Here is a 138,865-nt window from a genome sequence, read left to right on the forward strand (position 1 = left end):
AAAATTTTGATGGCTCATTGTGGAGAGTACTTTCATTGAAATAATGTAATTAATTATTTTGGGGCAGAATTAGCGAATCCTCTTTCCATCTGTATACTTTGATTACGCCTAGGACGTTCACAACCCAAGATCCGATCTTCCCTCCCAATGCCGAAGATCGGACCGAAGTTTAGCTCTTGACTGCGCCTTATGCAATAATGCGCAATAATTATTAACTTTTAATATATTTAACTATCCAATGACGCTATGACTATCAGACCTTAGGGACATTTTCATTATTTAGTCCTAGAACACGGAGGATAAAAGTTTGAGAAACTTAATTAGGATGAGGAGGGAAGACCGGACTAAAAAAACGCAATAAAAAAAAAAACTTCTTTGTCAAATTTTTTGAGGAATTTCCTGACTCAATCATTGATGCTCAATGTATGGACGTAAGTCCGGATGTTTTCCTAATGTTAACATTATTATTAAACGCATAGAAGTGAAGATACTACATAGTCCGATCTTCGGCCGAACTGTTATTTTCTTCACTATGGTAAGTCGAAAAAAGTCTGCTTTTTAGGCTCTAAATTTGCTTAGATAGATAGCATCTACGCAAACCAAAAAATTAGGGGTTAAACAATATTTTCTTGTCATCAATTTACAGTTGACCGCAACAGAAAAACGACATCGAATCATGAGAAATAAAATAAAAAATACAGTACGTATAAAATTTTCGGCATATGCGTCCGATCTTAGGCGACCCAACCTTAATGTATAAAAGCTTAGTCTGGACTCTGGAGTGTCATGTTATGTATGTAATTTAAAGATTACGTCAAATACAAATATTTAAATACATGCGGTGTTTTATTTATTTATATTCCTTTAGAAATAAATTATTTTTTTATTTTTATCTTATCAACCCAGAACCCTATTAAATTACCAGTTTAAGATTGGCGACATATCCGCAACTAATTTAACCGCGTTTGCGAAATACATATAGACCGGGAGATACTGACACAAAATTTCGAGTCATTTGTAACAGGATGGCGGTTCTACAGGGGTCTTAGTACGCAATGACAAAAAGAAAAATGATGGTGTGAACGCTGGTACCGGTGGGTTAGTCGCGTGGGCGTTAGTCGAACTCGTCGGAAAAATAGCGAAAGTCAAACGATTTGTAACACAAAAATTTTAGAATTTACCGATAGCCCATAAAAAAGAAGTAGGCGGTAGTGTCATGCCATACTTTTCCGGTATGACTTACAGCCCGCCATACCGACGCGAATGTGTTGATTTAAAAAAAACAATTATTCAACCATTTGTACCAAGCTAACTTTTGCACAGGTAACCATCGTCGTGCAGCCATTTACGAAAATCGCCATGCCATACTTTTCGGACGATTCCAAATGGTCGCCATACCGCCGAAAATCTGCAAAAATTTTTTATTTCGCCTATCTTTTTGTACCAGTATTGCATTTGGCTTTTTGGAGAGTATTTGATAAAATGTGACCATTATTATATTTGCCATACTTCTAGTAGGGGGAAAAAGTGCTGTCATACTTGAAAAATAAATTTATTATTAATTTATATAAGTGAAGATTTCCAACACCTAGATCTTTGAAATTTTGTATTTATATTCGTTGATCCTCAAACTTACAGGAAAAATAAGTGCCATACTGTTACAAATCGTTTGACTTTCGCTATTTTCCGACGAGTTCGACTAACGCCCACGCGACTAAGCCGCCAGTACCAGCGTTCACACCATCATTTTTCTTTTTGTCATTGCGTACTAAGAACCCTGTAGAACCGCCATCCTGTTACAAATGACTCGAAATTTTGTGTCAGTATCTCCCGGTCTAATATTACAACCACTGACTGTTTGATTAAATGATAGATAATAATTATTCTAAAAATATAAAATTTTAAAGCAACAAAAAAGTCAATCCTTGTTTCAATATTGTATAATATCTCATTAAAGATATTTTATGCTTGTATTGTAAACTTTTGCCCTTTTGCGACACAGACACAACTAACTATAGAAAATTCTTAATTTTGTTTATTTTACTCACATTTTACTTCTAAGTTCTGTGATTTTACGTGAAATGATAAGGACTTCCTATTTATATAATTATATGTATTTATATAATATAGCTAGCTGTGTTGTTATGGAAGTAAAAGGGAAATGAACCTGTCCACAGCACCGTTCACGTATTTAGCGCCTTGGGCCGGAAACCGCACGTCCTTACATCGGTAGCGGGAAAAACTTGTGACATGTTTCTCCTAAATGATTGAATTCCGACGCCGGGTTCCGATTGATACATGTTTTCTTGGCGCGCATTGCTCAATGAAAATTATTCTCTCTCTACACTGCGTGACAAGCTTTACATTATTATTTGCAATGCTGCTTTTGATGGAATAATTTTGTTCTAACAGGAGACAATATCAAGAAAGATATTTTTTTACAAAGGTGGTTGAGAACAACTAAATTTATTTACAAGTTTGAGTAGACCATTCATACGAGAACCTTCCTTTTTATAATATTGAAATGAACCGCAAAACAGTTGTAAACGATAGTTTAAAAGATAAAACATCGCATCGAAATGGAATTAAGAAGATTTCATGCTTCATATTATGTGCAATTTTATAGGTGCTTAATTTATTAATATTTTCAGCGTGAACATAGCATAGCGCGCAGTGGATAATTGCACTACGTGTGAGTAAACGTTTTAGATTAGATCAAATTAGCTTGTCCATACCAAATATGAAATTGGGTTGCGTTCATTTACAATTTATGAGGGTGTTCGCGAACTTGCTACATATAAATAGCGTTAGCAAATACGGCAATAGAACTAAATTAATACCGCTTTTTTATCCACATATCCATATCATCAGACTTTTTATCACTATCCAACTTTAAATAACATTATTTGCATTCCATTTCAATCTGGATAAGGATAAATCTTTTTAATAGTTAATTTATTTTAATTGGTCCTAAAAATAAGGTGATGCAATTTTTTAAGTAGGTTCTTGCATACATTCGTTTGATTGTATATTGTATTTCAAATAATAAAGACCTACAAGAATATGTTTATTTTAATTTATCAAGGTATTTGCAAAATCCTTTTTAGGAGAGAGGTTTAAAGCCTTTGTGGGATAAATAAAATAAGGTATTTAATTGGCGCAAATAATTGCATTTTATTTATCAACTATACATTATATTTACATGTAAGTGATACAGCGCGTCAAGATCAAGTCCGTGGCAACAGTCAAGAAGTAGTACGAAATAAATTAACATAGGACGGTTCCATGCGGCGCACTCGCGAGGTCATCGACCCTACTCTATTGGTGACTGGAGGAACTCTAACAAACTAAACAAACGTTAACAAAAAATAAATAAAAATAAGTCATACATAAGACGCGCCTATTCTGCATTACAGAAAATTACACTGATTTCTTATAATACTGTAACAATCCATTCCATGCGAGAAATCAAGCTATTGAAAAAGAACAAAGCTTCCATCGTCGCTTGCTTCCGTTGGCCGCTGGTATCCCTCGGGCGAGGGAGTGCCGCGGGCGGGCCTTACATTGCCTTCTATACCAAATCCGTAGGGAAAAGAGAAGCTTTGGTCAGTCGTTCCTCCAATCAACGATACAGCGAGCTAGCTCGTGTGTGACTAGCGCCAGGGGTGGCCGATGGGCGCCGAGACCGCGACGGGCGCGTGGGCCACTGCGATGGGCGCGTGGGCGACCGCCACGGGCGCGTGCGCCACCGCTACTGCGGGAGCCTGCAAAAAGATTTTTCGTGAATTAACAAAAGGAAATACGCAAATCAACAAATTATTTGCATTTTTTCACTAAATAAAATAGAAGCGATAAGTTATAAGTATCAATGTATTAGGTATGTACGCCACCTATAAAAAACCGGTTATCTATGCTTCTAATACAAATGATCAACGCTTTATTATTATTTAGCACGTACTTTTTACTCTATTTAGCTTTTTAATTTATACTACGTACAGGATGTGCGTTGCCTGTCCTCTCAACGACCGCGTTGAAGCCGTTGACGTGGTCAGCGGTGTAGGTGACCTTCCTCAAGTGGCCGTCGGGTTCCACCAGGCTGTAGGAGCCGTGGACGACGCCGTTCTGCAGCGTCTCCTGGGCGTCCTTGTGGTCGCCGGTGTGGGGGTCGTTCACACCGTACGAGTACGTGTAGGCGGGGTTGGGGTCGACAGGCTCTGCACGAACGACCTGCGGGAGACACAAATTAGTAACAATGTAACTTGTGAGCATCATGGGCATTTAGATAACAGCACCGATTACTTTCTAACAAGAAAGTAGAAGCAAAATTTGGTGACAGTATTGCTTTTCCTCTTTGACAATTGAATTGTTCGTGTACCTATAATACTTTTCTAAAAACGCGTCCTTGTGAAGACAATTAGTCTGAAATCAATTTATTAAAATAAAATGTATACGTGAGCAACAGCAGGAGCTGCTATCGTGTGGGCGATGGGTGCTGCATGGATGGCGGGCGCCGCGTAGCCGATGGTGTCGAGGTAACCAGGAGCCGCCGACGCCACGGCGCACACGCAGCAAACAATGAAGAACTGCAACACAAATAAGTAAAACGAGAACTGATAACTTTAATTTTGTTTTAAACAATTGTTTGATTTTTGAATTCAAATACTGATTTTGAAAATAGCAAAAATTTAAACAAAAATATATGTTTGAATTTCGTATCTATCTTAAATATTATTTATTATATTTTTAATATAAAATAAAAATAGGTACAAATAAATCAGCGTACCTTAGCGTACATGACTATTGCGTGCGGTCGTTGCGTGTACAGGAGCACATGTGTGGCTGTACGCACACGCATTGCTTATAAAGGCACGGTGTAGACACTTGATACAATTTCGAAACCAAGGATACTTGTCCCGCCGAACGCGTGGACCTTAGATACGAGTATAATGTATGGATTTAGGGGTATGTTTAGTAATCGAGATAGTTTTTGCTTGCTATCTGACGCGTGTTTTTACTGAATTCATATGCTAACATTATTGGACTAATATTTCGATTCCAAATCTGATTTAAATTGCTTTTATCTAGATCATGCCAATTTAAATCTCGACGTGAATAAATGGTGTGAGCTATATCTTGGAAAGCGAACACGTCAAGATTATGGACAGAAGGAAACGAATACGCACTAACGAGTTATTATTTCGCTTTTATCATAAATTAACTGAAATGTTTGTACATTGCATCATCATTATAATACATATTATATTTTGAAGTTATGGGACTATTACGACAAAACGTAGTAATTAGTCTTAGTACTTGTCTTTCTATAATTCTATATATGAACACCTTCGTGGAATTGTGTCTCTATATTGTGTGTAGGTTTCGTTTGAATTACATATCTATTATCTATATATGAAATGCATGTATAAAACATGTATAAAATTTTAAATAACACGAGTAAATATCTGCATGAAGTTACCGTTAAAACATGGAATCTATACCGCTGAGCTAGCAGTGCTATATTTTGATATCGATCGCGGTATCATGATTGGCACAGCATCAATATTAAGTTTAAATCTTCACACCGATCAATTTCTTTGAATTATTCAATTCTAACTATACTTACTTAATTCGATATAAATAAGATGAGAAATTAATACCTAAATTATGTAAATGTGGCTGCCGAAAAAGGGCCTTTTTTAATGTATCGCAATTATATGCTATTTGCGTTTAAATGCGTTAGATTGCCATACACAGATTTAGGCATAGCTTAGCACATTTTTAGTAATTATAATATTATTAAGTTATCTTTCTAAGGCTAGTGAAGGAAATTCTTAAATGCAGACTTTAAATTATCAATTCAATTTATACCTATATAGGTAGGTAATGCAAAAGTTTATAAGTAGGTACTACTTTATTTTGATAAAGTTTCAGCAAAATACTTAAACAATGAATTGTCTAACCTGGTTGGATGGTTCTATGTAGATAAAGTTAGTTCTACAGACCACTAAAAATACAGACATATTCGCAGTAAAACATACTTGAAAATTCATGCGAACCCTGTTCTATACCCTTGACTTGCATATTGATACCATAATACCTTCGAATACCTATACCTATGCGTCTAAATTCTAAAGTAATTCTATTATTATAATTATTATGTCTTAGGTAGGTACTAATTTTAACTGTATGAGTAACTAAGTAGGCACACCGTTCGCATTTTTAAGTTTTAGTATCTAAAGTGGGTATTATTTATACTGAGAATCTCATTCAAACCTTTGTCTTAACGATATAGCGAATATCCACTGGATAAGTAACATTAAAAAATAACAGTTTTTTATAAGGATACAATTTGTTATCCTCAATTTCCTTTTTGAACAAGTCAATTCCTATGAATAATGTGGTCAAGTCAAATATGAAGACTGTTTAAATTCAGCAACCGTTCGCAAATCATTATTAGTGCTCTCACATGCTGTCATTGTATGTTAAATAAAAGACAATCAATGTATTCAAGAGTTAAAATAACACCAGCATAAATTGCTCAGACACAACTCAGACATCATGGAAAATCTGGGCAAAATTATGGTAATTAGGTGCCGCTCTGCTATATTGTCTTTGCTTTTCAGAACTAATAAATTCAATTTATAAATGTGACGCCTCAAGATAATTTTTTGCTTTTCTTAATATTTTTGATGTCTTTATATTTTATGAATTAAATTTCATATGTAAAGCATTTGTTTTAGGTTGGAACCTAATAGATTATCAAAATTGTATTTATTAAATATATTACTTTCTTCTCTATCCGAATCATATCCTATTATTACAACAAAACAAGAGAAAATATAAGCCCTGATACACATTAGGGACATTGTAGGTCACATAGCGACTTAAGACTATTTAGGTAGAACGCCGCTGTGCCCATGTTCGATCTAGATTAAAATTCATATCGTTGGGCCGCGCCCGATCGTATGTTAGACATATCGCATATAACTCACTGATAAACGAATTAAGGCTGTGCACTCACTACTCGATTGCCCGACCGCCTATGTAGTCGCGCTGTTTTTTTAGATATTCCTAGAGTCAAGTTATTTTAAACGTTGCTGAGTAGAATCTACAAAATACAATTTAGGAGTATCTATTGAATACTTAAGAAATAATACGAACCTATACTATATATTTTTGTTGCCAAAACTACCTTTAAATACTTTTTTATACTTAATTGAGAAATGCATTACTTTTTATCTGATATTCATATATCATTGGAAGCGTGTTAATTGAAATCGTAAAGTCGATACCACGCCTAACATCCGTGTTGCAACGACAAGTTTTGTGATTGCAATTTGAGTGCGAACTGCCTTTCTTATTAAATAGGACTTTAATTGCATGAACACAAAATATCCACATATCTATTACATACAAAGTGCTATTTTATATTACAAAATGAGTCAAATAAACTTTATAAAATATAGTGTTTCTTCATAAATAAGTATATCTACCAAAGCAATTGCAATCAATGCAGAAAATGATAATGTCCAATAATTGTCTTACATATTTATTAACAACGAAAACTTATAGGCTTTTTTACTTAAGAACTTAAATTAATGCATTCTATTTTTATGAAATGAATTCTTATGCAAAACATTATACTTTAATAAATTGAATTTAATAATAGGTTTCTTCCTCAACCCATTTTGAAATATTACGCCTAATTATAAATCGCCTAAGCTCATCCCCGAGAATCATAAGTACAAAAAAGGGCGTGGCTAGGAAAAAATCATGCCATGAAATAGGTTCAGTACCAAAAATTTCGTGACAGAGCGGAAGATACGTCACAACAATGGCTGCGATCAAATTAACAATAATACTTATATTCAGTACATGATTTTTCATTCCCTTTTCAAGCAAAGAAATTCTTCTCGTTTTGCATATAATAACATCGGATATCTGAGTCCAACAAATAGCAACGAAGTAAGCAGTTTGTGCCCGCCGTTCGACACGCTTTCGATCAATATAAAACCATTGTCGACCCAATGTGTCTTTAACGATGGTAGAAGGTGACTCCCAATCGTGGCGTACAAATAATATACTTGATGGAAAAAAACCACTTTGGGCAAATACAATAAAATATGCATACATTCCTGCAAAGAATTGTATCATGCCTATTTGAAAATATGCCATGAAAATGAGCATGCGATTTACGAGATGGTCTGTTGGTTTCCTAGGAGGCAAAGACATTATATCGTGTTCTGATGTCTCATATGCTAGACTCATTGCAGGTAAAAGATCAGTCCCAACGTTCACGACTAATATTAATATCAAAGTCATCGGTAAGGGCATTCCTACACAAGCATACAAAACAAATGGCAGCATTTCAGGAGTATTCGACGTTAATGTATACGCTATTGTTTTCTTTAAATTGTCAAAAATTCTTCTACCTTCCTGAATACCAAGCACAATGGAAGCGAAGTTGTCGTCTAATAGGATCATATCGGCTGCTTGTTTAGAAACTTCTGTCCCTGTTATACCCATGGCAATACCAATATCGGCCCTTTTTAAAGCGGGCGAATCGTTCACTCCATCACCAGTAACAGCGACTACATGCTCCAGCGCTTGATATGTTTCTACAATAAATAGTTTCTGCTGAGGACTTGTTCTCGCAAAAGTAATTTCTTCATATTTCTTTTGTGCAGCTTTTAAATCATTAACACTCATTTTTCGCAATTCATCGCCCGTAATTACAGCCGCTTTGAACTGATTTTTTATATGCGATGGTACGTCGGACAAATCAATGTGATGTTCAAAAGCATAATCATAGGCCGTAGGTTGTGTGATAGTCCCACATTGTCTAGATATTGCTAAAGCAGTTACTGGGTGGTCTCCCGTTACCATTATCACTCGAATGCCAGCCTGTCGGCACAAGCCAATAGATTTTTCTATATCTCTTCGAGGCGGATCTATCATTGATATAGCCCCAATGAATCTTAAATTTTCAACTGGAAAATTTCGCTGTTGTGTATCGAATTTGTACCCCAACGGATATTCACTTAAAGGTAAATTATAATCACAGTATCCTATGACACGTTCGCCCATATTTGCAAGTTTAATAAAACTAGCTTTTAATTCCTTCTTTGCTTGTGGAGTCAAAGGCTGGTCGTCTTCATCAGTTATAACTTTAGTACAAAACTCTACAACGATTTCAGGAGCTCCTTTCATTATTAAATAATAACTATGAGTAGCTTGCATCCGGTGTATTGTTACTTGGTACTTGTACGCCGAACTAAATGGAATTTCTGCTTCTCTAGGATTATTTTCTCTTATTTGTGTTGCAGATCGATTCAGTTCCATGTATCTTAATATCGCTGATTCAGAAGCATCGCCTATTATTTTTCTTTTTTCAATTGGAAGATTCAAAGTGTCGACTGCAAAAGTAGCCTTAAGGTTTAATGACGCAGCAAGAGTTAAAGTAGCATATGAATGATCCGAAACATGTTCATGATCGTTTTTATCAAATATTGTATAATTACAGAACAAATGTGACACGTTCATCTGATTTTCCGTCAGTGTTCCAGTTTTATCTGAACAAATGCACGATGTTGATCCTAAAGTCTCTACGGCTTGAAGAGTTTTCGCCAAGCAATTTTTCTTCTTTAAATTTTTAGCTGACAGAGTCATACAAACGGTAAGCGTTACAATAAGTCCTTCCGGGACATTGGCTAGGATAATACCTAACATATATTGAAGTGCTGACAACCAGCTCTTTTGAATTAAATACACCATTACAAAGAATAAAAATCCGAAAGTAAATGCTACGCAACATATAAGCTTAATAAAATGTGTTATTTCTTTAGCTATTGGTGTTTCTTCTTTTTCTAAACCAGTAACCAAACCAGCAATTTTTCCAATTTGTGTCATTTCACCAGTTGCAATAACAACCCCTTTTGCAGATCCTTCAGTAATGGGGCATCCAAAGTATGCCATATTCTTAGATTCCAACGGGTTAGCGTTCGTACACTCCGGTCGATGTTTAATAGGTTCAGACTCGCCAGTCAGTGAAGACATATCAGTTTTAAAATTGGTGCACGTAAGTATTCTGACGTCAGCCGGGACCACTTCGCCACCTGTCATTTCAACGATATCACCAATAACGACATCGCAATTTGGAATAATCCTCTTTTGACCTTCTCTGATAACGGCTGCGTTCGGTGGAACCAATTTTTCAAAGCCACTCATTACTGCCATGTTCTTAGCTTCTTGATAAAACCCGAAAAGGCCAGTACCAACTATAGTGGCAGTGATCACACATCCCAAATACAAATAATCTTTACCGGTGTGACCACCTTCACCACCGGAGTCGAGAGAACCTGAAAAGAAATAGCCGATAAAATTTAAAATTGCACCACACCAGAGAACGCATTGGAACCATCCGAAAAGGTTATGTCGAAATATTTTCCAATAACTGTTTCCTTTTAGTTCTTTCAACTGGTTTGGTCCGTAGGTTTCTAGCATTTCTTTAGCGAAGTTCTCGGTGAGGCCATTTGTGACGTTGGTCCGGTAAACAACTTCTAGTTGGGTCGGCGTAAGGAAGTGATCACCGGTATGTGTTTCCTCTTTAAGAAGCGTGAGTTCCGAGACATCAGGTCCCGCGTGCTGGAGGCTCGGTCGCCTGCCTCCTACCAAAGAAGTACTTGATCGACGATGAGATTGATGTGGCATTGTAATAACCTAACACAGCTCTTCAAATAAATATTAAATTTCGTTTTATCTTAAAATTAAAGAATAACAGATATTTGAGTGACTTAAATAATTCTGTCAGTCAACTTAAATGCTTATTTGAAGGCAGCATAAAGTTTAAAAAAGTTCTAATAGAATAATAATTCATCTTAAATTCATAAATAATGATTTCAGTAAGTTTAAAAATAAGAAAACACAAATAAAATCTAAAAATATTTATTCATAAAAATACCTCCAATATAATACATAGACAGTGCATAATTACAACAGTATTTAGTGTTATTTGATGTATAGTCAAACAAGGGCGTAATAAAGCTAAACATTAATTATCCGTGGACCAATGGACACTAGTACACTCTTTAAAAAATCGAACAAACTCATATTGCACACAACGTCGAAGCCTACACAGTACACACAATTTCATTTTATACTCAATTATATATTTTATTTACGAAAACTTTTATTACAAGCAACCTCATACTGATTAAACATAATACCGTTTCAAAGGCTAAAGCACACCTACAATCAACAACTGCATTACAATTACTAAGGTGTTGACATGAATATTATCGATCAGTTATCCAAACTTTATTTTGGCACTACGACCGTTTCAAAGAAGAACACTTCTATCTTGAAAAAGAAATGGAAAGTAAATAATCGATTCATTAAATTAAAACAAATTTGTTCGTAATATCACAAAAAAATATTGTGACCGTATTAAGTTATACATAATATATAATTTATTATTAAAATAGATGGGTATCTAGATATTATCACTCTCATAGATACATAGATAGATTCTATTAGAATATGTTTTAAAATAGTTAAATGAAATAAATAAATATATAACAAGTGTTTGTTTAAGACAGTGAATAAATATATAAATTTGTGGAAAAAAAATGTAAATAAATAACTTAAAAATTACACTGCATTGAGCTTCATTATATCCTAGGACAAATGACTTAAGCCACCACATTTAAACAGGCAATATTGCCAAAGATCTCTATGCAAAAACTTAATTTAAAATAATATCAGTCAGAAACATAATTTTTCACACAATGACAAAGCTATTCGTGACTTTATATGTTACAAAAATGTCTTTGGTAACCAACATTTTGTACTTATGTTATAAAAATACTGTGTTTGAAACAAGGTATGAACAGCGACAATCTACTTTCAAAATATATATATCTAATAGGATTGCAAATTGCAATCGTCATGATAAACCATTTCTTGAAAAAAAGATGTATTAGTAAAATAAGAAAAAAGTTTTTAAGTCACACGATGTTAATATTCAACAAAAAATAAATAAATAATTTGTAAATGCTTATACAATATTAATTTTTTTATTGATTCTTTTTACACTAAACATTGTGACGGAATGAACTTTGAAATTTGTAAAAAGTGGAATGTTTAAAATGTGTTGTACCGTAGCATTAAGATAATTTTAGAAGTAATCGATTAAAAATTACGGAATAAAAAAAGGAATCAATTTAATGTTATAACAAAATTTTATGACATATTGATAAAAAAAAATGTTTCTTTTAATTTGAGACGAATCAAAAAACCTCAAATTGTGGTGGCCACATAACACACACATAATTTTAAAGGGACCACAAAAGTTTCGATAGATATAGCTGCCTCGATCGTTTAAAGAAAAGGCAAGACACGCATTACATTATTTACAGCTAATAAGGAAGAAAATGTGAAGAAAAAAATGTCCTAAAAGTCTTAACTCAATCGCGTACTTTGAATCTAGTCAGATCGATGCAAATCAATTGAAATTTCTCTTAAAAATAATGTCTTCTACTTAACCTAAATTGACTTATTCATATATGGAAACTCAATCATAATCCGTTTAAGCAAATTTTACATACTATAAAATATTAGGAAATACAATACGTTTCGTTTAGTTCTCTTTGACTTGCAAACTATTCAAAATGGAAAAATTGATGACCAAAAAAATGAGGACTTAAATAGCGAATTTTTTAAGTATAACGTGCATGTATTATTAAAAAGTTCAATAAATTTCCGAAACAAGCAGTACCAACTGGAAAATGAAAACATTTACATTTACGACACGATCAGAATCAGACAAATCGGAATGTTTAAACCAACAAAATCAGCAAAGCAAACTAATGGTGCCATTATCGCTTCCCAACAACAGCAATCTGTTAAGTGGCAACACTGACATACAAGTTAGCACTCCTTTGAACGTATCGGAACGTAGTTTAGTGCTGGAGAAAGACGCCTCTTGGTCCAACGACGTGTGGACTCCGATACGATTGTTCGTCGTGCCCGATATTAGCTCGTTGTAATATACCGATAAACAGTGCACTGGCTCTGTACTACCCCTGGAATAAGAGAACACTTTAGATATCAGATACTTTTATCTTAAAAGTTGACACACCTAAGCGTAAATAGAAAAAACTTTTTCGAATATTACGGCCAACAGCCTAAAAACTTAGCAAGAGTATTCTAGTCAATATCTACCAAAAATGACAGTGTAACGAATCAGAAACGTTTGTTAAGATTTAAGATTAACAACACTATTTGAAATATTGATAACTCACTTGAGATGCGCAATAAGTTCTCCGTCGTCGATTCTCCACAGCGCGGTGACCTGGTCCAGCCCCGATGTTAGCAACCTGTGCTCATCCACAGCGGCTAGCCGGAGTACCTATCATCAATATTAATGTTATTATTTGATGAACTTTTAAAGCACTTTAAGTGCACTTTTAAATGTTTTAAATAAGAAATATTAAAAATCCATCATTGATATTACTATTCATTTAGTAGTTACTGAGATAATGCACACATCTGCTTTATTTATGTCAGAGAGGTGTATGTGAGGGTAAATTTTCAGAGGTTGAAAATGCATTTTCTGCTTTCAATGGGATAAGGGAATCAAGGAAAAGATTGGAAATTGCGAGGAAATCAATAAAAACCGGCTCTGTAACTTATCGTTTACACAGTAGCATTTCCAGACAACTGTTTTACGCCGATGTCCGCCAGGTGCGAACTGTCCCAATTTGTGTCCCAGTCCCAGATTGTATGATTGGGACGATAAAAACCCATGGCGGGTTGGTCGCGTAAAAACCACAGGACAGTTCTTTGGCATATTATTATTATAATATATTATGATGTTATATATTATGTATATTGTTTAATTCAATTGTAAAACTGACATGATTTAAAAGAGCAACTATGGAGTTTCTTGCCGGTTCTTCTCCCTAGATACTGCTTTCCGAATCGGTGGTAAATGTTAAAATATGTAGTTAATGACGTTTCAAAAGTGCTTCTAAAGTCCGGTCGCGGAGCAGGAAGAATTTCGTACATTAACCTGTTATTACCTGTCACTGTCACTCCCTTGTAAAAATAATATTGTGTCTTGCTCGCACAGGTGCAATGACCGCCGTCTTTAGGGATTGTAAACCTTTAACCTGAGAGCGTAAGGTTTGTGTTTGCTTGATTGGTGTCAGGTGTTCAATTATGATTTTGTGAATTCAAAATTTATAAGAATAAACCTCAAACTATGTCCAATCAAAATCCGCCTAAGTCGAAATCGCGTGTTAGACTAACGTATTTCTGTAATATTGTACATAGTAAATTATTTTTTGTAAAATAAGGTCATAAAGAAGTTTCATTTCTTATGTGTGTACACGCACACTTTTTTTTATATAATATATCGTGGTTATTGAAAAAGTTAAAATGTAACTAACTAATAAGTATTGTAAATGAATAAAGGACATTTATTTAATAAATTAGTAAAAAACATTTTCTCCTCCAAATATTTCATGTAAACTGCACTTCATTCAAAAATGTTTGTGACCACTGTCAGTAGGTAAAGAGGTCATTGTACGAAATTCTTTCTGCTCCGCGACCGGACTTTAGAAGAAGTCTAATTGAATAAAAAAATTGGTTGTTTGTAAAGTAGGTTTACGATCGAGATGTTTACGTGATAACATAATGCAGTGGCAGTGCTCGAGATGAGACGGGAGATCGGTTCGTCTCTCTCTTGTTATACCTGCGATCGCGCTCGTGAGGTTTTGGTGTGACACAAGTTTCTGAACATGTCACCCAACTAAAACGATTTAAAAACGTTATCACGTCAATAAATGTTTGAGTTTGTGTTTGGTGTCGGTTCCCCCCTGTTTGGTGTCGGTTCCCCCGGTTACCTCCCCGTCGTGCGCCCGCCAGGTGGCGCGCGTGCGGCCGGTGCGCGGCTCGAGCACGGCCACGTGTCCGCCCGCCAGCCCCGCCGCGACCCACGCGCCGCCGCCGCCCACGCACATGCAGCGGATGAACGTCGTCGCCGTCGCTGCCAGCTACAAAGGGTTCGATACAGTTACAAAGAAAGCCAATCTCGTCAGGACTGAACATAGTGATGCAATGGTGGTATAATGTAAAAGATTCGTAGAGCGTGCACTGCGTGAGTCGCAGCGCCGGTGTGTTTGAGCCGCAGCGTGTTAGCGCTACGGTTGATACGGTTTTTCTCGATCACTAAGCGTCGAAGCACACGGCGTGTGTACGCTCCCCGCCCCGCGCGCGGCCCCCGCGGCTCGCCATACACCACACTTATGTGTGTACAATCGCTTATATCTAATCCTTATGCATATCTAATCAGGACTGAATTCAGGGCTATATAATGATACAACTTGTTACCGAGCATTTATATTTATTGTGCATTCATTACAATGGTACGCGAGGATGGGAAGAGGAAATAGAACTTAGAATAATAAATAATAAAATAAATTTGTTACCAACTTATGTTTATTATGCATTCATTACGACTGACTTGTAAATGACCCGCATACGTATAAGCCGATTAACGTAACCTGGCGCGTTCACATTACTCACAATTATGCAATTTCACTATACAGTACATATGTTCAAAAATAAATGATTTTGATTCAAAATGCGACGTATAGACTTGAATTGTAAAATGGGTGCGTTGTAGATAAATATGTACAAATCTAATTATGATAGCTCTCACAATTTATCTGTAAAATTATAAAAGTAAATCAATTAATAAAGTTAATTATTTATTCTAATAATAATCAATTGGATAAAAGTATTAATAATCATTCAATTATCAAATTATTATCAGATGAAAAAAAATATTTTTTTTTCCATGTCAAAATGAAGTTAATATTGAATAAAATAAAATAAAAATTGCCTGAAGATTCCCTATTGTCCAAATTAAAAAATAAAGGGCGTAGATCGCGAGTCGCTTGGAAAGGAACTTTTTTTTCAAACATATCAGCTCCAAGTTATTCTACAGGGTGTCCCGCTTTCGGTATACTAAGCGCGAAGGGACTTGTAGTTTTGCATACACTGATCACATAAAAAAATACTTAAATAACAAAATTACGCGAAAAATTTTTTGCTAAATTTTTCCTTAAAATCCATGTATTCGTCTCTAGCTTCGCGCAGCCGGCATATACCGCTTCGCTAATGTGAGTATTTTGTCTATGAAAACATAATCTTAAACGATAGCTCACATGCGGGTGGCAAAGTTGGGCGGTTTGCTTGTTGGGGGTGTACACATGGAATTTTAAGAATTCCTCTATTTTAAAAAAAATGCGTCTGGAATTTTATAATTATTTTTTACGTACTCAGCGTATGCAAAACTACCAGTCCCTTTGCGCTTAGTATACCGAAAGTGGGACACCCTGTATATCATCATCATCATCATCAGCCTTTCGATGTTCACTGCTGAATGTAGGCCTCTCCTAATGCACGCCACTGAGCCCGGTCGTTGGCTCATTGACGCCAGTTCTACGTATTCTAGTATGTACATAAATGTATAACTATATCTACAAAGTTTACCTTAAGCTCGTGATTATGAACAGGCGCACGTGCGTCTATAAGCCGCAGAGTAGCGTCCGTAGTGGCCGCTACCACCACGCTGCTCGCCTCTGATAGAGTGCGCACTATGCTCACTGGGGACTTTAAGTTGTCCAGCTAAAAAAAAAAGCTCAGCGTCAATACTTTTTTGCTAGGAAACAGAATTAAAATTTACCTAAATTAAAAATATATAAAAAATCATGATAATAATTTTTCCTACTCTCTACCAATTGAGTTGAGTGAAATAAAATATATCCTCTAAATATGACGATAATCACTTTTTTTTCTATGATTTACCTGACAAACCACACTTTCCATGAAAGGATCCCATATATGCACGACGGAGTCTGTAGAAACAGCTAACCGTAGAGACTCCAAGAAAGCCAGCGACAACACGCCCTTTTTATGGCCCGTGTACGTCCAGTTGCATTGCGTTGTTGCATTGCCATCACCCTGGGAAAGGAAGAATAATTAAGTTAAAAAAAAAAACAATCCTTTTTCATATATCACGATGCAGGCAAAAACTGAATTAATTACAATATACAAAAAGTCTATAATTGCCAAAACATACCTGATTTCTCAAGGACCACAACCGCACAGTTTTATCCTTGGAACCACTCATAAAACTGTTCTCGTTATCAAGACAGTGTATGGATTTAACTGAATGCGAGTGTCCAACGAACGTCTGCAACTTGATCTGTTTAAGATTGAACCGAGCTTCCTTGTCTGCGCGACCGATTTCATGCTCCCAGTAGATTAACCAATCGCCACGAAGATGCCTACCAATAAATAATAAATTGCAAATCATAGCCATTAACTTTAAAATAACTAGCTTTATATTAGAAACAACCGAAACAGTAGAAATTTAAAGCGCAAATTGGCTAAGCACATACTCCAGAAGCAACAATTCCTACAGGTAAAAAGTACCAAAGTAACAAAAGATACAAATGAAAATTTCCATTATTGTTGCTCTAATTAAAACACACAAAATATTATTGAAGTGAAAACTTCTTTAGCGGCGTTGGGTATAAAATCTTAAACTCGCGTCAGGACACGTGGCCTGATCGAAAAAGCGTAAGACGGATTTTTTTTTTAGCCCTTATATTCCATGCGTAAGACGGATACATTTCCAAAATATCAAACATGCTGAACGTTAATAATCAAGTTTTCACTTCTGCCGGCACTCCCGGAGTGCAACCCGTCTTTTTTTACACAGTACATACCGATCACTCCGCACGCCACTATCCATCTTACACGCCACGACATCGAACCCATCCACTTGCGCTGTACTCTCACAAGTGTCACTAACATCTATCCTATTTCCCACTAAAGTGACATTGGACCCAAAGCTATTCGAGCTGGAGATGTGGTCCGAAAGTTCTGGCTTCTGAATTATATCGATGTTTCGCTTGTTGAGTGGCTCGTCGCTGAGGGAAGGCTGCACGCGCTTGTCTTGACGAGATATGTGCAAGGGGGAGCTATTAAGAAAAAAAATCTTATTAAAAAACAACTTTGAAGATACATTGTTATGTTGCATAATGTTGTTATGTAACAATTAAAACAAACTTAATAATTAAGAATTGCATTATAAACTAACCTTATACAGTGTTTTTGTCGATATTCCTGGCAAAGGGCACGTATTGTATCACTATTTTTAAGACTGCGTTCGATAGCGTCCGTCCCGACAAGTTTTGTAAACCTGGTATAGGCATAATATGCGAGTTCTGCTTCGAATACTATTAACAGTTCTTCCTGAGCCTGAAACATTAAAAGTTTGTATAAGCATCTAGCAAGTATTAAATTTTATCTTCCATCTCTTTATACATGAGGCGAGGTCAATTAATGCCTTATTTTGTTGCAAAACTCTGCCTACGTGTCTATAAGGCAGAGTTTCGCAACAAAACAGAGTTTTGGGCGTGATTATGAGTGTAGTTGTTTTGTGCGAATAATTTTTTTTTTTAATTGTGTTGTTTAGTTGTTTGTTAGTGTTGAGTTTGTCATTGATGACTCACAGTGACCGTGTGAGCGTCGTGCGCGTGGGGCTCGGGCGGCGTGCAGGCGAGCTCGGGCAGGTCGGCGCGCACCACCCGCCCGTCGCGCACCGCCCACTCCGCCGTGCTGCCGTCGCGGCAGATCTCCAGGAAACCCTCCAGCTTCGGGTCCAACGACTCTTGTTCGGACGACTACAATATTGGAAATTAGATTGTATTTAGATAAAGATTGTTGATAAAAAAAGACGGGTTGCACTCCGGGAGTGCCGGCAGAAGTGAAAACTTGATTATTAACGTTGAGCATGTTTGATATCCATCCGTCTTACGCTTTTTCGATCAGGTCACGTGTCCTGATGCGAGTTTAAGATTTTATACCCAGTACAGAAAAAGTACTCAACGCCGCTAAAGAAGTTTTCACTTCAAAAATGTTACTGATTGTATTCAAATTAAGAGCCAATTCGAAAACTTGGCCAAGTCGAGCAGACCAATAGAGCGCACAGGTCAATATCACACTCGTCTTGTCTACATTTGACGACTTATGTAGAAGTCCGCTCGACTCGACACTCGAACGCTCACGAAAGGCAGCACCTAAGGCTACGGGGCATCGACGCACGGCGGCGATACCGGCCGCCAAACATTAATTGTCATTTTAACTAAATATGGGTTAATTACATATCCAGAAGTAGGAAAACTGATCATAAAAATATTTTCTTTGTGGTATCTACCTTTTCTAGACTAGCGTCATCTTGTTTGGGCCAGTTATCCGTTTTACCGGATGCTTTATCAAATGCGAGGAAAAATCTGGAAAAAATATTATCACAGTTTACCGAATGTGAATTAGAAATTTAATAATTGTATTAAGTACTTGTAATCATTATATTATTGTTACCTTTGCAAAGCTGGTACGCACAGATGCTTTCTAGTCATCTCTGGGCCGATCCTAATAGCCAAAGCGTATAGAGCATCTAGTAACTTCCTTGTGAGTGCACCCCTAGCGGCCGCACCACTCGGGTACGAGCAGCGACTTGTAGACGCAAGCCTTAACGCCGGTTGTAAAATTGATTTAAGGAATGTGTCCTAAAACATATTCATCCTGTCAGTTTAACCACGAATTTCAAAGGTTAAAAATAAAATCTGTAATTATTTATAACCGGAACAATTCATTGCCTGAAAATCCAATTTTTCTTAAATAAGTACCAGACCTGTAATTGCTCCATAACTTTAACATCAGACATAAAAGGCAGCAGATACTTTATAAGCTGCAGACAGGCGACCACACCACCCTCTAGTGGCGTTGATAAACGACGCCTACATGATGCGATCAGCTCGCCCATATGCGGCAAGTATTGAAATATGATCAGCTGTTCACCGTACATTGCTGGAAATACACGTTTATATTCATTTTAGTGCTTATAAGACATATCTGTATATAAGGGCTAAAATGTACAGAATAGTCGCAAATTTTATTTTACTTACCGACTATCGAAGTGAGGCACTTTATCACTTTCATAGCATTTTTGTCCCCAACAACTCTACTATTAACTATTGATATTTCATCAAATTCATCTTTTTCATCGATGTCACATGACACCAAATTTTCTTTTCCAATATAGCACAATGTTAGCATTTTTAAAAGATTCCTAGTTATATATCTACAAGTAAGTACCGGCCCAAGTCTATGTGCTAACCAAATGAGACTATCTGAACTCATATCGGATATTTTATACGAATCCTTGTAATCCTTTTCATCATCGCTAACAGTTCTCACAACTGGAATGAAATGATCTTCTTGCTCTTCTTGATATTCCGATGTAGGCGTTATCAGGCCATTATCAGGCTTCTCACAACTAATTTCATTTTGTCCTAAATTCAAATAACTAGTAAACATCGATTTTGGTTTAGTTATATTTGGAGATACTACCTTATGCATTTCAGAAGAACTATCCCTCGCTTCATCCACATAGTGATTGCCGTTCTTTGTGATAGTAATATTAGAAGAAATAAACCGAGAATTTCCTGTCAGCATGTAGTCCGAAGATGGTGAAGGTGTTTCTAAAACATTTTCTTTCACTGCAGCATTAGAGTCAACTGAACCAGTAGGAGATTTACTTCTACTGCTACAAGTGTGATTCCTCTCTTTATCATTCTCAAAATGGAATAACTCGTTTTCACTTCTATTATCGACTTCTTTTTCTTTCAAAGCCTCGCTTACTTCAGACATAGCTTTTTCGATATTTGGTGTAACAATTTGTTCTGAACCGCAAGATGTATCAGGAGAAAATATATCAGCATTAGTGGTGAGAATATTTTTAACGTTATCATCAGAATATCTCGGTTTTTTGTTTGCCATTGAGCGACTGTGACATGAGTGGCCACCAGATCCGCTTTGGTATGTTATGTCTTTATAACCGCCAACAGCTTCGACCAAATGTTGAGTGAAATTATCCAAGAAGCACTGAAGGCCCAATCTGACCATTAATTGAAGGAGGAATATGTTGTGATAAAGTTTAATAAATTTCTGCTTGCTTGCCAAAATAGCTGAAGATGTAGAATCGTTTTCAGAGTACTTTTCTGGTTTATCAAATACGAAATCGTCGTCTTCATATAAATTCAATATGTATTTTAGAAGTTTATTTCTAGTTTCAGCGGGACCTAGAGCTTTGCTAACTGTATCGAATAAATGCCAAGCAGCTAAAACAGACGTGTCTTTATTTTCCAATAACTGTATATAATATTGTAAAAATATATCTAAAGCGTCAAACTGATTATAACCAGTGAATTGATTCAGAAGTGTACCTAGATGTGTAATACAAGCTTGAATTTTTCCTTCTGCTACTTTCTGAGCAAAATATAATTTCGTTTTATCAATGTTCTGATAGCTTTCACAATGAATACCATCACATTCATATGTGTATAATATATTTAATTCATTACTCGTTAGTTCATATTCATGTAAGGTGTTCAAAAGGCTGTATAAGGTGATAAAACTCTGGGGGAAAGGTATAAGGTGTTGCATAAGTAAGGGTTGCAGTAACTGGGACGCCGTTGGCGGAGGTAGACCTTTATCGGTCACAACAGCTTTTTTAAAAGACTCGTCCGGTTTTGGTAACAATTCTTGTTTAAAGGAAAGGTGCGGTGATTGAACATTTAACAATAGAGAAGCTATATAACTGACACATTTAGGAATGGAATTAAAATTGTATTTTAAAACTGTCCTACAACTATTATATCTTTCAATAAAATTGTCATTATTTAATCTCAATGGACGAATGTGGTTGTGAAGAAATATTTCAACTATAAGGCACCCTATGACGAGCATATCTTGCTTTCGACTCTCTGTAACAAATTGCTTATACACCATCGCATCGGTAGTGTATCTTGTGTTGAACATTCTGTTCTTTCTTTCCTTGAGAACACTATCTATTTGAGTGTCCTGAGTGACCCTTTTTAGGAATCCTTGGTCATAAGATGCTAAAAACATGTGATTAGTAAAAGCCGTATCATCTGTACCATCATTCGATTGGAAATGCGCATTTTCTTTATTAACTTGACACAGGTTTAATGCAGCAACATTATCTTTATTTTTTTGTTTGTTTTCAGATTTACTGAAGAAACATTTTGTTCGAAAATTGTCCAGTGACTCGAGGGCCTGTATTGATGCTGCTGGATTAAATTCCTTAGGAAGATATATGACCCCTTGACCGTATTCAGAACGCTGCACTTTATAGTGTCGCGAGTGAGAAGACGCTCGAGTTTCGTTAAAAGGGGCATCGTCTTCTTGGCCTTTGGTAAGCGATCGAGCTCTAGAACTACTTTTCTGGCGCCGCATTCGATGCGTTGGCACCGACAGCCGGGATATATGCTGTGGTAAACTGCTAGATTCGTCGTCTTCGTCTGATACGTCATCTGAACTATCTCGGACGGATTTCTCTGCAATGAATATCATTATATCAATCAAATAATAACATCAAATTTTAATATAAAGATTTTTTGATGATTTTGATTTCAGTAAACTCACTGGTATCTCTGGGAGCAGTCCACCTCAACCTGGGCGGGGCGGGGGGCGGAGCCCTAAGCTTTCTCGGCGGATGCGGCGCCGTCAGCAGCTGCACCGTGGTGCCGCGCCGAGTACGCATGTGCCCGTCCACTAGGGACAGACATACGTTCTTTGATTTAACCGCCGCCTGTCCGGAAAGCCTGTAAATTATTAAAGTTTTTGTACAATTATATTTTTTATATTCATATTTAATAAAAATGTCCAATTCATTTTCATTACCGGTCTTTAAATTCGTAATTACGAATTTATATAAATTTACGATTTAAATTGCCTTACTTGTAACCGAAAGTGATGTCAATCCAATGATGTAGATTTTCTGATACATGAGTGCTTTCCAAAGCCTCACGGTGTTTCGTTATAAAATCTTCCACACATGTCGCCCACGATGGTATTCCTAGATCCTACAGAACATTCAAATTACATAAAAAGTAAAAAACAGAAGATAACTCTTAAAATGTTCTGTTTTCAATTCTGACTCCTATTTGATAAACTGACCCAGAACATTATTTATATTTACATCTTATATATAAAATTCTCGTGTCACAATGTTAGTCTGCATACTCCTCCAAAACGGGTGGACCGATTCTCAGGAAATTTTCTGTGCATATCGGGTAAGTCTGAGAATCGGCCAACATCAATTTTTCATATTATGTACCACGGGCGAAGCCGGGGCGGACCGCTAGTATTATATATAAAAAATGTACTGTTAAAGAAAAATTTTAAATCAGAACTAAATATCTGTATCAATTTCCCACCTAATATCTTTAAGCACTACTAGTTAAATTAACCCAGTTACTTATACAATATATTGATCAACAATATTATCTTCAATGACCTACATTAATTATTTTTTATGAATACTTTATACTGTAACTTCTACATAAAACTTGACCTTAATTAAATTGATAATAGCGTTACATTTTATCTCACTTATTTATGCAACAAATAAGTTTAGTTAGTTAGGTTTAGCTTTGGCATTTTTTTTTTTTTTTTTTTTTTTTTAATTTATTCATCATCGCAATCTATCACTTTACAGATATTCAGCGATATTTTAAGAATTTAAAGGTTGTTTTGTACGGAAGTCGTCCAGTGACTACTCCGTTTATTGGTATTATTATATTATCTTGTTTAATTTATTTACTATTTTTTTTTTTTATTTATATCAAATCCTGGGGTATCCTTCTTTTGAGTCTCCTGGTGGTTGTGTGGGTGTTCATAAGGTTTACAGCCAGCTGGTTTGGGTGGTGGATAATACGCTCTTTATATAATTTTGTTCTCTCAAATATTTCTTCCTTAACCGTGTTTATGCAGAGGTCGTGGTGCAATCTATCATTGGACACATACCAAGGTGCACCTGTTACTAATCTTAGCATTTTTGACTGAAATCTTTGAACTATGTCCACATTAGATTTTGCTGCTGAACCCCACAGCTGCAGGCCATATGTCCATATAGGCTTTATAATACATTTGTATAATAACAATTTATTATCTATGGAAAGGGACGATTTTCTGTTTAGCAGCCAGAACAATGTGCGCAGTTTTTGACTCATTGCCAATCGTTTCGTGAAGATGTGCTTCTTCCACGTTAGACGTCTGTCTAGATATATTCCTAGATACCTTACGTGGTCGTGTTGTGGAAGTTCTGTGCCGTTAAGAGTGACAGGTGGGCAAGTCTCTTTTTTGTAAGTGAAAGTTACCTGAACGGATTTACACTCGTTTGCTCTAATACGCCAGTCTTTGAGCCATTGAGATATTTGGTCGAGGCTGGATTGGAGCTTGTGTGAAGCAACGGCTGGTGAGTTATCTGACACTAAGATTGCTGTATCGTCTGCAAATGTTCCAGTGATTGCTCCATCGATCGATGGGAGATCTGCAGTAAATAGCAGGTAAAGAGTAGGACCCATGACACTACCTTGTGGAACTCCTGCTTGGATGCTTTTTAGTTCCGTTGTTTCTTCCGCCTGTTTTACAAAAAAGTATCTATCACTTAAGTATGACTTTATGAGGCTGTAGAAGTTAGAAGAAAGATTTTTTTTTACTTTAAATAGTAATCCATCATGCCACACGCGGTCAAAGGCTTGAGATATGTCTAGGAAGGCAGCAGTACAGTACTTTTTTTTCTCGTAGGTTTCGTTAATATGTTCTACTAATCGGTGTACTTGCTCTATAGTCCCATGTCTTTGGCGAAATCCGAACTGATGATCAGGCAGAAGTTTCTTCTCAGAGATAATTGGGGTCAATCTACGAAGGATAAGAATTTCCAATATCTTTGATGGTATAGGAAGTAGGCTTATAGGTCTATACGATTGAGCCTCAACGGGATTTTTTCCTGGTTTGGCAATCATGATAACTTGGGCTACTTTCCATTGAGGTGGAAACGCACTACTTTGTATGATAGCATTGTACAGGAATGTTAGAAATTTGATGCCTTCCTTTGGAAGTTCCTTAAGGATTTTTCCTGTTATTAGATCGTATCCTGGGGCTTTATTAGAATCTAGGTTTTTGATGACTGTTCTAACTTCATTTATAGTTATCTTTTTCATGGGAGGACTAGAAACTTTGATACTTTGATCTAATAATAGGGCGACTTCTTGGGTTTTTAAAGAGCCCATATCTGGATTGGGTGTGAAGACTTGCTCCAGATGTTCAGCGAATGTATCCGCTTTTTGTGCGTCACTAGAAGCCCATTCAGTGTTACCTTTTCGTATCGGGGGATTGTTTGAAACAGGCTGATTAAGTTTCTTTGAGGCTTTCCATAGAGAAAAGTTTGTTTCTGCTGTAGCGTCCATTTTTTCTAGGAATGTCTGGATGTTTTGGTTATCTATATTATGAAGAAGTGTTTTAAGTTTCATTTGAAGGTAATTCAAGTGCTTTTTATCCACAGGGAAACCCGTTCTTTGCCATCGTTTCCGAGCTTTACGTTTTTCTGCCAATAACTCTCGAACAGATTTAGGGCAAGTCTCTTTACGAAAAGATTCTCCGACAGATGGAGTAGCGTTCCAAGCAGACTGTTGGATACAGTTATTGAAGTGTTCAACAGCTTCTACTATGTCAGCTTCAGATTTTAAATGAATATTCAATTCCAGCTTTTCTGCTACGAGCTGCCTAAACAGTTCCCAATTAGTTCTATTTGAGTGTAATCTGCATGGCTTCGGTGTTTCTGCTATTGACCTTCTTAGTGTTATTTCCACAGGAGAGTGATCAGAGGATAAATCTGTGCTTGTTTTACAGGTTATAAACTTAGGTGATAACCCTCTTATTACATAAAAGTCTAGCAGATCTGGTATTTTACTACTATCCGTAGGCCAGTAGGTTGGCTTACCAGCTGAAACAACGCCGAGTTTTAATTTATCTATAGCCCTTAATAGTTGTCTTCCTTTAGTTGTTATTGTACGCGAACCCCAAAAGTGATGCTTGGCATTATAGTCGCCTCCAGCGATAAATCTTGTATCAAAAGAGGAGAAGAACTTTTCGTAGTCTTCACATTTTAATTGATGTTTTGGAGGACTATAAACTGCAGATATTATGAATGGTCCAACCCAATCTTCAATAACGACATTAGTTGCTTGAATTTGTTCAGTGCAGTAATGAATTGTTTCATGGTGTTTAATATTTTGTCTTATGAGCACCGCACTTCCTCCATGTGCGGTACCGTCAGGGTGCATTGTATGGTATATTTTGTAATTTGGGATGCTGAAATGACTTTTCTTCGTAAAGTGTGTTTCTGTGATCAATAAAATATCTATCTTTTGTGTCTCGAGATATGCCTTAACCTCAAGGGTATGTTGTGACAGCCCATTGGCATTCCATAGGGCAATTTTCAAGCAGTTGAAGGTGACAGCTTGGTTGTTAGGGCTATTATAAGGTTTGTCAGTGTAGTAAGTTGTTGCATCATTTGTTTCATCAGACTCGTTATTTCATGAATATCGTTTTGATTAATTAGTTGTGTAGCTTCTGTTGTTGAGTTCACCGGTTGTGGTTTATTGGTTACAGCATCTTTGTATGAATATGGGTGATTTTGCTTTTCTTTATTTAAAGAGTTGTGACTTCCTCTAGTAGCATTCGAATCTTTTGTAGATAAGTAGGTTTTCCTGCGTTCTGCGGTCTTAGGAAACTTGAGGTTTTGGAGTTCACGATAAATTTTACAGCCTTTGTAATTTGCTGGATGGTTGCCATCACAAAGGACACATTTGACACTGTCTGATCTTGTTTTCCTTAGACAATCGCTGGATAGGTGGTCACCAGCGCATTTAATACATTTAGGGCTACGGCGACAGTAGGTTTTGGTGTGTCCGTATTGTTGGCATTTTGCGCATTGAGGAAGCTCACGTTTCGGCCGCGGAGGTTCAAAAGATACGATGCAGTTCATTAGGGTTTTTACTTCATATATGTGCTTGTTGTTAGGTTTAGTTTTTAGTTCAATTATGAACAGTGGTAATGGTTTCTTTGTCCCTTTTTGTTTGATATTCCATATGTTTGTGCTGGTGTGCCCTATGTCTTCGAGAGCCTCTTTAATATCCTCTGGGTCTGCTGAAGGATGCATCTTCTTAAGTACCACTTTAAAACCCCGTTCGTTCTTAGGTTTGTATGTAAAAAACTCTGTATTTCTAAGTTCTAATTGGTGAACAATAGTTCTATAAGTCTCAGAGTCTTTGGGTTGTATTTTAACTTGATTGTTAGTGAGAACTTTTAGGGTGAACATATCGTGCACATGTTCATTAAGGGTCTTTAAAAGGGGTTGAATATTTTCAACTTTGTCAACAAATATTGGTGGTGGTTTATTGGTCTTATTAGTAGTAGTATTATTATTTTCTGCCTGCTCGTTATCAACTTCTAAGCTGGAGAATCTGTTTGTTGTAGGTGTTTGATGGCTATGAGATAGCCAATATGAGTCTAATTTGGTTTGCTTTTGGACTCCATTGTTTTCAGGACTTGAGTTTGGCCTCTTTTTTCTTGTAACTTCTTTCCAGTTGTCATGTTCACTTCCATCACTTGGTTCAGTAAGTATAATTTGCGAACTTTGATTAGGATCCGTGTTTGGATAGTCTCCAAGAGATAATGTTCTGGATCTAGTTTCAAACATACCTTTGTGGAATATTTGTTGTGTTAGGGTCTTACTGTTAGTATCGTTCATCATATCTTTTTGGTTAGCAACTATGCATGGTCTCTGAATAAAAAGGCTCGGATGGAAAGCCTGCTGCACGAGTTTCTTGTTACCAGTAGCATTTGCTGTCGCAGGAACCTGGTGACCCGTTCCTGTGCAGTTTTCAGTCAAAGGTGTTGGCAAAATGTTGCCCCCCCCAGAATACGAGGGGCTGCCCGAGGATTGCTCGGGGAGGGATTCTCCGGAAATACCGGTACCCTCCTGGGGTAGTTTGTTTTTTAATCTTGCCTCCATCTTTCTTCTCTCCTCTCCACTAAGTTTGCAGAATGCCTGCCGGTTAATCCCGCCAACCACTATCTTGAACTGGGCCCTTTTGGCGCACGTCGTCCTCATCGTCCCCAGCCAAGTACTGAGAGCACTGCTCACATACCACTCCCAGGAGTATTTATTTCGGCTCTCCAACCTAGGTTTTTATAACGGAGTTAACCTTCTCCGGCCTTGTGGTCCGCGGAGGATTCACCTCTACCCTATGGATGAACATCAATTTATCCACCCACAGGGCGTTCCCCTATCCGCCACCTGGGGACGCGGCCTCTAGGGAATTAGGCTACCCCGAGGCCTTGGCATTTAAATGATATTTTTTTAAGTTCATATTAGCATGATTATATACCAAGAACACTTTTATTCCACTCCAAAATGTTTAGAATGATACGTTTTTTTTTTTTCTTTTTTTAAGACATTTACAGTAACATAGCATTTGTTAACCTTCACAAACACTGTTACTGACAAAAACTAGGTTCATTGACATCTCAAAGCAGCATGCTTTTTGCTGATTTGAACAAAAAAATTGATTATAAAAAGTATAGCCTTGCTTCACTTTAATGAATCACTTTAAATTAATGTTGTACAATATTATTTATTCATATTCTTAAATATCTACACTAATGTTATAAAGAGGAAAGTTTTGATTGTTAGTCATTAAATTAGTATATAATATCTTACTGGTAAATCTTCATGTGTACTCTTAAACACAGTGGGATCAGTATAAAATTCTGGTATGCACTCATCAGGGGTCCACTCCTGCATTCTCTGAATGGAAGCAGGATATTCTGCCGGAACCCATTTGTTGCGGACATATTTACAGAGGGTTTCCTTTGGTGTTCTAAAATGTAAAATCAAATAAATAAAAAACCAAGACAAGTTATAGTGAAGAGTTATTATAGAATTAAATATATTTTACGATGAAATTTTTCTATAATTTTAATTATAAGAAGCTGTGTATACTGACCTTCTAGCAAGATATACATAACAGGTGATATCTGACAAGGCATCAGTGACATGGTGTGGTATCTGACCATTGGCACTTGTCACATCATATGTCATATCCAACTGTCGGTCTCCTTTGTTCAATCTGTATTTAGATTTACTTAAATCCCTCCAATTGCGTCCTGAATTTTAAAATTTTGTTTAGTTCCTTGGTTTACTGCACAAAGCATAATATGTATCACAAAACACATGCTTATGTATTTTAAACAAGGGGTTTTGATACTCACCACATCTTGAAGAAAAATCTGTAACCCATGGAACCATGAAATGGGCTTGTGGGTCATTTGCAGATCTACCAGCCAAAACATTCAAATGTAACAAATAATCTAAATTGGATATCCGTCCTCTCACCCACAACATGCAAAGCTTCTCCAACTGCACGGCATCATTACGCCAGCACCATTCCTCACTACTTTTCTGAGAGCTCTGACTTTTCACCACTTGGCTCTGTGCTGTACCTTGCTTACTTCTGTTCTGTTCGCAGATCAATGACGGATTTAGACAATGTATATTGTTTGTGATAGGTGGCACAACTTGTATCCATAAATCTTCTGCTAAATATATATCTCGTAAATCCAAAGCACCTAAACATAGGCCCCTGTCACTCATAGCCTTGGATGCACTCAACAATTGATAAATAACAAACAAGCTCCTTGCATATGTCTTATCTATTAGGTTTGGACTGAAGTTTAGGCAGTCTAATAAATTATTTTCATAATATGTTCTATATACAATAAAAAAGTTATTGTCAGTTTCTAAAGCAAACATAGCAGCCAATAAATTATTATGAGTATCATAAGACTTGGAAGTGTGTTTATTCAATTCTTTGTACTCAAACTTTCCACCGCCATCTGATCTAATTTTAATTATATTACACCCATACAATCTTATAATTATTTCAGAGAGCAATTGATCGTGTTCCAATAAATTAACAATTGCACTTTCTTTATTTTCTTCAACATTTTGTGAGTATTTCTTATAGGATTCCTTCCAAAGATTTCTTTGATTGTTTTGTGACACATATTGAAGTAATTGGGAAAATGTTAGAGGAGAATCAACATTACTTTCTGTTAGTTTATACCGTGGCAAAGGCAAAACTTTTGATGTATTTTTGCTTAATACCTACAAGAAATGAAAATTTTATAATATTTATAAGAATAAAACGATATTGAAATCAGAAACTGTATTGATTAAATCCTTAATCCTACCTTTATAAAAACTTTTTTCCACGGATAAGGAACACTTTCACCTGGTTGAAGAGTAAAATCTATATTATTTACACAATTATCCACATCTAAATTCTTGAGCCACTTTTTCAACCATGTATTATGGACAACAACTGCAAACAGCGTTTGTGAAGAAGTATGTTGGATGTTTTTACGGTTTAATTTTAATTCTTTAATTATACATTCCATTTCTACATAGTTTTTAATAAATATTCTTTGTTTTGTTTTCGTTCAGCTAGGTTACAGATTGATAGTGAATCTGAGTTCTGACAATTTATTTGACAATTGAAATTTGAAATTGACAACTGACAGATCGATAAAAGTTTATGCACAATAGTAATCCCTTTTATTATCTATGACGATATAAATCTCGTGAAATCAAATTTCCATTGGAATGAAATATTTCACTGCGGTAAAAGTTCGCCATCTCTAACCACATAAATCATGCTATGAAATCGCTCTGTTTCAACGTTAAAACCAACAAACTTATGCATTTTATACTATCATACTAGCAAGGATTTATCACGTTTGTTCCAAACATTTTGTAAATTGATATAAAATTAAGCTTATATTTTGTCCAATACATACCAACTGTAGTATGTAACTGTAGGAGGTACATATGAGTGGAGTTAAAGAAAAGACAAAACACATTTGTACTAATTTATTACCAAAATATCAAATATTTCCAGCAGTATTTACTTTTGGGTTCTACTTGCAAATTACAATTTGCAATACTTAAATAAAAATATATTCATATAAAAATATAGAAAGTGTAGTGTAAATATGTGGAATCACTTATGGAATGTGTCAATTCTTATTTGTTAAACCAACAAATATCCATTGAGATAATATTACTACGTATGGAGGAGACACCACGAACAAAATCTGTGCACCATTTATTTGCTCTAACTAAGTTTTAAAAATTATTATTTAGTTAGGTACTTAACGATGAAAGTTATTCCTTTGCACTTTTCCGTATTATTTGTATTATTTGTGCAATATCGTAACACACACGAAGGCATGTTTGATGCGTTTCACTTTAAAACCATTAAAAAATACCGCTCAACATACGTCACATGACGTATGTTGAGTGGAACATAAGTGATGTAGGCGGTGTCGTCTCCTATTAATATTATCTCAATGCAAATATAAAACTAGTTTTGTATGTTTTTTTAATATATCCTATAAAACATACATAAACAATGCATTCAATTGAAATACAATACACACATAAAATAGTGAATATAATTTGATAATATTTTGCACTCAATCGTTCTTCTAAACAACAATCACTTCCATTTTACAACACCAATTAACAAAGTAATATTATGTATGATAACATGTAATATTTAAACTATGTATGTTGAAATAACTATGAACTCTTAAAATATGCTTTGTTATCTTAATCTAAATTCTAAACCATAAGGCGAGGTAATAGGTTGTAGAGGATCAATCCTCTACAACTAACACTGTAAAAATAATAAATGATTCTCACTCTAATTTTCCAGAAATTCTCTTTGTATAGCACCTCCACAGAGTATCTTTGTAAATAACAGCCTGCGCCTCTGCATTCTTTGCAGCTACAATGCCCCTTCCCACAACAATGATATCTGCACCATTTTCCAAAATGACCTTCTCTGGGGTATTGTAGACTTGTCCTAAATCATCCTTTGAACTCTCCAGTTTAACTCCAGGAGTCAATTGGATGAGACCAGGATTCTTAAATGTGTTTTTGTTTTGACAAACAAATCCTGTGATCAATTCAGGATACTTTTCTGCCATCTCAACTGTAGCTTTTGTATATTCTGGTGTGATAAGATTTCCCTGGAAAAGGATGAAAATATAACGTAAACTCTACTTTCAATATAACTAAGTATTAATAAATATATAAATAATAATGAAATACATATTATATACACACAACTTAGATGTAAAAAAAATATATAAGTATACAATTTGACTTCAGTAGATCCTGAAACGCATTAAAAGGTAAACCTACATGAAACTAATATTAATTCCAGCTTAAAGCTCAATAAGTGAATTTTGAAGTTAAGAAAAAAAATTAATCAATGAATAAGTATATTATACCTCACAACTCATTTCTGCTAACAAGAAAACTCCTTTCTCACCATTAGATGAATTATTGAGTGCTTTCAATATTCCTTCCCCAGGCAATGAATGAGAAGTTACACAGTCAGCCCAATCTTTTACATTATATATTCCTTGGGTGTATTGCAAAGAAACAGTATGGCCAATATCTGCATACTTTCTGTCTTCTAATATTAAAAAGTTAAATCTCATTGCTAATTGCTTCAATGAGGACACAAAATTTTGTGAGAAATCTTGTATGATGTCTATGTGGGTTTTAACAAGACAAATATGTTCCCCAACTTTTTCCAACAAGTCTAATATTTGAGTACTCAAAGTGAGGTCAACAGATAGACAAAGATTTGTCTTCTTTATAGCCATAATATTGAAAAGCTGTTTGGCTATAGCATTTGATGCCAACTCTGCTCGTTTCTCAAAAGGTATCAGGATTCTGTCAAGAGGTGGTGCTGAAAAATAAATTATAAATTATGTTAAGAAAAAAATAAATACAAGCCAAATATGTATAAATTCTGGTGACTAAGGCAGTTCAGTACAAACCTACTGCAGGAGCTTTAACATTTTGTAGATAGTTTTTCACATCAGAAGCCATCTGTTCAGTTATCTTTTTATTATCAACAAGTATGCTTATCAACTTGGACATAGTTAGTAGTGCTTTCATTTGAACATTATTATTCTCCAAGTTTTGTCTTCCACCTTGTTCTCTATCTAATATAATAACAGCTTCGTCTGCCTTAAGGCCTTCTTTTCGTAAATCATTTACAGTTTCCATAACACTTGAGCCAGATGTTACAACGTCTTCAATTATTAAACATTTATCTCCTACTTTGTAATGTCCTTCAATAACTTTCTTTGTACCATAGGCTTTAGCTTCTTTTCTTCTCATTAACATAGATTTTTTTACTTTTACACTTAACAAAGTTGCAATTGGTAAAGCTGTATAAGGCACCCCACATACATGATCATACTTGCTATCAACAATCGCATAATCATTCAGAAGGCCAGTTATTAATTCCTAAAAGAAAGAGATGACAATTTATTTTCTTTGATTTAATGATATAGGGTCAATCCGGGTAATTGTGAACAGGGGTGTTTGGAAACAGCTTCACTTACACTTTGAATACTTACCTATTCTAAAAATCTCTTTTACAACTGTAAATAATATTTCATTTTAGATCCAATTCCGGTTTTTTTAACGTTTGGAAATTCATCTGACTGATTAAAGGAATTTCAAAAAAAAATCTTGTTTATAATCAACCCTGTTCACATTTTTTTTTTCAATAAACACGAAACTAACTAAAGGTACTGCTTACCATAACCTCAGGGTAGCTTACAATAACTCGCAAATCAAAGTATACCGGTGTTTTAATACCACTTTTCGTCATAAATTCGCCAAACTTTACTGCATCGATTTTAAAGAGGCTCAGGGCCAAATTAGTTAATTTCCTTTCGTATTCCATGATTTACTACACGCGTGTATATACTACACTTAAAAAAATCAAGTTTTTATACAAAAATAATGAAACTTTAAACTTTAAAGCATGTAGGTACGGGTCATATGTTCAAAAAGACCATTCTGACATTTCTGACAACTGACAACTGACAATTCACATTAAAAAAATAGATAATAGATTACACTACTACAAGGAACATTCGGCACTTGGCAAAATTCGGAACTAATTCCATAATTTTGGATGGCTTAACGCTGAGTGTGTTGTTTAATACGGTTTAAATATTTGTTCCCTGAATTTTTCTATATTTGCAACAATTTTACTTATTGCAATCATAACTTTATCGCGTTTGCACATGCACATATTTGAATAAAATAAAGTAAAGTTAATATATTGAAGATCATCATATTAACAGCTTCTTTGGACATTTCCTGAGATTTTTGCAATCAGTATAAATTCCACTTTATTTTACATTCACGCTCCCCTGACAGTCTCATCTAAGTGCCGAAAGATATTCGCATTACTGAATATCCTACAATAAGTCAAATTACAAATGTGAAAAAAGTAGCTTTGTGTTGCTTAGTATCAAAGGGACATACAATAAAACTATATGCAAACATTGAGATAATATTACTACGTATGGAGGAGACACCACGAACAAAATCTGTGCGCCATTTTTTTGCTCTAACTAAGTTTTAAAAATTATTATTTAGTTAGGTACTTAACGATGAAAGTTATTCCTTTGCACTTTTCCGTATTATTTGTATTATTTGTGCAATATCGTAACACACACGAAGGCATGTTTGATGCGTTTCACTTTAAAACCATTAAAAAATACCGCTCAACATACGTCACATGACGTATGTTGAGTGGAACATAAGTGATGTAGGCGGTGTCGTCTCCTATTAATATTATCTCAATGTATGCAAATAAGTTAATAAGTCGACATCGGTGCTCAAGACAAGTAAAACATTTAATAAGACATCCTTCATTTCTTATCATGGACTTGCATGTTAATATTGATGGAATGAATTTAACAATTTAAATTTCAATAGGTACTTATATCCATTTGTATGCTTAAATCTTTAAAACTATGCAACGAATTTTGATGCGGTTTTTTTAATAAACAGAGTGATTCAAGAGGAAGGAGTAAGTATATAATATTATTATTAGGTTTTAGACAAAGCAGGCGAAGCCACGGGTGGTAAGCTAGTAATTTATATAATTCCAAGAATATTATACGAAAAATTGTATTCCAGTCTATTCCTATCTATCAATTATTTTTAACTAAGCTCCAAGTGTGACATTTCTATTCTTATTAATAAAGCTGAAGAGTTTTTTTGATAGCGATAATCTACGATGAACTACTTGACCTATTACTTGATACCTGAATGCTGTACGAGGGGTGGACACTAGTCTTAAAACATTTTAACAGCACGACCACCATAGACAATTTTATCCGACTGACACTTGACAGTGTCATTAAAGAAGTGCTTGACGCTTGTGTCCGGTGTCGACTGTCGTGTCGTCAGACTTCAGACGTGTTTGTGGTGGTTGACTTTCGTTTTGTGTTTATTTTTACTACCCCGTAACAAATACGTTTATGTCACAAGTTTTAGTGTTGTTTTAATCAATTTATTTAAAACGTTTATATTAAAAAATTTTTTTTTCACTTTTAACAAGTTTTATAAACTATGAAAGTGTCCTTCGATACTTTTTTGTGTTTTGAAATAAATTAAAAAATAAAACTGAAATAAACAAATAATGTTGGGGTAAAATATAGTCAACCCTCCTTATTCGACTAAGTGGGGTCCCCCGCCTTCGGTACGGGCAAGTGTGGCAGACAAAGGGTGGTCTCCCTTATCCGGAGGGGAGCTCGGGCCTTGGGCGACGGTCGTTGGTAGGGGAAGGGATTACTATTTCGAGTTCAGTGTTTTCGCCGCAACTTTTTAGCGTCGCGTCGTGACTCGTGTGTGATATAACTTTAGCTCGTGATATACACAGAATACTGAAGTTTGCAAGTGCTTATAAAACTTCTAACAAATTAAAAATGAGTGGAGAAGGTAAATGTTTATAAAAATAGTAATATGTACTACTAAAAAAATATATTTATTTATAAGGAAGATTAATAGATTAAATATTATTTTAAGAAGAAGAAATTCAAAACATGGAAATTATGCTAAAGAGAAGTCTATTATCAAGAAGTAAATTAGCAACAATCAGCAAAGACTTAGATGGAGTAACCCACTATATTTGCATAGAGTGTCATGCTCAGTATGAAGATAAGGAAGAACTAGAAGTGCATCTCTGTACACATTTCAAGGAATACAGATTTTTGTGTGGCATCTGTGGAACTGGGTGAGCACAAACAATATAATAATAAAAATAAATATTTAAAAAATTATGTTACTTAAGTAACAACAAATATATTTTTATATCTAGTTTAAAAAGAAGTATAAAGTAAAAAATTATTGTTCTATGTAGAATCACTTTTATATAATTATTATGTGGTAAAGCCCTCAATTTAAATTTAGAATTGGAATGAACATTTTAATTTTGGAAACATTTTTAGACTGAAGCGTAAAGAACATCTAGATAGGCACATGCAAGGTCACATGGAGCTCAGGCCGCATGTCTGTGATGATTGCGGAAAGGGTTTCAAGAGGAAAGAGCACCTCAATATTCACAAATCAATTCACAAAGGTGAAAAATCACTTCAGTGTTCTATATGTAGTAAACGTAAGTTTCACTTTCTTTCCTCATATTATTCTTAACTTTTTATTATTACTTTTTTTAAACAATTATTATTAGGATTTGTGGAATTTGAGAACATTTATCTAATTTTTATCTCTATTTTCATTAATTAATTTTCTCTAAGTAACTAAATCCTTGCAGATAAATAAAATAAAAATATTGTTAAATTAATGTTTGCATATTGATTTTAATATAATTTTTATAACAAATTCTAAAAAAAATTGTGCTGTTGCTTTTGTTTTTAAATTATAAAAAAATACTGTTTAGGTTTCTATCGCAAGGATCACCTACAAAAACACATACAGACACACAACAAATATTTTGTGGAACAAAACATTATACCGATGAGTGACCAGGAGCTCAGCATCAAGCAAGAAGTAGATGAGGACAGTATGCCCATCATCACCAATGTCAGTGGGAATGTCACAGACAATGATGTCTCTATGGAGGTGAGTAAAATTAAAATTACATTATTTTTATTTTCTATAAATGTTTATAAATATTGTCTAGAAACACGTTTATTTTTACAAAAATTCGCGCCGCATTTCGTAAAAAATTACGCTCTTCACGAAAAAAGTCCATGTCCAAATTAAAACAACTGAGAAATTATAAAATAATATAGAATTTCGTACACACTCAACAGAAACGCAACAATAAAAAGTTTTTATATTATCACTATTTTCGCCGGTTTGCGAACATATTGTTGTACAAACGACATGTTGAACTAGATGGTGCAATCTCTGTAAAATGAAGCGCGCTATCCATACTAAGTAATATTATTTATGCGAAAGTGCTTTTATTTGTCATGCAAAGAGGTAACTGATTTTGTTAGAGATAAATTCAGTGTGAGGGTATCGCGCAAACGAAGTCAACAGCAAATGTGATCGCTTACTATGAAAATCGTAACTACTGTTATTTTGTATTAGGATTTACAGAAATGCCTTCGAGGAGGTTTTGTGTGGTCTTGTGAGGAAATCTTTGTTTGTATGTTTGTTTATTTTTTTATTTGTAATGAATAGGCTCAAAAACTTCCGTATCGATTTTATAAATTATTGCACTATTCTAGAGCTTCATTGTCCACGAGTAACATAAGCTATATTTTATTTTGGAAAAATGGGATTTCGAAAATATTTGGGTTTTTCAAAAAAGTGTAAAAAATCAAACAGAAGATTTACTTATTTCACGTCACTGCCTGAACTAAAGATAGAACCATAAAATGTCCCAAATTCCAACTTTATACACTCTCAAGTATCGATGTAATTTTTAAAATTACGTAAAATTTAAATATGTAAGATGGTAAGTAATTAAACAAAAAAACATTCATACCTACCATATTATGTGGAACTGAACATAAAAAAATCACGGCACATTTAAAGGATCTTATAAAAAAGGCAAAAGAAAAAACACGTGGTATTTTTATTAACGCTTCTGGAGGGTGGAAAAACCCCACCCTGCGTGGGCCTGGGGCAGGTAGAAATTTTTTGCTTTAACATTATCTTCATGTCCCTTCTATGGATCGATGCGAGGCGTATATTTTGACCTAAAATGGAAGGCACGAATGGTTCACTATAACTGATATTTATAATCTTTTATCTGTATTAATTTATTATAAGTAAGGTAATCATGTTTAAAAATTAACATATAACGAAAGATAATAGTATTGGGATTTAAGTTCTAAGAAGTAGATAATATTTGCAAAAAGTATCTTACGCAATATTTGTATAAACAGGCAATGGGCATTATCTGATAAAGCCTAATTAATAGAAAGTAAATTACTGTCTCCTGCTCACATTGGATCTTGTTGAAACTTCAAATATAGGCTTTATTCTATTGCAAATAGATTTCATGTTTCATAGCGTCAACTCGAACTATAATGGGGGTGTGTATCTAATGCTATAAGAATTTGGGTATAATTTCAAACTCCGGTCGTTTAAACCTATATTCTGGTTTGTATTCCAAAACGAGGTGTTCGACCCAAGCACTGTATTCACGACCCTAGGCGTTACAGTGTTTGATACACTAATTAGGCAGTTGTGCTTTTAGTTTACGATGAAGCGTTTCAGCTATAGAATACTGTTTCATATAGGTACTCGTCATTGCCATACCTCAGTAAACCTTTGGCCTAAAGTTTTATAAAAACAAGTTTAAAAAGGTTCGCATTACTTATTGAAGATTAGATGTTAATTTGATAAAGTGGAAGTCATGCAATGCTTCATAGTGAATTGGGTCAAGCTCGCACCAGGGAAGCTACCACACCCTCGCTGAAGATCGGTGTTAAGTGGTAGCATATTAATAGCATGCTATCGCGTTTCGCCTGCAGGGCGAGGGGCTACCGAAAAGGCACATATCCTTACTATTTATGTCCTATAATTCCCGTGGTAGTCGCCATTTCGTAGCTTTGGTAGATCGCGTATCGTACTTTTATAACCCCTTTGATGCGAGACATACTTTAGAGATACGAGTTCATTTCAATCTTGCGAAATATGTCAAAAAAATGTTTTAACAAATGCTGATCGGGAATGTACCGTGGCAAGTTAGGTTACAGTGATGTTAGATAAGTGTATGAGGCACGGCATTTAAAGGTATCTGTCGTAAGGATACGACCTTCTGCCTGTAACCGGGCCAAGGCATTAATGGAGCGAAGTGATTACACATTGAGCGATTTTGAGTCACGATACATAAATACGAAGAGTGCAAGAAAACGAAGAGAAGAAAAAAACGTTTCTTACTTTCCAATCGATAATAATTACATTAATTTCATATTCACATAGTTACTTAGTGTATTTAGGTTTTGAAACATAATTAATTTTTGAAATAACGAAAACAATAACAGAAGGAAGAAAATGTACATTTCTATGCGAGTATTCGAGAAAATTTATCGATTGAAAATTACAGTGTCTATTCGATAAATCAAGTTAGAGACCTAAAGGTACTTACTATACCTCAAAAGAGCAGCTTATGGCAAAGTGATGGTGATTTAAAAATTACCACAACTTTGCCATAATTTTCTTTTCCGCAGGACTTATTGTCAATGTTTAATGACCACGACCGATGCCTTGTGGTCGAGAAATCAAAATCTTTTCTTCCGTTCCTTCGTAGGTCATTGTACAACTCCTACAAAATACAAATACGACTGTATTCACGATCCAACTCGTAACAAGGCTAAATGAACTGAAGCTAACCACTATAACATATACCTCCTTTGTACGGCTTATTATACCTCCCTTCGTATATTATATACTTAGAACATAAACTTTATGTACTGAGCACGCTGAGCAGTGTTACAAGGGTCGAACCCAAAGGGTTTATGGGGGGCGACTCCCCTTCCTACCCCTCTATAAAACGAGGCGGTCAACCGGCTGATTACAAGTGGTCTCCATAATCACTTGTGGTCAACTAGGCAATATAGGTTTGTGTAGGCGCTGAATAAACCACTTGATACAAATTGAACAAAAAACTTATATGTAATTGGAAAATTATGTTAATTCAGTCAAATAAGAAAATTATTAACATTTAAAAATTAATTTAAACAAGAAATGTGAATTAAAACTCCTAGCCCTTTATTTCTTTCTCAAATCGATAGAAGTCATAAATTTTTAATTTTTATACCCAATATATCGTACTGCGAAATCTGCAGTTTTGTATTTTGAAATTCCCTGATAAAGTATAGTGGCGTAGTGAACGTCATGTGAAGCAGCCCCTCCCGTTATATACCGTTAGAGACTAAAATGGGGGAGGGTGGCGCCCTCCCTCCATTTGGTACCCCCCTTTAAGCGCATGACTTCCCGGCAGCGCTCCGCTGAAGTAAAAACTTCTTTATAACATCGTGTTTTTTCTAATACATAATTTATTTCAATACAAGAATCTTATCTTATCAGTTAAAAGGTTAGGTATATTTTTGTCACACAGCTGTACATTCTTGAACATTAATTACTCCCGTATTTACCATTTCCATTTTGTTCTTATAATTTAACCTTTTAACCTTACTATACCTCAAAACAGCAGCTTATTGTTATTAATGTATATAATACAGGCGCTGCAGGGGTGTGTCCCCGTCCGATTAGGGCCCTTCTGGCCTCCTCCACTCAAGCGACAGCTCAAGCCGAGGTTCGTGGTCCCCGTCAAGGGGGGACGCCCTTGTGCATGTCGCTACCAGGGTGAACCTTCAGTTCACCCCCGCGTCCGCGTTAAAATGTAGAAGCCCTTCTGGCTAACATTGAGAGACACCACACAAAAAAAAAAAAGGGGTGTGTCTACCGAAATGTTTAGATTGTCCTGTTCGATACCTGTTTCAATCCAAAGATAATAATATAATAGGACGTAGAAATTTTAAAAGTTCAAATTTCTATGCTATGAATTCAATGTTTTCCGTAGATACCGAATCTTATATAAGGGCGTATTCAGAAAGAAAGCTTGAAACTTATAAGCGCTTATCGGTGCTTGTCATGTTCATATATTTTCCTGTCAGTGCTGGTAACCCGCGCAGGAAAATATATGAACATGACAAGCGCCGATAAGCGCTTATAAGTTTCAAGCTTTCTTTCTGAATACGCCCTTAGTTATTATTATAGGTTGGTTTTAAATACTTTATAAGTTTGTGTGCCAAATCCATTCAACGATCGCTTCAATGACAGTACAACTATTATATTTGTAGGCGCTGTAGTTGCGCTGTAGCCTGTTGATATATCAATAATTGGTCGAAATACAAATAGTAGGGGAGCCCAAGAGGGGATTTTGGAATTTACTCGAGCGCGTCAGATTACTATAAGGGACGGTACCTTAGCTATTCATTAGTACCTCTAGTCAATATGAGCAGTTATGGTTGGTGGGTGCGCTCAGGGGCCCCGCTGGAAAATTTGAATAATCCATAATTTCCTAAGGTTGAGCTCGAATCGTCAGATTAGCGAAATGGGGACTTCTTATATTGTAATTAACCCCCCCATATATTAATCTGACGCGCTCGAATAATATTACTTAAATTTTTTACCCTTTCTTCATAGCGATTAAATCGCCACTTAAATCGTCAGATTAACGTATACTTTTTTTCAGTGACGTCCTGGAGCATGCAAAATATCAATATCTAACGCGCTTGAGTATTTCCAAGCCAATTTTTTTCTTTTTTAAATTAAAAAAAATCAAAAAACCCTTCCCCACCGCTAAAAGTGAAAACATTATAGGACCTTTTTTTCTCGCTATGGTCTAATCTACCAATTCTAATAGGTTCCCGTGACGCTCGAGTAAATCCACATTTAGCATCCTGGGCTCCCCTACTAAAACTTCTCATTCTAACTACTACCTAGAAAATATATAGACATGACATCGCACACCCATCCGAATAAAACGGTAAAGGCAAAACAACAACAACTACGGTTTTAGCATTTTTGTAATCTAGAAGGTCAAATACAACTCCCAAATTTTTATACATGTCTTATGTTATTATATGTATCTTAACGTGGTGATGTATTTATTCAATTATTGTAGTTTATTTTTTCTTCTAAAAACTGTGATATGACAATCAAGAAAACAATGGTATGTTTAGTATCGTGATACGTCTCCGCGTCTTTCCAAACTATACAAGGCCAGCACGCAACGGCGTGAAACTAATCACGTATAGTTTGGAAATAACTTTTTTACAAAGTTCTTCCAATCTATACAACAGCAGTACGCAAATACTCGCGTATACTTTGTAGTGAAGTAAGTAAGAATAGCGCTCCAAAATATACAGCGCCAGTACGCATGCGGACTAATCGTGTATGTTTCGGAGTAAGCGTGCCGTCTTTCCATTGCTCGCGTTTATATATTATATTGTATTGCTGTTTTTAAATCTATTATTACAATGCATGTGTATGTAATGTTGCGTACTGATCGTATATTTTTTGTATCGAGGATGTTTGTGTCTTCGTTCCCGACTAAACTGCACGACTTACAATTGACAATAGTGCTAAAATGTAAGAATCTAATAAGTCCAGAAGAAGACGGTTGCGAGGCGACGGAGTCCCGCTTCGCGGGGCTCCTATTTTTGTGTAGTTAAAAAAACACGAACCTTACCTAACCCATAGTTACCCTTATCTGTTACCTATTTATTTTCCTAAGCTTACCTAATAATATTTTTATTCCATATTTCACTGAATCAATAATAATCAAGAAGAATAAAATTAGATATGTACATTTGTACAAGTCTTTGATTACCTATATATTTATTATTTCGCGCAAGCGTAAGTGGTGTAGTCAGTAGTAGATATATTTAGTTATACTTTGCGTACTGATCGTGTATAGTTTGGAACGAAGCAGCAAGCATCCGCGTTACAAAGTATACACGATCAGTACGCAAAATTCGTGTATATATTGTAATAACAAACTTAAAAACAGCATTACAAAGTATACACGAGCAGTTTCCTATGGTTGCGTTCTGGCTATGTATAGTTTGGAAATACGCTACGTCTCCAGAAAATACTCTTAAACAAATAGAAACGAGTGAACAACCGACGTGTTTTCCTCATACAGACATAAATATCTATACAATAAATGAAAATCTACCTCAGTATTATAATATAGCTAGAACATCAATCATGTACGTTACACCTACAGTCCGAAGGCTACTCGAGCACGGAGATCCTGGGCCTGCCGCTGGACCACCAGCCGACGCTGGACCACGCGAAGAGCGCTCGCCCCTTCGTGTGCGTGATCTGCGGCAAGAGCTACAAGCGGAAGGACCATCTCAAGATACACAGCTGGACGCACATGAAGAAGGAGGTGCAGTGCGCGCAGTGCGGGAAGGGTGAGCTATGGACATTGATATTATGTTTAGTCAAGAAGCTTATATCTAATACACTGGAGATTTCAGTATGAACATTAACTTGTAACAAGAAAATATGACCTAGAATGACGCCTGTATGTTTTTTTATCCCTTTCACACCTAACATGGCAAGTGAGTGTGAAAAGGTTATTTGATTTAAGCTTCTTGTGTTTAGTGATAGTCATTTTTTTCTAGTAAAAACATTTTGTCATTGATGAAAGTTAAATATGGTTTGTCTGTTTCAACATATAAGTGGCTGTAGGTTCAAAACAAGGAAATTTTGATACAAATACGTTTCGAAATATATATTCACATTTCTCTATGTATAGGTACGTGTTTAGTTATTTAAAGCCCCTCCCTTATTTTAAATAACACCTCCAGGGAAATGCTAAAAATGATTGAGTTTTCAGCTTATTTCGGGAAACAAACGAGAGATGCTGTGGAATTTCAATGCTACGATATGTAAATATTTATAGTCGAATTTGAAACCATTAGGCATTAACTTTTATTTCTAAATAAATGTTAAAGATTACTGAATAGTTGAATAATAAGTATATAACATTATCTTATATATGATATCAAAAAAAAAATCTTTAAATAAAAGTAATTTATGTACATACAAATAAAAATAAACTTGCAGGTAAGCTTTTGTGGATTATGTTTGAAAATATAATGTTATATTATGTTCCGCGAAGAGATCCGTTTAGCTTAGCTCTCCTTCCTTACGGCAACTCCCACTCAGAATTTAAAAATATCGATTCAGTAGATAGCGCGTTCTAGTGACGAAAATTGAATCATTTTCATATCATCACAAATTATGCATTTATTTTGAAGAAAAGGAAATTTTAAAAATTTCTAAAATGATTTTAATTATATTTCTTACTAGAGGTCCGCCCCGGCTTCGCCCGTGGTACCTACATATTATTTCGCAATAAAAGGTAGCCTATGTCCTTTCTCGGGTATCAAAATATCTTCATACCAAATTTCATGCAAATTGGTTCAGTAGTTTAGGCGTGATTGAGTAACAGACAGACAGACAGAGTTACTTTCGCATTTATAATATTAGTATGGATTACTTTACAAAAACTTTCATCAAAGTTTGTACTTTTACATATTCGTGTAAAACTTATAGTACATCTACGTATCAAAAAGTCTAAAAACTATCTATAAGTAAGTGTTCTGAAAAAAGCTTGGTGCGAGAAAACCGCTATGTCGTAAAAATAAGCCGGTAAATACAGATGCGCGATGGCTCCGAGTCACTTGGGCTTCGACGAAACCCTTCAAACTTCCCTTTCGATAAAAACGCGGCGCTGTGTCCCCTTTTCCCACCCTTGTGAAGCTTTCTCTATAGAATTGCTTCATTATAAACATCTGTCACGTTGGCCAATGTACAAACCGGTATCCGAACTTGGGTACAAGGTCGCCCCCCACTGGCGTTACTTAACGTCGAATTTGGAAAGTAGCTTGACGGTTTGCCAACGAGTGTTGGCGTTGGCCCAGTGGTGGAACACATTTTTTTTAATGTTTTTGACTCGCCTTGGCTAATTTTGTTCTGATTCGCAAAATTCGAAAATATTGTCTCTAGCCGATGATCGCTTTACGCGGAAAATCGTAATTAGAATCCTATAGAACAACTGTACTTAGTAATGAGTAGTGTTTATTATAGATTAAATTGGTGCGGATTTTATAATATAAAGACTTATCATATTCATTGTGCGACGCTGTGACAAGTTTTATTTGTTTGTACGCGTTGCGATTACGTCATTGGCCAGTGTACTTATTTTGATTGTTTTTAGGGTAACAATTTATAATAAGCAACTTTTAACACTTTAAATAGCAATTAATTATTTTCGTATATTGCTCACATTTAATGCTTTTATGTGAGATGAGAGTGTTAATGGTTTATTGTAGATTTCAGAGTTGTAAGATTGGGTAAATCCTGTTAAATAATACCATAGTGTAGGTAATAATGTTATCTTAAAATATAGAGATCAAATTTTACTTCATATTGTTAAGTCAGTAGCTGCTTTTATGTGCTGATATAGTGCTTCTATGTTAATAATAATAATATAGTTCTGTAGTCTGTTATATATTACAATGTTATATTTTTTCCATACCTACACATGATAATATGAGTCAAGGGACTTTCATTACGATCAATAAAATGGGGGAAGAGAACACGTTACGCGTCACGTGACAAGGTGGGGGACGATCGATTCAGTGAATTATTGAATTATACTAAATTGTACACCTTTATGAATATTTATTCCGACATTGTGCACAATTGAATATGTAGGACTAGGTACTTATCCAAAATAATTTATTACCTTATTACAATTTATTATAGCGGATTTAATGAATGGCTTACGAGATTTTTATGAAGTGTAGTATAGTATACTTTGAAAAAGTCTTCAAGTACCATCGTTTCTTTAGTTTAGCCAAACTATAAATAATATAAGGGGTTAGTTGCGTTATTCAGCGGCGGCTCGCATAGACTTATAAATGTTGGGGTAGCTGTAGTATGGGTCGAAATGGCAAGTTTCTAGAGGATAAGAGGGGCGGGCTCGGCCGCGTCTATTCCAAGAATTCCGAGGGGGAGCGGGCCCCTTGATCCCTCCACCGTGGCGGGCTCGGCTCAATTTTAGGCCGGAACCGTTCCCAAACACGGCGCAGCGGCCACATGCCTTTTAATATTATTTTTATTTTTTTTGTGCTACGATCTAAAACTCATACATTGGTTGCTTATATAATGCATGATTTATGTTGAGTAATTATTTTAACGGAGATGTCATTGAGAAGAAACAAATGATACGGTATTTTTGTTCTTCATATGAATACAAGTAGGTATTAAAGTAAAAAAATAAAATAATTAATATGGTCAATTTGTGAACATGCAAAGCTACATAAATAATTTCCATACCTTTGTTTTAATCAGTAATCTTCTTCTTATATATAAAAATGAATCGCAAAATGTGTTGGTAAGCGCATAACTCGAGAACAGCTCAACCGATTTCGATAATTCTTTTTTTATTATATTCCTTGAAGTACGAGGATGGTTCTTATGTAGAAAACGTAAACATGTACCACGGGCGAAGCCGGGGCGGACCGCTAGTAGGTAATAATAATTTATTATTATTTACGTAATTAGTAGCAACTCTATACAATTCCCATACAAACGCAAAGAACGAGCGATTGTTCTGTATACGAACGCACTAAGGTGCACTTTGCCTTATTTTCTTACGGGAGCAACAGGTGATTGTTATTATTTTCGATGAGCTTGACAATTCCTGGTATCTTTAATTATGGTAATACATGCTTATAATACTATTGTATTTTTTACGCGTTGCGATATAATACATAAATGTGATCAATTAGTTTACCAAAGCTGTTACCTCGCGGTCACCCCCTTTTGTACGATTCCCTTGAAAAGACAACCTCTGATGCAGGTAAAAGACCTTTTATGGAGGGAAAGTAACCAGTTTTTTATGTTAAATTTTTTGGTCCGGGAGCCAGCAGCCGATTTTATGACCAAGTTCCTCTCAAGCGGTAATTAGTAAAATGCATCAAAGTATAGTATTATGAAGCCTCGTGAACGTCAGCTGGAGCTCGGTTGGGGGGAAGAGCGGTTGTAGCCTCCCACGCACGTAGGAAAAAAAATACATTCATTCATTTCCTCTCAGCTAAAAATTTGTCAAATTGTAGCTAACCCAATATCTCAACGAAAAAAAATAATCAGCTGGTTACAACATGGTGTATTAAACGTCAGCTGGTGTCTCGAACATGAAAAAAAAAATATATTTTCCGTGATTTCCTCTCAAACAAAAATTTACCTGATGATAGCTTATATGTAACTGTGGATTAATATATAAGTCCTAGCTGGCTGTATCTTGGTGGAAAAACCGTCAGCTGATACTTTGAAAGTTATTACATAGGAGTAAGACAAAAGCATCTATTGCCAATTTATATGCATCAGCTGACTAGGTTTTCCTCAACTTATTGCTAGCTGATTTTTTTTATTTATCGCATCAGTATATTAACAATCAGCTCACAAATTTTCATCTGAGAGGAAATGACGTATCTTTAATTATTCGACATTGCACTTCAATATAAGAGTTGAGTTGAAATAAACATTCAGTATCAATATTTTTGAAACGAATAAGTATGTAATCAAATAATTTTATATATTTAAATAATTAAATAATCAATAAGAAATAAATGAAGTAGTTACTCGATAAATAATATTTATTAATATATTATAAACTTGATAAACAATGATAATTGATTTGAATTGATTGAATTGATTGCTAATTGATTATTTAATTATTTAAATATGTATATAAAATTATTTGATTGCATACTTATTCGTTTCAAAAATATTGATACTGAATGTTTATTTCAACTCAACTCTTATATTGAAGTGCAATGTCGAATAATTAAAGATACGTCACTGCATTACGAGAGGAAATGAATGAATGTATTTTTTTTCCTACGTGCGTGGGAGGCTACAACCGCTCACCCCCCAACCGAGCGCCAGCTGACGTTCACGAGGCTTTATAATACTATACTCTGATGCTTCTGACGAATTATCTCTTGAGAGGAAATAATGAACCCAATTTGCACCTGGCTCCCTAACCATTTACACAGTTTAAGTTTTAAGAAATTCTCAATTATAGTAATTGGACATAGGAAGACATATAAACTTATTTTGTGTCAACCTTATTACTTTAGGACAAGAATACAAAATTTATATTGAACATTAAGGTATCTTGTGATTGTTAAATATATAATAGTTTGTAAATTGTATGTTTGTAATAAATTTTCGCTACTCAAGCATTCCAAAAAGTGTTGGAGAGATTCGGATTAAATTTACCGCGCGAATAGATACTGGATTCACGCACGGCATATGTTCTTTTGACCTTTTCTGAATGACGTTGTCCGACGAAGCCGAGCCCGGCGCCTAGTGTAAATGAGACCGTATAGTCCTCGATCGCAATTCGCAATATGCGCAACGTATATTTCATTCGTTGCATCGTTCATATTGGGTAGCACATATTTGGCATGATTTTGATATTAGCCTATGCCTGCTTGTTTGTAACCAATAAATATCATCTTTTATTTTCAATTCTTATTCTTCTCAACTTTATTGAATGGGTTATGAATTTCCAAAGAGTAAACTTTCTTCAAACTTCTCAAGTTGTTTTGATAGTACCTACATGATACTAGAGCTTATTTGATTTATTATTCATGTCAAGTTCACATTTAACTTTAAAGACAAACATAATTATGTTAATTGTTCATTAGGCAAGTAATTTATACGCACATTAATAAACCTACAACTATATTATACACTGGCGGCATATGCGTATTTAGCGTAGGTCGATATCTAGGTCAGATTAAGTGGGGGGGAGTGAAGAGGGGGGTCAAGGGGATGGGATACCTGTTTGCAGCTGAACTTGCTGCCTGCCACTTGGCCGAGCCCGACGAGATATGAAATAGCGGTCAAAGGAACGATACCCTTGTCTCTAATGTACCCAATACCCATGCATAACTATAAGGCCGTTTTACAACTTACTTATGATATAATCTTGCCGTTAACTGCGACTTTACATGAGAAGTCTTGTGAGAACAAACTAAGATAAGCTTTCAGTTTATCATTAAGCCCGCAAAGCGCAATCCTTGTAATGTCTCTGCAAAATAAGTATAATAGTTTTTTCTTGCTGTAAAAAATGACTAATACCAACTTATGTATAACGTATACAATAGATAGGACGAATAAAAGTTTTCCCGTATCGCATTATCAGATTATTATCATAATGAATCAATTACTGCAATAGTTTTATAAGAGAGGTTGTAAAAATTAGTAGAAAGGCAAATAATAAACCATAACTATTCTTATATTTAATCACACCCAGCAAGGTTTTCATTAGCATTTTTGCAACCAGAAAGTGTTCCTTCGCTTTCTTTAAACCGTGTTCAGAAAGTGAAGGGATTATTTCGCTGTTTACACGGAGGTTACATTACATCCGACGTGTCGTGTTTGGAGAGCATAACGAGCTCGGTACAAGGCTGGGCTCGTAACAAGTGACGCCAGATCCGAGACCCTCCCACACGTCCCAACCTTAAAAATAATTTAATCTCAAAACCCTCTATAATCTAGCTCCCCCTAGCGACGTTCAACCCTCCATTACCCACCACATTCCCCCTTCGTCCCTGGCCCGCAGGGATCGGCCCTAAAGTAGAGGAGGGGCTAGGGTCGCCAATGTTGTACAATTTAATATTGGGCAGCCAAATATTTTTGTCTGTTTTGTTTTTACTTTTATAGGAACTTACACATTCTAATATCTACTGATTAATTAACGAAGATCACGATACTGACAACGAAATAACGTTTTCTTAACATGATTGATAGGTATTAGTCGATTCAATAGTGTTATAAATGTTAATAACGAAATCTTCATTAACTAGCTTGTTCGGAAATAATAATATTATATTAAACTTAAAAAACTTATTGTGTTAACCCTGAGTGGATCGAAACGTTATCGTGTTCCACAAATTGAAATGTTTTACTGACATTTTCGTTATTTACAAAAATATTTTGCGTTGTAAAAATTTTTTTTGTAATTTTTTTTTTATTAAATATATGTATTGAATAAAGAATACTTCAGTTTCTTATTCAATTCATACATCAATTTACATAGTAGAGCAGGCTCCAAGGAAATGTTCGCTTGCAAAAATAGCGGACCTAAATCTGACTTCTGATATACATATATTGTATAGATCCCTGACATCCTATAGACAGATGTTGCCAACCAGTTTTGTGGTCCCCCTCCCCCCACCCCGGTTATTAAATATGGCATACAAAGAAAAAAATAAAAAATTCCAAAACATGCCGTGTGGGGTATCAAATGAAAGAGCTTATTGAGTAGATCACGAATATATAGCATACTATAACATTTCTGACCCTTTCTCTAAGATTTTTTAGAAAATTTACGAAAATGCTCCATTTTTGAGTTAACTTTAAACCACTATAGATTGAAAACTCATGAATATATTTTTTAATTATTATTTTAAATAATTAACAATAGTCCATTGTTTACGATTCAATAGTTCGTACAGTGAAATAGTTGCATGGGGGAGTGGGGGGAGCATTCAAAGATGGCGAGTATATTTTCAAGTTTATGCCAGAAAAAACAAAAAACAATGGACTATTGTTAATTATTTAAAATAATAATTTAAAAAATATATTCATGAGTTTTCAATCTATAGTGGTAAACCACTATAGATTGAAAACTCATGAATATATTTATTTATAGTTAACTCAAAAATGGAGCATTTTCGTAAATTTTCTAAAAAATCTTAGAGAAAGTGTAAGAAATGTTATAGTATGCTATATATTCGTGATCTACTCAATAAGCTCTTTCATTTGATACCCCATACGGCGTGTTTTGAAAATTTTTATTTTTTTCTTTGTATACCATATTTAATTACCGGGGTGGGGGGAGGGGGACCACAAAACTGGTTGGCAACATCTGTCTAAGCCAATCAATAGTAAAATTACCTCATACGATTACTTTACTGATTTTTATTGCTACGTAAACGTTTTAATATTGCATCCATTACCGGCTCTTCAAAAGAAATGCTCACAATATTAGTTCATTCTGTATATTTCATACTCATCGCTTAATAATTGAATTAAATTTCTTCTACTTTTTTATGGTTATTTACTTATGGTTTCCTGCCAGGTTTCCTGTTTGTAGTATAGAACGTGTGAGGCGCGCATTTTTTGAATTTGTCAAATTATTTTAAAATTTTATTAACTACTGAGATTTCTTATAATTTGCTTGGCGATTCAGTTCATGATGGTTGATCAATATATTATAACCTTATGTTATATATTTATTCATATTTAAATCTAATTGCAGAGTTCCACACGGAGGACCAGATGTTGGTCCACGTCAATCTCGTGCATCTCAAGATACACGAAAATGGCGCGATAGTTAACAACGGGTTATCGCAGCTCAAGTCGCTGCTAGGAGAAGACATCGAGGTGGAACTTTTGGTAAGTTTCGTGTTTAAAAAACTTCTGTGTTTTGATTTATATGCTTCTAATGTATTCAATATAAGGGTCTAAACTCTAAAATAAGGAAGGAAATTTAATGAAACATTCTAGGATTCGATTTAATATTGTGCTGCTGTGCGCAGCAATAATGACGAATCGAATGTCGACGTTTATTTTGTATACCTAATAGTAGTTTAGAGTCAAACGAACTCTTAATTACTATTAAGAGTTCGTTTGACTCTTCTCTATCTATAGTTATTAGTTTATGTTATTTAGTTTCCCCAAACAAACTTTTTACAGGCTTTAAGCAGGCTTTTTACCAAAAATATAGCCTTGGTTAGTCAGGTATACTTAATCAAATTGAAAAGTTGTTCCAAATTTAAAAGAAAATCACAACTTTTTTCGATATTAGTGCAAAGTGATACTACATATTATTATATTGAACTAGCGGTCCGCCCCGGCTTCGCCCGTGGTACCTACATGTTTAAACTATCCTATCTCTCAAGTTGGATCGAACTGCACATGGTGTGCGAATTTTATTATAATCGGTTAAGTGGTTTAGGAGTCCATTGAGGACACGAGATTTATATATATTAACCCCTCAGCTGTCGCGGCGCGCCGCGTCAAAAAGGTGCTGTCTGTCGGAGAAATTCGAGCGGTCGGCGCTGATTTGCCGATTTTTTTCGATATTAAAATTTGTGTTATATAAACTTTAACCTGTGAGACTCTTGTAACCAAACTTTATACTAAATACCTTACTAACTCCCTGGCATGTTTATTTTATTTATTAGAACCATTTCGTGATTTTTTTTGGTTCATGATTCGCAGAGCACGCCCCGCACAGCGACGTCGAAGCGCGCTCCCGACGGGCGCAAGCACGAGTGCCCGATCTGCCGCCGCAGGTTCAAGCGCAAGCAGCACCTCAAGGTGCACGCCAAGGTGCACCTCAACAAGAAGCGCACCTTCTACTGCGGCATCTGCCACGAGGGTATGCAACTTGTCTTTTGTTTCTTGTTCATTTTCCAGTTCAAACTCGGAGGTTTTAACCCATTGAGCCCCAAGCGGCCCGATCGGTCCCAGACACAGTAGATTTTCTATTGTGTCTGTGGTTCCGGGGCCTGAGTTATTAACACACAAAACTTCTTATGTGTACTCCTATTCCCATCGTAATTTTGTTCAATTATGTTCTATTTATAATAAAATAATATTATACGACATTTTTATGTTTTGTTGTAGTTGTGCCATCTGTTGGTTATTTAACAAAAATTGGATTCCACAGGCTTCAACGACAACAGCCAGTTCGAGAATCACAAGTGCCGGCCGAACGACTTGTTCATCAATCCCGAGCATGACAAAGATGACAACGAGTACGAGCAGAACGGCGATTACGAGCAGAACGGCGAGTACGAACAGAACGGCGAGTACGAACAGAACGGCGAGTACGAACAGAACGGCGAGTACGAACAGAACGGCGAGTACGAGCAGAACGGTGAGGTCGAGCAGAACGACGAGTACCAGAACAATGGGGACTATGAGCCAGACCACGAAACTTCCCCCAACGGGGACGCAAGGAAGGAGAACTACCCGCAAGATTTGTTGGAGGTGCGTGTGCGTCTTGATTATTCGTTTTTATTTTGGTTTTTAATAATAATATTGTTTTGGGAACGGTACATATTTTTTAAACGTTATTTAGTTATAATATAGGTTTTTTACATCCAAGTTGTTTTCGAAGTAAAAAACAATTAAAAATATTTATTTTCCTTAACCATTTAACAATTTCATAAATGTTGAATTGTTTTGAGCCAACATAATATTGATTGTGTAGACAGGAAATGTATGGACAATGGGCATATTGTTTCTATTGTGTTTATTAATTTTATTTTTCCTTTAGAAAAGGATTTCCTTTAAAAAATTACGTAATTTCCTAACGAAATACATGTACATATTTCTAGACGGCATCATAATAACTGTAAATGGTATATGGTTCGGTATACAATGTAATGTTTTTGGGGTAGTCTGAAATTATGTTTATAAAAATTACCGCCCATTTTTTGTTATTCTTGTTGGATGTATTCTATTTGTGTTAACAAACTACTTACTATACGTACAACGTTAAGCGAGCAAAAATGTTTATCTTATCTTCTTATATATAAAATTCTCGTGTCACAATGTTAGTCTGCATACTCCTCCGAAACGGGTGGACCGATTCTCATGAAATTTTCTGTGCATATCGGGTAAGTCTGAGAATCGGCCAACATCTATTTTTCATATGTACCACGGGCGAAGCCGGGGCGGACCGCTAGTAATTTATATTATTATTTCTCTGTAAGTGATTCAAATGTAATCTTTTTGAGAAATAAATGTCTTAAACCGTAAACCGTAATGTTGTGTGCAGATAGTGGTAGAGGAGGCCTCGCTGCCGACGCCGCAGCGCGTGTTCGTGTGCAAGTTCTGCGGCAAGCCGTTCCGCCGCAAGGACCACTACAAGATACACCTGCACATACACACCGGCCTCAAGTCCTTCTTCTGTCCCACCTGCGGGAAAGGTAACGCGTTTGTCTTTCAGTTTAAATATTTTTGAAGTGAAAACTTCTTTAGCGGCGTTGAGCACTTTTTCTGTAATGGGTATAAAATCTTAAACTCGCGCCAGGACACGTGACCTGATCGAAAAAGCGTAAGACGTAATATCAAACATGCTCAACGTTAATAATCAAGTTTTCACTTCTGTCGGCACTCCCGGAGTGCAACCCGTCTTTTTTTTGTATTTTTGTTTGTTTGGATGAACTCAAAAACTGCTAAACGAATTTCAAATATTATAAAAAGTGCTGAAGAAACATTTTTGAAGTGAAACTTCTTTATCGGGGTTGGAAAAAAATTTAGTGTAACATTTTTTCGTTACGCGCCATCTTGTTTTTATCCCTACCACGCGTGATTGACGTATTTCTGTAAAGTTGCATATAGTAAATTATTATTTTTTAAATAAGGTCATAAAGAAGTTTCACTTCTTACGTGTGTACACTAGTACACGCACACATTTTTTTATTTATTTTAATTCAGATTTTCATCCAAATAGACTTTTATTAGGTATACCTTAAAGCTATGTTAGTATTATAATTATACAATTAATAACCTTTAATTACAAAATCAATTCAATTATCGAATTAATTGACAATATTATTTTTATTATTTATGTGTGCACTTAATTCTTACGGTTAAAATAAAAATATTTTTTGTACTTTTGATTGCTTGGTGAACTCAAAAACTGCATAACGAATTTCGAATATTATAAAAAGTGGGCTAGATATTATAGATGTGTTGGCTGTATATTTTTTTTCTGTTTACCTGATCAGTGGTTAGGTTTACTTCATAGCAGAACTTTGGATGATAATAAATGCCTTAGTAAACTGGATGGAAAAAAAGGAATTTATTACCTTTCGCGTAACATTGCTATTACGAAAACCGTTGTTACTGAACACAATTTGAATATTACAGGCTTCTACCGCAAGGACCACCTGCAGAAGCACATGATAGTGCACGCGCGGAGCCACATAAAGAAGTCCAAGGGCCGCACCGCGCCCGAATCCCTCACTCCCCCCGCGCCCCGCACTCCCCCCACCCCTCTGGTGCCCCCCTCCCTCGCCCCCGCCCCCTTCCCCGCCCCGCGCCGCCAGCTCCCCGCGCTGCTGCCACTGGCCGCTGCGCCAATCAGCAGGAAGGAGGTGAAACCGGAGATCACCATACATGTGAGTGTTCTCATATCTCATACTAGCCGTGCTCCGCGGTCTTACCCGCAGTGATCCGCTCCTGTTGATCTTAGCTAGATGATATTATATAGCCTATAGCCTTCCTCGATAAATGGGCTATCTAACACCGTAAGAATTTTTCAAATCGGACCAGTAGTTCCCGACATAAGCGCGTTCAATCAAACAAACACACTTCAGCTTTATAATATATCTCATAATGTTATGTTCGCAAAGCGTGTACGCATGCGTGCGTGTGCGCTCTTTAAAAAAGTTGTTAACGAGTGCGAGAACTTGTTGACAACTTTTTTTACTTTTATCAACTGTAACAGACGAGTTCGCGAGCAAGTATGGGAAAGTACTCAACAACACATTCATTCAACTTTGAAATAAGCCCGTTTGAAAATAAACACACATCAACCATGCACGTATCGATTAATTTTAGTATTATATTCATGCTTGATAAATAAAGCAATAGAAATATGTTTTTACAATAATCTATGTGTGAACACGATATGAAGTCATCTACTCGACCGTATTTTAAAGTACAGCATACAGATTATTATAATCCATAGATTATTGATTTCATAATATAACGTTTTTTACCAGCTTAGCGATTTTTTTCTCAGATAATTACATACTACGATCTTTTCTTATTTGTATGTAAATATCAAAATTCGTAACTGCCATAATTAAGGCATAATGCAAATTTTATTAATGTACTAATTTATAATCTATTCCAGGCGCCAAGCAACTCTAAAATCCGAGTCCCGCTACAAATGAAGGTGCCCTACCAAATGGTGATGTCGATGGACAACGGTGAGACCCGCGCCGTCACTGTCGACCCGTCCGCGCAAGTGCTCGGCTTGCCATAGACTATACATTATACAACCATAAACAACGAGGTTTTATTAAAAAAAAATGTATGCGTGTACTAGAGTACACACGTAAGAAGTGAAACTTCTTTATGACCTTAAAAATGTCACGAGTATGGCGTAACGCAAAAATGTCACGCGTACGGCGTAACGCAAAAATGTTACACAAAATTTTTGTCCAACCCCGATGAAGAAGTTTCACTTCAAAAAGTGAAAAAGTTTGTACCAGTGACCATAGAGCAGTGGTAAAGAGAATTGTTTTAAAAAGTGACAGTGACCATAGAGCAGGGCTAAGCCACCGTACCAAAGAGGGGTTTAGAGTACATATAGTGTGTGAGTGAAATGTTGTGTTTAACGCACAAGATTGTAATTTATAGCATAGATTGGAATAAAATGGAAAGTATTTGGCTCATGGTTGGAATGCATGTTGGAATGAAAGTGATGGACTTCAATTTTTTATTGGATGGAATTGAATCAAGATTTTAAAATGTTAATACTCGCGTTGATATTATCAGTCAGACTTCACATCGATTGTGCTTGTGTGTAAAGTAAATAATAGATTAAATAATTTATGAAACATGTTATAGGGTAAGTGAACATATTAATGCTCTTTTAGCACATCATGTTTTAAATTTAAATCTTTAAATTATGTTAGAAGATTTTACTCAGCAGTGTTAATATGTAAAAATAAAGTAATTTTAATGTTATACGTAGTTTTTAAGCGCACTCCCTTGTATTATATGAAATAAATTTTTTAAAGACATTTAAATCGCAGTTTTTTTTTCTCCTATTCATGTGATTGTTACAAATAGTGACACAAAAAATACCAAACAGATTATAAATTTTATTTGATAAAAACCGCGATTTAAATAAATTTTAATATTTTACAAATAGTTAATAGTTTGTCAATAAAGTGATGTTATAAGTGCAGTTATGGATACACACACGATTTTACTAAGTATTTATGAAGTCCGTCTTGCACGACATGAGAAAATCCGTGATATGGGTCCAAACTGATATATTATTATACATATAGATGAATATTTAGATGATCCATATAATTTCTGAAAAATGATACAGTATGCAAAAATGAATTAGCTCTCTAGCTATATTTATTACTAGCATTCCGCCCCGGCTTCGCCCGTGGTACATGTTTCGCAATAAAAGGTAGCCTATGTTCTTTCTCAGGGTCTAAAGGTTATCTGTGCCAAATTTCATCAAAATCGCTCCAGTAGTTTATGCGTGAAAACCATACATACATACAAACAAACCTTTCCTCTTTATAATATTAGTATAGACTAGCGGTGGTCCGCCCCGGCTTTGCCCGTGGTACATATTTCGCAATAAAAGGTAGCCTATGTTCTTTCTCAGGGTCTAAAGATTATCTGTGCCAAATTTCATCACAATCGGTCCAGTAGTTTATGCGTGAAAACCATACATACATACATACACACAAACCTTTCCTCTTTATAATATTAGTATAGATAGTATAGATGGGGAGGGTGTTTTATTAAAGTACCCAAACAAAAAAATTATGATGTTACAACTGGTATTTATTTATTTTTCTATAGTTAAATGCCAGCAAAAGTATTTTATTGACCACCTCCTTGAATCTACTTCTCTTCAAACTTTATGCTAATGTTCATACTTTTAAAAACTTGAATCATTTTCTTCAATAGGTATATATCACAAAAGAGAGCGTGCCTGCCCAGCACACGTGTCAGAAGTGAAACTTCTTTGGATGTCAGAAGTGAAAATTCAAAGATACCAAATCGTCGCCTTACTCCATGACGTGACAGTATTGCCATCACGCGACCTTGAAATTTTACCTTCAACGCGCCAAAAGAAGTTTCACTTCAAAAAATTTATATATATAGTAGTAAATTCTTATTTCTAGGTTTAATATATAATAATAATCATGTATGGTGCCATGACATGTACCAAAAATTGTTTCATGTACTAAGTTCCTGAGGCGACACAAATTGTTGTGATCCTATTGTGTAAGTTCAAATAATGTAACGCGAAGTACAAATAAAATATTTTGTATTGAATAGTTTTGTTATTATTCACCCTCATGCTGTGCCGCGCGGTTTCACCCGCATTGCTCCGCTCCTGTTAGTCTTAGCGAGGTAATAATATATAGCCTATGGCCTACCTCGATAAATGGGCTATCTAACACTGAAATAATTTTTCAAATCGGACTACTGTTCCTGATATTAGCGCGTTCAAACAAACAAACTCTTCTTTTCAAAACTTTATAATATTATTAGTATAGATAAGATGGTGAACTTCGTATCACCCGTTTTGTATTTCATGTTTCTCATTGAAACCTTACCTGGACTAAGAAAAATCTTGCAAGATCAAAATCAACAAACTTAACCTAGCCGTTCTCGAGTTTTTAGCAAGACAAATGAACAGCAATAATTGATCAAATATTAAGATTTCAGTTTAAACTTAGATAAATTGATAAATTATTTAACAATAACATAAAGAATGAACATTAATTTATTAGGAATTTGGATTAAATAAAAAACAATACATTTTTTTAATAATTTATTAGCATAATAGATTTTTTTATCTAACGAAGTCATATTTTCTGAATCCTTATTACTTCAGGACTACATAAGTAAACAATGGAACTGTGAAAAATGTGATAGTGATCATCGATTTTTTATAACAACACCTAATATAGTTTCAACTGTTTTCCGACTACAATATAGTTTCAAATGTTTTCCGAAAGCTGAAGTAGTCCTGTTTCTAAGTTCAATGACCTCTTATTTTTCCTAAACGTCTATACAATACAATTTACAGGTACCTAGTAAAAGGAGTTGAAGAAAAATCTAGCTTCTAAATTCAGTTTCTAATAAACTTTTGGCATTGAAAATGTATTTCACAAGCTTATTTGAATATTGTACTTGACTTACTGCGTACACACATATGCGAGTATGTTTATAAGGCTTTGTACTATTTTCTCTTTCGTCTCTTACAGATACATTATCACCCATTAATTAAATCCATTATTGCTTGGCTATTAACTTTCAAATAAATGACCTAATATACAGATTATATTGATAAACTCTCTACAAAACTGTCTAAATTTAGTTATACTTAGTTAAAATTGTACCTAAACAAAATTAGTGATATCACAGAAATCAATTTTCCAACAATCTGATATTCCAATTTTTATAATGACACCAATTTATTTAAAACAATAACAAAAAATAAAAACATTTTAGATATAACATTATAATTTTGAAGATTTTCAACAATTTTAACTATCAAATTTCCAAAAACAATTTTCTCTTAATAAAATTTTGTACACCTTTTAAAACATTTTTAATTTGTCCGACAGACAATAAATTCAAATTAAATCAACTGTTACACAACTAACGAGATAAAAACATTATTCCCAACATCCGTGCAAACAAATAAAATTAAATAACATAAATTCTCTTGGCATTATCATTTACTCCGTTCAGAAGTCCTCTATGGCAACTTGTCAGGAGGGCTCCAACGGTGGGGCGGGGGCTACCTGTACGGAGATTAGTTTAATTTATAATTACTGAGCTTTTTACCTTTTTATTTAATAAAAATAAAAATATTACAAGTGGAAAGTGGCTTCCATACGAATATTTAATAGATTCAGTAAGCTTTTGCGTCTTAAAAAGTGCTTTTGGTTTGATAGAAATTAATCCAAATTGTCCGAAGCTTTTTTATAATGAAAAGTATTTTTATGAAAATATTCTATTTGAATCATAAATAAAATTGTGTGACAATATATAACTCGTGTTTTGGACGAGTGTGAGTATGAAATATGGACCTGCGAGAGCGGCGGTGTGGTGGTCTCCTGGGACAGCTCGGCCTTGACGCGGCGCGCGATGTGCGAGCGCGTGTGCTTGCGCAAGTGGTCCTTGCGGTAGAAGCCCTTGCCGCACTCGTTGCACACGTGCCGCTTCTCGCCCGAGTGGATGATGAAGTGCAGCGTGAGTTGCTCCTTGCGCTTGAACGCCTTGAGGCACACGGAGCACACGTGCGGCCGCTCCGCGTTGTGCGACTGCTTGTGTCGCGTCAGGTGGTCCTTGCGCTTCAGCGCGGCGTTACAGATGTCGCAGATAAACCTGGAGGAACACAATATACTTAAAAAGTCTGCCTATAATCATAGACCTGCAAGGCATATATTGATTATAACACCATGCACATATTACATAGGTTAAGGCGAATGAATAAAGTGAATACCTAAGTTCCAGAAACTTGCTGTAATATTTTTTTATAGAATTTCTTTCGAGTGTTTTACCTCAGTGTAAACATTTAATCCGAGATTAATTAATATTCAGAACACATGAATATATAATATACTATTTCAATGTTTTGGCTCATTTTTAATTCAAAGTATAGAAGCTATATAAATAAATTATGTAATGAGATATGAATAACATACTTTCTTTCCATAGTATGTCCCACAAGATGCTGGTCAACCAGATCTCTCTCTGGATAGGCCATGTGACATTCAGGACAGCAGTATAGCGTACTACCATCTGAAAAAATCGTGAATTACATTGATATAAGACATAACTAAACACAAATTCAAATCATGAACGACCAAACAATACATAATAAATAATATTTCAAAACAACAACATTTCAAGTAGGTAAATAATTTAATAGCTACGAAATATAATAATTTATGTTTGAATTTAAGTATTTTTTTATGAAGAGAATTGTTACAATCCGTACATATTAAATTTAATTGCTGTGTTTCAAAATAATTTTACGAACTGCAGGCCGCTTTTAACAATTCAAATCGTTCAAATTTTGAAAAGACAGGAAATAAAATATTATATACGTTTCACTTTGCGGATGCTCACGCTCGCACATTAACAACTGCATTAACGAAAATATATGCGTCTCCTTCACAGAATACTTCTCGCTCGCACACTAGAAGCTGTACATTGCAATATATATATATCTCCCTCACCCAGAACCTCTCACTCGCACATTAACAACTGTAATAAGTGAAATATATGCATCTCGCTCACACCATACTTCTCGCTCGCACGTTAGAAACTGTACTAAGAAACATATGCATATCTCTCTCACACAGTACCTCTCACTCGCACATTAACAACTGTAGTAAGTGAAATATATGCATCTCGCTCACACCATACTTCTCGCTCGCACGTTAGAAACTGTACTAAGAAACATATGCATATCTCTCTCACACAGTACCTCTCACTCGCACTTTAGAAAATGTACTGAGTGACATATACACGTCTCGCTCTCACAATACTTCTCGCTCACACATCAGAAACTGTACTAATAAACATACACATGTCTCTCTCACACAGTGCCTCTCACTCACACTTTAGAAAATGTACTTATTGAAATATAGGCGTCTCGCTCTCGCAGGTTGTCTCACTCGCACATTAAGAACTGTACTGACTAGTACATATTTATCTCGCTCATAGAGTTTCTCTCACTCACACTTTAAAATTTAATAATAGAATTATTACATACATATTTAAATAGTTAAATACTATTTTTAATAGTACCTAAAGCAGTTGTAATCCGTATTTCCCCTGGCTTGGGTCGTGGTTTTTTCGTTGTTACTTCTTTCTTTTTTTTCTTCTTTCTGCCATTACTGTAGTACAATGTATTTGTTATGATTGGTGCCTCGTTGGTGTTCGTGCCTTGCGTGTGCGTGCTTACAGATGCGTTTATAGCTATCGTCGTGTTCTGTACAACGACGCTATTTTCGTTATTCGGCGAAATCTGTAACACAGTTATATAGACAAAACTTATTTTGATTATATAAGCTTGAATCTTGATAAAAAAATATGATTACCTATACCTATACAATGCTTAAAAAATATATTTACAGTAGGTATTTTGTATGAAAAATAGCTTCGTATGACTTGGCTTTAGTAACAATACGTCTTCTCCGTAATTAAAAATACAAAAAGTTTAAGTTTATAATAAATAGATTATAATCTAAATTTTAACTTATTAGATACGTATTCGTTAAATTAGAAAACGTAATAATTTTCTTTTTTCCGTCGATTATTACTACAACACAAACTACCTGTGCCAAAGTAGCGATAGCTGGTGCGGTAGTAGCAACGATAGTCGGCTGGTCGTCCCGCTTGTCGCCGGTGGAGTACTTGAGCAGGTGGTGCAGCGGCAGCGGCAGCGCGGCGAGGTAGTCCGCCACGCCGCTGCCGATCGTCTGCCACGTGGTGCCGTCACCCACGTCTCCTATACCTGGAAGATATAAAAACATGAGATATTTCAAGAATATAGACAGTATTCATGTCTATAGCGTTGCACTTATGGAAATTATCCAAGCTTAGACAGTTTAAAAATCAGAAATTGGAATCTGAACTATGATTTTTACTTATTTCTTTTGGCTGTAAATTTAAGTAAATTTTATTATTAAACGAAAATGATGATAACTATCCGTGATAAATCAATTGGAAGAACTTATGATAGGTGATAATTAGTTAAATTTCTCTGAAGTGTTTTCTTGCTTTTGCTCACAAGAACGCGTAACTTCCCTACATTTGAGCTGAACTTTTTGTCTTTAAAAGCATATAACGAAGAAAGCAACGTACTTATGAACTCAGCGGGCGCAGTGACAGTGCGATCCTGCCGGCCATCCTGCTTGAGCGCGCGGGCGAGAGCCGCGGCCTCCTTGGGCTCGTGCAGCACCACCAGCAGCTGCTGCGTGCCCTGCTGCAGCGGCGCCTGCGTCACTGCCGACATCGCACTACAGTCAACTATTAAACACCACTCTATTATTATGACTGTAAACACATAATAAATTTAATTTGAATATAATTATTTGAAAAGGAAAATATATAAGAAATAATAGTTTTGTACACTCAATTGATGTAATTTAGGTACGCAATGAATACGTTTATGAGTAGAGAAAATTAACAGTATCTTGTAAAAGAAACTACACCATATCGCCATAATTATGACTATTAGCAGCATAAATGTAATGAAAATAATATGTTACCCTGTTGCTGCATCATGGTGGCCATGATGTCGTGCTGCAGGTCGTCGCGGTAGTCCCGCTTGTCGCGCTCGCCCTTTAGCGGCTCTTCGGCCGGCACGTACTGCGTGCCATACGCGATGTTGCCCACGTTCACTGTGGACGACGACGTGATCGTCTGGTACTTCACTCCTATGGGACCACGCAAAAACAATAGGGTTATGTTATACATATATATGTTTTGTGTCTGTGAACATGAGGATGAATATAATTTGATTGTTTTTTTGTTAATGACGAGATCTGTTAACCGCAAAAGTTACGGTTTGACTATTTAAGCAGCTTTAATGTCCGAGTCGATTTTGCACAAATTCGGCACGATCTTTATACTTCGATACATTCCATTGAAAGCATGTATGTGCAGTTGACACGCGTAAACATAGAGTACATTAAAATGAATACTTGTATATTATAAAATAATAATATATGAGAGAGAGAGAGAGAGATAGAGCTCACCAGCGGGCATGGTGCCGATGCCGGTGAGGGTGACGGCGCCCTGCTGCGGCGCGCTCATGACCACGACGCTGTCGCCCTGGCGGAACTTCATGGCGTCGACGGGCAGGCCGGCGGCCGGCGCCACGGCGAACTGCACTCCGCCGGCCTGTGCCTGGTAGCGCGGCTCCTGCGCCACGCCGCCTGCCGACCCGCTGCTCTCGTAGCCGAACTTGGCCGCGAACTGCTGGATGGTGGGCAGCGCGGCCCCCGACGGGATGTGTCCCGTGAATGGAGCGAAATTCATTGCGGCACTCTGAAAACGCGAGCATCGTGAACGCAGCGTGCACTCGCGAAATAACACAAGAAGGGTGTTGCCCCATAGGGCGATCAACCCCCGCCATTCTGCCTCACCCCAATCGCATTTCTAAACGCTTTATTTTTACGCGCTCCCACACCATCGTTCGTCCCCACGACGCCCCAGGCGTTCGCAAGCTCGTGGCGGGTCGGTTGCGAAATAAGGTGGCATGCTTACCTTGCTGGGTCCCCGGTGGTGAATTTAAACATCGTTTTAATACTTGTTCATAGTTGTAATATCGTAGAACAGGGATGGCGGGGTGCGCGGCCGCGATGCGCAGAGCAGGGCGCAGGCGCGCGAAGGGCTCGGCCGCCCTCACTAGGCGAGGGGCTGCCTCCCGACACCAACGTGTGCGAGGGGTCTGCGGCTCGAGACGAGAACTCAATGGACGGTGAGGGGATGGGAAATAATGTCCACCCCTTGCTGTCATGCATGAGGTGGCTGCAACCCCGTGCCTGACCTATACTTGTAACTTAGCTTTCGTAAACAATGCGTGAACCAAATCGAAACTTATATCTATCTAAAAGCTGCGAAGTGCGAATTTGTACTTATAAAGTTACTTTATGTAAAAGCTAGCACTAACGTTTCGCAGCAAATAACTTTTATTTTGCGCTAACTCTAATAAATTAACAGTGCATTTACACTTGTTTTGGGACATAATAGTCACACTTTAACGTTCTCTGTTTTAATGAACGTTTTTGTGCTTTTAATAGAAATTACTAGTCAGCGATTTATACCTAATAATGCTGCTTTATTCGTTCATGTGCCTTATGCATAATAATTTGTTCGGGGCCCGTCATATTATTAAGTAATAAAGAAATATTTTTTAGACATCAGTTTACATTTTTAAACCTACTTTTCATAATAAACTACGTAAGGGGTCCTCTTACTTCGGAGCCCCGCGGGTTGATACGGCATATTACGCGGTAACGGTCTTCCTGTAGATGTAAATTTTTTTATGATTCAAAAAATCTACCTAGTTATATTTTGTAGTTTTTTTTTCAATTCTACAATATAAAAAAAAATTAAAAATAAAAAACAAATTTACTATTTTGGGTGAATTTTGGCATACTGAAAGTTTATATCTACAATTACAAAATACGTAAAGTTTTGTTTTTAATTTTCATTAAAGCATAAATTTTAATAGCGGTTAGGATACGAATACTTTTTCGCAAGTAATAATTAATATAATATGTACTTCAAATATGAGTACTAAAAAAATATCATATTACGGGCTAAGCTTACGGGGTATAGAAAATATGAAAGGTAAACAAATGAAAGACATGTTAAAAAATCAGTAACTTTATTCTTTAATCTCATCATTAATAAATAAGTTTTCATACAAAAAGTACAAAGTGAACTTAGTTAAGTCAAGTTCGACGCGCCTTAATATTATAATACTTGAAACTACGTAATTTTAAAATGAAGTAAAAAAATAATCTTAACTGGTAAACATATAAAGGTACTAAAATATTCGATTTCGGCAAATTTTGTAAAATCAATTCGACACTTTAAAATTAGTTCTAATGGAATTTCGCTAAAATAACTAACAAATTCTGATCTATTCAAGTACAACTAGTAACTACTCAATAATACTAAAATGTACAACTTATATTAGAGTAACGAGATATTTCAGTACGTTAGAGCACCTCCGGTCGTTAGTAAGAAGCGGTTACCTTACATCGAATTGTCATCCTAACTTATGCTAAGTACAAAAATATAATTCAAAATGAATATACACCGTGTTAAAGCTGTTTGTGATGATTTGTGTTGCATCGGCGCACGAGTCGGACCCGCGGCACACCCGGCGCTAGTTCGCAACATTTGGGAAGCCAAGCAACTCAATATTGGCTTATTAAAAGAAAGTTGCATTTAGCATGTAGGCAAGAAGTATTAGATTCATGATTTTGTATGACGTTCTCTCAAATAATTTTCTTGTAGAAATAAACACTTTGTGTGCGCTGAACTTCCTACCACTATTTATAAAACAATTTATTGTGATGATAACATTTAAAAATTAGGTGTTGTAAAATTGTTATAATAATGATAATTAATAATTATATACAAACGCAATCGTCAACATTAGCAACTTGAAGTGATATCACAGTAATATCCTATTATGTACACTTTACACAAAATGGAGAATACATGTGAGGTGTTTGTGGATCAAACGATATTTTTAACTAAAGAATACATGCAAGACATGTACAATATACAACAAACATGTACTTTGTAAAAAAAACTTGTAACATAATTTGCAAAATATTTTATAATCAATACATTCAGCCAGACGCTTAATAACCGAACTTGATTTAATATCTTATTATATTTAAAAATTCTTTCAGTTATTACTTAAACAGTGACGAAGGGCACCGAATAGGTATAAAATAAAATAAAAATCCATATCCAAAAGCAATCTTGTGACAAAACACTAAAATGGAATAAATGAACGACGCATGTGTTATGTTATCCTGCTGTACTTCAATGGTAAGAGCAAGTTTCAGGTATTTTAACCCTTTTAGAATTTCGACACAGAACTACGTTTTTAAGAAATTAAAAAAAAAATTAGCACTTCAACAATGATTTGCTTAAAGTGAAACTATAATAATGTAAAATTCGGGTAATTTTATTTATTTTATTCCTGTTTTCATTTGATTTCTTTTCTTTGTAGCTCTTAATGTATATTATATGGGCTCGATCGTTTAAAATAATAATTTGCCGAAGAAAAGGAAATTCTACAACAAAAAACTGTTTGGATCTAAGTGGACGGATAACTATTAGTACTATTATGGTTAATTTATTAAGCAATAAGGTTCAGGTAATTATTGGATAATTGTGCATGTTCTAGCAATTACACAATTATATAAACACTATGTTTAATTTACTATTAACTATATTTATTGCTTTCGATACGACTTACGCGAATACAGAAATACTTGCTCCGTTAAAAGGACTAAAGTAAAATAGCATTCAGACTATAAAAATCACTGGTATTATATAATATTATTGATCTTGATTTATCTTATTAATTCGATTGAATTTTTTTACTGTCAGAATTGACGATCCGAAAAGACTATCCATTAACAATTAATTTAACGACTTATAATCGATTAGATAAGCTTTTACCTTAAGCAATTTTTGACCAAATTGAAATGTATTCGTACGATAAAATTGGAATCGATTACAATAAAAATGTGTGTGATATGTCTAATATGAACTTGTGCGATGGCAAACAATCTACATTCTTACGACTACACGGTCAAGTAGGGCCATAGAAACGAACTATACATGATGGTCCCTCTTCACAATGGACAGCGTTGGCCCAACAAATGATTGTCGATATTTGCCGAATTTGTCGAATTAATAAACATCTACAATGACGGCCAATCATAGACATTTAGGTCCTCCATCGTGATTGCCTCTATTCGCCCAACGCTGCCCATTGTGTAGAGGGCACATGACAAACACTTTTACAAGTTCCGACATGTGCTCTCAATCTAAGTGATTCAAATCCGATAACTTATCTCTAAGTATGTACAAATAACTTATCAATTTTACACAAGTGTTCATGGTTTCGAAGGCTTAACAATTAATTAATTTTATAAAGAGAACTATACTAATTGGAGTATTTATTTTGTCCTTAAAGCGATTTCATTTCAACTTGTATTACCGTGACATTTCGTCGGTGGTTGTTGATTAAGATTTGTTTCCCCGTTTGGGAATTACGGAGGATTTTTGCAGACTCTTTTCATAAGAGAAAAGCAAGTAATTTAATGATAGGTAGTGGGTATTCCGACGAGTAGTGCGTGTGTATCCCGTTATGTGCAAGCGATGTTGCCGCTCGCGCCGACGTTGTCATTTTCGCTGTCTATTATATCTGCAAAGGAAAATATAGTTTAGAATATTTAGCTAATAATTGTTGTTGTTTACAATAAATAAATTATTTGCTTTGCAACGCTGTCATAATGCTAAAAAGATATATTAAAATGAATTCGTAACGCCCCACAAAACAAATTCGTTTATATCGTTTATGTTTATCTCTCTATCGTGTCAAACATGCAGCACAATTCCATAAAAAACGAATCACTACTATTTTATTTAGTACTAGCGGTCCGCCCCGGCCTCGCCCGTGGGACATATTTCGCAATAAAAGGTAGCCTATGTTCTTTCTCAGGGTCTGAAGATTATTTGTGCCAAATTTCATCAAAATCGGCCCAGTAGTTTATACGTGAAAACCATACATACATACAAACCTTTCCTCTTTATAATATTAGTATAGATAGTATAAATTAACTAACCACCAGTGGCATCCAAGTGTCACGTGTGTTGCGCGAGCAGCGCGTCGAGCTGCGACTCGCTGCTGGTGGCCCCGGAGCCCGAGCCGGGGCCCCCGGCGCCCCCGGAGCCCCCAGCGCTCGGGCTCGGGGCCCCGCGGGCCTGCGCCGCCGCCAGCGACGACATCACGTGCTGCGGGATGTTTATTTGTACTGGCACTTGCATGTTCGAGCTGGTGGGCACCTGGAGAACGTCATTTCATTAGTTATGTTATAATAAAGTATTAGTATTATTTTACTAATTTGTGAAAAAAGTAAGATAATAATTATTAGTATATCTACAAAATCATCATCTTCACTGGTCACTCTTTTTCAACAATATAGATTGTGAAGGTGGTGATTATTTATGCATATTTCAAATTACTCTCGTTAAAGAAGATGATAATCTATTGAAAAACTTAAATAACTGACAATTTCATAATAATGTTATATGTACTAACGTGTATAGTGATCTCCGGCAAGAGCGTGTGGTTGGCGGGCGGCTGGGTTGCGGGCTTGAGGTCGAAGGGCTCGCTGCTAGCCTCGTCCCGGGCGCGCTTGGTCTCGTGCGAGCGCGTGTGCTTGCGCAAGTGGTCCTTGCGGTAGAAGCCCTTGCCGCACTCGCCGCACAGCTCGCTCTTGACGCCCGAGTGGATGACCACGTGCAGGTTGAGGTGCTCGCGCCGCTTGAAGCCCTTGCCGCACACGCCGCACACGTAGGGCCGCTCGGGGTTGTGGCCCAGCTTGTGCCGCTCGAGGTGCTCCTTGCGCTTGAGGCCGGCGCCGCAGATGCCGCAGATGAAGCGGCGCTCGATCTTGTGCACGGCGAGGTGGCTCTCGAGCTGCTCCTTGTCGGGGTAGGCCAGCTGGCACTCGGGGCAGCAGAAGATGGGCGAGCCGTCGGCGGCCGTGGCGATGATCACCTGCCCGGGCTTGGGCCGCGCCGCGCCACTCGCCTTCTTCTTGTACTTCTTCTTCTTCTTCGCGCCGCCCGACCCCGCGCCGCCGACTGAACACATATATTCATATTAAGCATGGCAAATATTTTCCTGATATTTATACTTTACTAGCGGTCCGCCCCGGCTTCACCCGTGGTACATATTTACTTTTTCTCTCCATAAGAACCAGTCTCGTACTTCAAGAAATATAATAAAAAAAGAGTTATCGAAATCGGTCCACCAGTTGATGCGTAATGCCGTGACCAAGGGAAATAGGGATTCATTTTTATATATAGAGATGTAACTAGCTTGTCTTGTTTATAATATGTTAAGCAGTGGCAGATTTGTATAGGTTGGCACACGTAAAAGTAAGTATTGCAAATGCGCCACTAATGTCAACATAGTCAACACTAATTTTGTAATTTAGCCACTAAACAAATGTTTCATATACAAAATACCATCTGTTATTTACTGTATTAATTAATTACTCTCCTCAACTAACAATTGAACCATCGCTTTTATAATAAAAAAATACCTTCTTCCATGGAAACATCAGTATTATCCTTCTTATCTTCCGCCTGAATGTTGATGGGAGTGAGTTCCACCTCGATGCTCTCCATCTTTTTAGCATCAGCAGGATTAAGCCGTAAGAACTGCTGCAGCGATACGGGCAGCGCTTGGGTTTGCTGCAATATCATTTGTTACTTGTAAGAAACATAAAATGTGGTTTCTATTGTGAGTTTACAAAACGTTATATTTTCGGATATTAAGCCATGTTTAAGTGCATTTTAAATACGTATTTTTTATTATTGCGGTGATGAATTCGGATAGAAATCATCACACCTTGACATTATTGAATATCTTATTTAATTGAATTTGTATGTTTGGGAAATATATAATTTTACCAGTTAACTCAAATTTAACATACTGTTAGTGTCATTCAATCGGCATGAACTAGTGATGAAATAAAAATAAGTTCATATTATTTTATAGTGTTACTAGATTTCCGCCCGCGGCTTCGCCCGCGTTTTCAAAGGAAAACCCGCATAGTTCGCGTTCCCGTGGGATTTCCGGGATAAAACCTTATGTGTTAATCCAAGTTACCCTCTATATGTGTGCTAAATTTCATTGTAATCGGTTCAGTAGTTTTTACGTGAAAGAGTAACAAACATCCATACATCCATACTTACAAACTTTCGCCTTTATAATAGTACTAGCTTTCCGCCCGCGGCTTCGCCCGCGTTTTCAGAGAAAACCCCGCATAGTTCCCTTTCCCGTGGGATTTCCGGGATAAAACCTATCCTATCTCTCAAGTTGAATCGAACTGCACATGGTGTGCGAATTTTATTATAATCGGTTAAGTGGTTTAGGGGTCCATTGAGGACAAACATTGTGACACGAGATTTATATATATTAAGATTAAGATAAATGGTTACTTGTGGAGGCAGCGTGTTGAGATACTTGACGAGGTCCTGCTGCGAGCTGGACAGCTGCCACGGCATGCCGTCGCTGTTCTCTGTGCCTTGCGAGTCCTCCTGCTCACAAACATAATAATATTAATTAGTTATGAACGAATATAATACTTAAAATTAAATCATTGAAATTGATATCCATTGCAATAACACACTTATAATTTCGTAAATAATTTTAAATTGCACTATGACTAGATATTCTTGTAGTGTTTTAGTACAAATATTAAATTTTAAATGTATGTAGTTGACGGTTTGTATACATTTTCATGCCGCCTGTGTATGAAATGAAATGAATGAATGAAAAATACTTTATTGCACACATAATACAGGATTATAAACTAAGAACCATACAAGTAACAACATGTACAGAGGGCGGTCTTATCGCTGTAAGCGATTTCTGCCAGACAACCCGAAAATTTAGAAGGATTACATTTATGGTGGTGGTGCATTACAAACTTAAAATTTTGATTTGAACTAAAAGAAAATGAATAATAAATAAATATAAAATATAATTATAACCCAAAGAATAAATATACATAAATAATAAATCTATAAATAAAAACATCATAATATATATATTATATATAAATATATACATACAAAATATATATACATACAAAATATATATACATACATACATACATACATGTGAAACTATAAAAATTATGGGCAAGGAATAAATTGAATTAATTAAAATAGGTAGTTATAATACATATATTAAGATTACAATTGCGATAAATATTGCTTTAATGCATTTTTGAACACAGTTATTGACTGAGCACGTCTTATCGATTCTGGAATAGAGTTCCAAAGGTTGATTGCAGTCACAGTGAAGGAAGAATGGAAGAAATTGGATCTGTGGGTAGGGATGCTTAAGGTAAGTAGATTAGAGGAACGTAGGGTAAGGCTATTTTCACCGAGGAATTTAAAATTTGTGTATGTATTAACCTATAAAAATAAATGAACAAAGACTTAAATTTGATACAATAATGATCATCGGGACACAAACTCACATCATCATTGTCCTCACACTCCTCCTCCTTGATGATGATGTCAGCCACATCATTATTGTTGTTATTATTCGTCGTGTTGTTGTTCATCACCTGCTTCACGTCCTCACCGTTGCTTATCACTATTTGTTGGTTTTGAGTTATGAACACCTGTAATACATAATTATTAAAGTTTATAAAAACTGTTTGATGAAAATAAGATTTCATTTAGGCTTTTAACATTCTTATTAGTATAAAATATTATCAGCTTGCAGACCTGTTTAGTTAAGATTATAAGTCACAATGTTTTACAAAAATCTACAGGCTGAATATAAAAAATGCTCAAAAGGCTAAGTCAAGTTAATCGTTTAGTGAAATAAATGTATAAAAGCTATACCTGATGCTGCATAGGCTGCTGCGCCTGGTCCTTATTATCCTGGCTCTGCATCAACTGCTGCATGTCTTGCGGAATGGCGGTAACCATCTGCAAGCCTGGCGGAACACCAGATTATTAGCAACACAATCGATCTTTTAACGTGATAACGTTTTTTAAATCGTTTTAGTCGGGTGACATGTTCAGAAACTTGTGTCACACCAAAACCTCACGAGCGCGATCGCAGGTATAACGAGAGAGAGACGGACCGATCTCCCGTCTCATCTCGAGCGCTGCCACCAATAAGAAGTTATCACGTAAACATCTCGATCGTAAACCTACTTTACAAACAACCAATTTTTTATCAGGTTATATAGGAGTACCTACTTTCTACTTTTAATTTTATTAGGTTAATGCTAGGACACTAAACAGTACGGATAAACATTGAATGAATTCAAGTGAAATATGAGCATGGTAAATTAAAAAGTACATATTATATACAATAGGAGGATACACTATTGGAGAATCTGGACAATGTTTTAGTTAAAACACATCAATACAAAACACAACACAACATTGTAAATGGTATGGTTTCGTTAAGTGCTATTAATAATTGTGACTACATTCATCATCATATTTGTTTCCACTACATGGAACAAGTGCTGGTAGCAAGAATCAAAATAACATTTTTGAAGACGAAAAAATATTTGTATATTTGTCAGTGGGTTTAGTTGTAATATTTACACATATACTTTTAAATTTAAATAATTGATAATGTAGTAGTGATAAATATAAAACATAATCAAGCAAAATGCATATTTAACATGTATGACAGTGAAATACATGCAGTTAGCATTTCACTACAAACAAATAACATACACAGTTATATACAACACATACACAATTAACATGAAGTTAATTTATTCACCTGGTCTTATCCTGAATGTACCTGAACAATGGAATAAAGGGGTTACATTTTATTTTTATTAACTACTACTTGTTACTTTTAAAAAGTATAAACAATTAATATAGTTAAGGTATAGATTAAATAACAGTTTAGTCAAGCATGATATACACTTCAGTCTACATAACACAATATTCTTCATATATAATATTATAAAGCTTAAAGTACTTTGTTATTTATATACATTCCAGCCAATTCAATATTAGCACCGCAAAGTGAAGCATTTATCATTATATAATATACATAAATTTAACAATTCATATAAAATATACATTAATTACAGTAATATAAAAATATTTTGCAATAATAAAATGAAATGAAAGACCTAATTATTTGACATAAAAGATTAGTTGTTAATGATAAAACACAACAACAAACCTTCAGGTAATGAATTTCCCAGTAGTTGGATGCCATCATTTGCTTCAGGCGAGTATGCTACTGTAAGTACTGTGCCACCTGGAGACAATAATAATTACAAAAATATATTTAGTTAATATAAAATTATATATACTACGTACTTTCAAATTAAGAATTTAAGTCTTGTTGATTTTGATTCAATACATCATGTTTAGATTTTTTCCTTTTATTTCTCTTACCTATGTCTCAATAAGGAATATTTACGAGCACCACTTTATAGTTTACTAGCTGCTCCGCGCGGTTTCACCCCCGTGGCTCCACTCCTGTTGCCCGTAGCGTGATGAAATATAGCCTATAACCTTCCTCGATAAATGGGCTATCTAACACCGAAAGAATTTTTCAAATAGGACCAGTAGTTCCCGAGATTAGTGCGTTCAAACAAACAAACAAACAAACTCTTCAGCTTTATAATATTAGTATAGATACACAAAAAAGTCCACTAAGCAATCTAAATAAGATTCTTCAATTTACATTAAATTAAAATTTATATTTAAATTAAAATTTTCACAAGAAAATGAATCTATTCACAAAGGAATTGGTATAATTTTAAATAATTAAATCAGCTGTAATGGCTTACCTTGCTGAAAACCTTGTATAGGGATTTGCATCTGATATTTAGGTTGTTGTTGCTGTATTAAGTTTGGACTTAACACCTGTATCTGCACTGTTGGTTGAGGGTCACCTAAAAACAAAAAATAAAATTTATACATATAATATACACTTTATACATAAAAACCAATATACAAAGGTAAGGAGCATGTAACTACATGAACATTTTTTTAAAATTGCAAACAGATCTAAGAGCTTAACTAATAAGGTTCTTTCGAACACAGTTAAATGACTGGAGGAAGCACATAGGTCATTGACCTTTGACATCTGTGAAGATGTTCAAAGATGGTGGAAATACTTCTAAAAGTAGTGATATTAAGTAGTGAAGTAGTAAATATTATTGAATCTGAAATCTGAGTCTCAAATTATTAAATAGTTCACTTAGCAAATACATGAATTTGAATGTGAATTGTTGCATTATAGGTTTTTAATGACAGATAGATATACCTGGTTTAGCACCAGGCAGGGCTATGGGCACGGATATGATCTGTGGTGTGGCCTGCAGCGCCGAGCCGTCCAGTGTGCGGAGGTACTGCACACCCTCGCCCATGTTCCCTCCACCTACCATACCAACTACCTGGAAACATTTAAAAGATCATATAATAGACTAGCTTCCGCCCACGACTTCGTACGTGCATCCCCGTTTTTCCCCGTTCCCGCAAGAATTTCGGGAAATCCTTTCTTAGCGGATGCCTATGTCCTAACATCTACCTGCATGCCAAATTTCAGCCCGATACGTCCAGTGGTTTGGGCTGTGCGTTGATAGATCACTATATCAGTCACCCTTTGAGTTTTAATAGTATAGATATAGATGAGTTGTGCTTTGTGTACGAAAAGTATTTATTTATGTACAAGTAGTGTGTTTATTCTTAGATGTTGGATAACTCTTGCCATTGTTTGTCTAGTGAAAGTTCATTACATTCATGTTTATGTGATTTTCCACTAGATATATTTATATGTCTAGCTCAATATACAAATGTATAATTATATTATGTATTAAGTAATTGTTAAATATAAGTTCTGCATAAGTTATTTTTTCATGCATAGACAAAGCACAAAAAAAATTGGCGTTTTAATATAATCTATTTGTGTGACACAAACTTATTGGTATACAGTTTTTTTTTAATACTCTAATTTTATAGATACTGCAATTCAAAATATACCTGATAAACTACTCTGTAATATCAACCATTTTAGTAACAAGGTAATTGGCTAATACCTGAGATAGCTGTGATCCATTATTAGTATTTTGTTGTAACTTTGTGACGGGCAACTGTCCGTTTGTGGTCACAAAGTGTGTACCAGCCCCCATGGCTGAGAATGCTGCAAAATTCATCTCCGAGTCTTCCTCACTGGTGGATTGAGAAATAAAAATTTACAGTATTAAAGAAATTGATAAGACCTATTGAATTCAAGTTACATAATATTGCATTATTGTAGTAACCAAATTAATAATAGTCATATCTAAACATATAATATATATTCAAGTATTAACTTTGAAATAGATGATGCGTTGATATAAAAAAATACACTAGTTTTCTATTATAATACATAATACTAACAAAGTAAATTCAATTATTTCTACAAACAATTTCCATCGACCCTAATAACAAAATAATTAGCATCATATTCAAGAAAAAGTTGTATAAATGCTACAAAGAATATTTGCATACCAAGAGGCATCATCTTGTGTAGGCATTTTCTGCATATCACACATAATGCATCCAATTATGAGCCGCCGTAGCGGGAGGAGAAAAATAATAAGCTGTGTCCCACTTGTCTGCTTCACAAAGTGTACCCCCACGAGAATATCCCACCACTAGCACACAGGGATCACACTGGGATCCATGGTAGGGCACACACCACTGCTGACTACCAAACTATACACACTGGAGCCGAAACGACGGTGAATGGCGAAAGATCATCGCGAGAATACGAAAGTGGGTTAAAGAAAGTTTTTGTACGAGCTCAATACTCAACCGGTTGGCTAGTTAGTTATACGCACACAGTTGGACTGTATATGTTCAAGCTAACATGATCCTCACTTTCTCTTTGCTGTACTTTCACAAGGCGTAGTGAGGTGTGGTTGTGGTTCAATAAATGTAGGAAGCGTGGAGTTGAGTAATCTTGTTACATGTATACATGTTTATTAAGCTAATTTTTTGCATACATTCAATTTGTATTGTTTTTATATCAGTATAAAAAATATGTTCATGTAGATGAATTTGTCAAAATATTATTTCTCTATAAATAGTAGAATGATATTAAATATGTATTCATATTTTATTCTGCAAAGTGAAAGGATCAACCAATATTGTTACATTGTAAACTTAGGTTTGACTAGAATGTGTTTTGACCTTGTATTAAAATTTTGAGAACTTTATAAAATATTAATATGTATTATCAAACATAATAACAATGTTTAAATTCAAGGTTTCACTACAAATTTTTATATAGGTACAGGGTTTTAAATATAAGGAAAGCACAGGAAATATGTGCAAAACACAATATTAAAGTGGATATAGACAAAGAAAAAGTGTGAATGGGCAATAAGTTACGCAATTACATTGACATGTTAAAACTCTCAATATAAATTTTTAATTCAGAAGTTTTGTTTTGGTTCACATGGTGGTGGGCGGATCATTTTGATACAAGGTCATTCACCCCTACCAACCTACCAATTCCTTTGGCCCGATTGAGTATCCATCACGACACGCATCCCCACCAAGATGCGGGATCCCCTCCATATGCCTACGATAAACCAAATCGCACTCCCGCTCCCGACTCCTTCCACCACCGCCAGGGAAATCGCGAGAGGAGGGGTTGTGCGGCCCTCTCGGTCTCGCGCGGCACTCTCGCGGTAACATTCAGGGACGGCCACGCGCCCCGTCTAACGGTATAACAATGTACCGCTTTCGAAATAAGGTCACGGATATTCACACGATAAACATATAACATTATCAAACTACATACCTTGTACTACAAAAATCGAGATCTCAAAATCGTTTAATATCCATAAATTTTAATACCACTGTGCATCAAAGTATCACTAAAATTCACGTAAACATCATTCCCTCTCTTTACAACAAATGTACGTCGCCATACTGTTTTATTTACACAAACTTATCACCAGATGGCGTTTGCAGCATTTTGTACGCGAAATGTCATTGTTGAATGAACCAAAATTAACGATTATTACCAAAAGATCTACTTAATTATTTAATAACATTTATGTTTATACTCGTACATACTATTATCTTAATTATAAATGTATTTATGCTTAGATTTTCACCTTAGATTAATGAATAGGTTATTCTTGTAGCTGTATCAGTAGTCTATCTAATATCTTATTATTTTTCAATATTTGTGTTAGTAGATATTGCGTGATATACAGATATAGACCTATAGACCCAGATAAATACCTAGTAACAAAAATCAGTTTATTCTCTTCCTTCCAAGCATAATAACATTATACTCTTTGATATGACCTATGTTATAAAAATTAACAAGTTCATTTTATGAAATAGAGCACTGAATAATAACTAGTAGCTAGTTGACTATAGTTAAAGTCACAGGTTAAAGTTATGTAAATAGGTACATATCTTCTTATATATAAAAATAAATCGCAAAATGTGTTGGTAAGCGCATAACTCAAGAACGGCTGAACCGATTTCGATAATTCTTTTTTTATTATATTCCTTGAATTACGAGGATGGTTTTTATGTAGAGAAAACGTAAATATGTACCACGGGCGAAGCCGGGGCGGACCGCTAGTGTCAAATAAAACACTCAACAACATAGTTCTAACATAATTTAATGTTACAATTAATAATACATACTAGAAATAACAAATACAGGTACCAAACTTACAAATAATTAGTATAATAATTTAGTATTAAAATGGAAATTGTTGCCCTGTTCTTTGTATTCTTTCTAAATGCAATTCAAACAATAATTTGTTCTCATGATAATAATTGCTTTCAGAAGAATTGAGTCCAGGATCATAACTTGGCCGTCTGTCTGAATCAGTTGATGAGCCTGGAGAAGGAATGCAATTATCACCATGAATTGTATGACTAGATTCAAGTGAAGTTTGAGATAGAAGGTTTGAATTTGCCAGATTGTTGTTTATATGCAAATTATTAATTCTTTTAGACAAAGGCATAAATTCGCAGGCTTCATCCTCACGCGATCTTTTCCTGTAAGAATTGAACATTAATTTTAAATTTAAGCCATTTCTAAAGATTTATACAGTTTGTTTATATATTTTAAAAACATTTTGTACCTATTTTCTGTCATACTTCTGGTCATAAAGTTTCCATTACTTGTTAAATACGTATTCCAATATAATGTGGATTCCTTTTCAAAGGTCATCTGTTCCTTATACAATATTTCTCTATAGATAGCTGAAGAAAAGAAATCTGTTTTGATATAAATAGAATAGAAATGAAATTTATAGCGTGCACTGCTTTGTATATTAATTTTTGACAGATCACAATATGACAGATGAAACATGACATGTATATTATGAAGAGACAGCTGTTTTTAGTTTTTGCTAATGGCACGATATTTTAAACGAAATAAAACATATTCAACCTCTTTTTATTTAATCATTTATATTTTGTTTTTTATAAGTTGTTAAGTCGATAACGTAATAATAATTACAATAAACAATTTTTTGACTAACTTTAAGTTGCGCCTTTGAAAATTTCGCAAGATGTCGCTGCTTAAAATAAATAATATTCATCTATAGCTAAAATCTCCAAAGATCAAATTGTATATGCTTCTGTGATGTTCAACAGTGATGATGGTTGCTATTGTAAATTAAATTTATAAATTTACTAAACATAATTTGTTATACTAATAATATGTTAGAGTTATATCAAACTGGGGTGACTAACGTCAAATGCAAACGGATCAAAAACTTTCAGGTAGATACAATTTCTTCCTTTTTAATTCTATTAAACTTACGTAAACATTTCGGAATGCTTCACATCTCTCATAGGTAGGTGCTTAAATATCTTAGTCCTTAGATTCTAAATATTACGTTACTCTATATTCCAAAATTTCCACTAGAGTTCGCTAGTGTGTCTTGTGAATCTGTTGCAGTGTAGAGGATCTGAGTTTCAAATCCTAACGACTAAAATATAAATTATATTTGGAAATTGGAACTACACTACAAAAATAATGTTGTTATTACGTCCGCGTCGGTACAGTGAACATAATGATTATTTTAATAAATATTAAATATGTGGGAATTCAAAAATTAAAATATGAAGTGGTTCCTTCTTGTCGAGGTATGTTAAGTATATTTATTCAGACATTCCTTATTTTCAAACACCTAAGTCCCTAATCTGTACCTTTATTGATTTAGATAATAGGATACAAACATTCTTAGATATAAAAATAGCTAGGTACAATGTCAACTGCTAGATATTATGGCGCGTTCGTTTGTGAGAACACGTATGGTAAAATGTGCAATAATATGTGAAGACTAACCAAACAAGGCTCGCAAGGAGGCAGTCCGCTAACTAGGCTGTTATGGGTAACGAGAACAGCCATAAGGTTGGCTGCTCAATGGCCACATGGTCTGGTTGACTTTATATTGCTGCATAGGATTTTTTCTATTTTCTGGAAGTTTTCAATCACAATTTTATGATTTTAGATTAATGGCAATGGAGTATCTACTATCTAGGGACTTTATTTTAAATAAGTAGATAATATTAACTATGTATGTATTATGTAGTGATAACATACCTAGTGATAACTTGATAAGTATATAAGTAGATACTTAGTTATACAGTAGGTATTCGAAGATATCTACTAAAGTAGTAAAGTGTACCTAAGTGGTTTGTGAGAAACTGTGTTACCGACTATGATTTTCGTCGTAATTAAATGCACAGAGTCCGGAGACTCGAATATCTTTTTCAAATGGACGCGAGAGAGAGTGGCTATTAAAAATTATATCAAATTAACATTATTCCGTTAGACTACCTCGCTTCTAGTTAGACTGATGAGTGGAATTGCAGGGCTGTTGAAATAACATTTAAACTTTGAAAGCCACATTTTATTAAGCCGCATATTTTAACTGTCGCTAAATTCTCAAAAAAATAATTTTATGTGAAACAGACATTAAGAACAGTTATTCTTACTTATATTATGTGCTTATAAATATGCAATTAACGATTATCGAGTATAGATTATCGATCGGTATATTATAGAGTATCCATTACCACCAATATCATTTAAGTACTATTATTTTTACCTACTTAGTATAGATTACCGCAATACCACAGAATAGTTAATAGTAGCTAAGTTTGCGTACGTTTACCAACGATTTACGTAAACTAAAGAAATTAAAGGACAAATTAATTATATTATCTACTAGCTTTCCACCCGCGGCTTCGCCCGCGTAGTTCCCGTTCCCGTGGGACTTTCTGGATAAAACCTATCCTACGTGTTAATCCAAGTTACCCTCTATATTTGTGCTAAATTTCATTGTAATCGGTTCAGTAGTTTTTACGTGAAAGAGTAACAAACATCCATACATATTCATACTTACAAACTTTCGCCTTTATTATAATAGTACCTACCTAGTAGGATAATTTGAAAAATAAATACTTAAGGAGGTAATTAAACTTTTTAAATAAGAACAGCCCTGTAATAAAATGTTGCGTTTTGGAGCGTATCGATGCGTGAATGAAGTTTATCCGATTAGCCAGCTGTAGAGGAATTTGCGATGATCACCATATATAGTAAGATTCTGCTACATCCATATCAAGGCTGTTCTCCATTGTAAACGAAAAGGGCGTGGGAATCGTTCAGGCGTGACCCATTTATATTATGTTCTCTTAAAAAGTGGATTTGGGGACATAAGTTATAATGCGTTTACTGACGCACCTATAAAAATATTTACGTCGACTCGAACTACAGTCAGCTGACTCACAATCGGTGTAAAACGGACAACACAAGTTCTATATATGTATAATGATATAGGTAGTATTCACATATCTTTCAGCTGAGTCATAATATGCCTGAGAATTATTCGCTGATACTGATACCTAACTTAAATTTAAAAATCGTGAAAACAATTCCGTTTAAATGAATCAAGTGGCGTAATGGAGAATGAGAATCACAATGTTAGTGTGAACTTTAGTTTTTCCAGGTTACTACTTTTACTCAACTATCTTCCTATCTATAGTATTTTGTTTCACTACGTTAAGTCTACTCTACTTCAACTATTTTCATTTCAAAAGTAACGTTTACTAGGTACTTATTATTATCGATACGTCCGCGTCGCGTCACGGCCACGATTAGGATTAAAGATACAATAAAAATTTTCGACTATATGATATTTCTATTTCTATTCGCAAATATTTTTACGAGAAATTAATAATTAATTATGTTTAATATTATTTTTGTTGATTTGAAGCATGAAATAACAATTTCTTTTTTTAATTTTTAGTTAGTTCTATTCTCGCAAGTGAATTTTCGAAATAATTTGAATTCATTTCTATTCTTTTTAAAAATAAAAGAATTTTCCTTTCACCCTATCTTCAGTATTTCAAGTACTTTCCTTCCAGGGCCTAACGAAAATTTCCACACTGTTTATAGCATCTTCTCGATCGGAGGTTACAACTTCCCCAGAATAATGGATACGTCTTCGAATGTTTCCCAACGAACTATACTTTCTCTATTCATACATATTCTTGTTACTTTCTCGTAATGAGAATCGAGATGGTAGGCAATACGGATGATCTTGACTGTTTCATTGAAAGACGATGTGGGCAAAAAGTGTTGACATGCATTAGAATGGTTCGAAAGAAAACATGACAATACCTAGTATGGGGATGTTTCGCCGACGTGAAAATTAATGCACAGCTATATTAAGTAAGTAATAAATTTTAGTTGGTAACTGTAGAATTAACTGCACTTAAATTCCTGTAAATTAATAATATTTATTTCAGCATCTTGTTTTATTTGGATTTCAATTAAAATAGCATTTTAACCACAATTTTAACTGTAGGTACATTATGTACATATTATAAAGTGCAATTTTATAATGGTAAAAGCCCTAACCCCATAGAAATCTAAATAACACTTGTTATTTAGATTTCTATGCCTAACCCTTTTTCTCTCCGTCAAATTAGAGGCAGTCAAACGTCAGTACCTAGATATTAATTATTGTAAGGTTTGCCTTTGAAGTTTTATAACGTGAGGGTGTGAAGCTTAACGCGACCGGAAATGGAAATAAATTCATATACCTACTGAAGTAGAGTTTTAGTGGTGGTTTAAAAAGAGTTTAAACGAGTTTAAAAAGTTTATATAACTAGGTACTCGAGGTTACATTTTCTGGGTGCTTCTAAATTAATTTATCAGATTTCAGAAGTGCACAAAATATAAAAGCCACACCTCCGCGCCCGTCGGAGTGGGGAGCGTGAGGTTTTTCGTTACTAAATTTCTGGATTCGGTCCCCGCGCTCAAGGCCCGCGATAGAAGCTATGCAATAGCTTAATAGATCATAATCAAGATAAGTAATCATAATGTTTCACCCTCCAGGTGGCATATCATAATGCATTTAAAAATAGTGAACCTGTTACAAATAAAGTATTTTATTTAATTATTTTGCTAATGGTATTGTATCAACAAGATATACGTAAGTATGTACCTAATTAAAAACCAAGTAATTTTGTGAACGAATTGGTTTAATTTTGCTGTTAGCTTTAATCAGCTATCTCTATGAAAATGGCTTTTATAAATAGAGTGTTAACTTAAACAAAGTATGTATATAAAACGTAGCTAGTAGGCTTCTGTCGTCAGTTCACTGGAGTTTGCACGTGTTTATGATGGGAAGGTGGTGATGTAACAGTGACGTGCAAACTGATAATGTAACGTTAAAATTCAAACACCGCGTCTTCAGCCCAAGGTCGTGACTAAATTCTGAGACGTGATATTGAGCCGCGCCATCCAGCATCACGTCATCGGCTTGATCTATAACCAGTAACTGCTAGTTTGAAAACACGTTCCATCTATAATAACAACGCGATCCAATGCGTTCGGAATTTTATGTTTTTATACATAACTAGCAGTCCGCCCCGGCTTCGCCCGTGGTACATATTTACGTTTTCTCTACATAAAAACCATCCTCGTACTTCAAGGAATATAATAAAAAAAGAATTATCGAAATCGGTTCAGCCGTTCTCGAGTTATGCGCTTACCAACACATTTTGCGATTCATTTTTATATATAAGATTAATGATAATTATTTTCATTTACACTTATAAATAATTAAGGTTGTTCTTCTTAATCAATGATTACTTTTGAAAAAATCATTGCAAAATCTTAATACTATTATAAAGGCGAAAGTTTGTATGGTTACTCTTTCACGTAAAAACTACTGAACCGATTACAATGAAATAAGCACACATATAGAGGGTAACTTGGATTAACACATAGGGTAGGTTTTATCCCGGAAATCCCACGGGAACGGGAACTATGCGGGTTTTCCTTTGAAAACGCAGGCGAAGCCGCGGGCGGAAATCTAGTATGACATAAACTTAAGTTTTACCAATAGGTCCTCGTACTGCTTAGCTTAGCGCACTGCTACTGGTCAAATGTCTAAATCTAAAATGTGAAAATTTCCGCAAATATAAGAATTTATGGCGCGAGTGCATAACAATTTCCGTTAGCCAAATAAAATTCGAATGTGCTATGAATTTAAATTGTAACGGATGGAACGAACTGCGTAGAGGCCAAAGACTCCGCGCCACATTTAATCGGAAGTCTATCTAAATGTTTTAATTAAAACCGTCTACATTTTTAATTTCGAAATAAACTTAAAGATTAATTATCTATGGTAATTTGCGTAGGAAAGTAGGGGTATAGTTTTTAATTAATTATTTGTAACGCATATAACTTGTTACTTGATACAAATTACAATGTGATCTCGATGGGTTTGTGTTCAACACAATATTTTTAACCCTACAGTAGTCGCGTATCTAAAAGTGACGTGTGAGGTCGCGTGGTCTACACGGGTATACCATTTTTTTAAAAGTACACAAATAAATTAAAAAGTCTTTTTATTTATTTATAAATCTTCATTACTACATATTTTCTATTTAAAATAATCAACAAAACATACAACCAAATCTTTTATGATTAGAAAAAACAACTACAACAAAAAATACCTCTTTTTATGTCGTAATATCATGGCATTTGCGTGGCATGGCATAAGAGGATGCGCCATTAGGTGTGCCAGGGGGTTCATCCAAGCCAGCGCCGTCCATGAGGAAATCACGACGTTTAATAGATTCAATTTCCTGAATATATGCATAGCGCATTGAAGGCACCGAGGTAGATCAGATAATAGAACACGGTTACAAGCCATCTTCTTGAATTTCTGGACGTGAATAATATAAGAGTACGTAGTTGGTCGGCCCATGGTAGGCCCATGTTGAAAAAATTATGGGTCATTTGAACCACCAGGTGACCTATCTAGAACGATATAAGAGCATAAAATAATAAGATTCAGCACTATGCCGTCACTTGTAAGCTGTCCACCTGAGTGCAGATGAGAATTCGAAATTACAGGTAGAGATTTTTTCCTGTACTTTCGAATTCTCATCTGCACTCAGGTGGACAGCTTACAAGTATGACGGCATAGTGCTGAATCTTATTATTTTATGCTCTTATATCGTTCTAGATAGGTCACCTGGTGGTTCAAATGACCCATATTTTTTTCAACATGGGCCTGTAGTCTAATTGGTGAATTATAAATTATTACCTGTGTGGAATGACAATTATGGATGAGACTCTTTACTCTATTCATATTAAATTTTGAATAGTTCAAATGACCCATATTTTTTCAACATGGGCCTGTAGTCTAATTGGTGAATTATAAATTATTACCTGTGTGGAATGACAATTATGGATGAGACTCTTTACTCTATTCATATTAAATTTTGAATAGTTAAATTATCTTTTATATCAGGTTTTATTTGTACCTTCATCATGTTAAATTAGAAAAAAAAATAGTATAAAATTATAGGTAATAAATAATAATATTTCTGATTTATTATTATATTTATTTATTGAAGTACCTACTATTTTCGTCGTGTTTATTTTAATTATTCTGGTTATTGTATGAATATAGCCTTTATTTCAAGGTGTACATTTTAAACCATGAACATATAAGGAATATTTAAAATGTTGCCAATATAGCTGCCTTGACATAAATGTGCCAACTGGCGATACACCTATTTCCTTCCTTCCGCCAGACTACTGATTGTATGTTTAGTATTTACCAACTTACGAAGTTAAGTTTTTCCGGCAACATGGATTAGGAATATATTTGAGGGTTACCAATTTACGAAAGTTAAATATTATACAACTTCGTACCTAGAAAATGTAGCGTTCATTTATATTATTTGTTTATAATTATTGATAAATTAAATGCAAAAAAAAACCTAAAAAGGTTTTGGTAATTTAACTTATATCGAAACTAGCATAGGTACTTAACATTTGTATTGGGATCTTATATCTAAACTTCTCGGCGGGGCGCGGCGGCCGCGGCGCGGCGGAACCGTGGCTAACTTGTAGTTATAAAATATAGTATTTTTCACATAGGTATGTATTAATATGCAATAAATACAATACAATTATAAATTAATTTGCTTCTTACATGATTCCATGATGATCATAATATAAAGTAGGTACTTATTTAAACATGTTTTTCAATTGTTAGTTAAAAGAACTGTTAACACGCCTGATGAAAGATAGGTATTCGATTCAAAAAATGATGATTGATGAAGCACACTCGCACTCCTAATATGAGAAGCATAGGCATAAAGATGTTATTGTTAAGGAGACCTAGATGATAAGTCAGTCGCCATGTCGAGGTTGTAGCAGCGCAGCGTCCAAAAATGGCAGTGAGGCGATACAACGCACGCGCGGCGGATAGGCCTTTTACGGCTTCTCGTGCCTTTTAGAGGGCTAACTACCTCGGGCCAATAGCGAAGGCTCACTCGATATATAGGGTAATATTAACTGCAGTAATGAGACAATGTTGCCATTGAAGTCAACTTGCCGAAGTACGTTTTGGCTTTTGGGTATTTTCCGTTGCGTTGTCTTATTTCGATGTAGCCTTACTTCATAATATTACACCTTACATAAAATACATATAAATATGAAATAAATACAATTGCTTAATGGAATGCTAAATTAAGAGTAGCGATTCTTCAATCGTTCTATTTATTTCAATTTAAATAATTTTTATTTAATAATAATTGTATTCACTTATATTTGGTAAATTTGCTATTGCGTGTGTATATTCGATCGTATGAAAAACAACAACATTGTAGGTCATTTTTTGCCCGCTTTGTAAGTAGGTAGATAGTACTAGATAGATACATGTGGGACGAAAGTAAAAGTATTACATTTACAGGATTTATGCTTATAAGTTATAATCAATTTTGATTATACCAAATATTTTTTTTTAAATATGAGAGAATTAACGTTCTCTAGGTACTTTCACTGATGAAGTAAATGATATTAGTTAGTTTTATGGAAAGAAAATAATTAATTGATTTGTTGGAATTTCGTTCCATTGCAATATCTTTAAATAGTACGCTTTATGCCTCTATCAAAAAATTCTGCAATTTCAGAAGTCATGAAAAATCCTAGACTGCAAAAAACACGTTTCAGCTCGGGGTTATTGACACGGCATCGCTTTGCAATGGACTGACTAGGGTTTCAGAGCCACGTGGTGATAAAGGCGAAAGAACTCGTTACACCCAAATCCTGTTAATTCACTAATGGGTATACAGAAGCTAATTGAAATAATTTATTAAAGAGTTCAAGTGAATATGGTTAATATGTATATAATATATATATATATATACATATTACATATTATATTTTACATTTAAAGATAGTAGGTTTACTTAGAATTTTATAGTTTCGATGGAACTGGGTATTTCGAATTTTCGAAATTCGAAGCTTAATTCGAAGTATAACATGATTGATGGCTGATTTGTGGCGTCTATGTACCTACGTATAATTTACATTGCATCCCAATCATTAAATTAATATATGACTCGGTACCGATAACCGAAGTATGAATAAGATGTTTTTCCAACGGTTAAATTAAAAATACCTTGGATTCCAGTAATCGTTTCATTTTTTTTATAATGAAAACTATAAAATAAATAACCTGCAAGTGAAGACACACTTAGATATTATTTATGCATTATAATATTGAATAAGTGACATATTTTGCTGAGATATGAGTGTCACTTGAAGCTACTACGTATACGTAGTTTATTATTATTAGTCTGTGCTACTACATATAAATTATATTCAGTGTCATTGACCTAGCTGTACAATGTACATCATGAACGCGTTAATGTGAAGAAATGTAAGTATGTACATTGTATAGTCTAGACTGGACACCCATTTTATATTGTTTATTATGTTACATTTATTGTAGAAAACTACATAATTGGTACTTATTCCTGAATAAATTATGGATATTGATAAATCTATGTACCAAACCTACTGGGAAATAATATATTTGATATTTGTTATTTTGAAAAAAGTGCTTCCTAAACCTATTAAAAACAAATGTAATGAATAACAAACTCCCCTGTATCTATTTTCTCAGACACAGTTCCCTCTTAGTCTATGTATAAACCTGGACTATCGCATACATCGCATATCCTTACGTAAGCCCAATAAAACCTTGTGGGCTGTGGTCCTTTAAAAATATGAATTCTTATGCCAGTTTCCTACAAGTCAGCGGGCCGATACGGATGTCAGCGTTTGTTGCACTGAAACAAAACTGGAGATGAAAGCGCCGTGCCTTCTTGATGCATTGAACGAGTTGTGTGAATTCACTTCGGATTGTTGTATCGTCCCAGTTCACAAAGTACGTTTCACTTGCGCGTTCGGGGTGATGAGTTAATAATAATAATATTATTTAGACGATATGGCGAATGACGACATGCGGGTCACCCCTGCTTACACCCCTCAAATTTATTGTATACCTACATATTCTATACTACGCACCATCAACAATCATATTTTGCGACTAACGAAATAAAAATTAATTCGAGCATTTATTTATGAGTATAATATAGCGTAACGTCAATAGTCATAAATTATGACTATTGACGTTACGCTATATTATATTTATCCAAGTCGTTATTGTCCTGAATGGTGCGGGGTTTAAAATTTAAATTGTTCTAGGCTTACCATTATAAACATTCAGTTTGTAGCTGAAATCTAAATTAAAATTTAAAACATAGTCACTAAACATTATACAGTAGGTAATATAGAACTTCAGACCAGTCTAAACTCAAAGTCAATCTGTCTATGAAATTGCATCTTGCTTGCTTATGTAATAGACCGGGAGATACTGACACAAAATTTCGAGTCATTTGTAACAGGATGGCGGTTCTACAGGGGTCTTAGTACGCAATGACAAAAAGAAAAACGATGGCGTGAACGCTGGTACCGGCGGCTTAGTCGCGTGGGCGTTAGTCGAACTCGTCGGAAAATAGCGAAAGTCAAACGATTTGTAACAGTATGGCACTTATTTTTCCTGTAAGTTTGAGGATCAACAAATATAAATACAAAATTTCAAAGAGCTATGTGTTGGAAATCTTCACTTATATAAATTAATAATAAATTAAGTTTTCAAGTATGACAGCACTTTTTCCCCCTACTAGAAGTATGGCAAATATAATAATGGTCACATTTTATCAAATACTCTCCAAAAATCCAAATGCAATACTGGTACAAAAAGTTTGGCGAAATAAAAATTTTTTGCAGATTTTCGGCGGTATGGCGACCATTTGGAATTGTCCGAAAAGTATGGCATGGCGATTTTCGTAAATGGATGCACGACGATAGTTACCTGTGCAAAAGTTAGCCTGGTACAAATGGTTGAATGATTGTTTTATTTAAATCAACACATTCGCGTCGGTATGGCGGGCTGTAAGTCACACCGGAAAAGTATGGCATGACACTACCGCCTACTACTTTTTTATGGGCTATCGGAAAATTCTAAAATTTTTGTGTTACAAATCGTTTGACTTTCGCTATTTTTCCGACGAGTTCGACAAACGCCCACGCGACTAAGCCACCGGTACCAGCGGTCACACCATCATTTTTCTTTTTGTCATTGCGTACTAAGACCCCTGTAGAACCGCCATCCTTGTTACAAATGACTCGAAATTTTGTGTCAGTATCTCCCGGTCTATAACTTAATCCTACATGATAGATATATACATATATTGATTAAATATTATTGAAGTGAAAACTTCTTTAGCGGCGTTGGGGTGTCCCTTCGTCCAGCATACTCACCATGGAATCCTGATATTTCATGAATGTCAAAAAACTGTTCTGAAATAGTGCTAAATAGTGCCCAAAGGAAAAAAATAGTGCTCTTGTACTTGCGAAGTTATAGCCATAGTTCGATGAGTATGCTGGACGAAGGTTTCGCCCAGCATACTCACCTCCGTCCGGAGAATCTGTATACGCTTCAAACATAATTCATACTTCAAAAAATAGTTCCCAAATAGTGCCAAACGGTGCCCAAAAAGAAAAAACAGTGCTCGAATAACTTCGGAGTTACAGGCTTCGTTCAGTGAGTATGCTGGGCGTAGGTTCTACGCCCAGCATACTCACCTCAGTGCGCGAATATCGAACGAGCTAAAGGTACAATTTACGTCTCAAAAAATTGTGCTTGAAATAGTGCCCAATATCAGTCCAATTTTTGCTTGACTTTTGACCTAGAAAACCATTAAATTTGATTGTAAACTTCTACATACATTACATTGAGTACAGTCGAATACAATATTATTAACTTTCTTTCTAACAATTTTTGTCTTGTGTAAATTATTTGTTTTGTTATATTGTCTATGTAAGGGAGTATTTACTTTAGAATCGCAATATTATTAATTACACATTATTTTAATAATACTATATAATAATATGATTAAGCCTTCGCGCGTCGCATGGGACCCCGGTAGCTAGGAACAATGATTTTATATATTTGTCTAGATCACGGCGCTTGAAGGATTAAGATATCAAATGAAGTAAATCATGCATGAAAAATAAAGTTGCTGTTATTAATGCTTACATTACAACTGACAAAATTATTCAAAATAATCATTTTCCGGATCAAGGACGGTACCACAAGGTTTACGGAATTGACCTGTATTCCTCATGTGATAAAGTTCAATATAGTGTGGCAGTAATGGATGCACGTACGGTCAATAGGTATGGGGCTTACGACGCGCGGCGCCCGCGACGCTAAACATTTTTTATATGTATATTATATACAATATTAAAACTACAATTTTTTCTATTTACATTGATTATATTATGAATGAACAAAAGTAGTTAACTAGAATTCTGATTACTTTGGCCCTTTAAATAGTAATAAATAACGTAAGTAATTAAAAATGTTTTTTATTGCTAAACCTTTCATTGATGAAACTATTGGAAAGAGTTTTAAAAATTTGTATAACTATGTCACAGTACTAGTTTTGACTGGTTATAAGTTTTGCCTGCAACATATACAGTGTGTTAGGGATCGGACTTCCGATACTTTACCTACGTATTTTTCATTATATTTTATCGACAAAATACCATATATTGGGGGGTCGCACCCCTCACCCCTCTGAATGGCAGCAATTTTTAGTTTTAGTGTCTCTTATTCTATGGAGTTAATTGAAAACCGTTTCATTTATTAATTTTATTATGTCCACACACATAAATGTGACCTTATTTTTAAGGTAATGAAATTCACTAGTATCTGAAACCAATTTTGTTAAGAAAGCAACAATAATTTTTAACAAAAACCTTTGACTTAGACATAAAACTTAGCAAAATTTTAAGTTATTTTTTAGTTTTTGTGCTGTACCTTGAAAACTAGGTCCTCAACATATCGTTTTTTTTCTTTTAATTTGTTAACAATTAGTTATGCTAACAAACCCATTTCAAATTTATGCCAAAAGTTAACTTAATAATTAAAAACCAGGGTCTACCCAACACTACTGAAAACCATCAAAAACATCCTTATCAAAAATAGGTAACATTCCATTACCGTGTGAGCGAGAGAGGTATTCTTACGATAAAAAGGTGCGAGTGAGACGGAAAACAAAAAAACATCTGCGTTGCTATTTTGTTTTTCAATGACTCCATTTTTTCAGTTATCCATCGCTTCGCGTTGTGACAACAACTACCTCATCGTTTTACCGCTCGTACGTTTTAACGGAGTATCCCGTGCTATGGTTTATTCAGCTCGTGAATTAGCAGACATACATTCTCGCACTTATTCATCGTAAAAAATACCTCTCGTTCCCACAGTAATGGAATGTTAGATACCTATTTTCGATAAGGATGTTTTTGATAGTTTTGAGTAGTGTTGGGTAGACCCTGGTTTTTAATTATTAAGTTAACTTTTGGCATAAATTTGAAATGGGTTTGTTAGCATAACTAATTGTTAACAAATTAAAAGAAAAAAAACGATATGTTGAGGACCTAGTTTTCAAGGTACAGCACAAAAACTAAAAAATAACTTAAAATTTTGCTAAGTTTTATGTCTAAGTCAAAGGTTTTTGTTAAAAATTATTGTTGCTTTCTTAACAAATTTGGTTTCAGATACTAGTGAATTTCATTACCTTAAAAATAAGGTCACATTTATGTGTGTGGACATAATAAAATTAATAAATGAAACGGTTTTCAATTAACTCCATAGAATAAGAGACACTAAAACTAAAAATTGCTGCCATTCAGAGGGGTGAGGGGTGCGACCCCCCAATATATGGTATTTTGTCGATAAAATATAATGAAAAATACGTAGGTAAAGTATCGGAAGTCCGATCCCTAACACACTGTATACAAAAAGAAACTGTATAATTTCCTTTTTACAATTTTTCAAGATATTAATTTTATTGGCTGCAAATGACTGTTTTTATTCAGACAAACACACAATGCAATGAAGTAATAGACTTCATTTACGCTTAAAGTTTCATTCATTTATTATTAAGTATTTATAAAATATATAATAATGCATTTAATCGAAAGTTTTTGACATGTGAGAAAATACCATAATTATTTCCAATAACATGAAGTCTACAATTAGAAAGTTTAATATTTTTGTCCAAAAACATGTGTCGACGACTGTACCCCATTTTACGTTAGTATGTAGAAGTTTACATTAAAATTTAATGGTTTTCTAAGTCAAAAGTCAAGCAAAAATTGGACTGATATTGGGCACTATTTCAAGCACAATTTTTTGAGACGTAAATTATACCTATAGCTCGTTCGATATTCGCGCACTGAGGTGAGTATGCTGGGCGTAGAACCTACGCCCAGCATACTCACTGAACGAAGCCTATAACTCCGAAATTATTCGAGCACTGTTTTTTCTTTTTGGGCACCGTTTGGCACTATTTGGGAACTATTTTTTGAAGTATGAATTATGTTTGAAGCGTATACAGATTCTCCGGACGGAGGTGAGTATGCTGGGCGAAACCTTCGTCCAGCATACTCATCGAACTATGGCTATAACTTCGCAAGTACAAGAGCACTATTTTTTTCCTTTGGGCACTATTTAGCACTATTTCAGAACAGTTTTTTGACATTCATGAAATATCAGGATTCCATGGTGACTTATGCTGGACGAAGGGACACGCGTTGGGTATAAAATCTTAAACTCGCGTCAGTACAACACGTGGCCTGATCGAAAAAGCGTAAGACGGATGTTTTTTTTTAGCCCTTATATTCCATGCGTAAGACGGATACCATTCCAAAATATCAAACATGCTGAACGTTAATAATCAAGTTTTCACTTCTGCCGGCACTCCCGGAGTGCAACCCGTCTTTTTTTATAAACTGTATTGAATATTTAAAAGACTTAATTAAGCTTATTCCTATTAAATGAATACAAAATTTTTTGACCGAGTTGACATGTGGCTTCGTCAACAAAGTCGAAGTATCAGTGATTCACTCCTGTATTTATATGTCCATATCTCTGTTTTCCTGTAAACATTTAACGTACAAACATTAATTACAGTTATAAATTATAATTAACAATATCTGTTTATTTTATTTATTGCATTGACATCCCAACCGGAATTTAATGTCACTTGTGATTTGTGAAGTTATTTATTTATTTATGATCTGATACGAATTATTATCGAAGATATATTATCTACCTAAGAAATATGTCGATGATTTTATTTAATTACTTAGTTTAAGTAGATTTAAGAAAATTGCAACATAATTATATTTTTATAACTAACTTTTTTATAACTACACCACTTTATATTGATTTGGCAAAAAAATCAAGATATTCTAGGCGCTGATTTCCAATAAGACCTGTCGGTTGTGAGCATAGAGATAGAATGTACTACGTACTAGAGAGGCGATCGCTACTACACTCTCTTTAACACGAGCTAGAGGTAAGAATCACAAGTCTCTTTAGTCTGTGTCGGACTGTGCCCCCCGCTTGCCGCGTCAACACGTGTTATTGCTCTGTTCAAAATGCCTTCGTGTTTGCTTAGATATTGTTTTAAGAAGGCGTATAAAGCCAGATAATTCTACGATTAAGCCCCGCACATTACGCGCCATGCCGCGCGCCCTCACAATACCCTCATACACCCGGCTCATCCAACGTACGTAAAGTTCATCGCACGCTAAATTATACACAATATTCTTCGCTCGTTCAACGCGTATTTTCGGTAGTTAGTAGGTATGTTGTCTAAAATAATTGTATAAAACAGTGAAGTTGAAATCATCACAAATTATGTAATATGTCTTTTTATTATTATTTGTTTATAATTATTAATGATAATCTATACATATTATAAAACAATAAAAAAAGTAAAAACAGTCTGTATGTAATATATAAAAAAAAAACAATATTAGGGAAACAGTATAGAGCACGAATCCGTAAAAAAAGTCTGTCGAAATAGCGAGTATAGATACTATTTTTAAATAAACATACGCAGTCGACGACACACATTCCTCCAGAACTTTATTTTGATTAATTTGGTTATAGTCCATTGAATGAGTCCCTCCAAGGGGGGTCTAGAGTGCGTGAGTTAGTAACGTAAGATGTTTCTTCGGAAACATGTCAAGAGTCCCTAGGTAATAAACATACTAAAACCCCGGGCCACTAGGAGGAGCCCCGGAGTGGGGGGAGGGGGGAAATGGGTCCATTTTTTTCATTTTTCGCTTAAATCTCAAAAACGGTACATGTTAGAGAAAAACTTTCAAGGAAAAATTGAAAGGCCATAAAATTATCTACAAGTTGTACCTGAATTATTTTTTCCTATATCCTACCGTTTCTGAGTTATACGCAGTAAAACATGATTTTGGCTCAAACAATTTCAACATCAATCGATCAAAAAATATTTCTTTCTTCCAAAAAACTCAAATGTGCAACTTGTGACCAGTACTGATAGATTGCTCTTAATTAGGTCTATAATTGGTAAAATAAACACATTCCTCCATGGAAGCCTTTAGGAGGAATCGATTGTCAAAATATTATATTAGGGCAGTTTGAGTTACTGAACTTGATCTTTTTATTTTTTTCTTCCAAAAAACTCAAAAGTGCAACTTGTGACCGGTACAGATAGATTGCTCATAATTAGGTCTATCATTGCTAAAAATACCAGATTCCACCACGGAGGCGTTTACGGGGAATTGAATTTTATCAGGGTAGTTACGATACATGAACTTTTTATTTTTTTTCTTCCAAAAAGCTCAAAAGTGCAACTTGTGACCGGTACAGATAGATTGCTCATAATTAGGTCTATCATTGATAAAAATACCAGATTCCACCATGGAGGCGTTTACGGGGAATTGAATTTTATTAGGGTAGTTAGTTAAAAAGTTCATGTATCGTAACTACCCTAATAAAATTCAATACCTCCTAAAGGCCTCCATGGTGGAATCTGGTATTTTTATCAATGATAGACCCAATTATGAGCAATCTATCTGTACCGGTCACAAGTTGCACTTATGAGTTTTTTGGAAGAAAAAAATAAAAAGATCAAGTTCAGTAACTCAAACTACCATAATATAATATTTTGACAATCGATTCCTCCTAAAGGCTTCCATGGAGGAATGTGTTTATTTTACCAATTATAGACCTAATTAAGAGCAATCTATCAGTACCGGTCACAAGTAGCACTTTTGAGTTTTTTGGAAGAAAGAAATATTTTTTGATCGATTGATGTGGAAATTGTTTGAGCCAAAATCATGTTTTACTGCGTATAACTCAGAAACGGTAGGATATAGGAAAAAATGATTCAGGTACAACTTGTAGATAATTTTATGGCCTTTCAACTTTTCCTTGAAAGTTTTTCTCTAACATGTACCGTTTTTGAGATTTAAGCGAAAAATGAAAAAATGGACCCATTTTCCCCCTCCCCCCACTCCGGGGCTCCTCCTAGTGGCCCGGGGTTTTAGTATGTTTATTACCTAGGGACTCTTGACATGTTTCCGAAGAAACATCTTACGTTACTAACTCACGCACTCTAGAACTTTTTATTCAATGGACTATTAGATTGTACGACATTTTTCGACTCAGCAATTATTCTAAAAATAAAAATAAAAATTATCCTTTATAAAATATTACAAAGTTCTTCGAAATTTACGTATTATTTTATCGACAGCTGGTAACTTTAGCAGGTACCTTTCTGGAGTATTTTTTTCTGCGTGGCAATAGTCAGTAGACACAGGTTGAGAGTGAGGGTCCACATTTTCCAAATTTAAAATTGTTCTGTGAAATTAGTAAATTACTTTCAAACAGGGTCAATTTGATTGATTGCATTTGCAAGGCGACCGTAGGAATTAGGTACCTACATAACTAAGTATAAAAAGTGTCTTTGTAAATTGTAGGCAAGGCAGTGTGTTGCACTATGAATGTAGGTATCTATAAATATCGTCGCATGAATACTCAACTCGCGGAAACGAATTTACAGAATTTACACAAATAATAATATCCAAACTCGCCTGGATAAACTTTCTCAAATGAATCTATAGTTTAGGTGGTCTGTTGCGGTTCTGCATCAGGTGTTTCAGTTTTCAAAATAAATTATTATTTTATATTTCCCGGATAATATAATAGTACCTACACAACAAAATAACTTTCATTCAAATCCGTCCAGTAGTTCCGGAGATTAGCGTGTACAAACAAACAGACAAACACAGACAGTTTTTTTTATTTACGGGATAAAACTCATCCTATGACCTTTCTCAGGTCTCAAGCTATATCTGCACCAAAATTAGAGCCCAGACATACCTACATACAGACACACATACAAAAATTCTAAAAACTATATTTATGTATAGATATGTACTACATATTACTATGTAATACAGATTATGAATATATTATATATATACATATACATATGTATATTATAAAAAAAATACCTATTCAATGTAAGTACAATTTTGACTTTCGTACGAATTTGTTATACCTATGTATAGATGTTATGTATGATTATCTAATACAGATTGTAAATATAATATATATGTACTATTCACAACCGGTTTACATATTATTGATATTATTATTTACTGGAGCGAACATAGGATCTGCCTATAGTAATAATAATAATATAAATCTTTCTTGACTTGATTGATTGCACCGCGACTGTAAGAATTAGGTACCTGAATTTTGAATTTTATTTACCTAACTAAACTTTCTCAAATAGGTAAATCAAGACTTATCTTTTTATATTATAATTATTATTTATTAATATTATAACAATACTATTATATTATACATTATATACATTATTACCTTCGACATTTAGTTATCTTTTCAATTTGAATCTTCTTTAGTTCTCGTTTCTTAAGTCTTTTCATTTTGTTGTTTACCATTTTCAACAAATCAATATTCGGCGTAATTATAAAACACGGCGCAGCAATTTTAGCGTGGTCTACTCGTCTCAACGGAGCGATAGCGTCTGATGTATGAAATAGAATTATGTTTTTAGCTCCCGGAACGTGCGATGGAAGATGATTTCTTGCGTAATTAAAAATATAGTAAGCGCCAAAAGTGTTTTATCGTGATTAAACCAAAACTAAAAGTAATTACACAAAATGCTCTGACAAATATATTGCAAATGTTTTAATATAATTGTTTATGAAAAAAAAATCATAATAAGTATTACCATGTCCAGTAAAAAACGTAAAAGTGTGAAATTTAGAGGTAACTTCGTGAATTTTTTCTATCGAGTCAATTTCAATATTTTATGTTTTTGATCTGACAATATAATCGAAAATATCATCAAGTTTTACATATATTTTATTTTTTATATTTGGTCTTGAATATTACACGTATCAACTAAAAGTTGATTGGTGATTTGACTTTATACGCGCCCTTAACAGTTCCCATAATACAAACAAAGCCCGAGGAGTGACTTTTCACCAGTAAGTTTCCTTATTATGAGTAAGTCATGCATTTTACTAATATTGTTATCATTTTGCGAAAAATCACCACGCGTTCTGCGTTTCGCGCCATTTTTCATAGACTAACAGCACAGACGTGACACTATCGATGAGTCTGTTAAAAAAATGTAACTGGATTTTTTTAACTATGTATATACAATATCTACTAGGAAAGATTACCGTGGTGTAGTACCTAAATATTTATACTTTTACCCGACTACGCAAAGTAAAACGGTAGGTTATATTAAGTAATATTTATTTATTTACCTATTTTTATTTATTAAAAAAAGCCTAATCAATAGTTGTTCCAATAGGATTTATAAATTATTATGCACAACAATTACAAATAAACACAACATTCACAGAAACTAATACAGTAAAAGTTCCTTAATCGCGCTTCCTTTATTCGTGTTTTTACTATTCGCGGATTAAAATAATGCGACCCAATTTCTATATTCACGACTAAAAATTTTTTTTATTCGCGGATTTAATAAGTACATACATAATAATAAAATTATTCCAATAGGTATCTTACCCAATATCCTTGTCAAATGGACTAATAAGAAAGTAAAATAGATCTTATAACAAGTTTGCCTAAAGTACATAATATTATGTTCTTAAATGATATCGCCGAGGCCTTTGACACAAGCCGCCTTTGTCGCAAGCCACCTCTGCAGCGATTGATGTTTTTGAGAATGTAAATAAACAGAATGGAAGCAACCTTATAACTCAATAAATAAAGTATATTTTTAAATGTAGTTCCGTTTATAGTAAAGTTACAAAAATTGTGATCGAGTAAGGGGGCGTCCATAAATTACGTGAGGTGTTTTTTAAAATTTTCTGCACCTCCCTCCCCCCCTGGTGAGATGTCGTGAGAATTTATTCAACCCCTCCCCCATCCTCGAATCTCGCGTGAGATTTTTCAAAATGTGAGTTTCTTATACGTAAACGCCATCAACATTGAATCATCGTATCCATTTAAATTACATCATGAAGCAAAAACTGATAAAACTATTGATTACTACACAAAACGACAAAAGCTTAATAAATTGATATTATTTAAAGGAAATTAAAATACATAGTTTAATATAAAATCCTCGTTTTATTAATTCCCTAGTATCAGTACCACCAGATAGTACCGAGTAAACAGATTGCACAATGTGTCGCATCTGCACGCATTGCTTAATCTTTGAACTTGAAGCCACGCCTCGCTCGTTCCACACGTACCCCACCACATCGGCCGCGCGCAATGTTTTTGTTTGGAATAACCCCTCTAGTAATATATCTCGATGGTTGTGAGTTGTGAACTTGTGACGCACAGCTGTGACGGTACAATACCGGGAAAAAATCAATACTGTAATGATGATGCATCATGCATTTTAAAAAGAAATACTTACTACATTTTTAACCATTCACTTAAGTGAAAATAAAGTTTTATAGTAATAATTATAAACTTTTACTTCAACTGAATGTCAAAATTATGTGAGACACGCCTTTTTAAATGGTAAAACTAAGGGCATTGCTCGAAAGAATTAACTGAATATTAGGCGTCAATTAAAGTTGGTTATTAACTTATTAGTATTCAGTACTTCGTATTAATTTATTATAGGTAACTACTTGGTTTTTGCATGGATGTTACTACCAACAAAATGAGCTGCACTGTCTGTGCATCACTTTTAAGTTTTAAGTTTTAATATTGCACGCCTCATAAGCGAAGCGTTGAGGTGGGTACTACTGTCACTTCGCGCAAAACATCTGATTTTTCAAACTTAAAATGTCTTTATGTATCATACATTGCACTTGTAAGATAATACATACACACACATATTAAGAAAAAACACTATTTTTAACGTTCATGATATTTTTGATGTCATTTTTGTTATTTAAACTAGTTAAAAAACAGTTTAAAAAAGTTCTGTCTTGGACGTCCGTGTGTCTGTATGTGCGGATCCTTTTTCTTGTTAACACGATAGCGACCGAAATACTTTACTAATCGAGTCTTTTTTTTTCTCTTACGCTTGAGTATGCTCAGGAATAGAACCCTTTCATTTTTCAGGGTCTGATTCGATGTGGTTTAATTGTTATTAAATAAACAAAAATAATAATTAATAAATATTAAAAAAAAAAAAATTATGAGGCGTGCACTTTTGGATTTTCCAAATTATTTGGTATTTGTATCATTGTCATAGGATGTAAAAGCTGTGTCCATGTTTGTATCCCTTTTCAGTTTTCAACACGGGTTTTCAATATTTTAAAAGCTCTCATTGTAGTCACTTGTGGTAAAAATCTGTTTTGGCCATTTGTTACAATGGACTGTCTGTATTTGAATTTTGTCATTGTTCTTAGTCTTATACACTGAGTGTACCCACTATTGTCCACCACAATAAACAGCCCCACTTACCTGTCGTATGATACTGTAGTATAACATATAACGATAATTATATAAAAATTGAGATTATTTTTACGCAATTTAGATAAAAAAAATTATCTTTATAATAATTGAGTACATAATTACCCTTATAAATTCACAGAAATTGTGCCTAACCTTAGTATGCAGGCAAGTGAATAGTTTATCGCTGTAAATAAGTATAACGATAAGATTCATACACATTGTTTCAGTGTACTCAGATATCTCATATCAGGCGCTGATAAAATATTGTTATAATTTGGATAACACGACAGATCTAGAGTCATGATGATTAATTTTTTATAAGAATTGTTTAATATTCAATTATGAAACATGTCATATTAGCAAAAACTGTTTGTAATTTCTATATTTATCCAAGTGACCAAGTCCAGGTTTATTAGTCCAAGTGCTTCTTCTATATGGTATAGTCTTTCTTACCTATTGTTAAGAAATATAAATTTATAAGTACATATTTCGAAAATGATACATGATCGTAAGTAACAAAACTAAACAGACGCTTATAAGTTAGGGATTCAAAATAAGATAATAGATACATAATATAATTTACTTGTGTCATCATCAGAGTATTTAAATATACCAATTATGATTCTTCTAGGACCTAGCCACCTAGGTTCATCCTTTAGAAATGTAACAATAATTGGGCAGTTTCTCTTTGTAATAAAAACATCGAATTATGTAACAATTATTACGCCATCGGGCTATGGTGATGAATTAATTTTTCTAACATTTACGGCCCTTTTTAAACCTTCGTAATTTTTATATTATTAAAGTTGTCGTGATGAAAATTCTTGACAAGAAAGTTCAATAGTAACACAATACGTCTACCGTTTTAGAAACATGATTCCATGATATTTTCTCGATAGAAAAAAAATACAAAGTTCTCATTGTTATTTTTTTTTAATCTCTGGCATCTTCAAAATAACAAACGTAAAGTTACGACTTTTTGGATATTAACTATAAAACATACAACCTATACGTCTACCGATTTAGAATTTTGAAATATGCGATGGTTTTGAAATAAACAAGAAATACTTGAAATTAGCGCGCGACCAGCCAATATAGCGAGAGCCGCCCTGTACCTTCCTACCCCGATCGCTGCACGAGTCATTCCCGCTACGGCCGTCACACGGGGAACTTGTGTCGCTCGCGCCATCGTAAAAAAGGGTGACAACACAATAAGACAAAATGAGACAAATGGGGACAATAAAGAAAATAAGAAGAAGAAACATAAAGGTTGGAGGAAAAAGAATGCTTACAATTGGAACAAATTAATGAAGTAAGTTGGTTTTATTTTAAATTTGATGATAATTGTATTATAGACGATGTTTGATATGTACCCCTGTTTTAAGTACATAACGAATGTGTAAGATTTTTTTCATTTAGAGCATAGATAATCTTTTCAGAAATCCGGAATCCAGAAGGAAAATAAACCCACTGATTGTTCACAATGTGAACCCACTCCTTCGTAAGTACCTTTATTCAGTCAAAAATGTATGTTATCAACGCTCTACTGGTTTTATCGCATGATTCCATTTTTAGCAAAAAGCAACAAAGTGCAAAGAAATAAAAAATCATGGTGAACTTAGTGGAAGTATGGTGGCCGTAATATGGAACAGGAGCTCATTGGAGTAGTATTATATTTAAAAAAATACGAAAAAATTTCAAGAATTACATTTCTTAGTAGTTAGGTTGTAGATAAGTATGTTGTATAAAGAATTTGATGTTGATATTTATTTCATTTATACTTACTACACCTGTGCGGGAAATTGCTTAGTACTAAAACAGGTTTATATTCATATTTACATAGTAATGTGAGTTTTAATTTCGAAAAATTTTGTGTAAGTATATTAAATTGAGTTCCTGGGTGATCTGGAAACACAATTGGGCCCGGAAGATGGCGCTGCAGTCACTCCTCCTAATCACATGAACCGATTTGGATGAATATTTGTGTGCACATTTCATTGTTGTGGGATAGGGCATGCACCCGGGTTTACCCGGTTCCGAAAAACCCGGGTAAACCCGGGTTTTTTGATGATCTTGAGAACCGGGTCTGAATAGTATGAAACCCGGTTCTCCCGGTTCCGACCAAAATATTGAATATAAAGTATTATTTATATTTTGCTGCATTATTTTAACAAATTTATTCTATCTGGCAACGTCAGACTCACGTGCATCGCGAATTTTCGTGCCACGCCTCAAGCGTGGTTCTGATTGGTTGTCTAACCTTAGATGCTAATTGCTATTAGGCCAGTGGAAATTAACATTAAATTCGCAAAGCACGATGTAGATTTGAATTTTTGGTATGTTGTTTGGATCAGTTAGGGTGATGTAAATCCCAATTTGCAACTTCGAAAAAGTTGTGCTCGCTGCGCACCACGTGATAAACTGCGAAAATTTTGGACTTTTTTCACTTTTTGCTCTAAAAGTCATAAACTATGCGTTTCCGACAAGTATGATTCAGTACATAAATTAAGGTTATTAAATTTGCAACAATTTAAGCTTAAACGCAGCTCTCTAAACCTTATAACGACTAAACTGTGGCCATTCGAAGATGGTTCATTTTTCCCGAAATATTGAAATTTTTAGTTTTGCTCCCGTTTGAAGCAAAATATTGGCAAAAACCGCTCGTTCTATGAGAAGTTCGTATAATAAAGTTGTAGTGCATTTAATTTTCTTTCATAAGAGCATAGAACAAAGTCTGTGAGACAAATATTTCACACACAATATCTGAAAAACAAAAAGAAGGTAGAAATAGATTTTTAAAGAATTGAAACTGAGAGCATATAAAATCATAAAAAGAATAATACTTTTTCATTTGCAGGATAGGTAATTAACAAAATTACAAAATTTGGGAAACTAGGAAAAAAGATTATACGCAAATAATAAACTGCGAAAATTTTGGACTTTTTTCACTTTTTGCTCTAAAAGTCATAAACTATGCGTTTCCGACAAGTATGATTCAGTACATAAATTAAGGTTATTAAATTTGCAACAATTTAAGCCTAACCGCAGCTCTCTAAACCTTATAACGACTAAACTGTGGCCATTCGAAGATGGTTCATTTTTCCCGAAATATTGAAATTTTTAGTTTTGCTCCCGTTTGAAGCAAAATATTGGCAAAAACCGCTCGTTCTATGAGAAGTTCGTATAATAAAGTTGTAGTGCATTTAATTTTCTTTCATAAGAGCATAGAACAAAGTCTGTGAGACAAATATTTCACACACAATATCTGAAAAACAAAAAGAAGGTAGAAATAGATTTTTAAAGAATTGAAACTGAGGGCATATAAAATCATAAAAAGGATAATACTTTTTCATTTGCAGTATAGGTAATTTACAAAATTACAAAGCTAATTAAATTTGCAACAATTTAAGCCAAACCGCAGCTCTCTAAACCTTATAACAACTAAGCTGTGGCCTTTCAAAGATAGTCAGTTTTTCCCGAAAATTTCAAATTTTTAGTTTTGCTCCCGTTTGAACCAAAATATTGGCAAAAACCGCTCGTTCTATGAGAAAGTCGTATAATAAAGTTGTAGTGCATTTAATTTTCTTTCATTAGAGCATAGAACAAAGTCTGTGAGACAAATAGTTCACTCACAATATCTGAAAAACAAAAAGAAGGTAGAAATAGATTTTTAAAGAATTGAAACTGAGGGCATATAAAATCATAAAAAGGATAATACTTTTTCATTTGCAGGATAGGTAATTAACAAAATTAAATTTTCTACAACTTTATTTTATGACCTTCTCATAGAACGAGCGGTTTTGCCAATATTTTGGTTCAAACGGGAGCAAAACTAAAAATTTGAAAATTTCGGGAAAAACTGACTATCTTTGAAAGGCCACAGCTTAGTTGTTATAAGGTTTAGAGAGCTGCGGTTAGGCTTAAATTGTTGCAAAGGAGAATGGGCAAATTGGGCCTGAAACTTGGGCTAGGACCAATACACACGAAATATTGTTTTTGTGATATATCATTACACATACCTTACGAAAAAAATAAAATAAAAAAATAAATCAACCGGGTTTTTGTACAGTCAAGGCAAAAAGTTTTATTTATTTGGCTATTATTTTGCGCACAATAACGGTGTTTTTAATTCGAGTGAAGTAAATATAAATCAAAATGTCACTGGAGTGACTGAGTTTAACCACAAAAAACGTCTAACTACGTTGAATTATAATAAACACGGTATAGGTACCTGTTACAAAATATAATATTAGTGTATTTCGTTTATTAGAAGGCTTAAGATTAGTACGTATTTGTAAGTGAAAGTGAATTGGAGTATCATAAAGATATTGTCATTGTCTTATAACAGTTATTTATTGCAAAAAATATTATACACAAAGAAATAAAACTTGATGTGACTGTACAAAAACCCGGTTGATTATTTTTTTATATATATTTTTCCCGTTATGTATGTGTTATAATCTATTATAAAATCAATATCTCATGTGTATTGGTCCAACTCAAGGGTTCAGGCCCAACTTCCATAGTAAAATGCCCATTCTCCTTTAATTATCTTTGTAATTTTGTTAATTACCTATCCTGCAAATGAAAAAGTATTATCCTTTTTATGATTTTATATGCCCTCAGTTTCAATTCTTTAAAAATCTATTTCTACCTTCTTTTTGTTTTTCAGATATTGTGAGTGAAATATTTGTCTCACAGACTTTGTTCTATGCTCTAATGAAAAAAAATTAAATGCACTACAACTTTATTATACGACTTTCTCATAGAACGAGCGGTTTTTGCCAATATTTTGGTTCAAACGGGAGCAAAACTAAAAATTTCAATATTTCCGGAAAAATGAACCATCTTCGAATGGCCACAGTTTAGTCGTTATAAGGTTGAGAGAGCTGCGGTTAGGCTTAAATTGTTGCAAATTTAATAACCTTAATTTATGTACTGAATCATACTTGTCGGAAACGCATAGTTTATGACTTTTAGAGCAAAAAGTGAAAAAGTCCAAAATTTTCGCAGTTTATCACGTGGTGCGCAGCGAGCACAACTTTTTCGAAGTTGCAAATTGGGATTTACATCACCCTAACTGATCCAAACAACATACCAAAAATTCAAATCTACATCGTGCTTTGCGAATTTAGGGTTTTTTAGTGTCGATTTCTACTGGCCTATATAAGTTTCCTACTGTTGTATTACCAAAAAAAAAAAAATTAGGCTTCGAAAATGGCAAAAATTAGGCTACAGAAATATTTTTATTAAGTAGATTTGTCGTGAATTTGAAAAGCCTGGTAAACCCGGGTTTTTTGATGATCTTGAGAACCGGGTCTGAATAGTATGAAACCCGGTTCTCCCGGTTCCGACCAAAATATTAAATATAAAGTATTATTTATATTTTGCTGCATTATTTTAACAAATTTATTCTATCTGGCAACGTCAGACTCACGTGCATCGCGAATTTTCGTGCCACGCCTCAAGATTGGTTGTCTAACCTTAGATGCTAATTGCTATAAGTTTCCTACGGTTGTATTACCAAAAAAAAATTAGGCTTCGAAAATGACAAAAATTATTTTGATTTGTCGAGAATTTGAAAAGCTGTTGATTTTACTGTTTCATATAATGATCCAGTCATGTTTTTGTTTTTGGTATCAAGCTGAAATTTATATCGAATTACTCAAGTCTTCGGTCCCTTTTATGTGAAAAAGTCAAACTCACAAGCCAACGCATCAAATTAAGATACAGCCGTAAATGCTGAAAATTTTCGAAAATTTCGACATTCGCATGGGACTCAAAACCTACATCTGGGTACTTTTCATGAACACAGAGCCTTTAAATTTGGTAAAAGTAACGTCTTATAACACAGATAAAGGCAAAATTGCTAAAAACATAAATTTTAAAGTTACAACATTATAAAAAATAGGTTTGTTCGGAGCCCTCGGAGCGCGAGTCAGACTCGCACTTGGCCGGTTTTTTGCTTTACAGTTTGCAGGGTTTAAGTTTATATGTGATATTATGATAACAAGGTACTTTTATAAGACTGATAAATAAAGAGAAGTATTGAAATTTTGTTTCTTTATTAATTTAATAAAATAAGACCCAAGCCGCGTAAAATAAAAGGCCCACCAGGTACTTTTACAGTTACTTTTGTTTAATTTCGTACTCTTTCCAAAGTATTATAAAAGAACCGGGTAACCCGGTTCTACCCGGTTCTGAGCTCGATTTGGAACCGGGTTTCAGAAACTTGGAACCGGACTCGGTTCTGCATGCCCTATTGTGGGATGATTGGTTGATTCGTTTTCACATTAGCTAATATTATGTATTTTTGTTGTAAACTTAATTTAATGTTTATAATACATTATTATTGGTATAAATAAGCCAGTGTTCGTCTCACATTGCTGTATCTGCCTACCTACCCTACCAGGGCCTAACTTTGTTCTGGCTATTTTATTTTGATTATTTGTAATGAATAATTACAATTATAATAGAGTGCAAAAAATAAATACATGCGTCAATATATTTTGTGTTTTTTTTTAAACAATTTTTTTATTTAAAAAAATATCATTCCGACCGCGGCTTTGCCCGCGTGGAATTAGGTTATATCGTGAATCCTGTTTTTTCCCACAGAAGTGTTCAGTTCGGATAAAAAGTATCCTATGTGTAAATCCAGGCAATTAGCTTTATTTTATCAAAATTGGTAATGTAGTCTTGACGTGATTAAGTAACAACTAACAAAAAAATATACAAATTAACATCCAAAGTTTCGCATCAGTTTTACTGTATTAGTGATATCTTCCACTCTTTGACTTTGACTGAGAAGAATTAGGGTTTATAACTTCTTTCAGAAATAGTACCTTTCATTTCTGGGCATGATGTAATATCTACGTCAGCATCAAATTCTATCTAAATCAATTCAGTAGTCCGCGTTATTGAGTACCATTTCATTTTTTCAGAGTAACAATATTTTTTGTTATTTTAAAGATTATTTATAACCTGTATTATTTTGTAATAAAGTAAACATTACGAAATGATAATAATTATTAATAATTTATTTATTTATTTATTTATATAAGGCACAGTTACAGGATATAATCCAAGAACATTTACATCAACTTACTAAATTAATAATGTCTAAGTAGTTGTTAAAAAGAAGATTATTTGTTTATAAGCAAGAAAATAAAACCAATAAATCAACAATTAAATAAATGTATGACAATATTATAACTGTATGACGACTCCATACATGTTTGTCCCGAGTCGGCCAGCGGCAGCGCGGCGAGTTTGCAAGAATGACTTCGCGCACACCCGCGTTCGCGATAGCGAGCTATTAGACTCCGCCCGCCAAGCAGTGGATTTTTTTTCGTGTATCGTCTTAATTCTGAGGATATTGAAACTGCACGAAAGTTACTACTACCAAGTTCATACCATTTTTGCTTCACAGCAATCTTGTACGATATAAGATGACGTATAAAGCGCGTCACACACGGTGAAGATACTATATTATTTTATCTTAAGATACTGTTATATTTTAAATTACAGTATCTTAACGCATCCGGTATCAGCGTTCGGACCATCATTTTTATTTTTGTCATTGCGTACTAAGACCCCTGTAGAACCGCCATCCTGTTACAAATGACCCACAAAATTTCGCGTCATTTGTAACAGGATGGCGGTTCTACAGGGGTCTTAGTACGCAATGACAAAAAGAAAAATGATGGTCCGAACGCTGATACCGGATGCGTTAAGATACTGTAATATAAAATATAACAGTATCTTAAGATAAAATATTTTAGTATCTTCACCGTGTGTGACGCGCTTTATACTAGGTACCTAAGAAAAATAAATTGGATCCCTCTTAGGATTTAATGCTATTACCAATTACCATCGATTTCTACTTAAATTGATTAATAAGTTTGACAAATACTTACCATCGTCATAGGATGACTAATACCATGCTAATACGTAAAATCATTAAGCAGCACATGACTCATAATATCCGTAAAATCAAAGATTACATAACTCATCGTATTTGTAATATTTATGGTTTGTTTGTTTGTAAGGACATTTTACCGTGATTCGTAAAACTATTTTATTCAAAAAATACATAAAACGTTCATATTTCGCTAACTATACTAGCGGCCGGCCCGACTTTGCTAATAATAGATACTTTATCTAATTGTAATTTATTCCTTCGATACCAAATTTTAATAACCGATAATGATAATTATATTGATACTCAGTTTCCTTGTGTAAAAAAGTTGTTTATTTTCATTTTATTTTACAGGTTTTGCATCTGTTTCAATCAAAAAAATTATTTAGGTAATTCTTAGATTCCAATATTATCATAAATATAAACTCATTATAAACAACTCAATTTGCTCTGCTATCAGCCGATTCCAGAAATAATGAAACACTGGACAACAATGCTTACTGTATAGTTTGCATCATGTTTTATATTTACACCAAGAATTCTTCGAAATTATTAATTATGATTTAAGTATGACATTTCCTTTAATTGAATTTCTGAAATACATATTATGAGGATATTAATATTCATTTTTCCATCTATTGTGATGATGTTATTTATGTATTATTTTTAAATCATTAATCTTGTTTGCAAATTATTGTTGTTTTTAAAGCATTTTTAAAGTGAAACTTTTATTACATCGTCTCAAACTTTTTGGTCTGTGTAGCGCATGTCGCGTGTATCGCGGCTGCCGAGTAGGTATACCTCTAGTAGGTATATTTGAGAACCATCAAATCAAAATATTTTATCCTTGTTTCCTCTGGTAGCTACCACAATCGAGAGTTTCATACATGAAATTATTGGGCATCTCATCAAAATAAAGCTACTCACGAAAAATTAGCTTGATAGTAATCACTTGCAAAAATGGGCGATGTATCCCGGACTATACTCGGCAGCCGACCGTCACGCGACATGCGCTACACAAAGCAGTGTTCGGAACCGTTCGAACAGTTTCACTTTTACCGTGGTTTCATAAAACCACATAACATTTTTATTTTTTACATAGACTCTGACTGAGGATTTTTTTTTCTTTTTTTTTAATTAAGTAAGCTTATCTAATTTGTCGAAAAATTAAGCATTAGTCAGATGAAAAAATTGAATTGAATAGAAATTCGATATATTAATTTATAATAATGGTATAATGCGATTAATTAACACTGGTAATTAATAACAAATCACACAGTTTACGAACAATTCAAAACATACCATAGACGTTGTTGTATAAGACAGTATAAGACACACAATTCTATTTTTAGTGTAGAAGTTCAGACATTGGTTGTAGAAGTTAAATATGGAGTTTAAAAAGCGAAGATGATTCATGTAGCTCAGCTGAGGCGGTGACCCCCAGCTGCAGGGTCCCGGGCGCGATCGATACGCGCAGACAAGTGCTTCATTCACATTTATATATCCCCATAGTTGGAGCGCAGTTAGGGCTCCACTCCATAATGTTTGAAACCATGTTGGAGAGGAGAATGAGCTATTAATTTTAAACAAGGACAGGAATATCGATTGTCATCCCTACAATCATAATATGCATGCAGTGCATATTGTGCCTGTATGATAGTAAAGTTTTTCTACCCAATTATGTCAAATTGTTAAATTTCCCAAATTTATTAAAGGACAATTCCTTCATTTCATCCATTCACTTACCGTATCATCTGTAAAGTCTCAAACTTGAAGGTATCTAGATTCTAGAAGTTAAAGTTCTTTATATTGTATGCTGTTATGATTTTGTGAACACTTTGAATTTGCAAAACAGTCCACACAATGGCAATAATTTACCGTTTTTATCGCGACCGAAAATACTGGAGAGCAAACTTTAAAACATTAGTCATAGCGTAAGCTCGAGGGTGCGTTATTGATTTATTTTGGGGTTCCTCTTCTCCCCATTTTGCACTGTGAGGGTATTAAGTAAACAGTTGTTATAGACAACGAAATACGAATTTCTTGAAATCAAAAGAATCATCAAATTACTGACAAATAAAATACAAATTAATTACCGCTTCGGCAGGTTTGGTGGCGATCTTAAAGCTTATGTGAAAAAATTGTAAGATAAAGTTTTCTATAAATGAAATATACTTAAATTTAAAAAATATGTACATATACTTTGGTACTTACATTTTTACTTAACGTAAGGAGGAAAAAAGTAATAGAAATAGGTAACAGAAAAGTCAGTCAGTACAACGAATAATATTTTAAAATTATTATTTATTTATTACCTAAATATATAAAATGTTTTTCGGTGCATACTGCAGTCGCTATATGTATGTTCCAAATTTGCAATAAAATACAGTAAGACACGAAGTGCTGAATCAGGGAGAAAGTGGGCACTGTATGAGATGCGGTGAAATGTAACACCAATTAGAGTTAGGTGTGAAGACACGTGGAACGAGAAATCTCTAGTCATATTTAAAATTGATAAGCATAGTTAATTCGTTTCATTTTACATGCATTACTATTCATTTAGCTGTGGCTGCTCAACGTACTATATATCGACCCTTTATTATATTACCTATGTTGTACTTATCTATTAGATAGTTTATAACTTTTATTAAATTCATCTTTATTTAAATTTTTTAATAAAAAATATAAAACGGGTTTATTATTCATAAATTAAGTCATGTAAGCGGATGTAAAAAAAATCGTAACGGTAGCTAAAAGCCATAATTACTTCACGCCAAATCTTTTGTCTTAATTTAAACGTAATTAAATGCATCTGGAAATTTTTAATTCTATTTTCTGAATATCTCTAGTGCTAAATGTTCGTTCATTAAAAAGAAGCAAGTCGAGTGGTACTTTCAAAACTCTTATTAACATAGAAAGTTATTTGGGCAGTAAAAGCAAATTGAACTAGCTTTATGTGCAAGTTGTAAAATTGAGATCATCTTTAAGATCAAGAACCCACAGATAAATTCGGTGCGGTCATTCACTTCTGACCCGCGATTTGCAAATGTTCAATGCACACGCGATCTTTGGTTTGCTCATTGCTTAGGCGTGGAAGCTCGCTAATTGATTACGTATTATAACAATAGCACTTATTGTACATTATAAGTTTTCAGACAAGTTGCAATCATAATAATTTAGGTTATCACTTGTTGTTTGTAAGGAGTTTGTTCAATATAATAATATCTTAAATCTTCATTATATTCCTAACCATCTAATCCATTTCCTGAAGAGAAAGTGATCTTTCTCAATGCTTTTGGTATTTTTTTAATCATCGACACAAATAGTCTAGAAACATGACTCCGTATACCAGGAATATTAAATACTAGCTGCTCCGCGCGGTTTCACCCCCGTGGCTCCACTCCTGTTGCCCGTAGCGTGATGAAATATAGCCTATAACCTTCCTCGATAAATGGGCTATCTAACACCGAAATAATTTTTCAAATCGGACCAGTAGTTCCCGAGATTAGTGCGTTCGAACAAACAAACAAACAAACTCTTCAACTTTATAATATTATATTAAATATGATTTTTTTTTTTTATATTTCGTTATCAATTTATAATGCTACGATTTCAAGTAAAGAACAAAATTTTAATATTCTTTTGATTGACTTAATAAATGCCCTTAACTCTCTTATCAATAATATTTATGATTAATACGATAATTTATAGATAACAGAAGCATGAAAATTCTTTGAAGTAGATAATACAAATTCCATAAGAATTATCATCCAGCTAAAAAATACATATTTTCCCTAAATATTAATCATACAACAAAATGCAATTTAGGAAATAAGTAAGAACCTATAATCCTATCCCACAAATATTGAATTATTTTTCATTTGAAGTTATAGGATATCAAACTAAATTGATAAATTAAGTTCATTGTTCAAAGAACCCATATGAACCATAATAAACCCATGATAAAAGCAAGTAATAATAATTTTCTTTGCAATAATTAATCAATTGTTTTGGGAATTCGCACCATAATTTGTCTTAATTTGTAAACTGTAACAATTATTATAGAAACTGACACCAATTAAATAAACTAAGGAGGAAAATTGGTATATTCTTAGAATTTATTATTCACATATACTAAATCCCACAAATATGTAGGTACAAATAGCTCGTAAATAATTGTATTGGTACACGTTATGTGTTACGTCAGTAAATCGCTCGAACAGTTTCAATGTCTGTTACCAATTATTGAACGTTACATACGTTGGAAGGTAACGCGCGTGAATTTATCATTGATAAAGTGTTATTACCACCGCTTATCAAGGCATCGCATTATCACATATGGTTACACGACTGCTTTACCAAATATGGTAACGAAAATTGTGATTGGTGGGACAAGAGGCCGATAGCACAGGCTGTGATAAGGTGCGTTTTATATACATTATCCTCTGCACTCCACTCTCATTTTGTGTAGTGCTGGACAGTGCGGCAGTCGTACCTATTTATACATTTAACTTTTTATATTTTCAATGTAAGTTTATTTTAAATATTAATATTGCAATTTTAGATTTTTAGTTCCGTTTCCTTGTTAAGTTCTGATGTGTTATTACTATATTTAATAATCATAATCGGTGCGAAACATCGTGTTTATTGAAAACTTATGCAATCCGTGAAAGTTATGTAATTTTTTTATCAACCAAAGTGAAGTGAAGAAATTTACAGAAAAAAATTATTAAACTGTGGTTTAAATTATTAAAAAAAATTTACCGTGACATGTGTTTTTTAAATTACATAATAATCTATTTTACTGAAATTTCATGTTGGTTCACTTGTTGGATTCTGTAGTGCAACAGTTGGTATCTCACAACACACTCTTCACTCTTTAAAATCAATTCATAAATAATATTTATTTTATGAATGATATATGAAGCAAATATATTTTCTGTTCATATCTCATATCATTACTTGTGAAACATAGGCTCTTGATTCATCTTATCAACACGTAGGCACGTCTAGATTATGATCAAGCGATAAGAAGCGATTGCATTGAATTATCAAATACCTACTATTACTATGAATTTTAAAGCGTTGTTATAAATAAAAAATGAGATAAATTTTAAATTTGATGAATATTTTTTTCAGACTAATTCACAATGTGCGACGAAGAAGTTGCCGCGCTGGTAGTGGACAATGGATCCGGTATGTGCAAGGCCGGCTTCGCGGGAGACGACGCTCCCCGTGCCGTGTTCCCATCGATTGTGGGCAGACCTCGCCACCAGGGCGTCATGGTGGGCATGGGGCAGAAGGACTCGTACGTAGGAGACGAGGCCCAGAGCAAGAGAGGCATCCTCACGCTCAAGTACCCCATCGAGCACGGCATCGTCACCAACTGGGACGACATGGAGAAAATCTGGCACCACACCTTCTACAACGAGCTGCGAGTTGCCCCCGAAGAGCACCCCGTGCTGCTCACAGAGGCTCCCCTCAACCCTAAGGCCAACAGGTAGGTGTCGCCTTTGCTCCGCATGACATGTCAGATGCCTGGCCGCGTCCAGGGCCCGCCCGCAGTACTAACCGCGCGCTTCTGTTTCAGGGAGAAGATGACCCAAATCATGTTCGAGACCTTCAACACACCCGCCATGTACGTGGCCATCCAGGCCGTGCTCTCGCTGTACGCGTCCGGTCGTACCACCGGTATCGTGCTCGACTCCGGTGACGGTGTCTCCCACACCGTGCCCATCTACGAAGGGTATGCGCTCCCGCACGCCATCCTGCGTCTGGACTTGGCCGGTCGCGACCTCACAGACTACCTCATGAAGATCCTCACCGAGCGCGGTTACTCCTTCACCACCACCGCCGAGAGAGAAATCGTGCGTGACATCAAGGAGAAGCTTTGCTACGTCGCGCTCGACTTCGAGCAAGAGATGGCTACCGCCGCCTCCAGCAGCTCGCTCGAGAAGTCCTACGAGCTTCCCGACGGTCAAGTCATCACCATCGGAAACGAAAGGTTCCGTTGCCCAGAGGCTCTTTTCCAACCTTCATTCTTGGGAATGGAAGCAAACGGTATCCATGAAACCACTTACAACTCCATCATGAAGTGTGATGTCGACATCCGTAAGGACTTGTACGCCAACACAGTATTATCCGGAGGTACCACGATGTACCCAGGAATCGCCGACCGTATGCAAAAGGAAATCACAGCACTGGCACCATCGACGATGAAGATCAAGATCATCGCTCCCCCAGAGAGGAAGTACTCCGTATGGATCGGAGGATCCATCCTGGCTTCCCTGTCGACCTTCCAACAGATGTGGATCTCGAAACAGGAGTACGACGAGTCCGGCCCCTCCATCGTACACAGGAAGTGCTTCTAAATGCCTAATGAGACTAATAATTGTAACATATGATGCCCTACACCGAGACCCCGAATGGGCGGCTCAAATTACGCTTGTGATTTATTATTTAAGTACAGTATTTAACTAGGCTGTAAGGTATCGTAATATGCATATTACGTAAAACGTTTTTTGACAAAGATTTTTAATTTATTTATTGAAAGTCACTAACCTGAACATTTTTAATAAAAAATTAATTTATATACCGGTATAAAACTGTTGTTTTTTTTTTCATAATTTCTTTCTTTTTCTAGGCCTGTTTACGGTTATGTGTAACAGTGTACTTAGATATTTTAAAATATATTATAGGAATATACATATTTAAAAGGCTATGTTTACCAGTCACAAGTATCCAACATTTTTTTAGTTATAGATTTCATATTCAATTTTCGTAATAGATGGGTGCGCCGTCTCCTGTAGTCTAGTAACTAGTCAATCGTGATAATGGAATTTTATTCTTTGTATAATACATACTCAGTATGAGACAAGGTAGGCTGCTTTATAAGCCTAGGTAAAGGAATATAATTATACATAAAATCCTTTACCTCATAAAGAAGATACCTCATTGTGGTTAATAGACACACTGACGAGTACTTACGAGTTTTTTTCATGCAAATAAATACCTTTATTCCAATTCCGATTTTTTGTACATAATATATACTTATATCTGTTACTAGCAGTCCGCCCCGGCTTCGCCCGTGGTACATATTTACGTTTTCTCTACATAAAAACCATCCTCGTACTTCAAGGAATATAATAAAAAAAGAATTATCGAAATCGGTTCAGCCGTTCTCGAGTTATGCGCTTACCAACACATTTTGCGATTCATTTTTATAAATAAACAAGCGGTCCGCCCCGGCTTCGCCCGTGGTACATAATATTTACGTTTTCTCTACATAAGAACCATCCTCGTACTTCAAGGAATATAATAAAAAAAGAATTATCGAAATCGGTTCAGCCGTTCTCGAGTTATGCGCTTACCAACACATTTTGCGATTCATTTTTATATATAAGATAAATAAATAAATATAAATAAATAAATCATTTATTGCATGAAAACATGGTACATACAAAGATATTAAGAACAAAATTAAGGAACATTCATGTTTTTACTATAGTTACATAGCATACAATAATTATTATTAATTCACAAAATGAATGAGAATGATTACCTAGTTACAATAATAATACGAGTCAGGAGTATTGTCACTTATATAAGATATGTATTTGCGTTGGATTAAATAATATCTGTCGCCTTGTAAAAAGTAAATATAAATTCACATTGGAATATAACTTTAGTTCTAACTGATATTGATAACAATGTGAAAGCTAATTCATAAGGCCCCACTATTAATATCCCTGTGTATATGTAATATATGTAATATTATATGTAATATTGATTTAACAGCTCAATTGATCAAGTCAATGACCGATACATTCGTTACTATTCTCCATATTCCTGAATTTAAAAATAAATTCCCTGACCTACACACGTAGTAAACAGATAGTTTATAATTAGTGTATACTCAACACACCCGTGCGTTTCGTCTGTGCTTCGTCTACTGGATGACGTCAGTATGCTGCTATTTCTGGTGCAACATTTTGTACATACAAACCGACTGGAAATAGGTACCTTTGTCAGCGATCGATGCTAGACAATGTGCGCTCTTACAAAGATTCTTAACTCGGAGAGTTCTAAGAAAGGTTGTTTACGTGTAGGTACCTAGTTACAATAATTACCAGTCGTGTTTAGAGTATATACCTATTCTATGGTAATACTTACGTACGCAATCAATAAACTCAAATGGATATTGTATTGGAAAAAAGGATCAAGTACCAAATACATATCTTTGGAAGATTTCTTGCAATAATTGGGGACAAAAAAATATCTATGATATAAAGAGTAGGTATTAAAATTTAAAGACATTTAAAATGAGTACCGTGTTATATTATTTAATGAAGGTATTATCATGCTGAATTTCACTTGAATAAATGCAAATTTTTCGGACACGGAAGAAGAAGCCAGACAAGTACAGAACTACAGAGACTGCACCGTCTCGAGTCTCGACGCCGCGCCTAGGGTGGCCTAGGCCTGTCTATTATGGAATTGCTCCTATCGTCACGATCACCAAATGTTTTATCAGCGACCTGTCCTCCATCGCAGACCAATTCTTTTTTTTTTTCTATCTAGTACACCTTTTATAATATAGGACAGGACTGTTAATAACAATGCTTGCTTTTCTTTTTGTTTTGATTGTACATGACATAAAACATACAATTTTAGTATCTGACTCAATAGTCACATCTGCATTTTAGCCCTTGCATGCGAGTACCCTTGTGCGGGCGGACCACCCCGGCGAATGTCAAGGGCGGAGCCCGATCGATGAGTTCGCCCGTCGCCCGTCTGCTTCGCGCTTCAATATACGTACTATACGGCTATACCTACTATAGGTACATAATTTTATCATAAGATTTTTAACTCTGACATAAGATCATAATTCATAGGATGATATTACATACGATTAAAATCATTCTTACAGTTATCATTTGAAATATTAAAATTGTAAAATCTTTTAACATTTGCAGAAAGACGATTAAGTGTGGCTTTTGTATGTTATTCGTGTTTATTTCTGTGGAAACCGGCTGCAGGTTGACAAAAAACGGACCCTTCGGCAGGCTGGTTCTTTTATTATTAAAACAACATAGGAATTTTGTTTCTTTCAATACTAGCCAGCATTTAGCCAGCAAACATTACAGGAATAAAAACGCACTTTATGGTTTTGCAGTTGATGTATGTGTATAGTGTGTATATTTTTATTAGGACAGAGCTAGTCGTCCGCTAAACGGATGAATAAAATAAATTAGTCGTCCGATTACCGGATGAATAAAATAATTTAATCGTCCGATAACATCTATTTATCTATATAGTTAGGTTATCGGGGTTTCTTTAGAGAACTGCCGCACGTATTATAGGTTTTTTGTGGGGGGAGGAGAGGGGGGAGGAGGGCACACGTAGGTATTTGATTTTTTCTTTGCGCGTCGACGAAGCCCCGCTTCGCGGGGCTCCTATTTCTGTGTAGTTTTTTTTTAAGAAACCTAACCTAACCTAACCTAACGGCTAACCTAACCTAAACTTGATTTTTTTTTCGCGCGTCGACGGAGCCCCGCAAAGCGGGGCTCCTATTTCTGTGTAGTTTTTTTTTAAGAAACCTAACCTAACGGCTAACCTAACCTAAACTTGACTTTTTTTGCGCGTCGACGGAGCCCCGCTTCGCGGGGCTCCTATTTCTGTGTAGTTTTTTTTTAAGAAACCTAACCTAACGAATTGAGGGCGAATATCTCGGCCATTTTTTATTTTAGAGAAAAGTTGTTCCTATAAAACATGTTTATATTAGCGTAATCTTTACGATAAAACAATAATAAATAGGTGTTATAATGACACCAACTCCATTAAAAATTTTCTAAGTCCTGCGCCCCCTTTGCTTTAGTGTTTAGTCCAACCCAACTAGCTTTAGTGTTAAAAGGTTATCTAGTAATCTGAATAATCGGACGATTAAATTATTTTATTCATCCGGTAATCGGACGACTAATTTATTTTATTCATCCGTTTAGCGGACGACTAGACACTTCGTTTTTATTAAGTAGGCCAACTTGTTCCACATCAAAGTGAAGTGATGCATTCACGTGTGCTAGGTGATGGAGTGTGATGTTCTTTGCTAGGTAACCATAATACATCTAATCGTGTCATTATAATACCTATAATAATTATTGATAAAGTTGCACAAATTTCTACAAGACTTTATGAAATCTATCGATGTATAATTTGTAGTCCATAATATGATATAAAAAAGAGCATGTCTGCCGAGCACACGTGACAGAAGTGTAAATTCTTTTGCAAGATTCAAAGATACCAAAATCGTCCCCTTACTCTATGACGTGACGGTATTGCCATGTCGCGACTCAACGCGCCTATAGAAGTTTCACTTCAATCTTGCTCTATTCGTCAGTCTATAAATGAGCGGTTTTAGCTATGTTTTTAGTTTCGAATGTTTATAATAGAAGTTCACATATTGGCAGTTGGTGATAATTTACATTGTCCCCACTCAAGGCAAAGCGTGACTCATAAGAACGACACAATATTTATATTCTGTGTCCGAATAATATTCACAAGACAATAGCGTTTATAATAATTCTACGTGGTCTATGAGTTTCCTTCGTTGACTCATTGTTTTATCGATCCTCTTGAAAACGGAAACGGAGGGACGTAATTTATTGGATTCTGTTAGATTTATGGGATCTAGCTTGCATTGTTATACCTATATTTTTACTGTTTATACTTTATATTATGGAAAACGACATTGTCGACTTATAAACGTGATCAATGGAAACGATTCATTTTCATAATATGACTAATGGTTAGGGAGCCAGGTGCAAATTTGGTTAACTATTTCCTCTCAAGAGATAATTCGTCAGACGCATGAGAGTATAGTATTATAAAGCCTCGTGAACGTCAGCTGGCGCTCGGTTGGGGGGGTGAGCGGTTGTAGCCTCCCACGCACATTTTCATTTCCTCTCAGCTAAAAATTTGTCAAATTGTAGCTAACCCAATATCTCAACGAAAAAAAATAGTCAGCTGGTTACAACATGGTGTATTATACGTCAGCTGGTGTCTCGAACATGAAAGTTAAATTTAAAGAAAAATTTATTTTCCGTTATTTCCTCTCAAACAAAAATTTACCTGATGATAGCTTATATGTAACTGTGGATAAATATATATGTCAGCTGGCTGTATCTTGGTGGAAAAACCGTCAGCTGATACGGGAGGCTACAACCGCTCTTCCCCCCAACCGAGCTCCAGCTGACGTTCACGAGGCTTCATAATACTATACTTTGATGCATTTTACTAATTACCGCTTGAGAGGAACTTGGTCATAAAATCTGCTGCTGGCTCCCGGACCATAATTAGCTGTGCCCGTGCTCCACTCCTGTTGGTCTTAGCGTGATGATATATAGCCTATAGCCTTCCTCAATAAATGGGCTATCTAACACCGAAAGAATTTTTCAAATCGGACCATGTATAGATGAATTAATAATTAGGAATGTTTACTAACTGAATAATTTACAACTGTCAACTAGGTAGTTTGATACTGTAGGTGTATAGGAAGGAACTATAATATTATGTATATTCATTGAAGAATGAAGAATATTTATAATTGAGAGAACTTCTGCGCGTGCTATGTGTAGGTTCTAATTTTGCACCCTGCTTTCCTTAGCACCCTATCACCTGTGCTATCACCCTATACGAGTATTATGTTCAATTTGACGTATTGACTCGTGATCAGCGATGACTCATCATTCAAAATATGTGATACTGTGTAAAAACATATACACACTGTGATCGAATGAGTCATAGGAATTACACTAAAGTAGTAAAACACTTATAATTATTTATACGATAGTATACAATGTAACCTGTGAATATAACGGAGGTAGTTTAGCCTACGTACTGAGTAGACTCTTTTATACTGCACTAGCGACCCGCCCCGGCTTCGCACGGGTGCAATGCTGATACTAAATACACTACAGAAAAACTGTGAACGTTGTATATAAAAACATAGCGGCCGGCCGGCCGGTACCGCCGCAAACGCTACGTCCCGCAATTTTGAATCTGTAATATCTTCGAAAATATTCACTTAAATCATACGGTGTAAAGTGCCATATAGATCTATATTAAATGAACAATGTATTCAAGGTATTTGATTGGTTAAGGATTAATGCTGTATTGGTGAAAATCGCTTCAAAAATTAGCTTTTATTTGTCGTAAAAAGTAAATGACAAAAAAATGTTATTGTGGGTTATCCATAAGAGATAGACATATACCATCGCGGACTTTTCTGTAGACCTTTTCAATGTGTATAATACTTAGTACATTATTTTGATAAAACTCGTAGGGTTCAGCCTGCGTTTGCAATATAAGCGGAAACAATGTAATTTTTTACGACATCACATTAGAAACCTCAAAAATAACAGTACTTCTCCACTATTTAATGGATGTTATTATACATATAAACCTTCATCTTGAATCACTATATCTATTAAAAAAAACCGCATCAAAATCCGTTGCGTAGTTTCAAAGATTTAAGCGTACAAAGGGACATAGGGACATAGGGACATAGGGACAGGGAAAGCGACTTTGTTTTATACTATGTAGTGATGATACATCTCAAATCAATGAAGTATGTAATATGTATATGTCATATGATAATATGAATGAATATTAGTGTACCTATATAATGTAAATAAATCTTGTGTAGATACTTTATATGCATAAAAGTAACAAAATGGTTATAGTAGGCATAGCATAATAAAATTCTTAATAATATTTAATAGGAATTTAATTCATATACACAATAATATGGCCTTGATCGTGGCTCATATTCATATCGCTTTCTTAAAGAAAGTTATAAATAAAATATGATGTAGAATGCGAGTTTTACAAATTATTCAAAATTCATCAAACGCTGCGCATTAAAAAATCGAAATTAGAATATTTAACATAAAATCAATTCTTGAATAACTAACGTGACGGTTAATTTGTTAAAGTCAGCTATGCAAATTTACATAATGATCCGATCTCTCCAGTACGGCGTTAAAAATTAATACATATCTAGTAAGTGGGTATGTGTAATGTTTGGATTAGATGATAAAAAGTTAAAAACAAATATAAAAATATAGATTGGTCTAATCACGGCCTTGACCCTTTTGTAATGACCCGTAGTGACGGAAGTGGAGGTGGAGGTCTTCTGACTGAGACTCCAATGTTTCCGAGAGTTGAGTCAGCATGCATAGTATACGCACGCGTTATCTGACTCATACACGATTACTAAATAGTTACTACGTCTACTAAATAGTAAATACCTACTTATAATTTCTTCAATAGGAAAGTAAGGTTGTACAAATGTATGAATAATAAAAATAAATGTTATAAATAAATAAGTAATGAGTAAGTGTGATCACTATAAAGTCCGTTCATCTGGGTCACTATAAAATGACTATAAAGAAGTTTTTTCTTTTTCTTTAACTTTAACTATAGTATAGAATATTATCACAGTATTACAATAATATTGTAATACTGTGATATTATACTGTGACGCTTTCGGTATAAAGTGGTATAAATTTAGTGTGGTACCTTATACCTACATATATTTTTAATTTCTTAAATTTATTTATATCGTGAAAGTTATGCAAATTAATCTTAGATTTAGGCAAGATGAATTTCATAAATTTATTAAATGTGAATCATGGAGGTACTTTCATTGGTTCTTTATGTATTTATAAAATATTATTCAAATTATGTATGTATGTATGTATGTAAGGTTTTCACGCATAAACTACTGGACCGATTTTGATGAAATTTGGCACAGATAATCTTTAGACCCTGAGAAAGAACATAGTCTACCTTTTATTTCGAAATATGTACGGACGGACCGCTAGTATCTCATAAGCATATACCTAAGTCTAAGTAGTAACTAGTAAGTCTCATTTTCTTCAAAATTAAGCTATTAGGTAATTAGGTTCATTAAACTTTGATATGTAATATACAACGTGGGGGGTACGAGGCAAAGCAGCATACATGATACAATGAGCAGATATTATTATTTATTAGTATCCAATAAATAAGAAAAATAAACTGGCATAGATTATAATGATGCCATTAATCGTCAAGACGACACTGCAAATTAATTCAATGCTAAAGGTTCAGTCTTTTGAATGAATTGTTTGACTAGACACAACTACACATTTAAATTCACTCAAATTTTGTTGGTGTGAGTCGTATACGTACAGTGACCGTTGATGGCGTGCACCAATCACAATCCTTTTTCCATATATGGTAAAACCGTTGGTTGTATAGCGGTGCGGGACTGATGGGAAATGATTGCTAGTCAGAAATCAATAAATACTTGGTAGAAACAATTTATAATTTATATTCGATTTTTAATTTGTTGAAATGCATGCCACGGCATGTCACATTTGGCAACTGGATTATTTTGTAGGAAATTTAGTTCCAAATGAATTGAAAAATTAAAAAATATCCTTTTAATTTATTATTTTGAGGAAAAGGTGACACATAATTTGCCGTTTCGCGAGTTGTAGCTGGACGGAGCAGACTGTGGGAAACAAATCAGCTGTAGCAAACCCGTGAGCGTGCCTGAGACCGGCCGGCGATTTTCACGGCTTGCAAACTGCTATTGTTTTAATTCAATTGTACTGTGGTGAGTTTACGTGCCATACCTACCTGAATCAGTAAGAAATGAATTACTTAACAACACAAAATATGCGAAAAAGCCGTTATCGATTAAGTCTATAAATACTAATGTGTTGTGTCGCAATTGTTTATTAGATCATAGGCCATCTAAGGGTCGAATTTTTTTTAAATAATATTAATAAATAATTAAATAGGTATTGTTATTAATTTTACCATACTATAGGTAGTGCGTAGGCACTAATTATTATGGCCTGCTACATCATTCCTGTAAATATTCAGGATAACATTCCTCGTCATACATGTATCCTGCTAGAAATTTAAACTAAAATCACAATGCGATTTGTATGAATTGTAAGTAGTGAGGCTGAGAGACCTCGTTATCAAGAGCACGCTATCAACGGCGATGCTGCGGCAGCGGGGCAGGGGGGGTGCGCAGGCTCCCTGCAGCGCAATACCATATATGGTAACGAAAACTCAGAATTGTTGTGATTGGTGGAGAGGTGTCCGCGGTCGCGGGCTCGCGGGTAGGGGCGCCCCGATAACCAGCCTCATTTATATAGTCCGCGTACCTCGGTCGCCAACATTCCACGAAGTGTGCTCGAGTAGAGGTGTTGTGCAGCATATCCGAGGCTGTGCAATAGCAATAGTAATTTATTTATTTTAATAGGACTATTTAATAAAAGTAAGTTGATCCAAAAGTGTAGAATTCGTGCATTTGAGTGTTGTGGTAGTTTTTAAGTGTAATTAGTGCGTGCGGTCAGTGACACGGAGTAAAGCCGGCCTCATGTTGCCGGGACTCCGGGAATGCCGGTTGCGGTAGGGCGTGGTCGAAACACTTGGTCCTTTTTAATTGTGATTGGATTAAAACAAATTGGAAAGTTCAAAGTATAGCTTGTGCTCGACTATCGATCCCCTTCTCCGTGTCACCGCGTGACGCCACGTCTACTTTGAGACGCGTCTTATTAGATAGAACCTTATTTGGTCATCGCGTTTCCATCGCCCACTTTACTCGAAAGCGTTGGCGATATGTAGGTTTTACAATGATAGGGCTAAATGAGGTTGTAATCCAGATTTGTAAAATGTTTTAGTACTGATTATCTTTAATGATTATCGATTAAAGTATAAAAATGTTTAAATTATGCTGTAACTGATTTAAATTTGTACCGTTGTTAAGTCACAAATTAAATTTATTTACTTATTTTTCAGACTAATTCACAATGTGCGACGAAGAAGTTGCCGCGCTGGTAGTGGACAATGGATCCGGTATGTGCAAGGCCGGCTTCGCGGGAGACGACGCTCCCCGTGCCGTGTTCCCATCGATTGTGGGCAGACCTCGCCACCAGGGCGTCATGGTGGGCATGGGGCAGAAGGACTCGTACGTAGGAGACGAGGCCCAGAGCAAGAGAGGCATCCTCACGCTCAAGTACCCCATCGAGCACGGCATCGTCACCAACTGGGACGACATGGAGAAAATCTGGCACCACACCTTCTACAACGAGCTGCGAGTTGCCCCCGAAGAGCACCCCGTGCTGCTCACAGAGGCTCCCCTCAACCCTAAGGCCAACAGGTAGGTGTCGCCTTTGCTCCGCATGACATGTCAGATGCCTGGCCGCGTCCAGGGCCCGCCCGCAGTACTAACCGCGCGCTTCTGTTTCAGGGAGAAGATGACCCAAATCATGTTCGAGACCTTCAACACACCCGCCATGTACGTGGCCATCCAGGCCGTGCTCTCGCTGTACGCGTCCGGTCGTACCACCGGTATCGTGCTCGACTCCGGTGACGGTGTCTCCCACACCGTGCCCATCTACGAAGGGTATGCGCTCCCGCACGCCATCCTGCGTCTGGACTTGGCCGGTCGCGACCTCACAGACTACCTCATGAAGATCCTCACCGAGCGCGGTTACTCCTTCACCACCACCGCCGAGAGAGAAATCGTGCGTGACATCAAGGAGAAGCTTTGCTACGTCGCGCTCGACTTCGAGCAAGAGATGGCCACCGCCGCCTCCAGCAGCTCGCTCGAGAAGTCCTACGAGCTTCCCGACGGTCAAGTCATCACCATCGGAAACGAAAGGTTCCGTTGCCCAGAGGCTCTCTTCCAACCTTCATTCTTGGGTATGGAAGCTTGCGGCATCCACGAAACCACTTACAACTCGATCATGAAGTGCGACGTCGACATCCGTAAGGACTTGTACGCCAACACAGTATTATCCGGAGGTACCACGATGTACCCAGGAATCGCCGACCGTATGCAAAAGGAAATCACAGCACTGGCACCATCGACGATGAAGATCAAGATCATCGCTCCCCCAGAGAGGAAGTACTCCGTATGGATCGGAGGATCCATCCTGGCTTCCCTGTCGACCTTCCAACAGATGTGGATCTCGAAACAGGAGTACGACGAGTCCGGCCCCTCGATCGTACACAGGAAGTGCTTCTAAGCGCGCAGTGTTCGCGCAGAGCTGCCCCCAGCAGCAGCCCGCGGCTCGGCCGGTCCCGCGGCCGGCTGCTCAACTCAGGCTTGTAATCTCCGTTAATTTAATTGTACGTAAGATATTATATGTAATTAAATCGTAATAGTGACGGCAGGACGGAGCGCGGCGCCGCGGGCGCGCCTCGACCGCCGGCCTCGGTACTGCACTCGCCAAAGGATCTTTTTGTAATCTCATGAATGATGATTGTATGTGCTGAAACGGATAAGACTACTTTCTTACTAGGTCATTTATAAATTATAAAAGAAAGAAAATACATGAAAAAAAATTCGTAAAATTTAACCTGTCTTTCTTTTCACCTACCCTTGACACTAAAATAATCAAAACGGTACATAGTTGCACTTCTATGCAAGATCGATGCTCGACATTGACCCAGGGACAGAAATAGAACCGATGCGGGAGCAACGCTGATATAAATAAACTTGCGTGCTCTTGCATATCCATTCATGTCTGCATACAATTTAGTTTTCACATTTTGTTTATCGGTCAATTAGGGAAAGCTGGCATGTTCACAGTACTCACACTTATGCAATTTCACTTACAGTATGTTCAAAAATAAATGCGACTCATATGCGACTCTAGTTTCATTTTAGACTTGAATTGTAAAATGGGTGCGTTGTAGATATATATATATATATATATGCAAATATAATTACTTATGAAAGCTCTCATAATTTACCTGTAAAATTATAATTTAAAAGTAAATCAATTGATGAAGTTAATTATTTATTCTAATAATAATCAATTGGATAAAAGTATTAATAATCATTCAATTATCAAATAATTATTAAATTCCTGACTTTGGTCGAGTAAAGATATTATCTAAGAAATATTATATTTGTAGTAAGTACGTAATACCTACCAATACGCGCTAACAAATATGTGTTACATGTTTATTGTATAATTTTCACACTATTGGTTTTAAACTCAAACTCAAACATTTATACAATTAGACTTCTTCTAGAAGCACTTTTGAATCGTCATAACAGTTTAACAGTTTTAACATTTACCACCAATTCAGAAAGCAGTATCTATAGAGAAGAAGAAGAATCTATTTAATCATAATCGTAATCTTCTACTTCACTGTAACTTTCATCGCTCGAAGAACTCAATGTTTCGTTGTCGGAATTTCTTAATGTTATTATAAATGAGTTTGTGTAATTATCTACTTTTGGTTCTAATTGAATATATTTTTCCTCGTGTTCTCGCGTCTTTCTCCAAACGTCACTAAACATATCCAGACTAATAGCATTTGCTTCCTTTCTAAATAATTCTTCCACAGTTTTCAAGTTAAAGTTCACATTTTGTGATGCATGCCCCATAGTAACTCTATTGGGTTGAGTTCTGGATGGTATGGTGGAAGGCACAATTCACTATGTCCATGATCTTTGAGGATTGCATCAAGTAAAAATTGTGTATAGTTTGGCTTATTTTTTTTAATAATGTGATCATGTGAAGTAAGTATATAATAATAAATTTTGCTCAGCGGATATATTTAGTTTATCACGCCCTAGATTTAAAAGTGCAATTCTTCAAATTATAAATAACTTAAATAAGTAACACACACACACACACACACACACACACACACACACACACACACACACACACACACACACACACACACACACACACACACACACACACGCAGATCCTAACACACACACTCATTTACACACCCACTCTTTCTCTCACATAGTCACCCTAACAGGCTCAATTTCATTTCTGTTTTTCTCAACTTTAATGCTATATTGTTGATATTGCTTGTTAACGAGAAGTCACATTTAATTTAATTCATTTATGTTTGTGTTTCATCAAGAATAATTGTATTTTTTGTTAAAGTAAAAGAAAACAATTATTGCCTTTGTAGTTTGCCGTTTCTTGTCACACAATTTTACTATTATCGGTGTGCCTTGTAATTGGCGTTTTTATATGTAATTAGTATAATTTATCTTATCAACAAGCTGTAAGGTACCTTTTATGAATAAAATAAAAATAAAAAAATAACTCTGATTATTAATTAGTAATTTGATTTTTGAAAAAAAATGCCGATTTTAGTCAAAATTTATATTTTTCTAACAAGATCCTTATCATCCAAATTTCCACCTTGGTGAGAAAAATTGACATTTCTAATGAAAATGAACAAAAAATTAAATGATTTTATTAAATACTGTAAAATAGTCTATAATTCTTCCATTTACTGTATCACAAAATTCTTCATAGATTTTTAGATATTCGTACTACACCAATTACATCACCCTGTATTTATAAACAATTGCAAAATATGACACATACATAGGCCGGGAGATACTGACACAAAATTTCGGGTCATTTGTAACAGAATGGCGGTTCTACAGAGGTCTTATTACGCAATGACTAAAAGAAAAATGATGGTCAGAACTCAGAACGCTGGTACCGGCGGACTAGTCGCGTGGGCGTTAGTCGAACTCCTCGGATAAATAGCGAAAGTCAAACGATTTGTAACACAAAAATTTTAGAATTCACCGATATCCCATAAAAAAGATGTAGGTGGTAGTGTCATGCCATACTTTTCCGGTGTAACTTACAGCCCCCCATACCGACGCGATGCGTTCATTAAAAAAAAAAAAAACAATTCAAACATTTGTACCAGGCTAACTTTTGCACAGGTAATCATCATCGTGCAGACATTTACGAAAATCGCCATGCCATACTTTTCGGACTATTCCAAATGGCCACCATACCGCCGAAAATCTGCAGAAAAAAATTTTTTTTCGCCAAACAATTTGTACCAGTATTGCATTTGGATTTTTGGAGAGTATTTGATAAAATGTGACCATTATTATATTTGCCATACTTCTAGTAGGGGGAAAAAGTGCTGCCATACTTGAAAATTAATTTATTCGTCACGTTTCAAAAATACGACTGTACAATACGTAAAATAATTTTTTACAGTATGGGATCATTATATTTTGTTTGTATACAATTCTACCTAGAAAAAAATATCGCAGATTGCAAACATGGGGCGGATGATTGTAAGACTTAAGCCAAGACGTAAAAAAAAAATGAAAAGAATTGGCGATTTGTACCAGTACGGCATTTTTGGAAAGTATATGATGCAACGTGACCATTATTATATTTGCTATACTTTTAATAGAGGGAAAAATTAGTGCCATACTGCTACAAATCGTTCAAACTACGAATAAAATCTTACAATAAGAAAAAAATCTTATACACATTCGCCACCTCCCACAGCTATGGCATTATCACACTTCTATTTATAATCATTCAGGAGTTGTTGAAAAAAAAATGTAGGGTGGTACAAATCGTTTGGCGAGAAAAAAAATTCAAAAATTTGCAGATTTTCCGCGGTATGGCGACCATTTGGAATCGTCCGAAAAGTATGGCATGGCGATTTTAGTAAATGGCTGCACGACGATGGTTACCTGTGCAAAAGTGAGCCCGGTACAAATGGTTGAATTGTTTTTTTTAAATCAACGCATTCACGTCGGTATGGCGGACTGAAAGTCACATCGTAACTGTATGGCATGACACTACCGCCTACATCTTTTTTAAGGGCTATCAGTAAATTCTAAAATTTTTGTTTTACAAATCGTTGGACTTTCGCTATTTATCCGACGAGTGTGACTAACGCCCACGCGACTAGTCCACCGGTACCAGCGTTCTGACCATCATTTTTCTTTTTGTCATTGCGTACTAAGACCCCTCTAGACCGCCATCCTGTTACAAATGACCCGAAATTTTGTGTCAGTATCTCCCGGCCTAACATGTGCAATGTGTAAATGTGTTGACGTTCCAGCTCTTCTTAATATACCTATACAAAATATCAAAATATGAATCAATTTCATAATTAAGTAGGTATTCTATGACTAGTTCATCAGATATTTAGAATTGCATACCTAGGAAATTGCAATTCTAATTAATATCTTACATAATATTATAGAGGTACCAAACGGTCAAAGAATTTTTATAGGTAGGTACCTAAATATCAGCGCGATCAAACAAAGTACCAGCGCTGATTTCCATTTTTGTAAAGATTCCAAAGAAATAGAATGATTCATAGAGTATGACATCAGGGCAGCTGTTTTGGTATGAATATGGAGGGCATAATATATTCGACACGTCCGTGTTTATGCGATTGACTGAAAGGTGTGCGTTACCCAGGCAAAATGTTTTGCTTTAGAGAGATGAGACTTAAACAAATAATTAGTGTATCATGAGGAGCAATTTGTTTACTAATAGCAAAATTTGTTTGAATTGTAGTTTTTAAGTTATTTAAGAAAAACAAATTTTGCTGGAGTAACGTTTGAAACGTTACCCAGGCAAAATCGTCTTTCAAAAATTAGTTTCAGCACGGAACCAAATACATGAATAGATAGCTTTTGTTGCGTAGTAAATGTTTATAAATAGCAAAATTTGTGTGTGGTATAGTTCTTTAGTTATTTAAGATTTTGCTGCGGTAACGTTTTGGGATTTCCCAGATCTCGAAAACGGCTCAACGCAGAAGTTTGAAAAAAATACCAATAAAAGACCTCAATTTGTTTAAATTTGTTTAATCATTAGTTTTTGATTTGGTTGACGTAAACCAATGTAATTAAATGGTTTCAAAAATCAGAAGAAACGGGTTTGCAAGTAAACCAATACACTTATAACCAAATAAACAGCTGTAAAAAATACCCGTGGTTCGACGCTTGTTTACATCAGAAATATTAGATTTCATACTTTACACATTAAGAAGATAAAAACAAACTTGATTTATTTTAGACTGGTCGTACTTTAGCGATCAAATACGCAGTTCCCATAACATTAAGAAACATGGCATACTTTAAACAAATTAAAATGATTCCTGAAAATTCCTTCCTGTTAATTGCAGCTTTGAATTACGGCTCTAATGAAAGTTATCTCAAAAACAAGATTATGTCAGCAATTCTCTAATGAGCCGACCAAATTGAAAAGGTCACATAAAAGCGACCGCACCATACATAAGCGCAACCATCTGAAATGAACAGGATAATATAGATGTTTTGTTAGTACAGTTGAATACAAAAGTTTTCTGGTCAGGTTAGTTAAAATAATAAAATGGTTAAGATTCATTATTTTTATTTAAAAAATCAGTCTCATACAAATTATATGTATTGCTTTGCCTTAGCATCAACATTTTCTAGTTTTGTTACGTGTTACTTAGAGTGAATATTTTAACATTACATGTGACTGCCACAGGTGGATAACCCGTGAACCAATCATTGTCAAAGCGTCGTAACCTTCTTTTAACTTAATGTTGAAATATCCACTCTAAGTAACACGACATAAAGCTCATATTTCAATACCACAGTGTGACTTGAGTTGGAATTGAGTCGGCGTTGTGTGTGTAATGTGCAAAGCACATTTAATGTTTTTTTTTACAAAATATGTATTATCGGCTTGCCTATATTTCTTGCCCTTATGAGGGACGGTTTCGAGCATATTCTATAAAAAATGTATATAATCACAAAACTTTTAAATGAGAAAACAACAATATAATAAAAATCTTCCAACAATTATATAAAAAATAAACAACTTTTACACTTATGTACCTATTTAAAAATATAGGAAACAGTACAGTTTTTATCATTAATAACTACTAATATCACTCATAATCACAGATTCGTACCTAATTCAATAAAATTTGTGTGGTCATTGGGACCGTATAAAATTATGTGTTTTATGCTTCCAGTCTCTAACGTTTTAATTACCTACACTAATGAATATAAATCAAATGTGGCATTATGGAGTTTTTGCATTTCTGTAGTTTACAGTACAGATCATCGTAACATTCATATTGTTGAGTTTTCGTTCTGTAACAGTATGCTCTGTAATGTCCAATCAATGTGGAACTTGATGGTGGGTCAAAATCAATTACTGCCAAAATCATATACTGTTGGCCATTTAACTCTATATTAATGGGTATATCATTCAGGTTAACAGACATGTCATGTAGTTCGAAGAAAAGTAATGGTTTTAATTCATATGTAAAATATACATTTCCTGTCTCGCATACAGGACACAGTGAAATATTAAAAAATCGGCTTCACGAATAACGTTTTTCTGCTTAACTGTACAAAACATCGGTTACCAAGCTGCTAATTTGCGAAGATTACCCGTACGTACGGTGCAGTCGCTTTTACGTGACCTTTTCAATTTGGTCGGCTTATTAGAGAATTGCTGACATATTCTTGTTTTTGAGATAACTTTCATTAGAGCCGTAATTCAAGGCTGAAATTAACAGGAAAGAATTTTCATGAATCATTTTAATTTGTTTAAAGTATGCCATGTTTCTTAATGTTATGGGAACTGCGTATTCGATCGCTAAAGTACGACCAGTCTAAAATAAATCAAATTTGTTTTTATCTTCTTAACGTGTAAAGTATGAAATCTAAAATGTCTGCTGTAAACAAGCGTCGAACCACGGGTATTTTTTACAGCTGTTTATTTGGTTATAAGTGTATTGGTTTACATGTAAACCCGCTTCTTCTGATTTTTGAAACCATTTAATTACATTGGTTTACGTCAACCAAATCAAAAACTAATGATTAAACAAATTTAAACAAATTAAGGTCTTTTATTGGTATTTTTTTCAAACTTCTGCGTTGAGCCGTTTTCGAGATCTGGGAAATCCCAAAACGTTACCGCAGCAAAATCTTAAATAACTAAAGAACTATACCACACACAAATTTTGCTATTTATAAACATTTACTACTCAACAAAAGCTATCTATTCATGTATTTGGTTCCGTGCTGAAACTAATTTTTGAAAGACGATTTTGCCTGGGTAACGTTTCAAACGTTACTCCAGCAAAATTTGTTTTTCTTAAATAACTTAAAAACTACAATTCAAACAAATTTTGCTATTAGTAAACAAATTGCTCCTCATGATACACTAATTATTTGTTTAAGTCTCATCTCTCTAAAGCAAAACATTTTGCCTGGGTAACGCACACGACTGAAAGAGTAAACACACACACACATCCTCAAAAACTTTCGCATTTATAATATTACTAGTAGTTAGGATAATTTTAAATTATGTAATTATTGCACGCCTCTTAAGCGAAGCGTTGAGGTGGGTACTACTGTCACTTCGCGCAAAACATCTGATTTTTAGGGTTCCGTAGCCAAAATGGCAAAAACGGAACCCTTATAGTTTCGTCATGTCCGTCTGTCCGTCTGTCCGTCTGTCCGTCTGTCACAGCCGATTTACTCGGAAACTATAAGTACTACAGTGATGAAATTTGATGGGAATATGTGTTGTATGAACCGCTACAAAAATATGACACTAAATAGTAAAAAAAAGAATTGGGGGTGGGGCCCCCCATACATGTAACTGAGGGATGAAATTTTTTTTTTCGATGTACATACCCGTGTGGGGTATCAATGGAAAGGTCTTTTAAAATGATATAAAGTTTTCTAAAAAACATTTTTCTTAAAGTGAACGGTTTTTGAGATATCAGCTCTCAAAGTCGTAAAAAGTATGTCCCCCCCCCTCTATTTTTATAACTACGGGGTATAAAATTCTAAAAAAAATAGAGGTGATGCATGCTAATTAACTCTTTCAACGATTTTTGGTTTGATCAAAGTATCTCTTATAGTTTTTGAGATAGGTTGATTTAACTGTAATTTATTATATTTGCTGCTACGGAACCCTTTGTGCGCGAGCCCGACTCGCACTTGGCCGGTTTTTTATTCAAACTTAAAATGTCTTTATGTATCATACATTGCACTTGTAAGATAATACATACACACACATATTAAGAAAAAACACTATTTTTAACGTCCATGATATTTTTGATGTCATTTTTGTTATTTAAACTAGTTAAAAAACAGTTTAAAAAAGTTCTGTCTTGGACGTCCGTGTGTCTGTATGTGCGGATCCTTTTTCTTGTTAACACGATAGCGACCGAAATACTTTACTAATCGAGTCTTTTTTTTTCTCTTACGCTTGAGTATGCTCAGGAATAGAACCCTTTCATTTTTCAGGGTCTGATTCGATGTGGTTTAATTGTTATTAAATAAACAAAAATAATAATTAATAAATATTTATTAAAATAAAATTATGAGGCGTGCACTTTTGGATTTTCCAAATTATTTTTTTTTTGCAATTATTCCTCTAGGTATCTGTGCTATATGTTGCTTCGTACCATATTTTCATGATTATGAGTTCACGGGAAGTACCCTGTAGGTTTTGAATTAGGATTAACTTTTGAATTAGGATTAACTTGCGAATGTCGAAATTTGCCAAAAATTTTCACAATTTACGGCTCGGTGCGCGAGTCCGACTCGCACTTGACCGGTTTTTTCCTTTTGAGGTTCAAAATCCTCAAAATTAACCGGAAAAAACCTCGGGTATAGTTGCTTGTTACATATTATTATATTATATTTTTTTATATATTTTTGCCCCACCCTAAGCCTATGGCTAGCTACGCCCATGAGTAAATATATTAATTACTGAGTTCCTATGGCCACCTTCCGATTCCATCATCAATAATCAGCTCCATGTCATGATAATATTTCATCGCTATCCAATTTATACTATAGGTACCTGAAATTTTGTATACGTAATACAAAATTTCAGCCCAATTGGTTACCGGGAAGTGAATCAAAGTTACTTGCTACATTTCAATTAAGTCATCGAGATCAGACAAAAATGCTCATAAAATAAAAACTACTGGGCCCATCTGAATAAAATTTTTATGGGACCAATTCGACACCATTCCGCATGAAACAAAAAAAGAATCACGTAAATCGATTCAGAAACCTCGGAGTAATCGGTGTACATACATAAAAAAAATCATACCCGCCGAATTGATAACCTCCTCCTTTTTTTTGAAGTCGGTTAAAAAGCTAGAAATTCTAGTATAAACAGCTGAATAAACTTAGATTAGGTATGTATTGTTATGACACAAGAAACAGAAATAAAATTGAAATGTTATTTTTCCGGCTAGCTAAAGTTAAAAATTCATTTATGGGTCAAGGTATACGCTTTTACAACAGAATTCCTCATAATATTAAAGAGTTTAGTTGTTCTAAATTTAAAACTTATATAAAAAATGTACTAGTTCAGAGAGCCTATTACAGTATTAAGGAATATATGGACGATAAAAACCCATGGAGGGTTGTCGCGTAAAAACCACAGGACAGTTCCTTGGCATATTATGTTAATATAATTATTATGATGTTACATATGTAATTTGTAAAATTGTAAAACTGATATGATTAAAAAGAGCAACTATGGAGTTTCTTGCCGATTCTTCTCCGTAGATACTGCTTTCCGAATCGGTGGTAAATGTTAAAAATATGTACCTAATGACGTTTCAAAAGTGCTTCTAGAAGAAGTCTAATTGAATAAATAAATGTTTGAGTTTGAGTATCAGCAAGCTAATTATTATAACTACTCTCAAGTGAATATTCTCAATTTGTATTTCGCTTTTCGTATCTTTAAAATTACTCATGTCGTATTATCAGTTCGTTTCAGTAGTAATAAATGAATTTGTAGGTACTCAAAAGGTATGATTACTAAATTACAGATTACTAAAAAATATAGTTACGTAAACATAAAACACAGACAAGTGTATATTTTATAAATTTATGTAAAACATGACATCTCAATTTTCGGGGCACTTGCTGGGTTTGTTTTGCGGATTTTTGAAAGACATTTAATAATATGTACAACATAATAGGTACCTAGTCACAGGCCACAGCCTAGGATCCTGATTTGTTACTTACAGTAGTAACAAATCCTCTCTTATTAATTTGGTTAAAAAAGGTTTACTGGCCTACTGGAGACGAGAGCCATCCAATATATTATTATGATATGGTCTAAGATCCGAATATAGATCGACCTGTAGCGGCGTGATAATAGAATGAGACCTTAATTTTATAATAAATGTAGTCTATTAAAAAATCTATTAAAGATGGGTTGACTGAAAAATCCTGGACAGGATATTTTTAGTTAATTATTTAAAAAATCTTTAATTTTTTTTTTAATTATGCAGTGTTGAGACAATAAACAATTTTGTTATAAAACAGCGCTCATGCTGATATACCTATATTTTTTTTCTATCATCCCATCAAGTGAAAGTAACTGGTACGGATATGCCTGTTTATACCTGCCAACCTAGCAGTTTGTCCAGGTAATTAAAATGTCCTGTCCAGGATTTTTTCAGTCAACCCATCTTTAATAGATTTTTTAATAGACTACATCTTATATACAAAAATGAATCGCAAAATGTAAAGCGCATAACTCGAGAACGGCTGAACCGATTTCGATAATTCTTTTTTTATTATATTCCTTGAAGTACGAGGATGGTTCTTATGTAGAGAAAACGTAAATATGTACCACGGGCGAAGCCGGGGCGGACCGCTAGTTTATTATAAAATTGGTCTCATTCTATTATCACGCCGCTACAGGTTGACCTATATTCGGATCTTAGACCAATATGTATTACATATAAGCAAAAATGTGTAGACGGATTATTAGCGCTCAGGGAGGGAATATCTCATATTTTAGTTTATTTTTTATTTCAGTTGTCTCTTTTTTGCTGACTCAAGTTGAATCATGCCATCTTACTTTAACGTCTCAATTCTAATCGTGCATGCGTTAAAGCCACGGCCTCACATTGGATTCAACTTTGCGTCCAGTATTGGCTATAATTTGAAATGATCAAACTACTGCACTATACATTGGCTTCAATGTCAACTTTGTAACCAATCAATGGAAACACACTAGCTCATTACCACAGTCCCAACTGTGGTAGTAGCAGAGAAGCGAAGACGATGGACGATAATTTATTTGCACTAGCGGCTTACGCGTACGGACTAGTTATGCTTATTACTTGCATCAGACAAGTAATCAACGAAAGAAAAGGCGATGGTGGATGATAAAAATGCACACTTCAGACGACTGATAGAGACGATATGTGTGGCGCGAGCGCGGCGTTGTGTCCAAGATGCCCCCGCGCACTCCTCTTTCATTCCCCTCTCCTTTGAACGTGTATCGAAAACCGACACTGAACGCGTTAGTATTGGGCATTGGACAGTGATTGGACGCAATGTCTACATTGTGCCAAAGTACTGATACATACATTGGTGCATTGGGCGCAAAACGTTACGTTGGTGCAAATATCTCCAATGTGTGGCCGCGGCATAAGGCACCGTTAAGGCCAAGTAATGTCCAATTCATGTTCAGTGGCTCTGTTTAGTAATTTCAGAATTCAGATCGTCGACAAGCGAGTATGGACCACGGAGTATGGATAATATGTGTATGTACGAACATCGAGAAACACGCTTGCAATTGGTCGGTACGTAAGTAAAGTAAAAACACGCGATGTAAATTTTAAAATCTTTTATTTCGAACAACACAAATATTTCGAAAATTTCACATTATGATTAAAATCTTAATACTAGGTACAAGAAATACGAATGTCTGACATAATATCGAAAAACTAAATAAATAAGTTAAAATACACACGTTAAAACATGATTGTTTGGCAATGAAAAGAGAAACCTCATTTTATTAAAAACAAATTGATAATGTATAAAATAAACATAAAATAATTATACAATGCAAAAGTTATGGTGTAAATTTAAGGGGATTGTTTACAATATTATGATATTTTACTAGTAGTTTAGACTCATGTGAGTAATCTGGATAAAGAATTCGAAACGTTAAACTTACAAGTCGTTTACATATTTTAACCTTTAGTGCTATTTTAAAGTTCATGTCATATTATTATTCGTAATTTCCTTATTAGGATTTCAAGCAGGAAAATTCTGTAAATTCAACATACAAACAAATCTATATGGGTCTTGTGATCTCATTTACATTCAAAATATAACATTTATCCTATTATGAGCCTTGATATATAATGTTTATGTTAAAATATACGGAGTCATTAGAGGAACTGTTTAAACTGAAGAATGTTAACTAACAATAACAATTATTATTGAGGGATATATCATTTTAGTATTAAAACATGTACAATATATCAGAATTACATTTCCTATAACAATTTGATAACATACTCTATGATAATTTCGTAACCTCCTGCGATATTCAGAGGTAATTACTTTATAAAATGGACGTATCAAAGTTACTTAATGTGTTTATTATATTTATTTAATTTAATCTTTACTTCATTGGATATATTAAATTCTTTTTAAGACTCTTTGATTGTCTGTAAACATAGAGATTTTATGATATGAAAAGAATTTTTTCTTTGTGCATCATATATTAGTTTCAACATCAAAAATTTCTATTTACATAAATAAGTGCTAAACACAGACATGTATCAAGATAGACTAAGCGAGTGTATGTACTTCCCGTGTCCAAACTAAGTTTATGAATCTTACTTGACGCTGGCCTACACTCAGTCCGCGCTTGCAGTTCGCCAAGGAAAGGCGTGAAGCTGAATAAAGTAAAATGCCGAATTGCGCCGTTATAAACTGTAGAAACTCCACAGCTGTGAGTGGCCGAGTTAGCAGAGATGTTTCCTTCCACCGGTAAGTAATTTTCTAATCAGAATATGCACTATTTATTTTAAAATCAAATAAAGAATATCTGTGGAAAACGATCGTGACAAACACGGATACCAAATCATACGAAATGATTCGGAATACATTGCGGCTTTTACTTGGCACGGTAAAGATCGCGTCGTATGATAACAAGCAATGAATAGCGTCTTCTCATTTTTCTGTTCTCATTTTTCTGTCCAATTTTGTGGTTAGTGATGTTCATTTGATGTAACCGTTCTCGATTCTCGATTTTATAATCGAACAGAAAAATGATAATTTGAAGGAGCAATTTTTCAGAAAAAAAGGCATAGATTTTTTTTGTCATTTAATACGACTTGACCTAGAACTTTTAAGTATTTTAATACAAAGGTACTAAAAATAAATATTATGACATGGACGCCATTAGTTAAAGTATCATCTTGGGAGTTTTTTAAGAAAACTCCTTATTGCTTAGACTATGTTTGTTTTTTCAGTTTTCCAAGTAACCCGAACATAAAAGGAAAATGGATCGATGCAACGGGACATAAAGATTGATTGATTGACAGTTTCATTACTTTCTTTCGATGGCCTCTCTAGTACGTAGTACATGGTAACTCAATGGGAATATGTAAGAAAAAGCTAAAACACATTAGTTTACTTGTTAGAATATTAAAAGGTTTATAACTTGATTTTATCATCCCTCTGTCTATGGTAATTATCATTTTTCTGTCTTGAATCGATTTAGTAATCGATTACGATTCATTTATTTGACTACCTCTTAGACATAGATCTAGTTTGATCTGATTTCTTTCGATTTACTTCGATGGGATAGGACGATACTAGAATCGCCGCGCGAGTGGCGGCCTAATCGATTTAGCGTAAAATGAAATTAACATCACTAAAAAGCGCTCGTGACGTCATAACGCGTCAAGGTCAGTACAAAAAATATGACACGCTTGGTTTTCATACAGATCGCGGTACTTGCGTTGTCTACTTAAATATACATGTCTGTGGTGCTAAACATAATTTTCAAGTTGCTTTACTTGTGCAATTTCGTATCTATATATTTGATGATTTTATTTTAATTTTAATGTTGTTGGAAGGAAAAAAGGGTTTCATTTATTATATGGGTTTTGCTTGTTGCTTTAAAAAGAATATGTTGCGGAATAAGGTCAACTCCAGGAAGAAGTCACACTTAATATATAAAAGTACACGATTAAAATTGCTTGCATGTATAGCAATCGTGATTTTAAATATTTAGAACAAGAGAGATTAAAACAACTTAATTACAATTGGCATAAAATTTACTAACTAAGCGGGACTAGCTCCTTCACTAAACCTAAATTAAAAATTATTTTTGGATCTTGACCTAGTTAAGTGTGACAAATGGTAAATGTTATGTAAACATGTGTTAATAGATTTTGTTTTCTTTTTTT

General features: G+C 34.9%; 10 protein-coding genes and 1 long non-coding RNA gene across 14 annotated transcripts; 4 read left to right on the plus strand and 7 right to left on the minus strand.

The window, feature by feature from the left end:
- Window positions 1–3,149: 3,149 nt before the first annotated feature.
- Window positions 3,150–4,941, minus strand: LOC149906351 (larval cuticle protein A2B-like). The gene is made up of 4 exons (XM_090104389.1): window positions 4,784–4,941; window positions 4,452–4,583; window positions 3,997–4,227; window positions 3,150–3,764 (listed from the first exon to the last, which is right to left on the minus strand). Exons 1-4 carry the CDS (start codon window positions 4,853–4,855, stop codon window positions 3,654–3,656), a joined length of 546 nt encoding a protein of 181 aa, XP_089960515.1. The 5' UTR covers window positions 4,856–4,941; the 3' UTR covers window positions 3,150–3,653.
- Window positions 4,942–7,256: 2,315 nt separating this feature from the next.
- Window positions 7,257–10,710, minus strand: LOC149906352 (sodium/potassium-transporting ATPase subunit alpha-4-like). The gene has a single exon (XM_090104999.1). It carries the CDS (start codon window positions 10,708–10,710, stop codon window positions 7,660–7,662), a length of 3,051 nt encoding a protein of 1,016 aa, XP_089961125.1. The 3' UTR covers window positions 7,257–7,659.
- Window positions 10,711–10,928: 218 nt separating this feature from the next.
- Window positions 10,929–30,523, minus strand: Wdr81 (WD repeat domain 81). Its single transcript, XM_090104429.1, has 19 exons — window positions 30,265–30,523; window positions 29,284–30,178; window positions 29,019–29,178; window positions 28,733–28,892; window positions 22,903–23,027; window positions 22,588–22,766; window positions 20,046–22,499; window positions 19,772–19,947; window positions 19,459–19,646; window positions 19,295–19,370; window positions 18,591–18,761; window positions 18,176–18,336; window positions 17,802–18,056; window positions 17,150–17,357; window positions 16,876–17,031; window positions 16,561–16,695; window positions 14,907–15,056; window positions 13,302–13,408; window positions 10,929–13,082 (listed from the first exon to the last, which is right to left on the minus strand). Exons 1-19 carry the CDS (start codon window positions 30,469–30,471, stop codon window positions 12,851–12,853), a joined length of 6,195 nt encoding a protein of 2,064 aa, XP_089960555.1. The 5' UTR covers window positions 30,472–30,523; the 3' UTR covers window positions 10,929–12,850.
- A 913-nt stretch (window positions 30,524–31,436) lies between these two features.
- r-l (rudimentary-like) lies at window positions 31,437–33,914 on the minus strand. The gene is made up of 4 exons (XM_090104431.1): window positions 33,702–33,914; window positions 32,929–33,403; window positions 32,371–32,837; window positions 31,437–32,106 (listed from the first exon to the last, which is right to left on the minus strand). The coding sequence occupies exons 1-4, from the start codon at window positions 33,846–33,848 to the stop codon at window positions 31,774–31,776; spliced, it is 1,422 nt and encodes a 473-aa protein (XP_089960557.1). The 5' UTR covers window positions 33,849–33,914; the 3' UTR covers window positions 31,437–31,773.
- Window positions 33,915–35,355: 1,441 nt separating this feature from the next.
- On the plus strand, window positions 35,356–56,265 carry LOC149906355 (uncharacterized). Its single transcript, XM_090104430.1, has 11 exons — window positions 35,356–35,902; window positions 35,990–36,197; window positions 36,412–36,578; window positions 36,861–37,042; window positions 43,182–43,371; window positions 51,312–51,448; window positions 52,277–52,436; window positions 52,728–53,050; window positions 53,844–53,994; window positions 54,941–55,191; window positions 55,932–56,265. Exons 1-11 carry the CDS (start codon window positions 35,890–35,892, stop codon window positions 56,061–56,063), a joined length of 1,914 nt encoding a protein of 637 aa, XP_089960556.1. The 5' UTR covers window positions 35,356–35,889; the 3' UTR covers window positions 56,064–56,265.
- A 2,408-nt stretch (window positions 56,266–58,673) lies between these two features.
- LOC149906356 (uncharacterized) lies at window positions 58,674–63,855 on the minus strand. Its single transcript, XM_090104534.1, has 8 exons — window positions 63,568–63,855; window positions 63,079–63,246; window positions 62,672–62,836; window positions 62,143–62,321; window positions 61,613–61,832; window positions 60,502–60,598; window positions 59,884–60,181; window positions 58,674–59,595 (listed from the first exon to the last, which is right to left on the minus strand). The coding sequence occupies exons 1-8, from the start codon at window positions 63,848–63,850 to the stop codon at window positions 59,563–59,565; spliced, it is 1,443 nt and encodes a 480-aa protein (XP_089960660.1). The 5' UTR covers window positions 63,851–63,855; the 3' UTR covers window positions 58,674–59,562.
- A 1,332-nt stretch (window positions 63,856–65,187) lies between these two features.
- On the minus strand, window positions 65,188–77,086 carry LOC149906357 (uncharacterized). Of its 4 annotated transcripts, none has more exons than XM_090104399.1 (12): window positions 76,950–77,086; window positions 75,196–75,328; window positions 74,424–74,553; window positions 73,945–74,049; window positions 73,329–73,406; window positions 72,011–72,105; window positions 71,638–71,784; window positions 70,589–70,687; window positions 69,688–69,838; window positions 68,676–69,223; window positions 68,200–68,419; window positions 65,188–67,778 (listed from the first exon to the last, which is right to left on the minus strand). In XM_090104399.1, the coding sequence occupies exons 2-11, from the start codon at window positions 75,310–75,312 to the stop codon at window positions 68,219–68,221; spliced, it is 1,671 nt and encodes a 556-aa protein (XP_089960525.1). In that variant the 5' UTR covers window positions 75,313–75,328; window positions 76,950–77,086; the 3' UTR covers window positions 65,188–67,778; window positions 68,200–68,218. The 4 variants fall into 4 exon arrangements, with proteins under 4 accessions (XP_089960525.1, XP_089960524.1, XP_089960522.1 ...); XM_090104398.1 differs by lacking the exon at window positions 76,950–77,086 and adding an exon at window positions 76,655–76,802; XM_090104396.1 differs by lacking the exon at window positions 76,950–77,086 and adding an exon at window positions 75,650–76,156 and having other exon boundaries at window positions 68,203–68,419.
- Window positions 77,087–77,774: 688 nt separating this feature from the next.
- LOC149906358 (uncharacterized) lies at window positions 77,775–78,468 on the minus strand. Its single transcript, XM_090104840.1, has 2 exons — window positions 78,262–78,468; window positions 77,775–78,175 (listed from the first exon to the last, which is right to left on the minus strand). Exons 1-2 carry the CDS (start codon window positions 78,348–78,350, stop codon window positions 77,872–77,874), a joined length of 393 nt encoding a protein of 130 aa, XP_089960966.1. The 5' UTR covers window positions 78,351–78,468; the 3' UTR covers window positions 77,775–77,871.
- Window positions 78,469–100,846: 22,378 nt separating this feature from the next.
- LOC149906359 (uncharacterized) lies at window positions 100,847–101,848 on the plus strand. Its single transcript, XR_016457022.1, has 3 exons — window positions 100,847–101,158; window positions 101,286–101,347; window positions 101,422–101,848. It is a non-coding gene; the product is annotated as an uncharacterized LOC149906359 (long non-coding RNA).
- Window positions 101,849–112,146: 10,298 nt separating this feature from the next.
- Window positions 112,147–114,369, plus strand: LOC149906360 (actin, cytoplasmic A3a). The gene is made up of 3 exons (XM_090104410.1): window positions 112,147–112,292; window positions 112,904–113,264; window positions 113,355–114,369. Exons 2-3 carry the CDS (start codon window positions 112,915–112,917, stop codon window positions 114,133–114,135), a joined length of 1,131 nt encoding a protein of 376 aa, XP_089960536.1. The 5' UTR covers window positions 112,147–112,292; window positions 112,904–112,914; the 3' UTR covers window positions 114,136–114,369.
- Window positions 114,370–122,963: 8,594 nt separating this feature from the next.
- Window positions 122,964–125,190, plus strand: LOC149906361 (actin-5C). Its single transcript, XM_090104414.1, has 3 exons — window positions 122,964–123,101; window positions 123,626–123,986; window positions 124,077–125,190. The coding sequence occupies exons 2-3, from the start codon at window positions 123,637–123,639 to the stop codon at window positions 124,855–124,857; spliced, it is 1,131 nt and encodes a 376-aa protein (XP_089960540.1). The 5' UTR covers window positions 122,964–123,101; window positions 123,626–123,636; the 3' UTR covers window positions 124,858–125,190.
- Window positions 125,191–138,865: the final 13,675 nt, after the last annotated feature.

The sequence above is a fragment of the Colias eurytheme genome, chromosome 8, assembly GCF_061535395.1.
Source record: "Colias eurytheme isolate Ceu_HAF_F1 chromosome 8, ilColEury1 Martin Lab GWU primary, whole genome shotgun sequence".
NCBI lineage: Eukaryota > Metazoa > Arthropoda > Insecta > Lepidoptera > Pieridae > Colias > Colias eurytheme.

Bases quoted from the DNA above. Each gene is read 5' to 3' on its own strand.
- LOC149906361 (XM_090104414.1), top strand. From the start codon at position 123,637: ATGTGCGACGAAGAAGTTGCCGCGCTGGTAGTGGACAATGGATCCGGT. The intron at 123,987-124,076 runs GTAGGTGTCGCC...CTTCTGTTTCAG, and splicing joins CTCAACCCTAAGGCCAACAG to GGAGAAGATGACCCAAATCA.
- LOC149906360 (XM_090104410.1), top strand. From the start codon at position 112,915: ATGTGCGACGAAGAAGTTGCCGCGCTGGTAGTGGACAATGGATCCGGT. The intron at 113,265-113,354 runs GTAGGTGTCGCC...CTTCTGTTTCAG, and splicing joins CTCAACCCTAAGGCCAACAG to GGAGAAGATGACCCAAATCA.
- LOC149906351 (XM_090104389.1), bottom strand. From the start codon at position 4,855: ATGCGTGTGCGTACAGCCACACATGTGCTCCTGTACACGCAACGACCG. The intron at 4,584-4,783 runs GTACGCTGATTT...TTTGTGTTGCAG, and splicing joins CAATAGTCATGTACGCTAAG to TTCTTCATTGTTTGCTGCGT. The intron at 3,765-3,996 runs GTACGTAGTATA...ATCTTTTTGCAG, and splicing joins GGACAGGCAACGCACATCCT to GCTCCCGCAGTAGCGGTGGC.
- LOC149906352 (XM_090104999.1), bottom strand. From the start codon at position 10,710: ATGCCACATCAATCTCATCGTCGATCAAGTACTTCTTTGGTAGGAGGC.
- Wdr81 (XM_090104429.1), bottom strand. From the start codon at position 30,471: ATGGAATGTATAATTAAAGAATTAAAATTAAACCGTAAAAACATCCAA. The intron at 15,057-16,560 runs GTAAACTTTGTA...AACCCTTTGTAG, and splicing joins TTCATAATCACGAGCTTAAG to CTGGCAGCGACGGCGACGAC. The intron at 13,083-13,301 runs GTGAGTTATCAA...CTCTTATTCCAG, and splicing joins GAACTTATTGCGCATCTCAA to GGGTAGTACAGAGCCAGTGC.
- LOC149906356 (XM_090104534.1), bottom strand. From the start codon at position 63,850: ATGAATTTCGCTCCATTCACGGGACACATCCCGTCGGGGGCCGCGCTG. The intron at 61,833-62,142 runs GTAGTTTGTGTT...ACTGTGTTACAG, and splicing joins CTATCGCTACTTTGGCACAG to ATTTCGCCGAATAACGAAAA. The intron at 59,596-59,883 runs GTCCATATTTCA...ATCTCCGTACAG, and splicing joins CCACACCGCCGCTCTCGCAG to GTAGCCCCCGCCCCACCGTT.
- LOC149906357 (XM_090104396.1), bottom strand. From the start codon at position 75,693: ATGTGTGATATGCAGAAAATGCCTACACAAGATGATGCCTCTTG. The intron at 74,554-75,195 runs GTATTAGCCAAT...AAATGTTTCCAG, and splicing joins ATGGATCACAGCTATCTCAG to GTAGTTGGTATGGTAGGTGG. The intron at 69,224-69,687 runs GTATTTTTTTAT...ATATGTGTTCAG, and splicing joins TGATGTTTCCATGGAAGAAG to TCGGCGGCGCGGGGTCGGGC.
- LOC149906358 (XM_090104840.1), bottom strand. From the start codon at position 78,350: ATGACCTTTGAAAAGGAATCCACATTATATTGGAATACGTATTTAACA. The intron at 78,176-78,261 runs GTACAAAATGTT...CAATTCTTACAG, and splicing joins AGAAGTATGACAGAAAATAG to GAAAAGATCGCGTGAGGATG.
- LOC149906355 (XM_090104430.1), top strand. The intron at 51,449-52,276 runs GTAAGTTTCGTG...CATGATTCGCAG, and splicing joins ACATCGAGGTGGAACTTTTG to AGCACGCCCCGCACAGCGAC. The intron at 55,192-55,931 runs GTGAGTGTTCTC...AATCTATTCCAG, and splicing joins AACCGGAGATCACCATACAT to GCGCCAAGCAACTCTAAAAT.
- r-l (XM_090104431.1), bottom strand. From the start codon at position 33,848: ATGGAATACGAAAGGAAATTAACTAATTTGGCCCTGAGCCTCTTTAAA. The intron at 33,404-33,701 runs GTAAGCAGTACC...TCTTTCTTTTAG, and splicing joins TAAGCTACCCTGAGGTTATG to GAATTAATAACTGGCCTTCT. The intron at 32,838-32,928 runs GTTTGTACTGAA...TTTATTTTTCAG, and splicing joins TGTTAAAGCTCCTGCAGTAG to CACCACCTCTTGACAGAATC.